Raw genomic sequence first — 144,179 nt, forward strand, 5'->3', positions numbered from 1 at the left:
TATTTTTACATGAGGCTTCCAAAGCTACCTTCTGTAACTTGATTCCAGTTGAAATCAATCAATTTGATTTAAACAAAAGCAACAGTTATCACTTTGTGGCCTGCCTTATCTTAGGACTGTGAAGAGAATGGCCTTGGCCAGAGGATACAAAAGCCTTGAGTTAGAGAAAACACTGTTGCTGTTATTTAGTGCCTTTCTTTGTTTTCTAGAGGAAAGAGAAACTGTTGCTGTTACATAGTGCCTTCCTTTATTTTCATCCTCTTTCCAAGGTCTCACCAAGTTCTTCTGTTTAGGGACTGTTCATGGATTTTTCTGTGTACTGCGAACAGTAGTTTTAAATTTAACCCATTTCACGTTGCTCTCCTGTTTACTGGAGTTGTATCAGTCAGCACAGATGAAAAGTGGTGGTTTCTACAGAATAGTGAGAATCCTCCCCACCTCTGTCCCACATGGTATGGTATATGGCACCACTCTTGTCAGCCATGACATGGAGATATGGATATGGATATATAGGCAGGACATATGAATGGAGTGTGTGTGTGTGTGTGTGTGTGTGTGTGTGTGTGTGTGTGTGTGTGAGAGAGAGAGAGAGAGAGAGAGAGAGAGAGAGAGAGAGAGAGAGACTAGGGCTAGCACTAAAGAGGGCTTTTGCTGTCTTCTGTCTTTTTGCCCTTTTTGCCCCCTCTTTTATCTATCTTAGTAATTTCATTCAGTGGTTATTGGTATTGTGTGAGAACAAAAGGCATCCAAAAACAATTTGGCATTCAAATGATATAATATAGATTTCTTTTTTTTTTTAATGAGGGACTTGAGAATAATTTGTTCATGTGAACCAAATCTTCAGAAGCACTTTTAATTTTCTATGACCGGCAGTCATCAAAAGGAATTTGTACCTTTCAGAGTGACACACAACTCATATGTCATCTAATCTTTACTTCTCAGGCTTGCTATTCATTTTTAGCTGACTATTAAAGACAACTATTTGTAAGCATATATGTATCCCTTTAATTTTTGTTAGTAATGTGTAGGTAGGGTTCTCCTTTAACTCATTTTCAGGATTCCTTCCAAACTTTTCTTTTTCCTTTATAAAAAATAAAAGTCGAAATAAAACCTTCTTTTTAATAGGGATAAGTTCAGACAGATAGTGCCACTCTATACAACCAAAGTTCAAGTCCACAATAGCTTATATAAGACAAGGCCATTTTCTATGTTGTGCAGAACTAGACACTGTCCTGCGTCCTGGATCCCCCAGCTGCCAGGATAGAGGCTGATCCCAGTTTCTTATAAGGGCCTGAAAATCACAGTTACAGTTTCTCATTCAGAATTGTTCCTGGACCTGCCTCTTCTGTGGACACACTCCCTTCCAGAGAGTAGCTGATAGAAGGACAAAGAGCCTAGATCTTGCCTTGATGGAGGCAGCTCAACAATCTTCCCAGCTTCCCAATAGAATGTCCTGAGTCCTCAGTTGCAATTGCACTGCAGGCTGACTCTTCCCCTGCACAATCCTGCCCCTTAGGATGCTGTCTCCAGTAACTTTTTGCTTTGACTCAGCATCTCAGTCTGTTCCTAGAAAACCCAAAAAGTGATAAATGAAATAGTACTAGAAACGGAACGCATCAATCACATAATGCTATAATGAAGAGAATCCCGAGAAGACATCTAGCATAAGATCATCTTTCCACAGATGGGGAAACTGAGGCAGAGAACCCAAGTGATCTGTTCAAGGCATCATAAGCTAATTAGGAAAGAATCTACAACTTGTTGTAGAATCCACAATTGTGGCCCAGCCAGACAAAACATAGTATTATAGCATTTGATCTATTCCCGGGCAACCTTCATAACTTGAAGACGAAACCCAGTGACGAGAATTTGGAGTCTCAATATCAAATGCTTTTTAGAAGTTCATCCTCTATAGACTTCTGGCTATGAGAACCCATTTTGAACCTTCTGAAAGAACTATCAGCAAAACAAAGAAGTCTATCTGAAGGAAGGTTGGCATCACATTTTATTGACAACAACAAAACCCAGTACCATACAGACAGAATCTTACTTCAGTGGCAAATCATATACAAATACATACACCTACATGTAGCACTGGGGTCAACTTTGGACATGGAACATTAGGCACCAAGTTCACAACCATCAAACAAAATATAGTTCACAGTCCTTCAGTAAAGCTTAATTTTTTCATCATAATACAAGACCATATTTAACAGCTGTGACAAAAACGTGTACTTCTTAAATCTAATTCTCATCCTAACTATGGAGAAAGGCCAACTGGCTGCAGAACTGTGAAGGGGATTATCAACCTCTTAACATGACTTTTTTTTCCTCTGTTTTAGAGAAAAGACCTATGTTATCTTTGTGGTAGACAACCTCACGTAGGGTGTTTTTCAACTCCCATTTATATGTCTAAGCACATATATACTAGAAATCATTTAATACCCTAGCCATAGCTTAATAGGATGGATATCATTAAGATGGATTAACTGGATTTTTAAGAGGCAGAAGAGGGTAAACTGCAAACTCAGATTTTCAATATTCAATAGTTCAATGCTAATAATCTGAATACTGTTAGAACCCTTGCCAGTTCAGCTGTATAAATCATTTCTCAAGGTGTGTCAGGTCTGAGTTAATCAGTAAGTTAATACACACAACTCTAACAGATTAGTGATGAGAATTTTCACTGCAGTTCAATATGAATCCAGGCAACTTCTTCTGTACTGGAGAATATCTAAGATATCACTGAATATTTTAAGTTTGTTAAAATGCTTTTGAATTGTAAGATAAAACAGGACAGAAAATCTAGATCTCTGCTCTTAGAATGGACAAAACTTTAAAGACCTCAAGCCCTCACATCAGCACCCAGAGGCTTAAGTTTGCATTTAGCATAAAGCTAGTGCAATAAACTTGGGTTGGCTGGCATGTGCTAGCAATATTTTAATTCTTCTTAAATAAAAAATATATTTTTTAAAAAAGGAAGTGTTTTGTGGTTGAAACCTTTGGAAAGTTTTTTTTTTAATTGACAGTTTTTCAAATGGGAAAGAGAAGAGATAGGCACCATTCCAGGCCCACAATACTTGTATGATCGAGAACTCAGTCTGGATATATAAAATCATTCAGTTTAATGTCTGCTATAAAACCTAATAATTAAAACAAGTAATGTTATCAGATTGAGCCCTAATTTCATTTCTGTATTTGACTGTCTCAATAAATAACATAGAGAAAATTTCCTGTGTCCTTTGGTACTTGAGAGAAAATGGCATGCTAATATTTAGCCATATTGAAGACACAGGTAGGCTTAGAGATCTAATTCTATGATCAGACAGCCAGGGACCACAGGGAAAAATGCTACTTTGCTTAAATCAGCACAGAATGTTATTGACAAGGGCTAATTCGTGTTTAGATACAGTCCAGAAAAGGAAGTGCCTATTGTAGTTTGTCTCACATGGAACTACTCAGTGAGGACACCTAAGGAACATTTCAGCCACCACTTTACTCTGCACATCTGAGTAGCTATGCAAAAGTTACAGTAAGTCAAGTGTTTTATTTCTGAAACCATCAACTATTTTGCATTAAAGGCAAGAAAAATAACCCAGAAATTATTCCTCACAAGTACTTCCCCTTTTTGAAATTAAACATTCATAGGATAAAATTTAATCAACCAAAATGAATTAGTCTAATAAACAGGATGAAACTTGGTCTTACTATAATTAGCTAAGTGATTCTTGGGATTGTTATCACTTTACAAAGACTAAGATTAAACTGAAGAGGGTTAAATCAAGTGCACTTAAATGGCCCAATGGCATGGACTGTAATTCATCCACATTTTTCTTTTAATGGTGATGGTGCTAAGGATGATCAAGCAGGAGGTCCAAAGGTGAAAAAGTTCAGGACTGTGGCAGCAGTTTAAACTTGCACAATACAAAACAAAGAAGAGCCACAGAGGTGGAAAAACCAGTGATCTTTAGTAGACCAGGCACGGAAGGCAGGTTCCTCTCCAAGAAGGTGTGGGTAATTTCAAATGCTGGAACATCCTAGATGAATAAACACAGATCATTAACAGAAATTCTGCACAGCTAGAAGAAACAAAGTCTATCTGTAATAATGTGCATTTCTATCCCCAAGACAGTTGCATCTATAATAAAAGCAAAGGCTGAAAGAAGGAAAATGCAATTTTTATGTACTGTAGTTTGTCTATAGAGATGGAATAGGCAAACTTACCTTGGAGTCAGGCTCTTGAACCCATATGTCTTTCTTGGCAACCTTTCCTAGAGCATTCAAGACCTGAAAGAAAAGTGACTATGGCATTATAATGTGACATTATATACTTCTGACAGATTCAAAGTCATATTAAACATTGATAAACCCACAGGTGGATGTCAAAGAAATGTATACACAGACTATCAGTGTCAAGAAACAGATGGATGAATGAATAAAGAAAATTGTTATTCACATACAATGGAACATTATTCAGCTTTAAATAAGAATGAAATGTTATCATTGTGACAACATGGATGAGCTTAGAGGACAACACAACCTTAAATGAAATCTGCCATGCCTAAAAATACGAATAGTACATGCTATCCATTACATGCAGAAGCCAAATAAGTGGATCATATAAGAGTAGAAAAAAGAACAGAGGCCACTAGAAGCTAAGAAAAGCAACAGGGAATAAGGCTACTGAGAGTGGATAACAGGTACCAAAACATAATTCAAATGGGAAGAATAAATTCTAACATTCTATAACAATATAGGGTCACTAAAGATAATTAGAATTTACTATATAGTTCCAAAGAGCTAGGGAAAAGGATTTTGAATGTTTCAAAGAAATGATACATGTTTGATATGAAGGAGATGCTAATTATCTTGATTTGATCATTGTATATTATTCATAGGCATCAAAATATCACTGTGTATCCTACAAATATGAACTGTGTCAATGAAATAGCCCAAGTACCCAGTTTCTTATTGTATATCCATATAAACATAAAACAAAGAACCAGAAAGAGCAGATGACAAAAATGCTGCCACTGGGCTAGGCTCACTGATAGCCCATACCTCTCATGCATGCCTTCAATTCAATTCACAGTACTGCTTCCCGAGATGCAATTACATCTGAAAATGAGTGCACCTTCGATTCCTCCCTTACCTCTCTAGCTGCTCGTTCTCCAGCTTGGACTGCTCCTTCCATGTAGCCACTCCACTGTGTTGCTGTCTCTGTGCCTGCAAAGTAAATCCTGCCTACTGGCTGGCGAATCACCCTTCAAGGAAATAAAGAGGTCACACAGAGTTAAATAGGAAGGTGCTGAGGGGAAATGAGCCAATAACTTACTGCCTTCATCTAGTCCACAAAAGGAAGGGAAACCAAACAAGGAGAAAACACACATGAATCTCAGCCCAAAGTAAAAGGCTATCTTTGTTTCTTGTACCCGTGCACAAGGATCTAAACTATCAAGCCTGGGAGAAGTAGACTGTAAGTTTATTCTTCACTAAAGGTAATAATGACTTATTTTCAGTCAGTCTGTGAGAACATGTGGGTTACAGTTCTCCTATGTGGTATCTCTTGAAACTGAGCAAGTGATTCTAAATCCTATGCCTATAAGGCAAAGAAATAAAAATGTATATGAATCACGGTGTTTCTAAGTAAAGGTAGACTCCCAGGCCATGTAGATCTCATCTCCTCCCAACTCAGATGTATACACCAAGAACTCTTCCCTCTGAAGAACAATATCTGATACTCCTCTGTTGACAAGACAGACATGTTGGACAAATATATCCATTGTCCTGTGAGTGGGTAGCCCGGTGAAAATAAATGTTGAGGAAAGCTCCAAAGGCTTCCCAAAGGACAATGTAGTTGTCTTTATCTCATAAGTGCTGTTGACATCTGCAATCCTGCATAGTACTCTGCTACAGCTCTATGTGTTAACATCCACTTCTCTGGGGGCATCCATCAAGTTATAAGCTATTTATCTGGGATTTACGAATAAGAATATTGCTTAGTCCTACAATTCTTATTGAACACAGCTTATTTAAATGTGTGCCAGCCTATATGAGTTAGTGCAGTGATTGGGTAGTACCTTCCATACTGGGTCATGATACCGGGAGGGAAGTAGGCTGTGTAGCAGCCCCCGGAGTACTGTTCCTCACACCAGTTCTTCTCTTCATAATGGACTGGCTGTAGTTCAATGGGGAGAAAATTACAAAAGAAAATAAAAGTGTAACTGTTACCTATCAACAGTGAAGGCTCTTACGTATTTTACATTAACAAAAAGTTTATATTTAAAGCATAAAGTAGGGATGGAACTCAGTGGTATGTATGTGCAAGGGCCTGAGTTTGAGCCCCAGCACAATGAAAATGAATAAGAAAATTAGAGAGAAAGGGAAAGGGGAGAGAAGTAGGAGGGGAGGGAGAGGGAAAGAAATCAGTCTGGGGATGAAGCTGAATGGTAGAGCACTTTCCTAGCATGCACAAGACACCAAGTTTAGTTCTCAGCATTGCAAGAAAAAAAGAGTACATTGTAAAATAAAGGCACTGATCTTCTTAACCTCTTGCCTAAGGGGGTCAAGATATAGCCCAATACTTGGTAGCGAGGACACTCTCATTCAGGCAAATTCTAAAGGTTAGAGCTAAGTCTTCAGGAAACACTACTAACAATCAGTTTTTGGAAAGGTCTTCTCCAAACTCTGGAGTGTCTAAGACAGTGGACTTTTCTTTCCAATCCACCCAGGTATCACTAACAATGGCAGGCTAGGAGGGAGCAAGTAGAAAACGAGCACAAAGTATTTTTTCAGAATCCCTTCCCTAAGCTGGAAAAGTACATGATAAAAATACTGCTCAAAGGAAGCAATTAAGATGAAAGTGCTCCTTGGAGAATATGAAAGAGCCTTCCATGACTTCCCTGTCACATTCTAAATGTTTATTATATGCACAGTTTAAACAACAATCCACAGAAAAAGTCTTCAGCTATTGGTGGACTCTTCAGAAACCATTTCCTTCTTATTGCTTTCAGAAGCAGTATAAAAAACCCTAGGAGTGCCAGATGAGGTATGAATTGAGTCTCCATGTGGAGAAATGAATTAGTACGTTTTTGACCTGGGCAAACATTAAGACCGGTGTGTCAAATATATATCACAGTGCCTTTGGCAACACATGATGACGTATCTGGGGTTTTATTTTACAGCAAGCACTTGACAATGATAGAAGCACAGGATCTCTGTTCTGCAGACCAATCTCAATAATCCATGACATAATGATTATGGCTCCAAGTCTCTTACTACAATTGTATGCCTATTATGCAGTGAACATTTAAAAAGTCCAAAGTAATGCCATATCACAAGTTCCATGTACCTGACACTAGTTTTTAATGCCTTTGGATTGCTGAAATTTATCTCTAAATTAAACACACCCATTTCTATTCTCTGCTTAAGACTTACAAGAAACCAGAACTTGCTTTAATTTACCACTCTGAACCAACAGAGCAAAGCCTGTTAGAAACTGGGGGTTCTTACATGTAAAGCTTCTTCAGATCCCAGAACTTTGGCATAGAGCTCACAGATTTTCGTCTTCCTATAGAGAAGAGCAAAGACATGTTACATAAATAATAACTGATGGGCATGGAATTAATGCATTAAGTTCTAGGGTACTTGATAATGACTCCCTTGAAGAAAAATGAAACTTAATAGCCTTCTGTAACTATAAAACAAATAGTCAATTAATCCCTGAACTTGGCTTATATGCCTCAGTGGATTTCTGTATGCTGATTAACATCATATGTCTCAACACAGTAATTTGAGGAATCAACAGAATCTTCCTTTTTTTAAAAGACAAGGTCTCACTAAGCCTGCAACTTGCTATACAGATGAGGGTGGTTTCAAACTTGCAGTGATCCCCTTGCCTCAGCGTCCTGAGACCTGGGATTATAGGTATATTCTACCATGCCTGGCTAATCTCTTCTTAAAAGAAAATACAATTTAAACTCACAACTATTCCTGGTGAATTTTTTAAAAACATAATTTACTAAATTTACCCATCTTACATTATAAATTAATGGCTCTATCTCAAGTATTGAATTTATAGTAGTCACATTTACGCTTTTCAGTTTTTATATAGTTTAAACATGTGAAAATGTCTCTGAAATATTTGTTAAAGGCTAATGAACAATCAGAAAATAATTTTTATGAAAATGAATCAAAAGATGTAATTTAAATCCATAAAACAAGCATTAAGACCAGATGAGAGAAATGGTTAAGAATATGTATATGTGAGTGCACACATACATGCAAAAGTCAAGCTTACTAGTAATAAAGAAAACAAATGTAAAAATATAGAAGTTTACATTGCCAATTGCATTAGAAAATATTTTTAAAACATAACCCCAATTTTTCTAAATAGTGTGGAACACAGTGTAAGCTTATTGCTCTTGATATCATTATTTTTACACCACTGATACAACTCTTAGAACTTCTATCATATAAGCACAGACGGTTAAGTTTAGAAGAGGAGGTAGAATTTTAAATGCTACTTATTGCTATACTGTTTCTATGCAAAGTTTTAAAGGAGACAAATGTCATTCATGAATGATGTCACATAATGTAAAGTGGATATGTCAATTCTAGGACAGTTAGAAAATGCTTGATTAAATCCTTAACATACAGGAAGAAGTCTTAAGACTACTGCTTACTTGCTTTCTCTGTCTAATCTAAATTCTCCATTCAAGAGATGAAGCTGAAGTTCAGTGAGCTGCAGATTCCTTTACTACCATTCAGCTAAGTAATGGGAAGGTAAACCTTTACTATTGTGAGCATTCTGCCCATAGTAGACGCTCAATATGTGTTGAGTCAAATTCTATGCTCAGTCCAGTATGGTATCCTCTTTTCTATGCCACAAAGAGATAGCAGATTCTCACTTTATGAGTGATTATAGGCAGTAATTCAGACATTCGGAGTCAATTAAAAATATTGCCAAGTCAAGTAAGAATATTGCCAATCAGTATTCTAAAAGCTTGATGTATTTAACTTATTTTCTTGACTATAATAAAATCTTTACTAAAGTAGAGCTAAATTTAAAAATCAACTTTCATTGTAATTAACTTTTAATCATAAATAATAAAAACATAATAAAATATCATTTACTGTATATTATTAAATGAGCCAAAGACAAGTTTGCACAAACACACCAGAGAATTATCTTTTCCATTCCTTTCCCTCATTAAAATTAAAACTTTTGAGAACACATATGGAAGACAATGATGTTATACCAAAAAAGTTTTTATGTGTGTGTGACAGGGATGGAACGCTGGACTTCACATACAAAAAACATGTGCTTTACCACTGAGCTACATTCTCCACTCAGGATAATGCATTTAGATTAGTTTGGCTTAAAAATTAATAGAATATATTTTAAATTGCAGGCAAACAAGGTCACCATGCAAATCATTTTGTAGTTGTGTCTATCCACTGGCTTATAAATCTGTCTCTTCATCATAATCACTTGAGCAGGTGGTTAAATACAAATTCTCAGTCTCTACTTCAGACCTATGGAATCATATTCTATAAGCCTCAAGAAATTAGACTTTCTACTTTCCAAATACCTTTTGGGAAAGTTGGACACAGTTTTGAAAACCACTGCTCTCATCACTGATATATTCAGTAAAGGTTTTGTCATACAAGAACTTTACAGTTCCGCCAGTATGTGGAATCATAACCAAATGTCTACCTCCAGTCTGGTATTTATTTTATTATTAATAGAAAGGAAAGGCAGGAAATCCAAAAGAAAATGTCAAGCTTAGTGTGGTATAATGAAAAAAAAAATATGGATGTGTTATCTGCTACTCTTGACTTTGTCACATGTCAATGACTATGATTTGAATGAATGTGACCCTCCAAAATTCCCATGTTAGGGTTAGTAGGATGGTTCAGTGGGTACACATGCTTGCTATGTAATCCTGATGACTTGCGTTCAATCCCTGGAACACATTTCAAGGTAGAAGAGAACTGATGCCACAAAATTGTTCTCTGTTCTCCACTCGTGTTATGGCATGCATGAGTCTACACACACACATGCACACGCACATGCACACACATCATGCTAAGTTTTTTCCTAGTTAGAGCTTTATCACCAAGGTGACAGTATTCAGAAGTGGGGGGTGGTGCTTTTAAGAAAAGTGGTTAAGCCATGAGTGCTCTATATAGCCTAAGTGTTCTGGTTACCTCCAATTATCTCATAAGAAAACCTACCTCTTAACCACATAAAATGAACACAAATATGTAAAAGTAAATTAATGCATGCATACAGACATTGACTTGACCAAGGAGAACATAGCAAAGTATTTAAAAATTGGTTTGTGCCTAATGGTGGTGGCACATGCCTTTAATCCCAGCACTCGAGAGACAGAGCCAAGCGGATCTCTTTGAGTTAGAGGCCAGCCTGGTCTACAGAGTGAGATCCAGGACAGGCACTAAAACTACACAGAGAAACTCTGTCTCAAAAAAAACGAAAAAAAAAATAAGTTGGTTTGTTGAGGTTGAGAATATTTGTAAAATATTGTGCTTTTCTTGCTGCTGTTCTACTATTATTTGTACAACAAACAGAATGTAAAGGCAACTCTTATTGATTTATCAGATATAAATTGTTTACCTTATTTCTTTAGTTAGCTTAGCAAGTCGATCAGCTTTCCGAGCAAGTATGAAGCTGGAGAAGGAAGCCACATTTGAATGGTTATTGTCACAATAAATGCACACCATTACCTACTCAGCATTAATGAACTCTCCCAACCCTCCCCTTCTCCTATAGCAAATGTCATCCTGTCTTTAGGCTCCCTCTGTATCTAAAACTCTGATAGGCTGTGAGCTCCCAAATAACAGGTAATCTCTCACTCAATATTTTACTTCTAAAATTTAACAACATATTTGATATTATAGGGAATTAGTCATTGAACATATTAAAATTGCATTATATAATTTTCCTGATAATGACACTCAATAAAAGCTAGACAATTATTAATACGTGCCTACCATAAATGCCATGGCACACCCCTCACTCCCTGCCCAAATGCTCTTCAGAACCAGTAATTGGTGCCCTTAGCTCACAGATAAATCCTTCCCCAGCAATTATACTCACTAGCAGATAACTCCCTGGGTCAATATCCTGCCCTTCCTAAGAGGCAATTGACACCCAATGATTAAGTTGGCCCATTCCCTTGTCTAAGTTTGGGACAACTGTGAAAGGTCATTCCAGCTTCCAGATTTCCATGGGATGGCTGAGATCTTGGTTTGGACAATACCGACATTCAACTCTCTAGCTGGTCCTGATTCCTTCCCTCCCACAAAGGCAGAAGTCCCTAAAGTTTACCCCAATAAATCTCCTGTACCCATACCTCTATTTCTAAGTGAGCTTCCTTGGGATCTGATTAAATAGAGCCTCTCAATAAAATAACTCAGTAAAACTCAACTATAATCTATCTGGCTCCTTTAGTCAAATAGATTCTATTTATTATGTCAATAATACTAACTGCACATACATTTTAAAGAATTTAATTGTGAGATGAAATCCTTACTTAAACTATTAATAGAAACAGATATCTTACAAAATCCAAGGGAAGAGTAGAGACATAGCTCAGTGGTAAAGCACTTGATTAGTATGCAGAAAGTTCTGTATTTATTATCTAGTCCCCACTACCAATCTAAAGCAACTGAAGTGTGATGAAACTATTTCTTCATTAAAAATGGTTAAAAATTGTATTTATTTTGTTCTAGAGAGATCCAATAGATAGATAGATCAAGGCTGAAAGGGGATATTTCCTTTTCTCCTCACTCTCAATAAAAGTGTTCATCAATTTGACTGGCAACTCTTTTAGGGTTGTTATTAGAGAATGTTCTGAGAAGCAAAGATACAAAGTATGTTAACACAGGATGGAATTTCAGAGAAAGTTGCATGTTATTTGAATAAAAGGACTAGCAAGAGGGGTGCTGGAGGATGGGGATGGAGAATGGAAGAGGAGTATCTGAAAAAACAAAGTATGCATGGAAATGCTACAATGAAATCCATTATTTGTGTCTTAATATTTAAAAATGAATGAATTAAAAATAATACTCGAACTATTCAACTTTATGGGATATAATCATAATTCTGCTTGAGTTAGCACTCCTAGTTTTGGCTCAAAATTAATGGTTTTGGTTATATTTTAGGTTTATGCAACAATCAGTAAGTTTAGACTTGTATACTATTTTAAAGAAAATTACCAAGATCTGATGAAAAATACAATTATTAGTCAGCTGATTCAGTATGGCTTTGACCTCAAAGACAGTACTGTTTATTTCTGTCAAATCTCAAGTTAGGAATACAACAATCACTTTAACTATGGACAAATATTGTTCAATTTTCTTTAGCCGTTTACTGTGGAAATCAAATATGCTGGGGTTGCACTGGAGACATTTAATAGTTCTAAAGTTCAATTTCTAAAAGGTGGTGATTATTACAAACACAGAGCTGGTTAATTACCACCTCTGTTTTTGACTCTTAGGGCCAAATGCAAAGAACAAAGTGGAGGTGATATATCTACAAGGTTTTCATTATCAAAACAAAGTACAAAGTCAGATGTGGTGGCACATGCCTGTAATCCCAGCATTTAGGAAGTGGAGGCCAGAGGATCAGGAGTTAAAGGCTAGTTTCAAGTATATAGCAAGTTGAACTCCAATCTGGTTATATGAGAACCTTCCTCAAGAGGCAGGCGGGCAGGCGAGCAGAAGGAAGTAAAAAAGGAAGGAAGAAAGGAAGGAAGGAAGGAAGGAAGGAAGGAAGGAAGGAAGGAAGGAAGGGCAAACAAGGTCTGGCAGTACAGTCCTGTAATTGCAGCTACTCAGGAGTCTGAAGCAGGAAAGTTTAAAACCAGTTTTGCAACAGAGTAATTTAGTGAGACCCTATATCAAAATAAATTGCACAAAATGTAGTAAACCTTTGCATAGCATGTACCAGGGCCCTAGGTTGAATAACTAGTGCTGTACACACAAAAAAGGAGAGGGTGGAGGCTACTGCCCTAATATAACAAGAGTAGCTGGTCAACAACAGTAATGAAAGACAAAATATTTCTTCTCAACCCTCATATTGTTGAAACAATAACAACAAAAGAGATTTACAAAAGAAAAAATGAGCAAGTTTATTATCTTTTGCAGTGTTTGTCCTTTGGACGACACACTGTTAAAAGTATCCCAGAGGTAGTAAATCTGGCTTATACTACTTATGTAACGAAGAACAACACATTTTAGAAACAAAGGAAAGCAGTTTTAGGTTTATAAAGATGGGAAATCATGAGAAGGCAAACACATCGGAAGCTACTTTTGGAGGTCAGCTTGCAGATTCCTCTAGCTCTGGCTCTAAGCTAATAAAGTGCTGCTTCCAATAAAGGAGAACTTATCTCCTAACATAAGTGAGATACAGGGGAGGATAGAAAGACTCTCTACCTTTTTAAACATCTGCCCTGCATTTAGGTAAACAGAAGGCAGGCAGGGAGCTCCCTTGCATCACTATTGTTTTCAGTGATTCTTCATATTTGGAAAAAATGAAGTCTGGCCTCACATAAACAAAGTACCAGTTAAACTGGAGGAGTAAATTCTGGTGATCTACTACACAGTAGGGTAGCCATAGTTAATACTAATTTATTGTATATTTTAAAATAGCTAAACAAGATTTTCAATGTTCTTACCATAAAGAAATAACCATATGAGGTAAAGTATATGCTAACAAACCTGATTTGATCATTCTACAAAGTAGGTATGTGCTGAAACATTTTTCACGCAGATATACAACTTTTATCAATAAAACAAAATAAAACCAATAAATATATCTTTCCTAGGAATTTCCTAAATAATTTCAGCAATACTTGGAAGGGTTCCAACACATATGTTCCTGTTATAAAGCAAAGCAACCCCAGTGGAGCATAAGGCAAGAACATCAGAAGTTCTTCCACCTATAACTGAACACTCACTGACTTTCTGAAATTTGCGTCCTGATCTGCTTTTTGTTGGCTTATAGAAATGCCAAGCTGGCTAAACTACCTGGATCCTGTCTTGCTCAATGGAACTAAAAATGAAGAGGATATATTGCTTTTTTATGGTCACTATATTCTTCGTTCCTGCCTGCCTCAGGAATTTGGTGCTATTTTTTACATTACAGCCAGACAAGTAGCTATAAACCATTTTATTTATCAGTAATCCAGGCAGAGTCTGCTTCTTAGGTTCCTTGGAACAGAGGACTGCCCCTTTTCTCTTTGTAACTTTCCTAAAATGGCATGATGTTATGTTCATTGAGCTCAGTTATCTCTTCAGGAAGGAGGCCTGCATTTCCTAAAAGCAGAAACCATTAGTCTCTAAAAGTCATTTGACTGTTATTAACATGTGTTCTTTTGTTATAACGCAGCACAATAAAAGGCTTTTTATGCATGTAGGATATTTTAGAAGGACAAAGATAGGCAACTAGGAAGGCGTGTCCCTCCTTAGCATTTCCTTTGTGAGGGCCCACTTCCTTTGCTGGAGCACTAGTTCCCCAGCTGGTGGACTATCAGTGTACTTCTGAAGATAAAGGAAGCATTGATGGTGACTGATAACTGCAGTCCATCCACTTGTGACCTGGCTCATCTTATATTGATACTGATATTTGTATTCAACAAGTGTTTGGAAAGCAGATCAAGTCCAGAGACACTGTATTTGGAAGGTATTATAGGGTAAAGTTGTTCTCTTTCCAGAATGATTGTGGACATTCTGTCTCTAGGAAATGTTGACTATGATACTGTCTGTCAGGCTGCCTTTTCCACTCTATCCTTAGCATGTGAGTTTTTATAGGTGAATAGGTAAGCGAGTGCAAGTTAAAAATGGTGTCAAGTTTAGTAGTTTTCCAGTATTCTTGTGGAAAACAAAACACAAAAACAATGCTATGGATATTCTAATACATGGAAATATGATATAGTTTATATTTATCATTACTTGAGCTCAATTATAAAGGAATATCCTTTGCCAGCACCTATACCAACACAAATTAGAAACTGCTCCCAGCTCTAACTTACCCCATGATGGCAGGCAGTGACCCATCAGGTTTAGTGTCATCCAGAGTGATTGAAATTGGTGCTTCCTCATCTTCAATGATCATGCATCCACAATAGTCTTAACCAGGAGAAAATTAATTAAGGAACTGAAACCAGCATTAGAGATATACATATATATAGAGTGCATATAAACTATTTTACTAAGGAGGAAGGAAAATCTTAAACTACTAGTCTTTGCTCCAACTCTAGACCCTTTTATTTTAAAGAAACATATGACTATACAAGGACATCTATTCTTTATGTGGAAAATGGCCCACCTCTATCATTTTTCCATAAAGGGCTGTGACTCATGCATGGCAAAATGGTAAGATGGGGAAAATAGTAAAATAGCCCTGAATGTAGGAACACATGGAAAAAGAGATGGGATGTGCTGGAAGGATTCACTTCCATTCACACTAGAAGCTGTGAAAAGAATTCTGTTGAATATGAGCAAGAACCATATCTGGAAAGCCTCATTAATATTCACAATACCCTGATAAGTATTTATCACAAAGCCTTATAGCCATTTTATGCTTGGAGACTGATGCTAATAAGCTGGTGAAGTCCTGGAATAGCTGGCTTCATAGCAGCACTGTTTCCACAAGGCCCCTTGGTCTCATTCTGTTCATGAAGAGTAAGCAGCAAGATAAATGCCAGGAGCTTGACAGTGCTGGACCCATAATTGATATTCCCATTGCATGCCCATCTTTTTTCTCCCACTGTCAATAATTACTCTTGAGGCCATTTTGTGAAATTTAGAGACAGATTTACAATTTCTCTGCAAATTTAAAAACATTTGTCTTTTTCTATTCCGCATATTCTGTTCAATATCCCTAAAATGTGGTTTCTTTACTTAATAGTTGAAACACAAATAAGAGCAACCTACCCTTTTTCTTCCAGAAGGCTTCCTTGTAATACACCATGCACTTGATGACAGCCCCCATTGGAAGACGCTGAATTAACTGGTTTCTCTCAGGTGGAAGCTCTGGTTTGAAGTGGATCTTGACAGTCAAATTCGGTGGGATGGCACTAATTACATATTTACACTGAAATATAATATGCAAAATATCACCTGAAACATGAGCTGAAGCCTTTGCAAAGGGTACAAAGCATCATTTAAAAAATACCAAATCAAGTCACTGTGAAGCAACAAAATAGGCTGGTTTTGTCAACTTGACACAAACTAGAATTAGCTTGGAAAAGGGAGCCACAACTGAGGAAATGCCTCCATCAGACTGGCTTGTGGGCTTGTCTGTGGGGCATTTTCTTGATTAATGATTGATATGGGACAGCCCAGCCCACTGTGGATAGTATCAGCCCTGGGCAGGTGGTCCTCAGTAATATAAGAAAGCAACTGAACAAGTCATGGGAGCAAGCCGATTAGCAGTACACTGCATGATTCCTGCCTCTGCTCCTGCTTGAATATTTGTAGTGACTTCCCTCAATGATGAACTGGGATCAAGACCTGTAAGCCAAATAAACCCTTCCTTCCCCAAGTTGCTTTTGGTTGTGGTATTTATCACAGCAACAGAGAAGCAAACTAGGACAGTAAGTAAACCAAATCTTGAGGTAGACATATGCTAGAGTTAATTAATATGACTGATTAGAGTAGATATGATTAGAAGCTGCGAAAGGCACAAAACCTATTTACTATAAACTCCTTTGACTATAATGGGTTACCTCATAGTGTTCATGATTCAGTGTCTCTACAATGATGTTGTCATCTGTTTGGTCAATATAAGTAACAGGAGAGCTCAGCTTCACTTTATCCCCAAGGAGGTCCATCATCTTTTCACTTACTTGGCCAGCTCCACCTACAAATTTCCGTTCCTATAGGAGAAGGTAAGCAGAAAAGGAAAGTCATAAAAGGAGAATGGTAGAACATGTGCCACTAATTGATAAATCTCCAAGAAGGTAAATGCCAGACCTCTATCTTTGGCATAGCCAATTGTGGGAAGAATCATTAGGATAGGGAGAGTAAGCCAAGGTACCTCAATTATCATCCTCAGCATAGCTTCTAGCAAGGAAAAGCCATCACTACTATATAAAATCAGAGATCAGAAAAAAATGTTCTTCTATGCTGCTCTGATCAAATGCAAATAGCAAGCCTGGGAACTTCAAATTTGCATAAGTATGGTGTATGTAAGGAGCCCTGGAAAGATAAGGTAACTATGCTTATCTTAGGGGATGTGGTTTCTAACTCCCCATGGAATTACTTGCCTGAGCAGGTAAGGACATAGAAAGTATTATATTATAGACATGAGTCTAAAAGAACAAGCTCAGCATGCTATTAGGGTTAGCAATGCCCTATCAGAAATTGCCAAATCAGATCCTAGGAACCTGAATTTCAGCTTTTGAATATCTTCTTCTAAAACTAACTGTAAGTTTCATAGTCAAGGCAGAATATTGGTGGCTAAGCAACTTGTTTATTCCTTTAAATATTGCTAAGTATTTCTCTTGAGCAGCACTAAAGGATCAGAAGTTCTCTGCCCTCTGTCACCTGCAATTCTCAGCATGGATATTGTTCAAGACAAAAGGATAAGTTCTTAATACAGCATATTTGGTTACAACATAGGGAATATTTTTAGCCTTCTGTAGGAGATTTTTTGAGTGATTAGAAATGCATGTCAGAGCTGGGCAGTGGTGGCGCACGCCTTTAATCCCAGCACTCGGAGGCAGAGCCAGGCGGATCTCCGTGAGTTTGAGGCTAGCCTGGGCTACCAAATGAGTTCCAGGAAAGGTGCAAAGCTACACAGGGAAACCCTGTCTCGAAAAACCAAAAAAAAAAAGAAAGAAAGAAAGAAAGAAAGAAATGCATGTCAGTAAACTGAGGGACAGGCCACAGCTGACAATTATGATACCTCACTTATGAGTAGTCATGCAGTAACTTTTGCAACTGGTATTTAGTGAGGACATCAAAGTCTTTATAAAAATGATCATAGAATGGTTAAGACTTAAATTTATCATTTATTCTTTCTGAAGAAATTGGAATCATTTAACACTGAATCTGGTCTATGTTTCCAAATAGGTGCTTTGAAATCTAGTATAGTAGAAAAATCATGGACTAATTCTATCTGTTCACTATCTTCTCTTTTGTGTTTAGAATTTGTTGAATTATAAAAGGGTAAAGGTTAAGGTCTTTTTAACGATATTGTGATAGTTGCTTGAGATTTAAAACTAAACTCTACTTTCTAAAAGATCATATAGGGCTTGTCTAGAAGTATTCTGTCCCTTACAAATGAAGGATACAGATAACCCATGAGTTAAGATACCTCAGAAGGTAAAAAATGAGTTGAAATGAGTATCATTGAGTTTCTGTCCATAAGTACACATTTTAAAAATGCAAATGTCCTATATTAATTTGGGGACTTCTGAAGACCACCTGAGAAGACTAATAGTTTACTTTGGAGACAAAGTCTAAATTCACAAAATGCATTCAAAATTCTGAGACTCAGGTAACAGCATAAACGAGAATTTATCTGCAACAAATTAATTAACCTCATCCTACTCAGGCATAGCATTCCTAGACAAGTCATTCTCTTTGGATAAGGGATAGTTTTGCAATGAATGTCAGAGTCTAAGCAATTGGGATTTAGGATTTTGGCCTTGCTGTTAGTTTATTATGTATTTAGGCAATGAATTAAGTGGCTTCACTCATTAGTAATGGAAATGTATGGAAGCCTAAAAAATTGCAAGGGGACAGCTAAATTCTAAAATTCAAAATATAGACCTTACTATGAAAAGAGTAGACACAAATCACTTGTGTGAATTAGCAGAGTAATTTCTGTTCCACAGTAGTTAATAAGAAAGAATACCCGAGAGAAACAGGTGGGATAAAGAAGCCTATATAAAGATCAGAGATGATTTTAAGTATACTAATTTTATAAGCATGACACGTTTTTTGGAAATTAACTTATTTTTAGTAGTTTAGCTGCTTCTACATTAATAGCTTCATTTTCCAACATTTTAAAGGAAGGAACTTAATTATTAAGATATAATTCAAAATAAAACATTCAAAATTAGACATTAATTAATTCAAAATGAAACAAACACTCTTTAGCAATGAACTTTTCAGGAATAAAAAAAGGAAATGAGAAATTTTTCAGATATATTTTTAGATCATTTTATACTACTATACATGATTATAAACAATGAAGGAATTATCAAGGTATTGTTCTGGGCAACTTAGTTTTAGAACAGACAAGGTATACCTGGCCTCCATTGGTGACTGAGAATATCCGAGTGGTGCCACCACACTGCTTCACATACCACAAGAACCACAGGGCAGATACTTCATGGGGCTCAGAAGTCACATTGATGTTCACAAAAAGAGAAGCAAAATCTCTAGCAGTTCTGTTCCCAGAGTAAGAGTGGAAATCACATGTCAATGCATACAGGAGGAAGGAGAGAACCAAGACTTGAAAGTTATCCTCTAATCTCCACACATGTGACACATACATACTGTGAAATGTATGTACCAGTCACACACAAATCAATAATAGCATAATTAAAAATACATACAGAACTCAGAGGAATGCACCTTTACAAAATGTAATATAACATGAACAGAAAGTGTTTCTACTGTTTTGGAAAACAAAACAAAACTAAACAAAACCAAAAACCTCATGGTCTCAACGTTCATAGGAAAGCATTTGTTAATTTCTAAGAAAAAAGAAAAAGTTTTCTCCTGCTACTAAGAAATATGGTTAGCCCCAAATATGGTCTATCTAAAGATTCAATATCCTTGATCATTAGGCATACTTCTCACCTATTTTAAAGATTTTCCTCACTTTTCCATCTCTTCTGCCTCCACTCTGGTCCATGCTACGGCATAATCTCTTACATGGACAGAGAAAGTGGTGAACTCCATATTATCACTCTATATCACCTCTAACACCCTCTGCCATGCTAAACACAATGAGGACTTTAAAAACATTTTGGTGGCAAGCTGAGCATGGTAACAAGGTCTGTAATTTCAGCATGTAGTAGGCAGAGGAAAGAGGATAGCAAGTTAGAGGCCATGCTGGCATACATAATGAAACTTTATTTCACAAAAGCAAAAACAAGCAAAACAAGACAAAACTAAACTAAGTTTAAGAACACAAAATTAAAAAATTCTTCAATGGCCTAAAATGGAGAAACATTGCATGCAGACAATATAATAGATGCATTATAGGCTGTTCAACCTATTACTCCAATTACTCATTATACTACTTGCTCTATGTTCCAGGCATAGAGACCATTCACTTGATAAAATGTGCCAATTTCCTTCCCTTCTCAAGCCATTTCCAAAGGCCACTCCATATTTTCTCTCTGGAAAATACTATTGCCTTATATCACTCACAGGTCTGAACCTCTCCCCTTCCTCTTGGTTAATCCTGGAAGACATAATTCTTCAACATCATCTTCCTTTCTATAAGAAATTCCGAACATCCCACTTATATCTACTTTTTACTCTCTCCTATCCTAACAATATGCCATTCCTGAAAAGATGCTGCTCCAGAAAAAATCCAACCATCCTATTTCCCCATGCTTTTGTGGTCATTCTTAAAAGGTACAGTGTTTCTTGGGTCATTTCATAGGAAATACCATGTCCCCACTTAATATGTATTTTTATATCTCTCCACCTTTGGCTCTATGAATTATCCTGGAAGTTAGCATCTAACCCTATCTGTCTTTTCCTGACTCTCAAATGCTGCTATGGCTTATTCCTGGAAGATATTACTATTCCCACATTAATCTAACATCAAGCTTACCTCTAACCTTGGCCCATACCTAGAAGATAACATCTCACCCTTTCGGGCCACCTAGAACATGTTCTCCCACCACATTTATACGCCCATACTTTCCCTTCATCACTGTGGTGCATTCTGTTTGTTGTTGTTTTGGCATGTAAGTGTATAGTGTGTGTGCATATATGTTTTCACATGGACTCATCTCCAAGCACGGGGTGGGTGGCAGAGGTTGAAGCCAAGTGTCTTCCTGGATCTCTCTCCACTTCATTTTACTGAGACAGTATCTCTCAAATGAACCTGGAGCTTGCCAATTTGGCTAGTGTAGCTATCCAGCTTGCCCCAGGGATCCCGTGTCTCTGCCTCTAGAGCACAGAGATTACAGGCAGGCTTCCATGCCTGCCCAGCTTCTATGTGGATCAAAACTCTTGTTCTTACACTTGCAAAGCAAGCACTTTATTCACTGAGCCATTATCCAGCTACCTACACTTCTGATTTCTTCCAACTCATGTGGAACATTCCTGGAATACCATCCTGCCACACTACTACAGTGCTCCCTTCTCTTTCCTAAGCCTGGTTCTTTATCGGAAAATTTCACGTTTTCCCATGAGGATCATCTTTCTTTGTACTCCATGACCCTGGCTGGCATCTTGCTGAAAAATTCCATCCCTCCTCACAACTTTCACCCTTCCTATATTCCTTCCTACAATTCAGTTGATCACAGCAGAAAGATACCAATATCCCACCACTATTCACCCACTATTTCACCCCTTGTATCTATCAGTCACTCCTGTACTATATCATTCCATTCCAGCATCTACCCTTACTGAATTTCTCATAACTCATTAGCTCAAGTCCTGGAAAATACAATCTACTAAAATTATGCTACTCTCTTTGTATTCCCATCGTCCTTATAAGTAGTCCCTTCTAGAAAATATTCACCCTCCCAAATGTTCATACATCCTGCTTTCCTGTGTATCTATGGGTCATTCTTGGAAGAGATCATCCACCACAATCAGTCTCACTCTTAGTTTCAATAGTACTATGTCATCCACAATCTGCTCTCCAATTGTCCTTTGCCCCTATGAATTATTCCTAGAATATATCCCATCATGATACACAATTTTTGCATCTATTCTCATTCCTGGAAGATGCCATCCAACCTTCTTCTCCATGCTGTCCTAGTGGTTCATTCCTGGAAGATACCATTTCACCCAACAACATCCAACCTACCCTATCTTACTCAAGCCCTTAAGGGTGGCTGCTAGATGACATAATAAATTTTTCTTCCTTCAATCTCAAGTAGGTCATCCCTACTTGATAAATACCAAACTTCCCTTTCTCTACTTGGGCCCTCAGGGTCCTAGTTTTTTCTTAGAAAATAACATTTCTCTATACCATCCTTCTTCCAGTTCCCTCACTTCCCTATCTTGTTTCCCCAAGTTTTCATGTTTCCTACTTTGTGCAAGCAGTAGTTTGTTCAAGGAAGATCACCTCTAGTAACCATATCCATCATTCTTTTCTTTCCCTGTCTGTACAGACTGTTCCTGAAAGCCTCATGCTAGGAAGTTACTATTATTGCCAAAAATAGCCTCCATATCCCCTATTCCCCTGTGAGTCAATCCTGAAAGACAACACAATATCACACTAACCCTTTCCCTGGATAGAAGCTCTGATCCTGTCTCATCATTAGGAAATACCCACCCTGAAACAAGGTCTACCCCTCAATCTTCCAGACTCTTTCAAGTAAATGATTCCTGAAAATTATCCTTACCCCATCTCCATTTCATCTTATACCTATCTGCTATTATGAGTCATTCCTGAAAGATATGCCCCTGTATCATTCAATGTTCTGTGTATATACCCAGCTCTAGAGTCACTCCTGTAACATATATCCTTATCTACTATTCCTTTTCTTCCCCAAGAACTCAGGAGTCATTCTTGGAATAACACATCTTGTCACATTGCCCACTAATCCCGCCTTCCCTGTTCTTGTGGGTCATTCCTAGGAAATGCCATCTACATCTAGTCTACATTTGCCCTTTCTGTCCCCAAATCTGAGCCTATGAGTCATTCCCAGAAGAAAATACATCACTCTTCTCCCTGCCTCCCTGTAAGCCTTCTTTGGCCATTCCTATAAGATACTATAACTTACACTATCTATCCTTCACCTTCTTTCTCTCTTTCTTTAGAAATCAAATAGGCAAATAAAAATAAAACAACAGAATTTAGAAGAAAAGAGCACAGCACACACATACAAGGCCACAAAAACACAAAATTGGACTATCATATCCAAGCAAAAAAACTAGTAAGACAGAAGAAAATGTCCAAACAAAGCAATATAAGACAAAAATTTAGAAAAAAACCATTTGTGTGTGTGTGTGTGTGTGTGTGTGTGTGTGTGTGTGTGTGTGTGTGTGTGTGTGTATGTGTTTGTCATCTACTGCTGGGCATGGGTCTACTCTTAAGTGTGGTTTATACAGCTGTGGGTTCATTCTTAACTGATATACAAGAGCTTCATTTGCTACACCAAGGAATGATTTTTTTCTATCCTTAGAACAACTAAGATTCCATTTGTTAGGTACTTTGTTAGCACTATGTAATTATGTGTTCAATGTTTATCTTGCCTGCTAGAAGATATACCTACATGAGAAGCTAAATACTAACAAATTCACCATTATATCTCAGTCGGTGTCTGTAAGAGTGCCTTCACATAGTAGGTCCAGGATAAATATGCTAACAAGTATGTAAATATTATATGTACCAATTCAAATATAGACAAAATAAATATAAGCATGTACCACACAGCATTTTGATCTATGAACGATGCATATATGATATTCCTTCCATAAGATTATACAGCCTACTAGTCATCTTAGTTCACATACACTCTGGAATATTTATCCATGAAATTGACTAATACCATATTTCTTAGAAGATATCCCTATCATTATAAATCATGATTATAATAGTAAACTGTAAGTTACCAAGCTAATAATAAATCCTAATTACAATAATTGAATGGTTTATATTTTCACTCATCTAGACTGGCTTCACATCTATAGCTATATGGAAATTATTTTTTAAAAATCAGTTTTACTTTCATTTTTGAATATAGGAAAGGGGCACATTTGTTGGGTATCCTTGGAAACCAAAACAGACGGTCAGATCCCCTGGTGCTGGCAATTGTAAGCTACCCAACAAGGGTGCTGTGATCTGAACTCAAGGTCTCTTGTTAAGTAACATCCAAGTACTCTCTACCATTGAGCCATCTTTCTAGCCTCTGGGATTGATTTTTTAAAAATATGTTTTGCCAGAGGCCATAAGAATATGCAACAGATGACAACTGATATTCCTAAGGTCAACCCACCAGATGAATAACTCTGATGGAGGAACCTCGTCAAGCAAGGCATACAGGGCCACAAACTATGAATACTGTCTGCTTCTATCTGTAATTTTCTCATGCGCTACTAGAATTCTTCCTTAAAGCTATGAGATTTTCCCACTGCTGTGTATATTTATCTGTGGATTGTCAGGAAGACGATTTCTTCTTAAGCTGTGTGATTTTGATAAATCAAAATAATACTAGGATATTTTTCATAGCTAGGCCTAGACAGAAACTGTGAGAAACTTAGAAATCTGTTGTATATCATTAGCTCAGGCTTACAAAAAAAAGCAACAGTATCTTCCCAGTTCTAGACAGCTACATACAATTAGCTGATTTAAAACCTCAGAGAAAATTCAAAGTTGACTAGTTGTCCCTGTAAATGAATCGCACAAGGACAGATTCCCAGATGTCTGGTTGTTGAACCAAAGTCAGGCATAAAGCAACTGGAGCCTTTAATCCCAGCACTCGGGAGGCAGAGCCAGGCGGATCTCTGTGAGTTTGAGGCCAGCCTGGGCTACCAAGTGAGTTCCAGGAAAAGGCGCAAAGGTACACAGAGAAACCCTGTCTCGAAAAACCAAAAAAAAAAACCAAAAAAAAAAAACAGTTACTCTTTTTTATTCAAGATATGACCCTTTTGTTCAAAAATATTCTACTCTATGTACTTAAAGTTTTTGATTCATTTTCTGCTCAAATCTACTAATAAGATTATTATATTTCTGAACTTTTCCCTATAAGTTGCTAAGAACAGCACTACTATTCAGATACCAAGGATCAGAGGGAAAGATTTTTAAAATAAGATTTTAAGCATTCAAATATACTTTGTCCAGCAGATTTTGTCAATGAGCTCTTTCATGGTCATCTTGTCCCATTCCTCAGCATGTTGTGCTTGCCATGGTGCATCAGTGGGGATCTGCAATGAAAGGTCATACACTCATGAGTGAAGGAAACTGCCACCACTGCTCTACTACTTTCTTCAGAGAAACCTTCATGTTAACCTCTAAAAACTTGTTTCTTGGTGTCTACAATTGGCTTGGAAGTGCATAGAGAGGTGAGATTAATCTGGAATTTATGCCTTAATACTATTGTCAAATAACAGTAATAATAGTGATTATAACTACAGCACATATAAATTTATTTGTAATTGGGATAATGATGGTCATTATAAATATCAATATTATTATTGGAAGATCACACCCATTTTTAGCCCCCAAATAAACTTGGATGTAGAAAGTCCTCCTCTCCTTTACTATTTAAAGTGGCATTGTAGATATATAACTTTAAGTAGATATTTGCCAGAAATGTCATATATATGCCCACAGGCATAGAAGTGAAGCCACATAGGCAGTAGTATAAGCAAGAGTGGTTTTGAATTCTGGTTCCCTTGCTGCATGGTTTTGAGTAAGTTATATAAACACTTGGCATTCATTTTCTCCATCTGTCAAGTGGAAATCCTTCCAGCTTTTACAGAGTTACTGATTACACTAGAAAGGGCATGCATCAATGCAAATCAGCAATGCCCCCTGCACCTTACAAGGATATTAATCAGTTTCATTCTTCAGCAATATGTTATGTGCAAACCAAACACACATTTTACCTCTTTTCCCATTTCATCCATTGTCCTCCACAGGTTGTTATAATCCAAATATGCCAAGGGATTCCACACAGGTGGAAATGCACCACGAAATGGGTAAGTTTTCCCCTGGAAGATAAAATAAAGGGAATTAATTTGAAATGGATAATACTTAAGTTACATGGCATCCTAAAGCCACAGGACCAGGTTGGCCTGTGATGCAGATCTGTAATCCCACAAGCTCAGGAAGTTGTGGTAGAAGATTCCAAGTTGCCAATCTGAGGAATTTAGTGAGCTTCTGTAAATAAGAAGAAAAAAGAGGGCTGGGGATTCAATGGTAGAGTGTTTATTTATCATATATAAGGCCTTGTGTTCCACCCCTAAGACTACAAAAAATAAGTAAATAAAGATAAAAACCAATTAATATAAATCATTTTCTTTGTGTGTGTGTGTGTGTGTGTGTGTGTGTGTGAGAGAGAGAGAGAGAGAGAGAGAGAGAGAGAGAGAGAGAGAGAGAGAGAGAGAGAAAGAGAGAGAGACAGACAGACAGACAGACAGACAGAGACAAAGAGGAGAGGGGGAGAGGGAGAGAGGGAGGGAAAGAGGAGAGACAAAGTATGGTATATGTGTCTACAGTGTGTGCCATCAGAATTGCCTGTGTGGATATACATGAAGGTCAGGTCAACTTTGGGTATCTTACGTGATTGCTCTCCACCTTATTTTCTTGAGACAGGGTCTGTTATTGAACTTGGAGATCACTAGTTTGACCAGACTGGTTGGTCACCAAGTCTCTAGGACTTGTCTGCTTCTGCACCCCTAGTCTGGAATCATATGCTTGGGGTCTGATTTCAGGTCCTCATGCTTGTACAAAAAACAAACACTGAGCCATCCTCCAACCACAACCTAAAATATTTTCAAAGCAACAGGATCCTCTACAGTATCAAAGACATTCCTTTTGATGTAAATATATTTTACCTATATAATCCTAATTTTAATAAGATTGCTAAAATTGCTCCCAAGGTTGTGTTAGCTATTTTACGTTTATAGGAAATTATAGCTTTGACTCGTTTTTACTTATTAGGACAAATAAATATATAAAGATAAAACTCATTTTAGTGTAAATATTGAAACTATAATATTCTCATCAAATCTCTCTGGAAATGTGATCCTATGTGAGTGACAGCATGAATAAAGGAAGACTATCTTTAGATACATAGAAGTCACATCTCAGATCTAGTTTTAAAGGTTTTCCCAGGATAAATGAAGACTGGCTAGACTACTATGTCTGATATAAAGAATCAGACTATTAGCAGTGTGGAACAACAGGCTTTTGCCAGTTTTGTTTTTCAATCCCATTTTTCTTTTCTAAATGTACTCTTGTTTCCTTTTGGCAAATTGCCACTCCTCTTTGTAGTTATTCTATAAGGAGCATGATGCCCACTGCCAGTAAAACAGGAATATGCTAGATTCCTCCCAACTCCTGATCTAGCCCAGCTATGAGCTTGTGATGTGACCTTGGCAAACCATACACTGTTAGAAGATTTGACCCTATAGTTAGTTCATCATAACCCAAGTACAGAAGAAAGTGGACTCTCTTCCCTGAGACAGCATGCCAAACAGATGGTTCCTGTTGTAAAGACCATGATTCTTGTCCCTAACTTGTCAGAGTTCCCCTGCTTTCTGTAGATTCTGAAGAATGATGTTCCAGCCTCATAAATTCCCTTTGTTACCTCTAATAACTTTGTGTAGCTTAGTACTAAGATTTCTAATGTCAAGATAGTTTGATATTTAGAAACCATTTATTTAACTTTATTGTGTGACACATGTTTATGCTAAGCAAAAATAAGGGTAAATAGAAAAAGAGAAAGAGTAGGTCATTTATGGGTACTATCTGCAAATTTAATTCATTTAGTGGTTTCTCAGGTTCTTCATCTGCAGATCCAATCAACTGCAGATAGAAAGCATTAAAAAACTATACTTAACATGCACAGACCTTTTCCTTGTTGTTATTCCTTCAACAAAAAAATTATAGCAATTATTTAGATAGAATTTACATATGCTAGATATTAGAAGCAATCTAGAGATGAATTAAACAGGAGAATGTAGATAGGATATACACAAATAACATTCCACTTTATTTAAGCACTTAGGCATCCTCAGATCTTGATTTTCACAGGAAGTGTTGAAACCAATCCTCTGCAAATACCAAGGGGCAATTATGGTTAAAAATAAAGGACTTCTCAAAATTCATAAAGCACAAGTCTTTTCTGCTAGTAGAATTTCTCATGAAAATTTGATTTTTATATTAATAAATATCTGTAGAAAGTCAACTGCATGCACTGCATAGTATCAAAAGTTGTGCCAGACTTTCAAAAAGTTCAAGAAAAAATCCTGACTATTAAGGCAGAGGCACAAGGCATGACTATATGTGCATACTCTCTCCACCCCCACAACTGAAAAAGAAAACATGGCATCCATTAAATGACAAAGAAGCAAATTTCCTTTCCACGAGCAAATTCAAATAACCTTGGTTGATTATGTGATCTGATTTCTTATCATAAATTGCTATGTTGAAATGCTACAATATAACTTTTTGGGACTCCCAATCCTTTATCACTGTCATGACTATCATCAAACATTTATTGAACTTTCTCCATGCCTGGCAGTGACTGAAACTCTTCATATGCGTTATCTCATGTAATGCTCACATCAGCTCTGTAGGGGCAAGGACTAATATTTCCATTTTATAAATAAGTAAACTAAAGCCTAGTGACAGCAGCTAGGAAATAGTATGAAGGTAATTTCCTCCCCCAAAGCCTTTCTTCATAAAATGTGTTTTCTTCACTCCTATATGGTTGATGGAACATGGAGATAGGTTTATTTTAGATGCATTTTTAACTTCCCCGATAAAATAAAGAGAATCCTCACATATGAAACTTAGAAATCTTCTCCATGCATCTTTTCTGTTTCTAAAGAGTAAAGTATAGAGAAAGAAACACCAAGGTTGTTATTACCAAGGAAATGTGGCCATCTTTGGGAAAGGCTAACACATTTTCTGAAAGAAATAGAACATTTTACACAAGACAAAAATAACTCTAGAGAGGAGAAAGGCTGGACTTACTTAATAGCTTGGGAAGCCTTCAGAACAGCTGATTCTTATTACAATTCTTCCTTAACTTGAAATCTTGAAAAAATTTGTATTTGCTCTATAAAATGACTTTTTACTCAAACAATAGTCATATACAAAACTGATCTCTGCTTTGAAAAAAAATTTTTTTGAGATAGGGTCTCACTATGTAGCTTTGGCTGGCCTAGATCTCAACATGTAGACCAGGAAAAAAAGTACTTTAAAAAATATTCTCATTAATCATTCAATAAAATATTATAAGTGTCATATTACTAATGAAATTCTCCTCATAGAACAATATCAACTTGAGTGTGGTTACATAAAGTCTTAAGGGTCCCTCAATCCAAGCCTTCATAAACACACAAAGACCCAGAAAAGGTCAAAGAACGGGGTGAAGGGAGAACATAGCCTGGCAATCTCCTTAGTAATGGAAGCCACAGATAGTCCAAAAGATGTGAACTTTTATCCTGCTGACAAAGGCACCAAGTAGTTTCCTCTCTATCAGTTTCTGGCTTTTCTGTTCTCATTTTCCAGAAAACATAAAACTGCTACAAAAGCACACAGATGCTTCAAGGAACTGGCAACTTTAAGGCAACAGCTTCCTCCTTTCTCACAAATACCTAAAAGGGATTATTTATCAATGGCTACTTCTAGATTGCACAACTGGAGACTACACTGATATGTGTGACACACTAGAAGAGAGCCTGGGAATGTCTCTTGACTAAGAGAAACATGCTCAGGCTCCCTCTGTGTCCTACAATGAGACTCCATAGTTTCTCAGCAAGGTGTTAGCAGTTTCTCAATCCGAACAAATTCTCTTCAAGAAATGCCTTCATGGCCTGAGAGTGAGCAGGGGCTCTAAAATACTACATCCAAATGACTATCACTTTTTTAAAGTAAAAGGAAATAAAGAACCTAGAGTAGCAATTGTTCATGTTATGCCTATATTCTAAAACCATACTATCGTTCCAAAATAGCCTTTAATCACTGAAGGACTGATACAACAGAAATGATTTATGCTGAGTAGAACACAATGTTCCTGAAATCATGCTCCCAAATATTTAAGTCCACTTGAGAAGCACAAGTTCAGTCTATCAATGTTCATAATAATAGGAGGTTATTAACAGGACATGACAGTTTATGCCTCTCATAAACCACAAGATATGCTGTTTATACTAAGCAAGTAGCACTTACTAACTGGCACACAGAAAAGTTTCTCTTCTTTACACTTTCATATTTTAGTTAAGCAAAAGGAAATGAGGACAATCACAGTATTTTAAGTAACTGGGGAGGCTGCCAAATAGCTTTCTTTAATCATCCAAAAAATAAATAGCTTCTTTATTAGCTTGGGAATATGCCTTTAAAACCCATATGAATTCCTTGGGACTTGCCTGTGCCACTGTTTTATAACAATGCCTGTAAGAGAAATCTTTCCTACAGTTCATAATGGAGGAAATTAAGGAATCATCTAAAAAGAAACCCATTAATTCAGATAGCATCATTACATTGTTTTAAAAGTTAACAAAATAATTTTCTTCTTGTTTCTGAATGCAATTAGCCAAGTTCTCCTCAAACATAAATAACTTCCATTTTACCTAGAAGAAGCTTTCACATTTTACATGGAAATAACTCTCTTTAAATTGCCATTCTCTTTCCACTTTCCCTTGCTGATTTTCTTTGTTTGGTATTGGGCATCACAACCAAAATCTCAGCACATTTATCTCATACTCTATTCACTGAGCCTCACCCTCACACCTGCATCTCTCTCTTATTAATTAGTCTCAAATGATGCTCGTTTCTTCATATCTCTTTATTTCCTATAATGTGACTTGTATCCCTCTCACCAGAATTCATAGAGTCCCCTTTCCCTTGAGCTCCTCATAGCCAGATCTGAAGCCATGAATTTTATCCATCCCATTAGCAAGTCACTATATCTCATGCACTCCAATGAATTGTATTGGTTTTTCCATATATCCATCTACTTTCCCAGGATTCTCTCCCCATTCTTTGATCCACAGAGTGTTCCAGGGTCCCATTCTCAACCTATTCCTTTTTCTCTATTTCCCTGGGCAACTTATCTACCTTCAGGTTTTGTTCTTATATTTATTTACACAGTGCCATAGTTTGCATTTTTTATGACTCTGTTCCCTCTGTTCAGGAGTATGATTGTGGTTTACATCTCACACAACTTCTGCATGTTTGCTCATGAACTGGTGTCTAACATATCCGCACCCTATCTAAAGATTTGCACAGCAATCAGTTAACACAGTTGATACCTGAGTTGAGTAGCCCAGACTCCAGAAAAAGAAAAATCACACTAAGGTATAAATGATGCACTCACATCAAGACTGAAGAGACTTAAATTAATGTTTAAGTGGTCCTCCCCAAGGGATTCTAGTTATATACAGAAATTTAAAACATCAAACTGAGGAACTTTGCTGAGCAGAGATATATAAACTGAATATCATAAGCTGTTCTGGGTTTCAGCTCTGTATTATTATTATTATTATTATTATTATTATTATTAGTAGTAGTAGTAGTAGTAGTAGTAGTATTTGTGTGTTGTGAAGGCTCACACATGCTACAGCATGAACATGGAGGTCAGAGGACAATCTTTTAGAAGTCAATCCCAGCAATCCAAATTCAGACTAGTACTATGCAGCAAGTGCTCTTAACAACTAAGCCATCTCTCCAGTCGCCACCAATCCCCTAAACTCTTTTTACTTGCAGTATTTCTGGATTTCCTCAGACTATTTCAGGGTGCTTATTTAAATGTGGAGTATAAGGATCCTATCATATCAGGCTGTAGAACCAGGGAATCTATATTTTTAATAAACAGTAGATCATCCTGATGCTCACCAATGTTTAGCCATTATTACATTTTAGGATTTATTAAAAAATCATCTCATTCATTATGCCTATTGTTATGGGTAATGACATTCTTTGAATGATAAAAAGTCAAAATTATAAATAATTTTTCTAACACATTCTGTTTTATTTTTATGTTCATTAAACTTCAAAAATAATAAAGCTGGATATTATAGCATATATCTGTAATCCCAGCTGTTGGAAAGTTTGAGGAGTAGGAGGATCACAAACTTGAAACCAGCAAAAGCCTTCCTGTCAAAACAACCCCAAACACTAAGGAAAGTGATCCTATCCTTTCTGTTAGAGTTGTTCATTTCCTATTCTTTTCTACTTTTCTTTTTTAGGGGGTGGGAAGGCACAATTTTTATAATATGACCCAAGCTAGCTTCAAATTTGTAATCTTCCTACCTCAATTACCTATCCACTATGATTAGAGGCCTGCATCACTATGCCTGCCTTCTTAATTTGTTTTAGAGAAGTACTCATTTTACTCTTCTTACATTCTTGATATACTTCAGATTCCATGTCTGATTTCTCTTGCTTTCATCGCTCCTAGATAACACTGTACCATTAGCAAGATGAATCATAAGGTAACATAATTTGGGTAGCCTTGGATGATTTTTATAAGTTATATGTCTTTGAAGATACTCAGTCATTTATAATATATATTGTTTTTACCATACTTGTAGAGAGGTATGTGTATGTGTGTATGTGTAGATACATACAGCGCTTAAACCCTGTTAGTGCCTAACAGACAGAATTAAGTTCATGTTTCTTAGTTCAGATTCCTGTCATCCCAACTACCACCCCATTAATCTCCATGTTAGCAAGAGATAGCAAGATCAAGCCTACAATGCCACTGAGCTGGATTCTCCTTTGAGAACTTATCAGGCATGCTCCTAGACCTGGGTATAGTAAAATATCCATTGATAACACGGCATCTCAGAGCTCCCTGATTCTTAAGCCCATGACATAGACAGAGAGAATTCCAACAGAGTTGCCAGGCAACAATTATATTTTAACAGTCTGTCACAATCTGATACACCTCCCCATGCTAAACCAACCACACCCATATATGAACTCAATCTATATCCTCATTTACTTTATCCAAAAGACAAAAGTTTCCCTCTGACTTGTAACTACTTTTACTTCTCCTACCCTACAACTACCTACTATGGCTGCAGTCTAGCACACATGTAAGTGAAGTTATACATATACATAAACAATGTGACCTGGAAAGATATGGTCTCAAGAATCCCACCTAGATACCTAGGTCATGAACTACTTGTGCATCCTCTGTTGAATGACAAGAACATGGCCCCTGGCCTTTGCCAGGCTCACTGCTATATTATACTGATTCATATATGTGGTTAACTTTCCAGATTATTCTCAATGCACACAAAAAAAGAGACTATGCTTCAAATGTGTTTGTGCCTGCTCTATTTACATTGCCTTGTGACTAGCAAAGTTCCAATAAATGTTTGTTTAAAAAAAAAGATGTAAAGTGGGAAATGAAATGTCTGCTTTTTACAGCCTAGCTTGTATCACATCTAGCTTTCCCAGAAAATGTCTGATCATTTTCAAGACAAACGAGTTTCTCTTTTTTGCCTCCCTCCCCTCCCCTGCACCCCCCCCAAAAAAAAACTTCTAGTGAAATATCAACTCAGCACTGACTTTTTGTTGTTTGTTTTTGAACTTTTGAGACAGGGTTTCTGTGTAGCCCTGTCTGACCTCAAACTCAAGGGATCCACCTGCCTCTACCTCTTGAGTTCTGGGAATAACCATGTGTGCCACCACCGTCCAGCTCAGCACTGCCTTTTAGTATCAGTTCTACATACAAACTTTTTCCAACATTACTTTCAAATTGACTAGAACTTACTATGTGAAAGATGATGAAGTGAACAGAGAAAAATAGAAGACTCAGCCTCTTTGGGAATGTAAATCTCTAAAATCATTTCACATGTTAGCATTTCTCACACTAATCTTACCAGATGCTATATGAAAATAGGCTCTAGGGTCATAAATCTAGAAGATCTTAGCTTATAGTGAAGTAATCTTTTTTACTGTCTGACTCTGTAGGACTTCTAATTTGCTAATGGGAATCTTGACTCTCTAATATAAGTTTAGAATATGGAGTATTTCCAAAATGGATCTGACTACCAAACTCCTGCAATGCATGATTTTAGATTGATATTCTTTAGAAAGTAAACACTCAGAAAATATTTCCCTAGATATTATTTTTTCACATTCTGGCTGGCACTGGCAGGAGACTGAGACAACACGAGAAAACTTTCTACCTGTAACCCATGAGAAGACAGTCTCATATGTAACCCTCTAGACAAGACGGTACATCATTCCATTACACTAAGTAGAACAGGTGAAATAAACTGAAACGGCCTGCATATCCAGCTAAAAGTAAAAGGGCATCATGTGCTCTGTGCAGAATCTCTGTCATGGGCATGTCCCCCTTTGTCACAAGACAGCAAAGTGAGAAAATATGGCATAGATCAAAAAGACCAAGGGCAGAGCAGAGTTTGCTAGCTAGACTGTTAGTTGAGTATGTCCATGTTGTATATTCCAGTGATGGGGCAAATGCAGGTCTGCTCCTGTACTGGAAGAAGCTATTTCACTACATTGCTCTAGGATCATGATGACGGAGATAATGATGGTGTGAAGTATGAAGAAGAGTGTGCCTGCAGCCATCAGACTAAATACAATCTTCCTACTATTTGAATATCAGAAAAGTATTTTTTAAAATTGCCACAGGTACTGAAGACTATCCCATTAGTAAATGCCCAAATAATTAATTAGAAACTGTTCCTATTTTTGTGCTCCAGGATCTCCTTTTATCACACTAGGCAGCAAGTACTGCCAAACTGATTCCCTCCTATTGTCTCTTAAGTCTGATTTTTTTTAGACATTTACCTCCTGGATATAGCTATGGAAAATAGGCCACAGAGTACTTTGACAAACACATAAAACTAAATCTCAGCTTGCGATTCACATGTGTATCATGTGAGTCTGACAAATTACAGGAAAGTTATGGGAATGGAAGAGTTTAGTAATCATTCCCTTTGAAAGTGTTAACATGAGAACAATCTTCCAAAATGAAAAATACTTATTTTCATAACCTTCAGGACAAAGCTATATACTATACTGAGTGGTAGTTAGTACTTGAGAATATTCATATGGTTCCATTGAGAATTTTCTTCTGATTGTATGAACCTCAAATGCAGAGCAAAAAATAAAAGGAAGTTCTATAGAAATAGTACTGGACTCCTCAATTCCTAGTTATTGACATTATTATCATTATTTGAATCTTTTAAACTTCAAATTCTATTTGGGAAGGATAATTATGATACATTATGAGGCTCTCACAATGTCTTTTCCTATTATTTCTATAAGACCTTGAACTAAAGTCATTCTTAAAACTTTTTTCTCATCTTAGTAGAAATAGTCACTAAAATGCTGAGATCCACTAAGTTGTCAAAAGGTATTCTTTTTGAAATTTGACCTAGAGGTGAAAAACGTTTCAAGTCTATATCTGAGACAGAGAATTACATTGCAGCACCAATCTTATCAGGTGGCAGAGTACTGGGTAATGACAGAAACACTTTCTGGTTAGACCAACATGAGACAACTGAACTTCACTTCTTCAGGAAGTGCCTAGAATGGAATGAGAATGGGATTCCTAAGACATGGGAATGTTTTTCAGGTTTCAGATGTTATAATGAAACTCTGCAAAAGTTTGAAAATATAGAATCAAATATTGAGTCGTTTGACTGCAGTTTGTTATATGTTTTGTAAGGTGGAAGTAGGAGTTACAGAGATGGAAACAGAAAGGAAGCAGGAAGCAAAGAAAAGGAAAGATTTTCTTTCTTTCATTTTTGCTTCTCTTCTTTAAAAAGTATTTAATGAGTTCTCTGAACATGTTTTGATCATATTTGGCCAACTCTTTTCCTATCCATCTCCCTTCACTACCTGTCCAACTTTTGTCCATTAAAAAAAGACTAATTTGTGCTGCTCAAATATTCTTGGATGTATAACCTTCCACTGGAGCATGGTTGACTTATCAGGGGCTACACAGAAGTTGGACATGAAGTCACATGCCTAGTTGAGGAACTATTAGCACTCGATAGCTCTATTAAGGGAAGGAGAGTCAGTTTTCTCTAAGAAAGAGGATATCTTAATCTCAGATGGTATCATAGAGACGGATGCAATTTCTCTGGAGAAAGCTGCTTATTTAATGTTTCATTCCATTCAGAAAGTCATTCTGACTATTAACCCAAATACCAATGCTACAACTGAGAAGGTGATTGCAGATCTACAACTTGAATGTAAGAGAAATCATTCATATCTAACTGTGGGAGCCCACAACTGACTCAGTTTCCCAGTTTGAATCTGAAGTCTATTCAGAGTCAATAGAGTTCATACTTGTTTGCTCCAAGTCTGTGAGAAAGTCCTGATTAGCCCACTGAGTCTCCTTGAAGGGCTGTGAGAAAGTCCTGATTAGCCCAAAGAGTCTCCTTGAAGGGCTGTGAGAAAGTCCTGATTAGCCCACAAGAAGGAATACACTACCTAGCTAGATGCAGGCTGCTGATGCCAGCCAGAGGTATATTGAGATAGAAAATGAAACTCCCTGCTTCTTGACGTAAGGCAGGATAGATAGTGGTTGAATGCCTGTGCTGTGCATTGTTCTACCTCTGCCCTTCAAAACTGTATATAAGCTGGCTGTGAAATAAACTCGGGGCCGTCCAGCATTGACCGGCAGACCTCTCGACTCTTTTCTGTCTTCTTCATTGTCTCTTCAATCCGTAGCCTCTACCCAGCTACCCAGCTGACTGTCGGCAGGCTCTGACATCTAACCACTCCTAGGCAGCAGGGCAATTCTCGTACTTTTCAATGAATGGTTAGAGATAATTCCTATAGTGAATTATCATTGATTAAAAATGACAGAAAAGCCAGGAATGGTGGTGAATCTCTGTAATCTCAATACTTTGGAGATTGAGGCAAGATAGTGAGAACTTGTCTCAAAAGAAACAAACAAGCAAACTAGAGTGGAAGGGATAGAAGGAGGAAAAGGAAAAAGAAGAGAAGGAGGATGCAAAGATTAAAAGGGCTCTGTGTGGCAAAAATGTAGGTCAGTGATAGTACCAGGCCCTGTGTTTCATTGCCAGTACCATGAGAAAGGGGGTTCTATGCATAGTTAGTGGAGATTGTTGTACAACAGTGTGAAAGCACTTAATGGCATTGAATTATATAACTGAAATGGTGAGTAATGAGAGAGAAAAAACCTACTAACCTCTCTTTGCTATGTTATGAGTTGCCACTTTGACTGAATAGAATGTTTCTATTGTAGAAATCACATCTGTGTGGTATCCAGAATATATAGAACATAGACAGGAGCTTCTGAGAGGAAATGGATAGTGGCCTTTGCATTCAGTGCTATGAGAAAACCCAATGTCACATATGCTAGGCAAAAGATTTACCCTTGAGGTACCCTTACTCTTAGCCTTTGTGTAAAGCTTTAAACTTATACTTCTGTCATTTAGATCTCTGGTGATACACAAGCAGCAAATTAAGTCCTTTGAAAATCTGTCTGTTCTCTCTCTCTCTCTCTCTCTCTCTCTCTCTCTCTCTCTCTCTCTCTCTCTCTCTCTGTGTGTGTGTGTGTGTGTGTGTGTGTGTGTATGTTTAAGTTACTCAGAAATATTTATAAGCTACCTGCATGCATATTTATACTGTATATTTGATATATCAAACTAAAGATATTTAAATATTTTAGCCTCTGTTTCAAAAAAATACCTACCCGCTGGGCGTGGTAGTGCATGCCTTTAATCCAGCACTTGGAAGGCAGAGGCAAACAGATCTCTGAGTTCAAGACTAGCCTGGTCTACAGAGTGAGTTCCAGAGCAGTGAGGCCTACACAGAGGCACCCTGTCTCGAAACACCAAACCAAACAAACAAACAAAAACCCTACTTATGAGTGGGGGATTCAAATGAGTTAAAACATCTATAAGCACACTATGTATGGAAGGCAATAATAGTATCATGGACTCAGAAAGGATGCATTTAGCTAATTAAAAGGGATAGCAACATCCATTTAGTTTTTTGGGGTTTTGTTTTGTTTTGTTTTTGTTTTTTTGGGGGGTGGTTTCTGAAAGCGGTTGAAAATGAAAATACAACTTCTTGAGATAAAAAAACCACATTCTATAAATTAGTATAGAAATGATGCTAACATAATCTGAAAATTAAATACCCCTTATTCAACAGAAACACCTTTAAACCAAGAGTGAAAAATAAGGTCATATTAGTAAGCATTGAGACAAAGTAACACAAAAGCAGGCCTTTTGTCTTCTCCAGGACACTGGCTGAAACCAAGCTCATCTCTTGGCAATAATAACATGTACTTGGGACACACACATTCTGAAACATTTTTGAGTTTAGAAACCTGGAGTAAGTAGCCATAGGCAGAATAGAAAATCGAGCACTAGGAAAAAATGCTTACCATGATGTTACTAAGCTTCTAAAGTTTTAAATAAAGCTTTATCATACCACTCTATAAAAATAAATGTTTAGTGCATATTTCTGACTCCAGTTTTACTTAGAGAGGATGTGAAAAGTAGGGAGAAAGTGAGAATGAGCAAATATCTCAATTTCTATTTCAAAGCAGGTCTTGAAAATGCCTGTTCTGGCTCTGGCTGGGGTTTCCCTCTCCACATCCTTCACCACACACTGCAAAAATTAACAAAAGGTTTCTATAACTCAATGGAATTCATTCATAAAACAAATATAATGATGGATCATCTTATTTATGAATGTGAGAAATAAATCACTCTAATAAGCACTCAGGATCTCATGCTTCCCTTATCATCTAAAGAGGAAAAAAACAACAGAGAGTATCTTAAACATATTTAGCTATTTAGCTGATATATTTAAAGTCTACCCTTTGGGTTAAAATGGCAAGATTAATTTATATTAATTTCACAGATCATATATGCTTACTCCAATAAAGACATACCAAATTTACAACATTTAACCAGGAATTGTGACTCATGCTTGTAATCCCAGCAATCAGAAGACCTAGGCATAAAAATCACTGTGAATGTGGGGTCAGAATTGACCATGTGCAAGACCATGTCTCAGAAAGAATGAAAATAAGGAGAATGTGAATAAGAAGCAGACGTAGAGAAGAGGAAGAAGAGGAGGAGGAAGAAGAAGACATCAAACTTTGTGTACTGGCTAGTTTTATGTCAATTTGAAACAAGCTAGAGTCATCAGAGGAAGGAGCCTCATTTGCGAAAATGGAAACTGTCTCCATAAGGCTGGGCTGTAGGCAAGCCTGTAGGGCATTTTCTTTATTAGTGATTGATATGGGATGGCTCATTGAGGGTGGTCCCACCCCTGGACTGGTGGTCCTGGGTTCTAAAAGAAAGCAGGCAGAGCAAGCCATGGGAAGCAAGCCAATAAGCAGCACCCCTCCATGGTCTCTACATCAGCTCCTGCTTCCAGGTTCCTGTCCTCACTGCTTTTGATGATGAACTGTAATATGGGACTGTGAGCAAAATAAACCCTTTCCTCCTCAAGCTGCTTTGGTCATGGTGTTTCATCACAGCAATAGTAAATTTAACTAAGACACTTCATAACACCTATATGTTCACTGTAATCATTTTTGTTATCATGCCAAGGCATTTTATTAGACAAAAGAATCCAGGGCTTTTACAGGACAATGCAAAGAGTTATAAAGGCAATTTGTGCTATTCACTGTGGTGGTTTGAATGCAAATGGGCTCCATAGATTCATAGGGAGGGGCATTATTGGAGGTGTGGCCTTGTTAGAGTAGGTGTGGCCTTATTGGAGGAAGTGTGTCACTGAGGTCTCAGAAGCTCAAGCCAGGTCCAGTGTGATTCTCTTTCCCTGCTGCCTGTGGATCCAGATGTAGAACTCTCAGCTACCTCTCCAGCACCATGTCTGCCTGTATGCCACCATGCTTTCTGCCATGATGATAATGGATTAAACCTCTGAAACTGTAAGCCAGATCCAATTAAATGTTTTCCTTTATAAGAGAGCTGCTATGGTCATGGTGTCTCTTCATAGCAATAGAAACCCTAACTAAGACATTAACATGATATACTATCATGTTGGACAAACCCTTATTTTCCCCTACAATTAGAAAGAACAGTGAGAGCTGAGAGATTCTTTAATAAATAGAGTTATTTTTCAATATAACATTAATTAACTATCTTATCTAGAATAATGAATACAATATCTTCCTACTTTTCCTTACCATAAGAATCTCCATTTATAGTTTCCTCATCATACTGAGAACATCCACTACACTTAGTATTGTAACAGGTAGTTAGTTATATTGCTATTTTAAAATGACTGAGCAAAAGCCCACCAGCCCCATACATGGACACACAGGAGCAAACATGAGATAATGCTTAGAAAAGAAACATCAAAAGAACTAGAACAAGTACAAACTGTAAAGCAGCTTCCTGGAGTCCACAGCCCCCCTGACAGCACAGAAGAGGAGAAAGACCTTAATCTGCATTCCTTTTCAGTGGCCCTTATTTATTTGGCAGGTTACTTGGCCTTTGAAGTTCAGGCCCTTTCCATTATATGAGGCTACAGTCCCTATATAAGAGCTTCAGGAGAGTAAGAGTTAAGTGAAATGACAAAAATAAAAACTTTGATACTAGGCCTGGAACACAGTGGAGGCTCCATAGAAGAAACCCACCCTTATCCCTTATCATTACTACAGGAGTAGTGCTGATCTTGAAGAATCAAGTAACATGGCAGAGGTTGATTGTTTTAATTTTTGAGGGGGGGGTTGTTAATGCATAATCTCATGTAATTGAAGCTTGTCTTGAACTCCTGATCCTCCTGCTTCCAAGTACTGGGATTACAGGCATGTACCACCAAGCATGGCTTTATGGGAAAGATTTGAATATGCCACTTGTTGTCCAAAATGCAAATGATGCATGAGTTTATCACCAAACCTGCCACAGACTACATATTTAATAATTATGACCTAATAGAGCTATTGTGTTGATATGCATGGCCATGAGACAGCAACGAGTCAGAGATTAATAACAACTTTGTTGTTGTTTGAGACAAGGGCTTGTTATATAGCCTAGACTGGCCTTGAATTTACCATCCTCCCACCTTAGTCTCACAAGTGTGCCTACACATGAAGCTAATAACTACATATTGAAGGCAACCTCAGAGTATCAAATCCAAGGCCACAAGATGCCTTTTTCCAGTAGCTTATATGTAACAGCTCAGTGACATTTATGTTTTGGTAAAAGAAAAATATAGTAGGGGTTGAGCATGTCCCATCTTCAGCAAAATGAAGTTGTGCCTTTTCTTGGAAACAAATATCAAAGATCTTATTTACCTAATGTTAGAGAAGGACTCAACAACAATAAAGGCAACCCTAGTGCCACTTTTTAAAAATAATTCTCCTTCTTTAACTTAGACACATGATATATCATGAGCATTTCCTTAAGACATCATGAGGTCATCCTCTGTTAAAGCTTGAAGTAGGGTTCTTTCAAATCATAAAATTATTACACCAGCATTTTTAAAGTTAAGATTTCCTGTGAAATCCAGAAAATTCCATGAGTATTGAAAAGCTCAATACTTAACTGAATATACTAAATTCAAAAGGTCCTGTCAGGAAGGTTGGGCAGCATACTGGAATCTTATAACTTGAAGGCAACATCTAGATTCTTAAACGCCAGTTTTTCATTTTAATCTTACTTTGTCTCAATTAATAATAATGGGGTGAAGAGTTGATAAGATGGCTTAGTGGGTAGAGGGGCTTGCCATCAATTCTGATGACCTGAGTTCAATCCCTGAGACATACATGGTATAAGAAGAAAAGTGACTCCCACAAGTTGTCCTCTGACCTCCATACCTGTACCTTAGTAATGTGCACAGATACATGAACACACACACACATACACACACACTAAATGTGATTTTTAAAAGAATAATGGGGGTGTCCAGGGAGATGGCTTAGTCAGTACAGTGCTTATCGTGCAAGGAGGAACTTAAGTTTGGATCCCTAGTCTTGAGTGCAGCATGGTGCATCTGTAATCCCAGCACTAGGAGGGCACAGACAGGCAGATAGATACCCGGGTCTTGCTAGCCAATCAGTCTAGCTGAATCAATAAGTTCTAGATTCCTATGAAAGACCTTGTCTCAAAAATAAGGTAGGAGATAGTTAATGAATGGCCTCCACATATATTCACACATATGTACACAGACACACAGGCACCCACATACACACACAGAGGGGAAGAGAGAGAGACAGAGAGAGAATGAACACAGGGCATTGAATTACTCACCATGTGCCCCTGTCAAATTCTTACATTGCTCTCATGTTTTAGAGTGGACATAACTGGGAGACCAGAAAATACTTAGTTGAGAACATAACTACAAATTTTCATTGTTTGAAATGTACAAAAAGGAACATGAAACTGGCAGAGTAAGGAAGTGAAAAAAATCATTGTCTTTCACTAACTGCATCTGCTTATTTATCAGCCAGTCTTCACTGAAACTGATGGTGAGATATTTTACAAACAGAAGAGGCCCAGTGCTCTTCTCTTCACTCCCTCAGTTTCATTTCCTGGAATTTATAGTGAAGTAAAGAAGATGCTTTCAAGGATTAGCAGACTGTTACTAGTTTCACAGCTTTGTCAAGTCACTCTACCTGACTGAACCTTAGACTTCTCATCTGTAGAATGGGGAAAATCATGTCAGCCTAGGAGACAGATAAAAGAATATAGTGAGTTAAGAATATAGTGAGTTCAAACATAAAAAGGACTTAGTTCTTTATTCCTAGCCTCTAGGAACAATAAAAATCTTTCAGTATCTGACTCACTGAAGGAATAAATAATATGAATGAGTCTGCTCAACTGACTTCCAGGTTAATTATCACACTACCTGGCTGAAGTGCAGAGTAGATTGCCATGACTATTTAAATAGTTGAGCACAAAAGATTTGGTTTCCTTCTTCACATTAAATATGAAAATGCAAAAGGTTTCTGTAAATGGGAACTGCTATTATTTTTACTGTTATTATTACCCATTAGGCTAGGAAAATGCCATGCTTTGCAGAAATAAGAAAATAGGAAATTTTTTTACTATGGCTTAACAAAGCCAACATTTCAAAATATTTTGTATTATTTTTATGGTGTTTAAGACTGAATCTAAGGCTTCATCCATACTATGCAAATGCTCTGCCCCTAAAATATACCCTCAGCTGTCACCACTTTGTAAAACCTCTTAATACTTTTTTGATCTCTTAACCTCTGAGCTCTCAAAATTTCTCATGGCTACTTCTTTGTCTTCTCACCTGTTACTGTCACACACTCCTAGGCATCCCAAACTACGTGTTTATCAAATTTGCTAAGATTCCTGACCTCCTGGTTGTATATTACTGTGCATAGATCACAAGTGTCCTTAATTCCTAGAAAATTCCTAATCCTTCTAGCCTCCAGACCCAACATGATGGTATACAGTCAGGGAAAATGTGTCTTTTTCAAATAGGTGTGGTGACTGGTATGAAAATCCTGTCATTTGGTATGAATAAATAACCCCTTCCCTCATAGTTTCAGGAAGTGGCCTAGAATAATAGATTGTAAAGTTAATTTCTCAAGCATTTCTCTAGGTTCCAGTCACTACATGTTTGGCTTCAGTGAGAAACAATAAGAGTGGAAAACACTATTGTTTTTTAGGTGGATCTGAGGAGCTGAGTTTAAACAATTTCTTCTTTAAACACTAGGAAATGCACAAACAAGCTATACTCCCCAGGAGGAAAATCCAGGTACAAAGCAAATGAACAAAGTATTCAAAGACATGCTGGGTGAAATTCAGAAGAACCAATTCAAAAGCTAAAATGGCCTCAAAATGTTGTGCTCTTTAGGGCCTTTAGAACTGGATCCTAGGTGAATCAGGAGTTGCTTGGAACTACGGAAGAATGCACAGGGGTGTGTGTGTGTGTGTGTGTGTGTGTGTGTGTGTGTGTGTGTGTGTGTGTGTGTCTGTTTCTGTCTCTCTGTCCAAGCAGCTCTATCCCCTATGGCATGCAAATGCATTAGGAAGGGGAGTAGGGTACAGGCTGGGAGGGTTATGGTATGTATCATAGTTACTTTTCTATTGCTATGACAAAACACCACGACTAAGACAGTTTATAAAAGAAAGCACTTAGTTGGTCTTAACATTTCAGAGAGTTAGAATCCATATGGTGGATCAATGCCTGTTGGCAAGAACAACTAAGAGCTTACATCTTGATTGAAAGTATGAGGCAGAAAGAGAACACACTAGGAATGGCACAAATTTTTAGAAACCTCAAGGTCCATCCCTAGTAGCACACCTTCTTTAACAAGACCATACTTCCTATTCCTTCTCAAGCAATTTCACCAACTGGGGACCAAGTATTCAAACATATGAGCCTATAGGGACTATACTTACACTGTAAGTAGGGCTTAATAGGCCATCCTGGTAGGATCATGGCAGATACATTGCTTAAGAGCCCCAGCTCAAGAGGCTTTAGAGGAGAACAACATGAACCAGGCTAGAAACCATTCTTGTGATATTTTGGTAAAGAATATAACAGCTTTCTGCCCTTGTCCTAAGAATTTGCTTGAGGCTAAATTAAAATGCAATGGACTAATTTCTTTGGCAGAAGAGATTTCAATGCAGCATATTGACTCTGCTGCTTGGTTATTAATAATCACTCTTAGGCAAGTCTACCATGAAAGAGAACAAGTGGGGCAAAAAAAATACAGTTTGAAGAGAAAAAGAGCACCAGGAAATTTAATGTTGGAGCCAAGACTTTTGCTGAAAGAGATGAGATCAAGGCAAGGCCTGATCTGCATTGGGATAAAGGGAGGGATGTCCTCAGAACAAGACCCCATCAACCTAAGCTTCCAACTTGTAAAAACAAAAGGCCTACGGAATTTTTTGCTCCTAAAAATCAACACTAAATCAAAGCTTCTACAAAGGTGATTCAAAGATGTTGGGTTCACTCTAAGCTGGTAGTCAAACTTGGTAGTGTTGTCCACATGGTTCTGGCTTTAGAATCATGAAAGATACATGACTAAAAGGTTGAGGAATCTTCCTCCATGGTTAAGCAGAGCTGTTGAGGCCAAGAGTGGGACAGGAGAGTTACTGCAAGGATGACCTGAGAAGCCTTGTAAAGCTGTGAAAGTGAAACTTTGATTGTGTTGGGAACTCCAAGATATTAGAAGTACCAGAGCCATGAGATATCTACAAAGGAGAGCTGCATGCATGGAGTGGAACCACCTAGATAGAGCTGTATCTTTGCAGGCAGCAAGGCTGGCAAGACAGAGCTATCTAAGCTCTTTGACATCAGACATGGACCTACACGATTTTCTGTTTTCCCTGCTAGGTTTCAATCTTTCTTTGGTCCAGTATTTCTTTGCTATGCCCAGATTCATCCCTTTTTGAATGGTAAAATATATTCTGCGGCATTGTGTTTTGGAAGTATGCAATTGGCTTTTTGATTTTACAGGTGGTGACAATTAAAAGATTGCCTTGAGTCTCAGAATTTACTTTGGAGATGGCCCCATAGGCTCATATATTTGAATAGTAGTTCCTCAGTTGGGTGGAACTCTTTTGGAAGAATTAGGAGGTATGCCCTTGATGGAGGACATGTGTCACTAGCAATGGATTTTGAGATTTCAGGACTTGTGCCATTCTCAGTGTGCTCGCTCCCCATCCCTCTCTCTGTCTCCTGCTTGCAGATCCAGATGTGAGCTTTCAGCTGTTCCTGCCACCATTTCTTTGTTCCACTATCAAAGATTCTAACTCTCTGAAACTATTAACCCAATTAAATGCTTTCTTTCATAACTGACCTTGGTCATGGTGTTTTGTCACAGCAACATAAAAATAACTAAGATAGGATCCAAGACATGAGACTTTGAAAACTGTTACAAGAAAAAGTAGAGAAACACTTCAAGGTTTAGGCATATTTAGGGACTTTCTAAATAGGATTCCAGTTATTCAGGAAATAATGCCAACACTGACAAATGAAACCTCATGAAATTAAAAAGCTTCAGCTGGGCCTGCACAGATCCAGGGCAGATGGTGCAGTGCTGAGAGGAGGAAGTGGACACGAGTCTCCATCCCTAGCTAAGAAGCTACTTCTAATTGGCAACCACTTGCAAAGGAAAAATTAGTTTGTTCCAATGGAATCTCACTGGGTCTATAAACCATACTTAAGGGTAGGCCCCATGTCCAGCAGTGGTATTTGTAGATTATTTTTTGGTCTCATGTTGCTTTGTTAGAGCATTTATCTTACTGGTCTTTTGCTTTACAGCTTCTGATTTTTATGTTTTTATGTTTTGTGTGTGTATTTCTTATGCTTTTTCTTTTTTAAATTCTTGTTTGTTTATTTTATTTATCTGTTTGTCTTCTAAAGAAAGAGAGAAAGTGTGGAGTTGGATGGATGGGAAGGTGGGGAGATCTAGGAAGAAATGAAGGAGGAAAAACCATAATCAGAATATACTGAACATGAAAAAAATATCTTCAGTGAAAAGTAAAGCTTCTGCCTATCTGACTGAGAATTAACATCTGGAATTTATAAAAAAAAAAACCAAAAATCTAAACAATAACCAATCAAAGAATTCAACTAATAAACTAACTCATGACATGAACAGATAAGTTTTCAAAAGATGAAATACAATAACCATTAGAGATGAAAATTACATTGAGATTCCACCTCACTACAGCGAGAATGACCATCACTAAAAAAACAAATAACAACAAATCATGAGAAGAATATGGGCAAAAAATAAACACTTATACACCACTCTAGTAAGAATATAAACTATTGTAGTTACTATGGAAATCAGTATGGAGGTCTCTCAAAAAAACAATATTAGATCAACCATATGGCCTACATCTACCATCCCTGGGTATTTACCCAAAGGATTTCTTATCAAAATATCACAGAGATACTTATACATAAATATTTATTGCAGCATTATTCATAATAGCTCAATTATGGAACCAACCTAAGTGTCATAGGAATTAAGAAAATATGGTATTTATAAATAATTAGATTTTTCAGCTATACAGAACAATGAAATTATGCCAGAAATTTTGTGCAACTGAAGACAATTATATTAAGCAATTAAGACAATCTCAGAGAAATATTATGTTTGATCTTATTTGTAGTTCCTAGATTTTATACAGATACATAAAATTATGAAAGTAGAATCAAAAGTATCTAGGGGAACAAAGGAGGCTAATGGGAGGGGGAAGAAAGAAAGGCAGAGTATGAGAAGGAACATGTTCAACATACAACATATGCTTATATGACAATACATTTATATAATCACACCATGTAAATTGAAAATACATGATAAAAGAATTTAAAAATAAACTTTAAAAAGGAGAAAAAAATCATCATAAATAAACCAAATCATTCTCAAATAAAATGTTCATGAATTGGTCATGCAAATAAAAAGTCATGCTTACCTTGACATATTGAACTAGACGCTCATTGACATTCACCTTATAAGTCTCTATGCCTAGCTCTTTAGACAAGCGTAAGATTCTGTTCTGGGTTGGTCCCACATAGGCTCCACCAACATCTACCCATTTAACATGCCCATTCTGCAGAAAGAGGAAAAGTGATGATTTTACTTAAACTTTGTAAACAAGAAATCTTTTGTCATGAAAAATTCTGTTTATTTTGCTAACTTCATTGTGTCTTGCACGTCCTTTATAATGTACACCTGAAACTCAAAACCTTTTTCTCTTTGACTAAAAAACTAGGGAACACTGTCTGACAATTCAGTAGGCATGTCCATTTGTAGAACTACTGGTGAGGCTGATTCAGCAATACAACACATAAAAAAAAAACCACTGTAGTATATCCTGCTGATCTAGATCCTTTGCAAATCACTTAACTTTTATTACATGTATTTTTCTCTTGTGTTATTGCTTTAGGAGTCACCCAGGGATTTATTAATCCCAATTCTCTGATTTCCATCAGATGAAATCTTAAATCAGCCCACATTTGTGTGTTTCTGTTGATATTCTAAAACATTTCCAAGGAAAAAATGCATCATGGCAAAAGAATATTTAAAAGTATAAAAATTCATATTATTTACAAATTTTATTTTTCCCTTTTAAATGCAGCTCTCTACTTTCCCCAGCTTCTTTACTAATACATTTGATTTAATCAACAAGTTGAATATTGGTGAACTACAACTCCATTATGCATTTTAGTGAGTTCTTTCAGGTATACTTCTATTCTATTGTTTGCATCAGTTATTGTGTGTGTACATTGTCTTTTTTTTAAATTTTATTTTACAATACAATTCAGTTCTACATATCAGCCACAGATTCCTTTGTTCTCCCCCCCTCCCTCCCCCTTCCCCTTCCCCCCAGTATTCCCACCTCCTCCAGGGCAAAGCCTCCCCCGAGGACTGAGATCAACCTGGTAGACTCAGTCCAGGCAGGTCCAGTCCCCTCCTCCCAGGCCAAGCCAAGCGATCCTGTATAAGCCCCAGGTTTCAAACAGCCAACTCATGCAATGAGCACAGGACCAGGTCCCACTGCCTGGATGCCTCCCAAACAGATCAAGTCAATCAACTGTCTCATCCATTCAGAGGGCCTGATCCAGTTGGGGGCCCCTCAGCCATTGGTTCATAGTTCATGTGTTTCCATTTTTTTTTTGTCTATTTGTCCCTGTGCTTTATCCAACCTTGATCTCAACAATTCTTGCTCATATAAACCTTCCTCTTTCTCGCTAATTGGACTCCTGGAGCTCCACCCAGGGCCTAGCCATGGAGTGTACATTGTCTTTTATCCTTACTTGCCTGATTATTTTTTATTGTGTAGTAATCACTGTACTTGAAAACCTTGCAGAAATAAGTAAACTTCTGGGAGTTATTTTTCCCAGAAAAGATTTACGAGATACTAATAATATTAGATAATTATTTCTTTTTAGTATCTGGGATTTGAATCCAGGAGGAAATACACATGTAGTCTAGTCTTCTTGCAGTTCACCCTTAGTTCTAAGATGCAGCCCAACCTGAAGAGAAGGGTTGAAAACCTCTTCTCATACACATATTTCCCTGGGCTGGATTAAATTGAACAAGGGAGACAGTGAATTAGGGAGTCCTCTCAGGACACTGGAAAGTAAGAAGGTGAGCATTTGGAAGGCTTTGAGTAGTACTAAGATCTGACTTGGATTTGAACGACTCACTTTCACTACTGTGATAAAATTGATCATAGGGAACGAGTAAAAACAGGGAAATTGGAAAGCTAAAGCAGTAACCTGGCCTAGAGGTGATAGTGGCTCTCACCATAATGTAGCAGTGACAACAGTAGGAAACAAGGAATTCCAAACATATTTTGAAGACAAAGGCAAAACAACTTCTGGGCAGAATTAAGGTTGGTCTGGAAGTGCTAAACAAGACTCCAAGTATTTGCTGAGTTGCTGTGTAGAAGTCTTGCTTTTCCAATTGTTGGCAAGGGAACCCAGGACATTTAGCATGGTAGAAAATTGTTCTACCACTGAGCAATTCATGAGCAGCTCTCCAAAGTGAATGTTTTATGCTCCTCAACAAGAAATTACTCTAGGTATGGGGTTGTACCTCAGTGATTCAGTTCTTGCCCAGTATGTTCTGGGTTTCATGCCCAGTACACAAAAAAATCAGTTTGGATGGTCGATTTTGAGATGTCTGTTCAACACTTATATCTACTAATTTCTAACTTCCCTGATAGATCAACACAGTGATTTTTAGTTAGCATTTTACTTATTTCAATTAAGGAGTTACTCAGGGATTCTGCTTTAGCAGTAGTAGTGAAGGGCTATTTTGATTTCTTTAATCAGGGTATCATAATCTTCACATTTTCTTTCACTAACTGTTAATACTATCTCCTGAAGCTTCTTTAGTCTCTAACATCTTTTTAAGAATAAAACTGGAGTCAGTACACCAATAAATTTCTATTGCTTTAACACAGACAACAAAGAGACTCTTGGGAATTTCCAAACATTTCTTTAAAATACTGACACTCTCTTTAAAGCAAATAATCCTAAATGAAGCAGGAAAAAGAGTGAGGCATTCCACAAAATGTTTGATCTCTGTGAGTTCGAGGCCAGCCTGGGCTACCAAGTGAGTTCCAGGAAAGGCGCAAAGCTACACAGAGAAACCCTGTCTCAAAAAAACCAAAAAAAAAAAAAAAATTAGAAATACTCAAATGAGGTACCTTGGGTTCTATAGGAAGACACTAAGAAGTGTAATGTGGTACTCTATCATGCTGTTTTTGTTCTTTCTTTATCTAGAACATGTTATTCAGCCTAAGAGGCCACAAACATGGAAATCTATTAAGAAACAAACATGTTGACCTTGTGGTGACCTTGCAGGAATTCCAACTTTATTAATTTGATTCTGTAGAATTATAGATGGTTTAATTAAGAAAAATGGTAAGTTCTGAACTTGTAGAAAAATCCATCAGAAGTCAAGTGGCAATATCAAATTTGAAATTTTGTTTTTTTAAGAGCCAAATAGTTTATATGACTTCTTCCAAAACTATCCTGATTGATTACGTTGTTTGAATCAATTCTCAAAAATATTTGATTTTGTTTTCTATTAAATACCATTCTGACCCTTCATAAGCCTTCTTTTTCTCTCTCTCTAGGCATTTGAAATATAAATGCTAAGTGTTCATTTCTAAGTATTTCTAAGATTTCTTTCTCATATACTAAAGAGTACAGTGCTGAATAGACACTATTAATTCCTGTCTGCTGCTGACATATATAAATGGAGCAATATGGCCAAGTAGCTCAAGCCAATAACATAGATTGGGATAAGCATGTTGGAATTTCATTTCCTTTATATGACTTGCTCTTAACTGAAAATCTGCAGGATGATTGATGTTCCTATTTGATAAGCAAAAGGTTTAAATTATAAGAAAAGTAGGGCTAAGGGATAACAATAACGATCTCTAAAATGAAAGACTATTTTTCAGAAATGAAAGAAGAATCACATCTATTAAGTTAACATAGGCAGAATATTCAAGTTGTCTTTTTCACTACCATACAATGCCTTCAATTTCAATTTGAAAATGGGCTGGTTGTGGGGGTACACACCTATGATTCCATCATTCCAAAGGTTGGGGCAGTAGGATCTCAAGTTGAAGACCAGCCTGGTTACACAGCCAGACCCTATCTCAAAAATTTAAAATGAAGAGCCAGATATGGTGGTTCATGCCTTTAATCCCAGCACTCAGGAGGTAAAGGCAGTTGAGTCTCTGTGAGTTCATGGCCAGCTTGGTCTACATATGAGTTCCAGGACAGCCAGTACTACATAGTGAGACCCTTTCTCAAAAACAAACAGAAAATTAAAATGAAAGTGTACAGGAGCTTCTTGAAAGACATATGAGTACATCTTATCACTCAGCTGAGAAGACTTGCATGTGAAATTCTAGTAGTACTTATGCAAGGTAGACTCAGGTGGGTATAGTGAAGAGATTCCAGTCTCCTCACTCCTTTTGTACATTTTTAATGTATACGTATGTTTTGCCTACATGTATGTGTGTGCACCATAGGTGTGCCTAGTACCCACAGAAGTCAAAAGAGGACTTTAGACCCTGGAACTGGACTTAATAAAGGCTGTGTACCACCACATGGGTGCTTAGAATCAAACCCAGGTCCTCTCAAGAGCAACAAGTGCTCTTAACCAAAAACAATGGCAGACTATATCTAATGAAACACTCAGAAATACTTCAAAAATATTTAGTGCTGATTTACATTAAAGTAAAGGAATCAAGCATGCTTTATACCACAAAGCAGCTTATCTGCAAGCTTCCCTTGGAAGCTTATTAAAAAGCAAATGGAGATTCAGCAGCCCTAAGAATTTACTCTCAAGTTTCCAGATAATTCCAAGGCTGCAGGTCTATTGACCACACATGGGGTAACAAGGTTGTAGGCCACACTGTTAAAGCTGAGCAAAATAGAAACAGGTCTCATGGGTCTAGTGAAGTAGATGCACATAACAAAAAGAATGCATGCCATGGTATGACTGTAAGAGCTACTGCACCATCCTAGTTCAGATGTTATCACACAGCTATTGCAGTAACCATTCCAAACCCCCTTTTTATGCCTGTTCTTCTCTGCTGCCTGGAAATGTTAAATACTTGCTTTTCCAGGCCCAACCTACAGTTGATAGCCACTCTGCCTAATGAGACAAACGTCTGCCTGGAGTTTACTGGTAAAGGAAAAGTTCTGTTTGTCTCAGTCAAGGATGGTGCTGCTCTTTCATTCTCTTTCCTCTTTTCTTTGTTTTAATTTTGTTTTTGAAACAAGACACCACTATGTAGCACAGGCTGGTCTTAAACTCATTACTCTCTTGCCTAGGCCTTTCAAGTGCAGTGCTTACTGCTGTGAGTAACAAGGCCAGTGATTCTTGTTCCCTTGAGAGAAGACTTGCCACTAGAGCCACAGTACTCACTTTGTTACTGAAATGTAACAAGATAACATGCAAAGAATAGTAAAACAAAGGGTAGGAAAAATCTGAAGCCTTAACGACAAAACTGAACTCCTGTACTATCCTGGAATATCTATCTACCACTAAACTTCTGTGAAATAATTTAATGTTTTCACTGCCTAAACCACTGTTACTATCATTATATAGGCCATTCGGTTATTATCCTAACAAAAAACATCTACATAAGCAGACATTCTCTCCTTCTAGTCATTTTTTAAAACAATATGCTTTTTTTTATACTACCAGTACTCAGCCTTTACCACTCTATTTGCATGCCCTAACAAAGGGGCTCATTAATGAATTTCTAACTGCCATAAGCAAAGGAGTCTTTTCTGCCTTCATCCTACATCATTTGGCACTGTACTTGATGAAATAGTTTAGACTTGGTGGGCAAATGGCTTAACTGTGTGATCTCATGAGATTTCCTCAAGTGCTATGACTTCAAGTGTCCCCATTTATAATTTTAAGTGACATGTTATAAGTATTGAAATCACTTACCCTCACAGTATATGTTCTTCCTCCAACTCTATCACGGGCTTCCAAAACCAAGACATTAATTTTATATTCAGATAAGAGTTTGGCAGCAGCCAACCCTAAAGGTAAAATAAAAGAAATGTTAACATCTAAATGCCAGACATCCCAGACTTGACCAGATTTACCCAAAAAATGAGTAAAAGACAATACACCTAATCTGTTGATTTTGCTATTATTCTAAGAAATTTTGATCAATATTACTAGTATCATAAAGGATCCCCAAATGACTATCATGTATTTAAGGTTAGCTATTAGAAAAAAAAATAGTAATCTTTTTGAAAATGTATCTTGTTTCCTAAAGTAGTCAAATCACACTTAGAGAATCTTCTGAGCCCTCTTCCAGAAACTGACTGCATAAACAAGTATAAGACTCAGTGATTCAGTGGTAGAGCATTTGCCAACCATGCCCCATACCCAGAGTTCCATCTTTAGCACTAAAAAATGCTAATTAAATAAACAGAAGAACCTGCTTTTTTGTAAAACTTCCATGCCTCCAGCAGCAGATATCTAGACTTTTTTCAACTTAAATTTTATCAGCACCTCCTATTATTGATATCTGTATTACATGATATAAATCTTGTTTCCCTCAGTAGATTCTAAGAGTCTTAGAGATAGGAGCTGTGCTTAACTTCATTCATTAGCTCAAAGCTAAGAACAGGTTCTCATCTATAAATAAAAGCTTTTATAAAAGATACATTTCAAATCCAATATTGTAGCATAGGAAAAGTTAAGACAGTGTTATAAATTACCATTTAATCACAGACACATGATATCAGTATGTATGATCATTTATGATAACCTTAATCTAATCACCTAGATCAGCAAGGGTTTCCCAGGTTCCTCCACTATAAAATTACACATTCACTCTCCTTTTTATACTGTACTCTTTGGAAGGAATGCTATGCATACTCTGCATTTGAACAACAGGAAGTTATGGTCTACATTTTGAGAGTACTGTATTTATATAAATTGTTGAGAATTCTTCAACAATACAGAATTGTTTCTTTTCCTCGTTGATTTATTCAATCATTAGTATGGACTCACAGATATTTGTTTTGTACTTCAGTATATAATTCAATAGTGTATTATTTATTGCTGAAATTATTCAAATTATTCACTGGGAACTCTTTGGTTCTTGTGTGCCTTTTGGCATGTCTCTATTAGTTTGTGTTTGTACATGTGCACAAACTTCCTTACTTTCTAGTGCCACAGGCTACCCCGAGCTCACAGTATCTTCCCTGCCTGTCCAAGCCTTACAGTCACCCATTTCTGTAGTGAACCTTGGTCCCTTTTCTTGGGGAATAAAATTAGAAACCAAAATGTGGTGCTTCATGTGTTCATGATTACTAGAGTGTCATTGCTTGCATGAACTCTCAACTCTCAGAGCAAGGAAATACATGCTTGTATATACTGATTTTTCAATCTGCATTCATTATATTTCAAATGCTATCTTAGTACCTCTTTATCTTTGTACCACTTGTTACAAATGAAATAAATCATACTATAGAGGTAAATATAAGGGAAAAAGGCTAATTAGAATGTTAAAAAGAGAAAAGAGTCGCAGTAGAGATGAAAGTAGTAAAGTAAATCAAGATATCTATAAAAGTGGTTTAACAGAAGCACTATTTAGAGTGATTATAAATCCTATTAATTTGATAATTTCTAAGGGTATATGTTCCAAAGACAGGAAGAAATGAAAAATAGTTTTTTTTTATTAACATTTACTTGATGCTATCACTAGCACTGCTGTCCTGGCCTTGTCAGGGGTGTAATGTGATATAAGACATGGGAGTAAATTAGGTTGTTATCATTGAGAAGCATATTTTTGGCATATGTGAATAAAGAATGATGAAAATCAGAAAAATTCCCTGTGGCCCTGAATATAAATTTGAATATCTGGTCTTGGAATTTAAACAGGAAGTTATTTAAGAAAATCAACTAGTGTTAGCCCTCACTATCCTCAGATTCTATCAACTATAAACTGGTTCTTGTTGTTGTTGTTTTTTAGAGATTGGGTCTATCTAGCTTAGCTAGCATGGTGGTGCACACCTATAATACCAGCACTTGGAAGTAAATGCAAGAGGATCAGACTTCAAGGCCATACTATGAGATTGAGGCCAGCCAGGGTTACATGAAACCCTGCCCTCCATTAATTAAAAAATAAATAAAAATTGTGTCTGTAGTGAAGATATTCAAACATTTTGTCATTATTCCATAAAAAAACATGGAAAATTATTTACACACAATTTATATTATACTAGGTATTACAAGTAATCTAGAGATGACTTAAAGTATATAGGATGATTAGAGAGGTTCTGTGTAACTATATCATTTTATACAAAAAACTTGAGGATCCTCCTATTTTGGTACCCACAGAAATTCTGAAACCAAACCTCATTAGATATTAAGGAATGATTGTTATGCAAAACATTTCTTCCATGATGCTGAACAATTAATGCTAATGTTTCAGTTTTCATGTTAATTGTGAAGACAATGACTAATAAGGAATTTTCATGACAAATGGAAAGTTAGAAAACATAGAAGTATGGGGCTGGAGCGATGGCTCAGAGGTTAAGAGCACTGGCTGCTCTTTCAGAGGACCTGAGTTCAATTCCCAGCAACCACATTAGTGGTTCACAACCATCTGTAATGGGATCTGGTGCACTCTTCATATAGGCATATATGCTGGCAGAATACTGTAAGCATAGTAAATAAATAACTCTTTAAAAAAAAGAAAACATAGAAGTGTTTTTTTTAATTCCAACAGGTAAAGCACAGACAAACTTTGCAGTCTAGAAAGGTGTTTTCTCTCCATTTCTTTTCTTTCTTTTTTTTTTAAGATAGGGTCTTGCTATGCAGCTCAGGTTGGCCTTAAACTGTCAGCAATCCTCCTGCTTCAATCTCCTGAGTATTGTGATTATAGGTATGCAGCAGCATGCCCAGCTTCATAGAAGCTTTTCTAATATAACAACTATAGCTGTCAACTTGGAGGGGAAAACAAAAGATGATACCTACTATAAGATACAAGTCTCTGAGACTATACTCCTTAACTATTTATGCATTCTACCCTCCCCACAATCACTATAAAATCCAATGATCACTTGTAGAAAAACAGATCTCAACTGGGCGTGGTGGAACATACCTGTAATTCCTACACTCAGAAGGATCATTCAGGTGGATTGCAAATTTGAGGCCAGCCTGTCTGTCTGTGCAGCAAGACTATGCATGTCAAAGAAAGAATGAAGTAATGAGAAGAAGGGAAAGAAAAGAGAAGGGGAAAGGGAAGGGTTAAAAATTATTTTTTTAAACAGGTAGTCAGGTGAAAAGGAATTATGAGAAAATAGCAAGGATCCTATTTTTGAAGTACACTGTGAAATGTCTAAAGGCTGTGTGTGTGTGTGTGTGTGTGTGTGTGTGTGTGTGTGTGTGTGTGTGTGCCATAAACAATGAGGCTAGTGTGGCCAGATAGCAATGAATGAGGAGCAAATCAGACAGGATCAAGATATAAGGCCCAAGCAGGTCTCAAATAAAAGATTCCTTTTTCCTCAACCTCCAGAGTGCAGGGATTACAAACCCACGCAACTATGCCAGCTTGATGAAAACTTGTTGCTTCCCTAGAATAGAGCCTGCTATGTTGCAGGTGTCCAAATACTTGCTGAAATCACTAGAAAAACTACATACTAAGAAAACAAAACCACATTCACGTGGTTGCAGGTAAGAGTTTGGTTGGTTGGTTGGTTTGGTTTGGTTTGGTTTGGGGTTTTGTTGTTTTGTTTTTGTTTCAGATAAGGCCTTCCTCAGTAGCCTTGGTTGACCTGGAATACACAGAAGTCTGCCAGCTTCTGTCTCTGCTCGGATTAAAGATGTGCACCACCATACCTTGTAATAGGGTAGGTTTTACTGGTGTTTAGGGTTGGACATGTTATACATGTTAGCTAGGCCACCAAAGGATCACTGAGCTTTCTCTATCCCTTACAATACCTTTATCTCAAGAAACCAAGACAATTTAACAAGGATAGTTATCAGGTCAATGTATATACATACATATATGTATGTGTGTATGTATATGCCCAAAGGAATCAGAATATTCTAAGTATTAATAGTCAATTTTTTCTGATTTTTAAACAAGTATTATGCTTGCTAACAGACAAGAACAAAGTATATCAGTATGAACACAAGCTTGTTACTGTACATACAACCATTCCTGTTTGTCTGTCTACCTGTCTAATCTATACTTATCTGGATTTTGTGCTTGACTGTCAGATAAATCATTCTGTGTTTTTTAAAAAGCTGAATCTTACAATCCTTTCAATTTCAATAAGCTAAAAACATAGTGCAGTCTCAAGTGATAAATAGAATTAAGCTAACAATTAACTTCAATTTGCCCTTAATTCAACAGACTGGTTGTCTAGACAGTCTCAATTTATTTGATTATTGCTCAGCATTTATCTTCACTTTAGATAAATAAATCTCACCTAAGTTGGGGAATGTAATTATTTCTTAATTCATTATTTGTTTAAATCTTTCACTGAAATTACAAATATACTTCTAATGTTCCACCCAGACATCCTCAAATTCTGAACACAGAGAAAGGCTAAATTTAAAGCCATAATTCCCCCAGAAGTTTTATGAACACTAATCCTCAGATAAGACACCCCAAGGAAGAGTATTAATGTTCATAAAAGTTGGGATACTTATACTTCTTCTCCTTTTGGGATAAATTTGCAGAGAACGTTGTTTATATTAAAGGCCCTGAGCAGTCCTGCAGCAAAATAATTAATAATAATAAGACTCAATAAATTCAGCATTTCTCTACACTCTGTTATTCTTTCTTTAAAAGATTGTGCATCAAAATACAGTTAGGAAGAACTGATTTAACCACTTTCAAGATTGTTCAAATAGTTACAGTAATAAGCTCCCATAGGCAAGGCTCTAGGTTAAATAACATCATAACATCTATAATATAAGTTAAGCATGGGAGCAAAGTTTTGAAATGGTCATGGCTTATCCTCTAACACCTCACAAAATTATTCTATTATTAGAAGTAATATTTCTAACTTTTCATATTGATCATCACCCCAGAATATGCATAGTTAATTCCTTACTATTTTGTGATGTTGTACCTGACCAACAGAATTCCTATATAACTACTAACTTGGATTCTTGAACTGAACACTCCAAGGACAATAAAAAGTATAATCAAACATCAGTTTCCACTAAAGTTTCTAGGCAACATTCTCAAAGCTGGAAAACAGAATGGAACCTTTACAAATTTTACTGAAGGCACATAGTGAACACTCCATTGACAAATATTCAATGAACAGATGGATAAATAAATGGATGAATGAATGAACAAATGAACAAATGTGGATACACAATAAAAAGGGTTTCAACGTAAGTCACAGCTCACAGTTAACTCATTTAATTTGGAAATGATCAATTTAAATGTCATCTTCATTATAGTTTATAACTTATCGAAAGTCCAGAAAACTTTTGTCAATTATTACTTTCTCCATAAAATAATTCACTTGCAATTTCCTGCAAGCAGAATTAGCTGTTCCTTCCCTGTGCCCCTGACCCTGTGAACCAATCTTAAGCATGTGCTGAATAGCCCTCATCTTGTAATACTTAGGACGCTAAGTCTTTTAGATTTCAGATTATCTGCTTAGACTTTATTTGCACGCACACACACGCGTATACACACACACACACACACAAATATATATATATATATATATATATATATATATATATATATATATATATATATATATATATTTATAGTCCAAATTAGAGAGAGAGAGAGAGAGAGAATTAGAGGAGAGACCCAAATCTAAACACTGAATTCACTTATTTTCATTATACACCATATACGCATAGGCTTAAAGTAGCTTTATGCAATACTTCCCATGTGCTTTCTGACAGATAAACTAGAGAACACCCCCTGATCAAACTTGTTTCTTTCATGTGAGTCAGAATTTTATCTAATGCCTTCAAAGGCCAATGATCTTTATAATCTATAATGAATACATAATAAACAATAAATGCATATTTATTATCAACAGTGTCACTTCAAAATGCATAATCTTTAAATATTAATCTTTCAAAATGACTAAAAGTAATCTTATTGGCTGGGGATATGGCTCACACTCAACTTGTCTCAAATGTTCACAACATTTAGAAAATATTTGTTGCAATCTTTAAAAAAAAAAAACCTTAGTATGAAATCCATGCATCTCAAACATGCATGTGCATTCACTAGGCAAAACTTAAAAAGTATATACACTACTAAATCACAGGATTGAACACTTTTGCAAATTCCAGTATGTGAAAGCTACACTATGTCCTCACTATTTCTGGCAACTGCTGAATACAAATACTGCAAAATTTTTCATGTTAAAAGATCTCTCCACCACAATTGCACAGATTATGGGGTACAATTTCATCAATAATGCATTATAACATTCCTTTTCTTCATACTTGGTCTCTGTGGTCCATATAATTATATTATACTTAGATTTATTCTTAAAAAACATTTATCACATTAGCTGAGAGTTATATACAAATTCAAATCAATTAGCACTGATTAAATGTTAAAACTGCCCATTCAATGTCAGATCCATCCGAAAGTTCATTTGACCATTTAAAAAAAGATTTTTTAATCAGAATTCAAATAAATTTAACTCTTGTGTCATTGTTTAAAAACAACAAAATAGTTTATACAATAGAATTAAAGTATTCTGGTGTGCTTTTAATGAAAAAAAATCAAATTAAAGAAAAGAAATATCCTGAAAGGCACATAATTCTCATGCTCACTGAACCTCAGAGTATACAATAACTAAGCTATCAAAAACCAATACCCTCTTTTAAAATGGAAGCTTTTTTTTAATCACTGCAAAACCATACAGTATGTGCTACCAAGTTTTGGGTTAAAATGTTTAAAATGATCCTCATAGAAATGATTCTTATAGATCTTGCAAAATGACCTTTCTGTCTTAGATCATGAGAAAATTCAATCCCTGCTAGTCTAATACAGTACCAGGTTCTGGGCAGCTAGTGCTCCCAATTGTAGTAGAGCTTGGCTCACAGATAAAAATGTGTATATTGAGAGATCTTTCTACATGACACTTAGTATTTACTTGAAAACAAACAAAAAACATTTTATTTTTTCAAAAAACCAAAAACCATTCAGCACTATGACTAAGGTATTTTCATTAAATACATGCTAACCTTTCACAGTTCAGAAGCACAAAACTCATAGGCAGACATGGCACACTGAATCCTTCAAGTAGCTCCCAGAATCATATTCCTAGAGGTATAAAGAGAAGCTATTTCCCTCCCCTGGTATTTCTGTCATGAGTTTAAGTACTACTTGGTGTCTGGCATATACCCTCATGACCCTAAACCAATGCTCCTCTGGTGTCTACTGTTCAGGATGCCTTTTTAAATTGTCTTATCCCTATCTATTATAATAAATCATACTTCCTTCTCAAAGTCTCAGTACTTTGTTCATATTCATAACATTAATATTTGTCTCATTATATTCATGTTGATTATTTGCCTACTAAGAAGATAAGGGCACATTTCTGGCAGGGATGCTAGTTATCTTTATATCCCTCTATCCCTGTGATCTACCTACTGCTCAGCATATAGTAGAAGCTCTAAAATGTCTGAATAGGTTCAGGAGTCAGGGCTCTTGAGTTGCTTAGAGGAATAGAGTGCTCCCCCTTCCCTAACTGTATTCAGAGCTATAGTTAGATAATCACTAAGGAGATGCTACCAGGAGGATTACAATTGTAGGTGATTGAGCTAGATTGCCTGACCTAAAGCTCTGAAATTCCAAAAGCCCTATGAAGAATACATATTGTCCTAAGAAGGTGGCCTTTTTCTGTTTCTTACTTCACTCTCTAAAAAGAACCATTTCAGAAATTTCTTGGATAATGACAAACATTTTTTTTTTGTCATTTATTCAATCTGTGACAGTTACGGCTAAGAACTAGCATCTAAAGTCAGAGAGTGATACATTGTCCTTAAAAATAAAATTGAGAAGTAAGAATCAGAAAATAAATGTATCTTGTTAAACATAGATTGAAATCTCCTTAAGAAGGGAGAAAAATCAATGGGAGTCAGGGTGATCATCCAGATATTGCAGAACAGATAGAATGGACTGTTAGAAGCACTTCTATGTTAAGATGAAAACACGGAAGTCATAAAGGGACAAAATAAACAGACTAGCACTATGACAAAAGACACTAAATCTCACATTCATATTGAGGAAAAGTGGGTAATACTATTTGTCCAACAAAGTGAAGCCAGATGATTGACAGTGTAGATTAGGTCTTGAGACACTGGTAATATGAAACCACTAAAGAACTTGAGTAGAAAGGTGAAAAAAAGTGGTTAAAGTAAATCAATCAAGCCTGGGAGAATACTGCATGCAGGGTGGATGTGAAGAGAGAGTTATTATTGTAAAGCAATGCCACTGGGAAGGTATTATAACTCAGGTAACCTTCAGGAGTCAAGAGTCTGCCCTGGAGATGGGGGCATGAACACGGTAACCGAGAAAGCAGAAGAGGAGTCAGTCCAGCTCAAAGGACCTGAGGATGTAACTCAGTGTAGAAGTATGTGCTTGACATATGTGAAGCCTGGCACGTCAAAAAAATTAGTAAGGAGGTGTAAAAGATAAAAGAAAAGGACATGACTGGGGGATGTAGCTCATTTGGTAGTGTTCACCTAGTGTTCATGAAGCCCTGGGTTTCACCGCTAGTAATGCATGAAAACAAAATTGGGTATGGTGGCACAAACCTGTAATCCTAGCACTCAGGAAGTAGAGGCAAGAGTATCAAAAGACCAAGATCATGCTTGGCTACAAGGTGACTTCAAATTCAGTCTGGACTATGTAATACCCTGTCTCAGAAATACATAAATAAAATAAAATATAGAAAAGGATATATCAAAAATGATGGAGAAGATGATATCCAAGAAAAGAGTCAAGGAACCAAGGAATCTGCAGTATATAAGTGCAAAATATCCATGAAAAGATAAGCTATGGCATATAAGTTTAGAGAAAGAAAAAGATTTGATTTAAAGACATGAGAGCTTTCTATAGCTAAGGGAACACTGGAGTAATAGAATGAGAAAGAAGTACAGCAGAGTCTCAAGGTGACTTCAAAAAATGGAAAAGGTATGATTAATGAATGATAAAACTTCACTATTCAATGGTATCACAGAAAACAGAGTTTCAAAAGGTTATAGATTATGGATTATAAGCAGGGTTGTTTCCCCTCACAAGTACTAACACAGGATAAAAACATTAATTAGATGGGTGGACAGAAAATAGGGTATTATGGTTGTTATAAATGTTCTGTCTTATGTTTTCAATGACAAAATAGAAATATTATTATTCTTTGTACAAAGATAAAGCTTTCTACATGTGAATCAATTCTCAGCAATGCCATTTAGAATATGTCCTCTTCTGGGAGCTACATTATAAGCATAACATGGCAAATGCTAATTATTGACCATAGATTATAGTTGCATAAGTAGCATGATAAGAGTAGTAAGTCCTAACAGGGAAGTTTTAAGGAATATTCCAAAGTATTTAAAACTGCCACAGAGCTGCTCTTCTTTGAGAAACCCAGACCTATGTTTTGGGGTGTATCTTAGCTTCCTTCCAGATTGTCACTGTCCCTTAACCCTTGTGCTTAAAATCTATGTTAATAACATTACTGTAAAAAATTCTTCCAACTCAGCTTCAATAAATAAAAAAATTTGATTCAGGAGCTGAGAGGAGTGGCCTTACCTTTAATTTTAACACTTGGGAGATAGAAACAGGAGGATCAGGAGTTCATGGCAGCTTCAACTACAGACAAATGTGAAATGTGAGGCCAGCCTGGACTATATCAGACCTGTGTCAAAAAAAGAAACAAAGGGACTATATCATAGGATTCATACCATGGGATATAACCAAGCCTACATAAAGAAACGTGTTGTGAGTTCACAAGAATGCTCTCACCCATTCAGGAAACATATAGACTGTATCTAATACCTGAGTCAGACATCCACATCTATGTTAGTACTAAAACATTTTGGATGACAACACACAGAAAAGAATATTTCTAGTCAGTTTGGCTCCTAAAATCTCTCAGATCTGACTGGTAGAAATGACACTAAGGGAAATTAAGTCCTTTTTTCCAATGCTGCTGGTGAACTGAAGGTTGGTGTTCGGAATAAGTAAGCATATTGAGCAAAAAAAAAAATGTTCTTTATGTCCTCCAAAGAAATGAACTAATTAGTAATTCCCAAGAATAGGTACAATTTTTTTGTGGGGCTTCATATAATTTGGATGCTTTCTCTAAGAAATAAGAAACCAATACACCAGGTATGGTAGCAATCAAGTGTAACCCCAGCATTTGGAGGGGAAAGCAGGGAGATTAGAAGCTCAAAGTCATTCTAGATACACAGGGATTTCAAGTCCAGCCTATGCTACATGAGACCCTGTCTCAATCCAGCACCATCACAAAACAAAAGGAGAAAGCAAAATTGTAACATGACTCAGTATGAAGCTGGTAATTTATTTAGAATGAGATCATAAGGGACCTGAAGTCTTAAGGTTCATCAGCTACATGCTAAATACACTTCTGTTGATGACTAAATATTAACAGTCAGGTGTGAAAAAGGAGAAAGAGCAAGCAATTAGACAAAAGAAAAACAAAAGACAAGGCTTGGGATACAGCTCACTTGATAGAGTGCTTGCCTACCACGCATAAAGCCCTGGGGTTGATCCCCAGCACTCCATAAAGCAGGCATGCTATCCCACATCTGACTTGGTATTTGGATGCTAGAAAATCAGAAATCCAAGTTCATCCTTGGCTACATATTAAGTTGGATGCCATTCTGAGATACATGAAACATTGTCTCATAAAAATTTTAAAAAGTCAGGCTGGAGAGAGAGTTCAGCTGCTAATGGCTAGACTCACCACCAAATACCAAAAAAATTAAAAAAGACAATGCTTTCTTTAAGGAACACTGAAGACAAACCAAGAACAGGACAAGAATAAAATCCCAGCAAAACAGAAAATTGTGGTATGGTGCTAATCAATTTATACTACATATTATCATATTTATATTTTAGTGATCAACAACAACATTGCTTCTACAGTACTTGCCTAGAAGGACCAGGTTTTTGGAAACACCAATCCACTAACCTGTAGGCACTCAACAAGTGTTTGTTGAAGGAAGGAACGAAAGAAGAAAAGAATGATAAATGCTCCTTTTTCTAACTCTTCACCAGGATCTGTTTCCTTCTGATGCATAGCACGAATGCATACTATTGCTGCAACAGTTCATACCAATCTGGTGATTAAGATTGTTTTCCCTGAAGAGGATGAGTCCAAAGCTACCTACATCTAAAATATATAAGCATGTCTATAGTCTACTCAAAGGGGACATATATTAAAATGGATAATTTGGAGCCACCCTATTTACTGCCTCTACTGCCTTTCTCCCTCTAAGTTAGGTCTTGCAGGTGTATCTTTGAAATTATTAGCACCTGAGTGAAAGGGGACATTTCAGCTTGGGCTTCTACCTAGAGCCAAATCATAATCCCTAATTTTCCAATATGATAATTTAAGTGGCAATTTAATATACAAATATTGAAGAGGTCTCCAGGAAAGTAGAGAAAAAGTTTATATACCCCTTACTTGATGAGCCATCCAAACCAGGGCCTCCAGACAAGGTGCAGGCAGTGTAGCTCTTAGTAAGGGGATACAAGGTACTCCCTGACCTTCCCTCGGGTCCTGCTTTATGAAGAGAATTCCTTTGGGCAATAAATACTCTACACTTTTATTCAAGTTCTGAAAAAACACCAGGAGTAGGTTGAATCTTACAGCTCCTTTAAAAAAACAAAAACAAAATTACCTTTTCCTAAAGGATTCTGCCTCCTTATTTTTTACCTACTCAAATTTTCTAAGTGATGGTGTTTTGTAGAAGAGCATAACTGAAATAATCCTACTACTACTTCAACAGTACAGACATCCATTCGCTGATATTCTGTTCAGAAGAAAGGATGTGAAATCAGGGAGGCCAAGCAACCACCTCAATAATTGCAAGTAAAGGTCTTAAATGGAAGAAAACAGGTCTGCAGCTTCCCAGGGAGGCGATTAGACCTCAGAAGAGTTACTGAAACTCTCAAACCACAGATTCTTGGTTTTGTAAAATAGCAAATGTGTTGCCCACCCATAAGACTGATGAGGACAGAGGAAACTCATGTAATGTGCTAAATGCAATTGCATAGCAAAAGCTAATTAATCATTAGTATTTAGTAGTAGGAGTCAAATTATTTTGCCTCCTCCACCACCGCATACCACCAGCAAAGAAACCAACCCCCACTCCCATCTGGCACGATCGGGGCCCTGCCATAGAAACACTCTCACATGCAGGCGAAAGACCCTGCCAAACACAAGAACATTGCAAGTCCCCTACCCCTGGTCAGCCAGGGCCCCTTAAGCTACTGTTAAAGATCCAAACTGACCTGAGATGCCGCCTCCAATCACGACTACGTCGAACATGTGGCCTGTGATATTAGGCTTCTCCAGATTCATCATGGTTTGGGTGAGATTCTTCGGAGACTTGGGTTTAAAAGGGGGGACCGCCCAGGGTGGAACAGACCCTTGTACCTCCCCTTGCCTGGTGTCTGGGGGCGGAGCCGAACTTTCTACCCATACCCAGGGGGAGCCCAGCCCTGAGGGCGGAGCGGGCCCTTGTGCAAGAGAAGCGCTCAGGGGCGGAGCTGATCCTGGTTGAGATACCCTGGGAGAGCCCTGCACACCAGGCAGGGATGGCTCTTGTACAGGCACTGGAGGGGCATGGGAAGGAGAAGGTCCTTGAGTCAAACCTCGGGGGTTATACTGTGGGGGTGTTGGGGACGTAGGTACTGGGCTATCGAGCACCCGAGGTCTTTGTACCGGCAGCCCGGAATGGAAATAGGGTGCAGAAGGTGATGATGTGGATAACCAAGCAGAAACGGACAGATTGTGCATGGGGGAGTCTTCTATCAACACCTGTGGGGTATTTTCTTGAGGTTCAGGTAGTTCCAACGAAGACACGGACGTGTCACTATTTGTAGGGTATTCTAGTGGCAATCCCCAGGGGTAGTTAGACACTGCGGGTAAAGTGGGCTCATCTACCGACCCTCGGGGAGTGCTGATCACTGAGGCAGGGATAGACCCTAGTTCTGACTCTAGGGAAGTGCCAGGCCTAGAAATCATAGAAGACACTTGCCCAGAAATCACCGAGGACCTTTGCCCCAAAGAATGGGATGAATCCGGGATGGATTCTATTACAGATAAGGGCTGGGAGACAGAGCTAAGAATGGAGTAGTCCGAGGGAGGTATGGGGATCTGACCGCTCTGGCTGTGGGCTTTTAATTCCCAGGAAAAAGACTTTGAGATGGGGTCATTCCTCTGGCCAGAATCATCATCGAGCTGAGAGAGGTTGGCGGAAATAAAGGAACCAACCAGCTCCTGGGTGGACCCGCTCATCGGAGGTGAAGAATGGGGTTGGGAGGCGGTCTGCCACTGAGAGTGGGAGGACTCGTAAGAGCTGCTCGAGACGCTGTCTACTTGGGACATCCCCACAGGGGTCTGGGAAGAGGCGATCTCGGTTTCGGGGGCCCATTCTACCTCACGCCCCCTTCTGCCGCGGCCGCGACCACGGCCACGCATGCCGCCGCCTGAGGGGAAGGCGGCCTCATTGGCGGCCTTATTTTCGGACATAATTCTCACAATGGCGGGACGCAGCGAATGGCTGCCTTGAACCCTCCCCTCAACCCTCCCCTCAACAGCGCTCGGCTTTCAGCGCCCAGCAGTTACCAATCGCCACCCGGAGGCCCAACCCAAGCGTCCGACCCACTTGGAGGCGGGAAGATGAAGCGTCAGCGCCGCGCGGCTCCGCCTTTCCCGCCAACGCGCGATACTTGAACGCGATCCTGAGGGGCGGGACGATACCACCGCGAACAGAGCGGGGGAGGGCATCTGAGAGCGGAGTCCGCGCGCGCAGAGGCGCCGATTATTGACCTGCCGCTCTCATGGTTTCTTTTAAGCTAAAGATTTCTGAGCCGAGCGCGGGCTCAGAGAACATATACGTAAAGGAGAAAAGCCCGAAGGACGAAGTGACGGAACTCTGCCCAGCTCAGTTTGGTCTAGTCCTCTGGTGACGTCACGAGGCGGGGCTTTCGACGCAGCCGTGAACTTTCCTTGGACAGGGGAGGGGAGGGGAGGGGGAGGGGAGGGGAGGGGGAGGGCTGCCGGCAAACTGCCTGTCTAACAGAGCGGTTATTAGTTGTCTGTGGTGTGTTTTCAAGCGAATGTACCTCACCAGAGTCTAAACAAATATGCGAGAAAAATAACGCAGCTACCACAAATTAAGTGGTACCGAAATTTAAAAACGAAAGCTAAAAGATGCCTAAGGTGCAAATTTAAAAAAGAGAAAGAAAGGAAATGTGTGGGGCAATGTAGAGCATAGCAGCATACACTTGTAATCCAAGCGTTCTTGGAGGGCTACTCTGCAATGTGAGTTCCAGGCCCTAGCGGGTGGGGGTGGAGGGATGGCTAAGGAGTGAGGGGAGTGGTAGGGAGGCAGAAGAGAATTTAATACTATTCTTCCACAAACACATGATTATTTATTATCTTTCTAATCATTTTTATTTGTTGACAAGACTTCATACATGTATATAATGTATCCTGATCATATCCACCCCTCCCACTACCTGAGACACCTCTACTATTTATTTAATGTTTTTCTTTTAAAGATGGAGTGTCACTGTACTGATCACACTGACCTCAAACTCCTGAGTTCAAGTGATCCTCCTTCCCTTGGCCTCTCTATTAGGGCTATGTGTAAGCATTAGCATGCAAAGCTTCTGGAATTATTTATGTCCATTCATGGGCAGTTCTCTGCGTTTCCATATCTCTACACAGTGAAACTCTAAATTAAAATTTTATTGTGTTTATTTATTTTGTGTGTGGGTACATGTGTACCTTGGCCCTCGTGGAGATCACAGGAAACTTTCTGGAATCTGTTCTCTCCTACCACATTTGGGTACCAGGGATCTAACTTAGGTCATCAAGTTTGGGAGCAAGTGCCTTTACCCACTGAGCCATCTCACTGGCCCCAAAACACCAAATTTTAAAAATAAAGGACTCTAATTGGAGTAGTTTTCAGGATATTATCCAATGATAAAATCAAGCTGTGAATATAAACAGCATACTTTTATGCATGTACATTTGTATCCTAATGTAAAAAAAAATTACTTTTCAAGAACTATAAGAAGGATAGACAAATGGACAAGGATGGGATACAAAGGGTAGAGATGAAATATTGCTCTCCTGATTTGTTTAAATAGTTCAGCTCTTATAAAGACAACTTCATGGATTTTATGAAACCCTCCAATTCATAAATAGACCTGTATTGGTTGTAAGTCAGTTGAAAGGGATATACAGCAAAAACTACCACTTGCCATTTAGTGCTTTCTTTCCACAAGAATTCTGACAGTAAATCACAAACAACAGCCCAAACAGCTAAATTGCAGCTATTCTTTCTAGTCTTCCAAGTGATAGTTAAGGTCTAAGGGAACAGGATTCACACCAGACAAGTAGGGGACCTAGTGTAGGTTTGCAGCCTTATACCTTAGAGAAGCAAGTATGTTTTATAATAATAATCCCATAGCCTTAGTTTCCAGGGCCTCTCACATGAGAAAGCAGATTAGAAGTCACCACACTGAAAGAAACCAGAAGTTATGGTTGTATCAATAACTTATGGCTTTTTAGAGTGTCTATCAGTTCAGATACTACTTACCAATCAGAAGGCACATTTGCTGTAAGTAATGTCACCAAATAAAATCAAAATAATTTGAATATTAGAAAGAATTGTAATGGGATCACAGAGATAGCTCTCTGTGATTAAAAGAACTTAGTGCCAAGCTTGGCAACCTGAGTTCAATCCCCAGGACACAAATGGTAGAGGAAAGAATGAACTCCTACAAATTGTCCTCTGACCTTCACATGTGCACTGTGGTATAGGTATGCCCCACCACACACAAAATAAGTAAGCAAACGTAATTTTAAAAAAACAATTGTGAAGCTTGCTATAGTGGCATATACCTATAATCCCAGCACTCAGGAGGCTGAAGCAGGAGAATTGTGAATTTGACATTAGCCTAAGCTATATAATGAGTTCTAGAGTTCTAGTCCAGCGTGAGCTATAGTGTGAGACCTTATTTCATAACAAAAACAAAAACGATGATGATTCTTAGTAAAAAAAAAAAATCCCAAAGCCCATTGTGCTACACCAATGTGTTTCTGCTCTGTATCCCTGTTGCAAATATAGAGAAAGGGATTAAAAATGGGAATCCCTGAGCCAGTGAGATGGCTCAGCAGGTAAAAGCTCTTGGCACGCAAGCCTAAAAACCTGAATTCAATCCCTGAAGACCATAGTGAAATGTGAGAAATTGCCCCTGAGAGTTGTCCTCTCATCTCCATAAATGTGTTATGGTATGCAGTCACCAGCGCGCAACACACGCACTCACACATTAATATGAATGAAAATGGGAATCTCGCCGGGCGGTGGTGGCGCACGCCTTTAATCCCAGCACTCGGGAGGCAGAGCCAGGCGGATCTCTGTGAGTTCGAGGCCAGCCTGGGCTACCAAGTGAGTTCCAGGAAAGGCGCAAAGCTACACAGAGAAACCCTGTCTCGAAAAACCAAAAAAAAAAAAGAAAAAAAAAAAGAAAATGGGAATCTCTTCTTTACAAAAAGTGTCCAATAGTCAATATAGAAAGAAATGGCTGTTTTTTTTTAAATGGAGATGTGGTCTCATTGTGCAACCCCCCCCCCCCCCCCCCCGCCTCCACTGGACTAGAACTTACTGTGTAGATTAGTTTGACTTCAAACTTGAGGTGATCCTCCCAAGTGCTAGTGTAACTAATAAATCTACCTCTAGGTGGAAGATGCCTTTGTTTTCTCCATGCCCATGTCTCCTCCTCTAAGGGTCAATTCAGTGGGACAGATCAGAGACCTGGCTGGAGGACCACCCCCAGGAAAGTGGATTCACCTTAAGATAATGTACTTTTCCTTCCCCAAATCCCTGCCCGCTAATTTAGTCCTTGTGAGCCAACAGCAACACAGGATCCGGATCCAGTTAGGTTGGCCTCCCTTTCTGAGTTCTGACTATTCAAACGATTCCTATTTTTATTGTATTTTATTAACTATGAAGGGAAAAAAACCAATGTTTTACAGATAAGAGGTCTGGCAGTCTAGTACCCACCTAGTAGAAATGGTTGATCTTTTAATCACTAGTCATCATTAATCTAATGTAGTATGTCCTTTAAAGTTAAGTATGTAATCTTGCTTACATATTATTCTTCAAAAATTAGCATCAGTTCAGTGACTAAAGACCAACAGACAAAAAAAAAATCTCTACATTTTATATAACAACTGGTCTGGGTGATATGATAGTACACTACAGTAATCCCAAGATCAGAGAGGCTAAGATATGAGGATTTTGAGTTCAAGGTCAGCCTGGGCTATATAGTAAGTCCCAGACCAGTCTAGAATATATAGTAAGACTCTGTCTCCAAAAGCAAGAACTGGAGTAAAGCAATAGTAGATAGATAATAGATAGATAGATAGATAGATAGATAGATAGATAGATAGATAGATAGATAGCAAGAACTGGAGTAAAGCAATAGTAGATAGATAATAGATAGATAGATAGATAGATAGATAGATAGATAGATAGATAGATAGACAGACAGATAGATAGGATTGCTGTGGGATGTTCTGTATGGCAAATGTGTTGCTGATTAGTCAATAAATAAATCACTGATTGGCCAGTGGCCAGGCAGGAAGTATAGGCGGGACAAGGAGGAGAATAAAGCTGGGAAGTGGAAGGCTGAGTCAGAGACACTGCCAGCCGCCATGATGACAAACAGCATGTGAAGATGCCGGTAAGCCACGAGCCATGGGGCAAGGTATAGATTTATAGAAATGGATTAATTTAAACTGTAAGAACAGTTAGCAAGAAGCCTGCCATGGCCATACAGTTTGTAACCAATATAAGTCTCTGTGTTTACTTGGTCGGGTTTGAGAGGCTGTGGGACTGGCAGGTGAGAGAGATTTGTCCTGACTGTGGGCCAGGCAGGAAAACTCTAGCTACATAGGATATTAAGATTGGATGCTGGGCTGAAATTAAAAAAAAAAAACTATTGATATTGTTGTGAGACTTGAGAAAATTTAAAAATGAGCTGTATATGAGCAGACATTGTTGATTATTATTAAATTTTCTAGCTGTGAGAATCATACTACAGTTAGGACAGGGAGGAATGACCTTATTAGGAGATGAAGGTTGAAGTCCTTTGAGGTGGAGGATATATTGTTATTGATGTTGAACAAAATGTTCTTTTAACTGTTGTATAGGTTGAAGATTTTTCAGCATCAATTATTGGGAGAAACAGTTTAGAAGCAGAAGTGTTTTAAGTCAAAAAATATTTACCAATATAAGTTACTAATTATGATGGTAAAAAAAATAAATGATTCTCAGAAGCAGAAAGAATGGAAAACCACTTTACCTCTCTTTCTGAACAGATCCTGGGGATATACTCAGCTTTAAAAATGAGCACTGGCTATTCTTCCAGAGGACCCGGTTCCCAGCACCCATATGGCAGCTTAAAACTGTCTGTAATTCCAATTCCAGAAGTTGTGACACCCTCACACAGAAAAAAATTGAAAAAATAAAATGGGCCTGACCACCAGTGGAATATGAAAATAGCCACCACTTAGCAATCTGGAAAGTAAATAGACCAAATACCATTGAGTTAATTTTAAAACATAGTGAATTTTAAATAAGAAGTAGAATAAATAAATTGGAAGAAATTAATAATATAATATAGAAAATTATCTTGATCTGAGCCATGTGTGTTAGTAATCCCAGCACCAGAAGCACAAATAGGGAGTTTAAGGCCAGCCTGAACTATATAACAAAAATTAAATATGTGTGTGTGTGTGTGTGTGTGTGTGTGTGTGTGTGTGTGTGTGTGTGTGAGGCCTGGTGGCACAGGCCTGTAATCCCACTATTTGGGAGTCTGGGACAAAATGATTGCCACTTTAAGTCCTTCCTAGGCTACAGAATACTTTCGAGGCAAATCTAGATAATTTATTGAGCCTGTTTCAAGATAAAAATAAAAGGCTTGAGAACATATCTCAGTGGTAAAGTATTTGCCTAGCATTATGAAGCTCTAGGTTTAATCCTCAGTACCTAACACACACACACACACACACACACACACACACACACACACACACACACACACACACACTGAAAAAAAGGGAAGGAAGGGAATGAGGGAGGAAAGAAGGAGAAAAGCAAAGAAAAATGATGGCATTCATGATACAGTACCTTAAAATATACACCTTGGCATTTAATTTGAGAAAGCAAGGAGGCTCCTTTTACCTTCTTTTTGCCCAGTGCTTTTCAACCTTGCAAATGCTGTGACCCTTTAATACAGTTCCTCATGTTGTGGTGACCCCCCCCAACCATAAAATTATTTTCATTGCTACTTCATAACTGTAATTTTTCTACTGTTATGAATCATAATGTAAATATCTGGTATTCAAGTGCTGTGAAAGGGTCGGCCCTTCTCCCTTGATATAGGTTGTAAGAACTGCATTTAACCACCTCTAGGGAACCTGGGGAGATGACTGAGCAGTTAAGATCACTTGCTGCTGTCCAGAGGATTTGAGTTGGGTTCCCAGCACCCACATCAGTGGGCTCACAACCATTTGGCCTGAACTCCATTCCCAGGAGATCTGACACCTTCTTCTGTGGTTATTCACACATACGGCATATACTCTTGCAGACACACACATACACATAAATAAAAAATAAAATAAACATTCAAAAAAAGAACATTTTTTTTTAAAGACATGCCCTATTATCTTAATCCTAACACTTGGGAGGCTGAGATAGGAGGATCAAGAATTGAAGGCCAACCTGGGCTAAATAGTAAAATCTGACTGGAAGCAAATAATTTTCCTCCCTCTCTTTCAGCTGAATATGAAAAAGTTCCGATCAATAAGAATGATTAAAAATTAGATATGGGATTTCTAATCATGTATAAGTCTCATGAAGTTTTCTTAAATAGAAGGATTATCCTGTCTTCTTCTCCTTCTCTGCTGCCTGGAATGCAGACATGAAAGATAGAATTCAAGTTGCCATCTGAGACCATGAGATGTAAGGAGGCTAGTAGTTGGAGTATGTGCATCTGTTAGTTTCTTTTACATTGTCGGTCCCTTTCTTTTTCTTGAAGCCATTCTTATTTGGATTTTCAGTCACAATTAGTGAATGTAATCTAATTGATATTCCAAACCCTCCCATATACTCCCCCTTCCTCTATTTCAATTCATGGCCTGGGTTGTGAGATAGATAGATGATGGATAGGTAGATAGATAGATAGATAGATAGATAGATAGATAGATAGATAGATAGACAGACAAATAGACATTCTAAATATTGGTCCTTATACTCACAGAAAAATGTAGTCCTCATCCCTCATCAAAGAAACTTCTTTTTGCAATAGACAGAGACAATTACAGAAAACCACAACCAACCAAAATGCAGAGTTATGGAGCCCAGTCCCAAGTGAGACAACTCCTGCACCTCAGGCTCGGGGATCATTGCAGATGAATTGGCAGAAAAATTATAAGAGCCAGAGGAACTGGGAGTTTGCAGTGAGATTGTGTCTCCTGGGAACATCAGAAGCTAATATACTTCTTTTGTGTTTTTGTTTCTTCTTTTAGAAAGTTCAAAATTGGCCTTAAACTCACCATCCTCCAGCCTTAGCTTCCTGAGTGCTGGAATTACAGGCATATACACCCATACCTGGCTTATATACTTCTTTAGATTGGTGTGGAAAAATAAATGGGTGTTCAAGAATACTTCCACCTAGTCCTGTTCAGTTCCATCTCAGCAATGACTCGGCTCTTCTCATGTATTCCATCTCTACATTTTGGTTAAGGATCAGAATGAGGAGGTGGAGGAGACTTAGAAGTGTCCAATGGCAGTGTGGTAGCTCACACCTGGACTCTCAACATTTAGAGTGAAGTACCAGGAGGATCACCATGAGTTAGTTTGAGGTCAGCCTGGGTTACACAGTGAGTTCCAGGGTGTCCAGGGATAAAGAGCCAGACCTGGGATAAAGAGAGAGATGAAGTAAAATAAAACAACAAAAATGTTCAATATAATTTTTTTTTTTTTTTTGGTTTTTCAAGACAGGGTTTCTCTGTGTAGTTTTCGGTACCTGTCCTGGATCTCGCTCTATAGACCAGGCTGGCCTCCAGCTCACAGAGATCCACCTGGCTCTGCCTCCTGAGTGCTGGGATTAAAGGCATGCACCACCGCCTGGCTCAATATAATTTTTTGATGTTAGAGATGGAATCCAGAGCCTTACACACACTAAGAAAGCACTCCACCAGTGAAGTACAGCTCTAGCCCTGTTCGTATATAACTGAAAGATGAACAGTCTATAGGTTATAAGTTCACAGAGGACAGAGAAAGGAAATTTGCACTCAAACATAGCTCTCCTTTGAATCCCTTTTATTTAGCTATCTGGTTCTTATGACAAGAAAAGTTCATTCTTCCCATTATTGTGTTGTTCTGTTTGAGTCTACATTGCCATATCTTTCTACTTTGCCTATTCCCTGAATTATCTAATTCCCTAGAAAAGGATAAAGTATCATATATGTTGCTAATAATCTTCATTTGACACATTAACTAGTTATGATTTTTTTTTTTCAATTTGACATGAGTTATGGTCATCTAGGAAGAAAAACTTCATTTGAGAGAATGCCTCTATCAGATTGGCCTGGGGGCAAATCTATGGGACATTTCATTGATTTATAATTGGTGTGGGAGGATCCAGTCTTTGTGGGTAGTGCAACCTCTGGGCAAGTCACGGAGATCAAGCCAGTAAGCAACATTCCTCCACGATCTCTGCTTCAGTTTGGGCCTTCAGGTTCCTGCCTTGAGTTCCTGCACTGACTTCCCTAAGTGATGGGGTAGATAATCTGTCTCTTCTCCAAGTTGCCTTTGGTTCTAGTTTTTATCACAGAAATAGAAAGCAAACCAGGACAACACCTAAGTTAGTCTGTTTGAATCGTGTTTTTGTGTTTATGTGCATGTGAATATACATGTGGTGCAGGTACACTTGCACATATGTGTATAGGCTAGAGGACAACCTCTGATGTTGTGCCTAAGGAGCCTATCTTGTTTTTGAGGCAGGGTCTCTTAGTGGGACCTGAGACTTGATGTTTCAACTGGACTGGCTGGCCAGCCAGCCTGTCTCTGCCTCTCTAGCTCTGTCATCACACGGTATGCATACCATCATGTTTGGTTTTTTACATGGGTTCTGGGTCAAACTCATATCTTCATAAGGTGTGGCAAGCACCTTACCAACTGACCTATTATCTCTCCAGCCCCAGAAGGTTTGTTTTGAATGTTTTATTTTTATTATTTTTTTTGTACACCTTTATTTGATCTTCATGGTAGCCAGCAGGAATGAAATTGGTCTTTAGTCTATCTTGACAATAAAGACTGGGCTGGGAAAAAAGAAAACAATAAGAAAAACACTTTGAAATATGCCCTGTGCTGTGAAGGAGTCCCATTGAGATGTGATATATGTGGATCAAACTAAGTAACCCAGAAACATCTCCCGAGGAACATGAAGCACAAATGTGATTGAGTTCATTAACAAATGACAAGTAACTTGAGTGTAGAGTGAAGAATTGAATGCATAGTAATGAAATAGGAGATCCTTAATTCTAGTCATTTTATGGTTCAAGACTGAGTTTTTAGCCTCAAACCCCAAGAACTGCTGCCCCTTTAAAAGAAGTTCCTATGTGCAGGGCAGAGTATTGAGGGAAGGTAAAGCTTTCCAAGCACATCAACATCAGTTCTTTCTCAGACTCCAGGTCAGCGGTGATATTGAATCAAGCCCTGTGGATAATTTTTTAAATGCTGGCTCTGGCTGTCTACATCAATAGTCCCTGGAGGCCCTAGAGGGGTCATGCCTGACTTTTATAAACATGTTTGCTTTTACTTCACCTCAACAGACAAGAGTCAGAGTACCCTTTGAATCATGTGGCTCTCGGCAACTTTAAGTCCAGTCTTCTTTAAATTATGCCCTGAACTTTCAATATTTCAAGACACAATTTGAAAAACAGGAATTGTTTTTAAAGCCAGGCAGTGCCCTCCTTGAGTAGATTAGCAATTAAGTTCAAATCAGCTTCACTTTAGAGATTGCAGCTCCAGGCATCCCCAATGGCTGGAACCAGAAAGGCGAAGTAAAATGGTAGGATAAACAAACAGTTATCTACACAGTTTGATCAGTATGGAACTTGAGGCAAACTGTACCTTCCTTAAAAGCATCCATTTAAAGAAGAACTTGAATTATAAACCGGATAACTAGCTTTAATTTCTTCAAACTCTTTTTGTATAAACACTGTCCAGAAGGGCTGAGGTAAGTGCTGTCCTCCATTTCTCCCTCCTCCACACCATTTTCCATCCTTCTCTGCCTTACTGTGGCCCCCTTAAGATGCATCATTTTTGTGCCCTTGCCTTTAAAGTTCTGGTTGATTTGGTCCATGGGAGTGAGGGCCAACAAGAGACTAAAGGACAGGAGAGAAAGTTCAGATATTTATTATATCACTGCTAACATCTTTTTGTTCCTAGCCCCACCTAATACTAAGCTGAGGCTGTGGTCTTGGTCACCTCCACTGAACTATATCTGCCATCTTCCATAGCTTCAGTGCTCAGCTGGTATCCCTTAACACTGTTTTTCTCCATACCCATTCAGGTCAAGCAACTGCTAATCTGTGGATGCTTCATCATCTCCGGTTAACCAGCCCATACCATTGTAAATATTCCAGTCTTTGGAAGTCTATTCAGAAATCCTAGGTAGTAAAGAAGGTGTGATGCATGTATCACAGCACACAGGAAGCTGATGATAGCAAATGAGGATAGCCACCCTAGGCTTCAGAGTGAGACCTTGTCTCAAATTTGACAAACAAACAAACAACAAATTTCAGGTGAGTCTATCTTATGCTCCTTATCACATTTGACCCTGCAATAAGGCCAACTACGTAAATAGGACCTACTATGGCAACTGATAAATAAAACTGAAATTGTATATACTTTGTATGTTACACTTTTGAGTGAGACTCTGAAAAATCAACCAAAGATAAAGTATCCCTGGTGATAATCCCAGCACTTGAGAGGGTGGCATAAGTATCAAAAGTTCAAGGCCAGCCTGGGATTAATAGCTAGATTCTGTCTCAAAAAAATTTCTTTTTTAAAAATAATATACCATTCTAAATTTTCTTCAAGTTCTTTAGGACAGTTTAGGTAGCTAAAGATGAACATCAGTCAAATTCATTTCACCATACATTTTTAGGTTTATTTATTTATTTAGTATTTATTTAGTATGTTCAAAAGTCTGTGAGAGTTGGTTCTCTCCCTTAACTGTTTGGGTCCTGGGGATCAAACCTGCTCAGCCATTTTTCCAGCCCTTTTCCTGTTTTGTTTCTTTTTACATTTATTTCTCTCACTAACTTCTATTGTTTCCATGTTTGGAATTGAATTTTGAAGCTAACAGTTCTTGCCATAAGTGCAGAGCACCTATGCTTTTGAAATCCCCCATTTATGTCTATATATAAAGATACTTTATTTTTAATTGTGTGTGTGTGTGTGTGTACACATGTGCAAGTGCACACTTGTGCACATACATGTTCATGCCTGCAGTAGTCAAAGGATGGTACCAAATCTTCTGGAGCTGGAGTTACAGAGGGTTGCCAGCCACCTGATATGGGTTCTGGGAATCCTGGTGCTCTACAAGAGTAGCAAGTGCTCTTAACCACTGAGCTATCTATCTATCCCCAGAAATTGTGTTCTTAAAAAGAAAAATATGTCAGCTGGGTATGGTGGTGCCACATGCTTATAGAACCAGCACTTGAGATGCTGAGGAAGAAGGATCTCTTTGAGTTTGAGGCCAGCTTTAACTCCATAAGGAGACCCTGTCTTTAAAAAAATTGGTAATTAAAAAAAACCTTACTGATTCTGTTTAGGTGAGAGCTCCACCTCAAACCCTGGCACCCTGGCATCCTGGCATCTCTATACCCAAAGAGTCTGGAATGTTTGGAAGGAGTCGGGTAGAAGATCCACCTCAACTCCCCTGCCCCATCTCTTTCCCCAAACCCACCCGTTCAACCATGCCAAACACAGATCGTCCCCAAACCCACCTCTTCAAAACCTGCCAAACACAGCTCCTCCCCCACAGAGGCTCAAGACTACTCCCACAGGGTATATAAGCTGCATCCCAGAAAACAGACACGTGTTCCCTTTCGTTCTCCTCTCTGCGGTCCCGGGGAACTGCCTGGGAGTGCTTTACCCATTAAACCTGGGCTTTCCAATTTGGTCTGATTTGGTTTGCTGCGTCAGTGGAAAGGCCTAAAACTGATCAGATTCCATTAACTGAGGACTGAAATTGACATGTCTTTTGATTATAAGCATTGGAAAAAAAATTACTATTTAACACTTGTAAGCTTGTCACCAACAAAAATCTCAGGCATTAACTATTATACATCTGTGTTTTGAAATCCTTTTATAATCAACGTGATACTTCAAAATTAATGAAAATTCCCACTTCTAGACCTTGCTATTTAAGTTACTAATTAAAATCACCTATATAATTTTACTATAAAATTTTAATACTTTACTGTGCTTCCTATGTAAGCATAGATATTTTGTTCATTTAGACACATTGCTTTCCAGACTGTGGCACAGAAATCATTAAGATCACCCGCCTTAAACAGTCAGCCAAGACTCACCAGTTGTTGAATTTTTCAAGACCTATTGATTTCTAGTGGTAATGATCACTTTAGTCATTACTCTTTGAATGATCAGAATAGTGGTTTGGCTTCTATTGAGTCAGGGAGGGAATACCTTCCATGGAAAGTGTTCTTAGAAATAGGAGTCCCTAGGGACAGACAAATCCATACTCTATTACTGTCATTTTTGAAATTTCATTTACCCACAATTAAGGAACAAAGGACAAAGTTGCCAAATTGAATATGTCACAGGCATGGTTTACTTATAAATACTTCTAGGTTTTATGAGAAGCAGCAAGCAGCCCTTTCAACATTTTGATCTAATTTTCTTTTCTGCTGAATTATCTTTGGGTTTCATAGTCACTACTGCAAGCCACTCCAGTGGGTCCTGTAGAAATACTTCTTCTTTGAATTTTTATTAACAACTTGGATTGTATATTATCTCTTATTTGCATTTCAATGTAGAAGACCAGAATATTCCAACTCACAATGACTGTAAGAGACTAATATGGCATCCCAAAATATACCTCTTTGGCATAATGATTATTTTGAGCTCAATTTTTTTTAGTGGGGTGGGGGGAGGGACTGTAACCAGAAGCTTCTCTGTGTCCTGCCAGGCCCCACAGCAGCTTATAAAACAATGGTTCAGAGGCTTAATATTAAATACAAACTGTTTGGTCTACGGCTCAGGCTTATTGCTATCTAGCTATTAAATGTCAAATTAACCCTTTTCTATTATTCTATGTATTGCCACATGTCTTGTGGCTTTACCTGTGTTCTATTACATCTTGTTCCTTTGGTGGCTCAGAGTCTTCCCTGACTCTGCCTTTTTTCTTCCTGTCTCTTTGCTTGGATTTTCTACCTGGCTATAACCTGTCTTGTCATAGGCCAAAGCAGCTTCTTTATTAACCAATGGTAGCAACACATATTCACAGCATACAGAAAGACCATCCCACAGCAAGGGATCTAATTTTGGATAGTATTTCCTTATCAGCTAAAACCAGTATGTGACTGATTGTGTAGCCAATGCTTACCTTGAACTCTATATATTCCCAGCTAAACCTCTCAACTGCTATGGATTACAGACCTGTGCCACCATGCATAGCTCTTGAAATGATTACTTTGAGAAGAAACTATCACAGGAGAAACTCAGAAAACAGGTTACCTTTCGTAGAAATTACATCTACATAGAATGGCTCCACTTGTTCTCTCTCAATCTCTCTCTCTCTCTCTCTCTCTCTCTCTCTCTCTCTCTCTCTCTCTCTCTCTCTCTCTCTCTCTTTCAGAAAAAGGACAAGCAAATCACTAGATGCTATTATCAATAATGAAGACACCAACAAATCTATATAACAAAAACTTATTCTTGTTTATTATACTTGTCCTTGGCATCTCTTCATAATTGGCCTTCCTAAACTTCTCTTTCTGTTTCAGAGAATAATGGTATGTAAGCTTGAATAAAAGTGCTTGCAATTTACTAATTTCACTTGGAAATATATTTTCTACATGTGAATTAAAGTCCCCAGGAAAAAAAAAAGTCAAAGCTGTGTTAAAGATTCTACAAATCTGATTGATTGACTACAACTTCCATGATTGATGAGCATCAAAATATCAAAGGTCCAGAGCCAAAGTATCTTGGGTTCTTTAGCTTCATTAGTAGCCAATTGTTCATTGTCCACTTCTGGACACAACCTAACATCCATCCTTGTGACTATGACTATTGTAAATCCTTTGGAATATGTTAATAGACCACTAGCTTCCACTAGCCCAAAGGATACAAAGGATATAAGATAGCATCTGAAGTCTATAGGTAAGATTTCTCAACATTGCTGTAATCTGCTACCTAATATTCTCACCCACGTACTTAAAATATTTTGATTTATGACTATCTTTTGTTCAATGACTGTTCAAACTTCACTAAGCTACTACTATTTTAAAACATGGTATTTAGGGTCACATAAATCTGTGTTTCCTGGCCATGGACACTTATGTGTGGCTTTAGAATAAACTCTTTTATTCTTTTTTGAGGTGAGAGTTGGGCTTATACATGGACACATGTATACATAAAGTACAGTAGTATTAAATATTTGCTAAGCTGGGTGGTAGCACATGCTTTTAATCCCAACACTCGGGAGGCAGAGGCAGAGGCAGGCGGATCTCTGTGAGTTCAAGGCCAGCCTGGGCTACAGAGTGAGTTCCAGGACAGGCTCCAAAGCTACACAGAGAAACCCTGTCTCGAAAAACCAAAAAAAAATTTTTGCTTATCCTTTCCTATTAATCTCTCTGCTTATTTGGTAATGTCTGAAGAGTATCTGTATCTAAGTTAATTTTGTTATGACAATGTCCATAACCTGGTTAGATTCTTCACCAGTATATAGTCTATGCTTCAGCAATAGAAGCATGATACTTTATAATGCCACCCTTTTATTTTTGCTGATTCCTGGACTTCATCCTTTCTACATATAAAATTTTACCTGAGTAATTCCTATTCAGTTTTCTATACTCAATTAATAACAACATCTTTATGAATCTGGTTTCATCAATAAACATTGTGAGTTCCATTTATTCCAAGTGTCTATCTTTCTAAGCAATCCAATTTCTTTGTTTTCTTCTAGTCTCAAATAATATTTTGGGTTTTTCTACCGCCTATCATCTTCTCTTGTATTCTCTGTTTTTCTTGTCACTTTCTTGCCTGTTTCAAACTTGTATTTCTGCTAACACTTGCTGTTTGCCATGTCAGAATATTTTGATGGAATCCTGTCATACTGTTTACATGAAGGTCATTAAAACAGAATCCAAAGCTCAGGCTCATCAAATCATCTTGAGCTTGTTCACCAAGAGTCTCTAAAAAAGATTTAGACAGAAGTAGCAGTTCTAAAACTGCCTCCAGGAGAAGATACATTCAATAGGATTATTCCCTTGCTTCAAGGAGGCCAGCAAATGCAATAATCCTAACTCATTTAAGATATCTTCTTCCTGGTACATCAGGTCAGAGATGGCAAACCCCCAGGCTTCTAATCTTTATTTACTTGCTTTCTATCTCTCTTACACCCCTCTTCTCTCTCTTTTCCCCTCTGGTCCCAATCCCTAAGTGAACTGTAAAATGTTACAGTTGAGTTTAAATTTATATATTAATGCATGCTTAGGTATGTTGGTCACAAGAAGAATTTACTAAGAGACTTTCCAGGTTGGTTTGTATTTTCATATTTTCACATTCATTCACAACCGCCTGTACTGCATTGTATAATAACATGTGATTTGTCAGATCAGTGCTCAGTGTAAATTCTAGATCTTTTTGTTTGCCTCCTCCTCCTTCTTCGATATAAACTTTTGATATATAGAGGATCTTGATATATAGTACAGGTTGGCCTTGAACTCCATCATCCTGCCTCAGCCTCTTCACTGGAATCACAGGTGTGCAACACCATACTAGATTATTTTTCATATTCCTTCTTTGAAATAGAAGAACTTTTATTACATATAGGCCAATATTTCATTTCCTCAGTCATCTACTTTGCTCTCACCAATTTTCTGATTACTGTATTGTTGATATTTTGAGAGAGACCTGGTCAAATAGTGACTGTCTGTTGCTAAAGTTTTCCTGTCTGGCCCACAGTCAGGACAAACTCTCTGCCCGTCAGTCCCACAGCCACTCAGACCCAACCAAGTAAACACAGAGACTTATATTGGTTCCAAACTGTATGGCCATGGCAGGCTTCTTGCTAACTGTTCTTATAGCTTAAATTAATCCATTTCCATTAATCTATGCCTTGCCACATGGCTCATGGCTTACCGGCATCTTTACATGCTGTTTCTCATCATGGCGGCTGGCAGTGTCTCTCTGACTCAGCCTTCCACTTCCCAGCTCTATTCTCCTCCTTGTCCCACCTATACTTCCTGCCTGGCCACGGCCAATCAGTGATTTATTTATTGACCAATCAGCAACACATTTGACATACAGACCATCCCACAGCACTAGGCCTTTGGAATTTGCCCCACGTTGGGCGCCAGATATTGGTGAAATTATTAAGGCCACTCCACGTAGTTAAAAGGAGATTTATTTAATGGCGTAACTTACAAATTAAGGGATAGGTAGGTCGTGGAGTCTGGGGAAGGTGTATCACAGTCCAGTGGTGTTCTCTGGAGCTCTGCTCGGTCCACCTCCACTATCCAGGGTCCCGCCACAGAGAGAGCGCCCGCCGATCCAGATCTCGGGTCCCCAGGCGCCTCCCTTGGCCCTGCCTTGTAGGCGTGACAGTTGCCAAAGTCTCAATGGGGGTTGGAACTTCCAGATCAAAGCTGGAATGGCTACCCACTACATCTGTCTTTTTTAGAAGACCTTCCACCACTATTACTAGTCCTTATATATCTCCCTGAGTAATTCTTTAAAAAACAATTTGTGGCTGGGCGGTGGTGGCGCATGCCTTTAATCCCAGCACTCGGGAGGCAGAGTCAGGAAGATCTCTAAGTTTGAGGTCAGCCTGGTCTACAGAGTGAGATCCAGGACAGGCACCAAAGTTACACAGAGAAACCCTGTCTCAAAAAACCAACAAAACAAAACAATTTGTATAAATTTTATATCCCTTTACATAAAAATTCAATAATCACATATATACATATACATACATATATTATGTATAATAACTTGTGATTTGCCATGTGAGTGCCCCCTATAAATTTCTAGGAGATCATATAGATATATTGCAGTGCTAAGGATGGAAGTCAGGGCCTCATATATGTGAGGCAAGTGCTTTACCACTGAGTTACACTTCCATCCCTTATAGCTTAATTGTTTGACAACTTTTCTTCTGTTGAATATTATTCTTCCCATCTTATTTTTCAATAGGGGCTTTATTTAAGTATAATTGACACATAGCAAACTGCATATTCACACTTTAGAATAATTTGATATGTTTTAGCATGTGTGTGTGTGTGTGTGTGTGTGTGTGTGTATGTGTGTGTGTATAGCTGAAACTGCAACCACATTTAAGAAACTTAGCATATTTGTTCTGAATGTGGTGGTGTGTGCCTGTAATACCTGTAATAAAAAGCAGATTTGAAGGATTATGAGTTCAAGGCCAGCCTGAGTTACCTAATGGGAGTCTGTATCATAACACAGCAAAATAAAACAAAGAAAGAAAGAGAGAGAGAGAGAGAGAGAGAGAGAGAGAGAGAGAGAGAGAGAAAGAAAGAAAGAAAGAAAGAAAGGGAACATACTAGCTCTTTAAATTTGTTTCAGCTTCTTTTTTTTTTGGTTTTTTGGTTTTTTTTTTTTTTTTGGTTTTTCGAGACAGGGTTTCTCTGTGTAGCTTTGGAGCCTGTCCTGGAATTCACTCTATAGCCCAGGCTGGCCTCGAACTCACAGAGATCCACCTGCCTCTGCCTCCCGAGTGCTGGGATTAAAGGCGTGCACCACCACCACCCTGCTGAGCTTCTTTCTTATTTCTTAGTCCCTTCTCCCAACCAGAACATTTAACTTGCAAATATACACTCATCTTTCTATTGCTCTAGATTAATTTGAGTTTCTTAAAATTTTGTATACATAGAATCAAGTGGAATGTTTTATTGTCTGACTTTTCCTTTGGCATGATTATTTTGAAAAAATAATTGTTATATACTAATAATTGTTCACTTGTTTTGTTGCTAGTAGTAGATATTTGTAAATACTGACAATTGTGGCTATCCCATAATTTGTTTACCTATTTGCCTCCTGATGGACATTTGTGTAATTTGAGTTTCTGTTATTACAAATAGAGCTACTGTGAATATCTGTATAAGGGTCTTGGTATGGGTTTATACTTTCATTTCACTTGGTGGACTACCTACAAGTGGAATAGCTACCTAATACAGTAGCTATTTGTTAAGGAGGAAAGAGAATTCCCCCTCAACTCTCATAAGATTAAAATTGGGACAAATGCCACTATAAAAGACAGAATAACAAAAAAAATAATAGATGTACAGTGCACATCACACGGGAGAACTTTAACACAAAGTAATTCAAGGTGTGTGTGTGTGTGTGTGTGTGTGTGTGTGAGAGAGAGAGAGAGAGAGAGAGAGAGAGAGAGAGAGAGAGAGAGAGAGAGAGACTTGTGAAGAAATGATAGGATAAAGGAAAGATATTTGGGGTTTCTAAAGGTGAAAAACTGTTGGAAAATACATGGGAAGATCCTAATGGAACAGGGTTGTTTTGGATTTTTTGCTGTTGTTGTTGGTGATAGTTTGATTTTGAAACAGGGTCTCACTATGTAGCACAGGCTTGCCTGGAACTCACTATGTATCCCAGGCTTGCCTCAAACTTTCTGTAGTCCTCCAGTCATTGGTCCCCTAGGACTAAGATTATAGGTCTAAATCACCATGTCTAGCTTGGGATCCTGGGATAAATTTTGTTTGTAGATTCCTTCAATGTTGTATGAGCTGATAAAGAATATTCACCAGTAAAGCATGTTCTGTTCATAGGCAGAAAAGAGGGAAGCTAGAGAAAGCTCTTCTTTTTGCTGCTTAATTGTCTCCAGATCAAAGATATTTCATGTCAAAAACACTGTCTTGTTTTGCTTTCTATTTCTGTGATGAACAGCGTGATCAAAAGCAAGCTGGGGAGGAAAGTGTTGATTTCAGCTTACAACTCTCAGGTCACACTACATCACCGAGGGAAGTCAGGACAGAAACTCAAACAGGACCAGAACCTTGAGGCAGGAACTGAAGTAGTGGTCATGGAGGAATGTTGCTTACTGGCTTGGTCCTCATGGCTTACTCTGCCTTCATAGTTATAGCACCCAGAACCACCAGCCCAGGGTTGACACTGCTCACAGTGATCTAGGCCTTCCCACAGCAATGATCAATCAAGAAAATGTAACAGAGTTTTGAGCATAGGTCAATCTGATGGGGGCATTTTCTCAATTGAAGTTTCTCTTCCTAGATAACTCTAGCTTGTGTCATGTTTACAAGAAATTAGCCACTACAGAGACATATTTTAAGATGAAATTCTGGTATCCTTTTTAGTTTAATGTTTTAATAAACTATCTCACTGTTTTCTAAAATGGTAGTACTATTTTATTTCTCTCCAGACATTTATGAGTGTTCTAGTTCCTCTATATGCTTATTCTACTCTATTGAATACTAAGGATGTTAGGTATAGTGGTTTATACTTATAGGTGTGTTACATTTGTTTCTCTTGCATTCATTTAATGATGTAAGGACGTGTTACATTTGTTTATGATGCATTTGTTTAATTATGAAAAGATATGTTGCTGTTTCACCTTGCCAGCCTAAGGTACCTGATTGATCTAATAAAAAGCTGAATGGCTAATGGCTAGGCAGGAGAGGACAGGCATGTTTGTCAGGTAGAAAGAATAAGTAGAAGGATAAATCAAGAACAAGTGGAAGAAGGAGAAAGAAGAGAACAGGGAGAAAGAGAGGGACATGCTCCAGAAGCCAGGCAGCCACCAGCCAGACATGGAGACAGCAGGAAAGTAAGATATACAGAAAGAATGAAGGGTAGAAAGCCCCGACACAAATGTAGATAAAAAGAAACAGGTTGAAATAAGAGCCCAGCTAAGGCCGAGCATTCAAAACTAATAGTAAGTCTTCATGTCATGATTTGGGAGCTAGCTGGTGGCCCAAAAGCAAAAGCCTGTTACATAGTACTTAGTTCTAAATAGGACATCTATATTAACCACCTTAACACAGGCTCAGGAAACATCACAAAATGGGGGGTGGGGTAGGAAGGATGTAAGAGCTAGAGGAGGAGGAGGGCTGTGAAATTCTGTCCTCTGGGCATGGCATGGCCATTGCAAGCATGAACTCACAGCTGCTATTGTTATCTGCACAAGACTTTCACCAAAGCAAGCCAGTCAAAATCCCAGCATTAATGGGGAGAGACTTGAGAAGACCCACTTCTAGTTGAGGAGCTATTGACAGTCAATGGCTACTTTGGGAGAAGAGTCTGTTCTTAGGGCAAATACTTGTATGGATTATTCTAATAAATGCTGCTTGCTTTTGAAATCCAGGTTCATATCACCCTGTTATTTTAAAAGCATACCCCACTGGGAAGAAATAAGGCAATAAAATAAAGTTCAAGTACAAAATAGCAATGAAGCTCTTAGTTTTGTATTTCTATGGCTATTTCTTACACATTTTTATGGTTTAAATAATGTCAACTTGACACACTCTTTACACATTAAAAAAAGCATGTTTGTTGCAGCTACATGGCAGAGAGACAAGTGATGTATTTCTCACCATACTATTTTAATTGTAAATATGCTGACACAGCAATATTTGAAGTGTTCGAGAATTAACAAATTTCTTAATAATACATGAATGCTTTTTCACATACTGCTTCCAGTAAGGGAATATACTTTGTGAGACAAGACCTTTCTATGTAGCCACTGATGGCTTGATACAGTTGCATAGCCCAGGATGAAGTCACAGCTAAGGAGATTCTTTTACTTCAGCCTTTAGTGTCGGGATGTGAGCCACCACACTAAATGGGAATAGACTTTTGTATGTATCAAACTCAAGTCATTGGAGGCAATGAGAATAGGAAAGTATGTTATAGATGGCATTACCTTTTAGTTGTTTTTTACTTCAGTTTTTTCTCTCTGTCTCTCTCTGTCTCTGTCTCTCTGTCTCTCTCTCTCTCTGTGATCAAATCACATTATTCAGAGGTATAAAAGAGTGGGACAGCTAAGGAGATCAATGGGCTTTGACCACCTCAGTATGGCAGAATCTCCCTCGCGTCTTTTTTGCTGAAAGACAATTATAACTATCCAATGAGTGCTTCTCCTCTCAAGAATATGGGTTTGATAATCAATAGCATAAAAAGAAAGGGGGAAAACTTGTGCAAGTTGAACATAGTGGTATACACCTATAATCCTAGCATTTGGGAAGCTGAGGCAGGACAATGACTATAAAACTGAGTTCAGCCTGGGCTACATTTGAGTACTAGGCCATCTGGGACTACATAATAAAATCTTGTAGCCTCCTACAAAAACACAGTGGTAAGTATAGCTTAGTGGTAGGATGGTTTCCTAGCAAGCACCAGGCCATGGGGGCCATTCTTAGCACTAGAAAGAAATAGCTTCTCTAGAAATGCAATAGAATATGTCTATGTTTTGAGGACCTCACAGTAAATTTTACTTTACATCAGCTGCATACACTGTAAAGCAATTGCCTTCACTTCTGGCTGCATGCTGCTCAACATGAGACCAACCAGTTAATGACACACAGCTTGATGTGCAGTGCTAAGCCTGATGGATATTAATACAAAACATCCTCGGGCTATATTGCTGATGACTTCATGGGTCATGTGTTATTGAAGCAAAATCTCTTTGGCAGTTCAGTAAATAGTCTTACTGCATTTTCTACAGCAAAAAGAGCAATGATCTGTATAAAAGCCCTAAATTCTTGGAAAGTGCAGCACAGTAGGACAAAGTTTTATCTACTTATGTATTACTTTCTACTCAAATTGTCATTAAACCATCCAACTACTAGGTAAACTAATATAGATAAATCACATCTAATATATAGAGCATCTTAAAACTAAGTAAAACTAATACAGACAATATCTTTTCTTTTAAAAAAATAATTCATTTGTGTGTATGTACCATGGCACACATATAGAAGTTAGAGAATAACTTTTTGGAGTTCTCTCTACCCACCATGTGGGTCCTTGGGTTAGAACTAAGCTCATTAGGCTTGGTGGCAGGCAAGTATTTTTACCCACTGAGCCATCCTTCCTGCCTAGACAATATCTTTCTTTTCCAGTATCTTAATAGGAGAAAAAGGAGTTTAAATGCAAATATAGAACATGCTTGTTTACAAGCTGGAGGAGAAATTTTCTCCTCAAGGACAGAGAGTAACTACAGAATGTATGTATCTTTCACTTTAACAGTAAATTATGAACATTTTCCAAATTTTTATGAACTCATCACTTTTTAAAGATTGTGTAACAATTTGTCAAATGAATACACTGTCTTTTAAAAAGAAAGCACATATATATTCTCATATTTTTGAAATTTGAACTACTGGTGTGATTAAAATATATAGAACAAGGTTATTCATATATTTGGAATTACTTCTAAAAATTAAGTTGCTTTAATAAAGAACATCATTCTTAAAACCGGGCATGATTGCACTGGAATTTAATCCCAGCACAAAGGAGGCAGAGGCAGGTAGGATCTAGGAGTTCGAGGCCAGCCTGCTCTACAGAGTTCCAGGACAGCCAGAGCTACACAGAGAAACCCTGTCTCAAACAAACAAACAAAAACAAACAAACAAACAACAAAAGCCTTTAATCCTAACACTCAGGAGGCAGAGGCAGGCAGGATCTCTGAGTGTGAGGCCAGCCTGGACTACAGGGTGAGCTCCAGGACAGCCAGAGCTACACAGAGAAATCCTGTCTTGAAAAAACAAAACCAAACAAACAAAAAGTTGAATATTGTTCATGTAGTTTAAGTTTAAATGTAGAATGTTAAAATACTTCCCAAAGAGACTCTGTTGACATTTTTTTTTGTTTTTTTGTTTTTTTTTTTTGGATTTTCGAGACAGGGTTTCTCTGTGCAGCTTTGGAGCCTGTCCTGAAACTCACTCTGTAGCCCAGGCTGGCCTCAAACTCACAGAGATCCGCCTGCCTCTGCCTCCCGAGTGCTGGGATTAAAGTGCGCCACCACTGCCCGGCCTCTGTTGACTTTTACCTTACTTGTAGCACGTGCTTGTTCCCCCCCCCCCCCCCCCCCGCCAAGTTTAGAAATTTTAGGACTTTTTAGCGTGTGATAATTTAATGGAGAAAATATTGCTTTGTTTTAATTATATTTTTATTACCAGAGATTGTACTTATTCTTTGCCGGTTCTGTATCATTAAACATTTGTACAGCTAAAGTATTCCTATTGTTATTTACTGATGTGTATGAGCTTCTTAGATATTAAAAAATATAAACCTATAGCCTATCTATGCAAAATGTATCACAAATGAAAACTCAGCATTTCTACCTGGATCTCCAGTTTTAAAATAGCTATACTTCAGACTGAAACATATAGCCAAGTCTCTTTTCTAAAGTTTCATATTGATGTCTTCCAAAGTTTGACAGTATATCACTTTTGATTATTTTTACTTTTAAAAATACATTTATTTATTTTGTGTGTGTATGTATATGTATGTGTATGGGTCAATTTGTACATTCCATAGTACATGGGGATGTCAGAGAACAATCTGGGTGGAGTCAGTTGTCTACTTCCACTTTGTGAGTCCCAGAGGGATTGAATTCAGCACATCAGGCTTTGTGACAAACACCTTTACCCACTGAGCCATCTCAGTGCCCACATTTATTTGATTTTTAGTTGATACAAGATCTCACTGTTTAGTCAGGCATGCCTCAAAATCATGAGCCTCCTGAGAGCTGGGTGCTAAGGCATGTATCACCATGTCCCATTCAGTTTATCACTCTTAACATAATCTTCTAAGGGAAACATTGGTTACTGCATTTGTGTTTTAGCTGTTTGTGCACACAGCATTTCTCTTTTCTAAACTGCCAAAGCCTTTAATGTTTCATAAGGGATTGTTTGAGCTCAAGCTCCCTGTTCCCCAGAGGCTGAGGCTGAGCCAGAGTTTGGTGTGCAGGACATGTATCAGGGGTCATCTTTGAGATCTGCATCAGAAGAAGTCAAACTTGGAAGTGCACATGTTCTGAAAGCAGGACATTTGAGAAGTATGTGGAGGTGTGCTATGTGGAGGACTCACCTGGGGTTGTGGAAGGTCTGAAGCTAGAATGCCTTTCAGCATAGTCTCGTCTCAAGATACAGGGACCAAGCTTTTACCATCAGCCTTGCCCATCACAAGATGAGCTCTACACCTAGACAAGAAGCATGACCTAAAGGCCCTTTTTGGCATATGACAACTCTTAGAGACTGAACTGCATCTTTTAGCCACCAATCGTCTCAGCAGCTGGGATAATGAATGTCTCAATCTCAAAAATGGAGTCTGAAAAAAAGGACCACTATGTCTGCCACAGCATTGAAAAACACTGGCATAACTTGCAGTTCTTTTGGGGACAGTGATTTCTGTGTCATATAATGCCTGGCCTTTGTATGGGCCTGGGTAAAGAGTATGCTTTTGTTTCCCTAATCTGCTTGTTCTGGCTCTTTTTTCCTGCCTCTTAATGAGTTGGTTTAATTAATTCAAAGTGATACAGAATTCAGAGTACAACAAAGATGAAACAGCTCTGGTAGGATTTCGGACTGGGTTTACTTTAAATTCGCAGCTGAGGTAGGAATTGCTGAACACTAGAGACAATGAGCCACTGTATTATTTATTTTTATTATTATTATTTACAAAAGTTTATTACAATGTACAACAGGCTCCAGGATAACACTTCATTCTAACTATAGGGGGCAAAGATGTTATAGTAGGGAATCCAGATATTTAACAGACTTCAGGGCAACACTTCATTCTAGCTGTAGGTGGCAAAGATGTTATGGCAGGGAATCCAGATGTTTAAATAGGAATGGAAGAGGCTCACCATCATCTCAGATATGAGGAACAGCTTACTTTTTGCCAGATTTCTTAATTCCACCTGTGGCCAAGGGTCCCTTGCCCGCGGCCTTGGCTTTTAGCTCCTCGAGTTTCTTCTGCTCATCTTTTTGTTTCTGCTCAAAAGCCTTATCTTCCTCATCCATCTCCTTGGCCTGCTTCTTGGGCTGTTTCAGGGGCTTCTTTTTGCCACCTTCGCAGCCTGACATGGTGCCTACAGACAGCCCCTTCACCAGACCCTGATCCTAAGCCGGAAACGGAGCGTACTCGTCCTGGCTCTTATGTAGAGGTTTATGTTAGCATATTTGAATCAAGGTCAGTTCTTCCTTGGATTTAGAATTGCTCCCCCTGAGTTTCATGGGCTTTGTGGGTCTGTCAGATTTTCCTTTTTAATATACATAGGTTCATTCTATTAGTTCTGTTCCTTAGGAAAACCCTGAGTAATATAAGCTGCAAATGCTCTTAACCCACCACTCAGCCATCTCTCCATCCTCTCACCTTTCTTTTAGTTAAGAGATTTATTATTATTGTTGTTGTTGTTGTTGTTGTTGTTGTTATATGTGTGAGTAGCCTACACAGATGCCAATGGTATATTAATCCAGACTGAATACACCTAGATAGTGAACACCTACATAAAGCAACATTGCCAGCTCCCTAAAAACCCAATAAATGATCCTTTCTCCCCAAAGCCATCATGTCATTATCTGGAAGCACAGATTTGTTTTGTTGCAAACTTTTTCTCATTGCAATTATTTTAATTTAATAATAGTTAACATCTGTTCTTGCTCAGTATTATGGATGTGATTAATTCACATGTTTAAGATAGTTTACAAGGATTTAAAAGTGTTTATGTGTGTGTGTCTAAATGTGTGGGTGTGAGTGTCTGAGTATGTGCTATGTTTATGCAGGTGCCCATAGAGGCCCGAAGAGGGCATCAGATCCCCCTGGAGCTAGAGTTAAGGGTGACTGTGAGCCACTCTACATGGGTGATGAGAACTGAACTCCTGTCTTGTAGAAGAACAGCAAGTGCTCTTAACTGTTGAACCATCTTTCCAGCCCACCATCTTTCATTGCTATGGGACTTTATGAGATTCTTCTTTGGAAGTAGTCGGGGAATATGAGTTCTAAAGGGGAAAATAGATAATGGTTTGAATTTGAAATGTCCCCTAGAAGCTGGACATGGTGCCTCATACCTTTAATCCTAGCACTTGGGTGGTAGTTGCAGAAGGACATCTGTGAGTTCCAAGCCCTTATCTACAGATAGCCAAGACTACATAGAAACACCCTGTCTCAAAAGAAAAGAAAAGAAAAAAGGAAACAAAACAAAGAAATGTCCCTCTGCAAAGCTCATGTGTTGAAGGACTGGTCTCCGATGTAGCAGTGTTCTGAGATAGGGCCTTTGAAATTGATCAGACCATAGAAGTTCTGGTCTCATAAATGGATAGATTCGTAGCTTCTTAGGCTATTGAAAGGTGTGTAGAAACAGTAGAAAGTGGACCCCATGGAAGAATGAAGTCATTAGAGGCATGCTCTTGAAGGGTATACTCTCCTTCACTCCTTTTCTTCTCTTCTTTGATTCCTGGCCACATGAGGGAGAACTGCTTTGCTCTACCACGTGGTCCCCATCATAACATTCTGTATTAGTGTAGTCCTAGAAATAATGGAGCTGAGTGATCATCAACTGAAACCTCTGAAATAAGAAACCAAAACTTTGTTTTCTTTTAAGTTGCTCATCTCAGGTATTTTGTTATAGTAATGTAAAGCTAACTAACACAGTTAGTACAAGTATTCAAAAAGTTTATTACAGATTTCCCCCTATGTATTATGATGTGGGATATAGCACTATCATAAAGAGTGAATTGAAACAAGGAAGAACTTCTACTGGAGTAACATTAAAAATGATAGGAGTTGGTCATGCTATAAGTTGAGCAAAGCTGTAGGCTGAGAAAGAGCAAGTTTAAGGCCAAGGGTTGATCAAGGGCTTGGCATAGTTGAAAAAGAAGTATTTTTTAATTTTTAAATTTTCATTTGTTTTTTGTTGGGGGGAGTATATGTGCTAAGGTTCACATTTGGAAATCAGATGACAATTTGCAGGAGTTTGTTCTTTCCTACCACTATGTGGGCCTTGAAGTTAAAATTCCAGGTTGTTACACTTGAAGGTAATTGCCTTAACTTACAGAAGAATTTTCCTGGCTCTAATAAGAAGTATTTTTCATAAAAAAGTGTAATAAGGATGGATCTTGAAGGATATGAAGACAATCAGAATATAACATGCCAGAAAATGCTTCTTTGACACAAAGGAACATGTATTTTCCCATTGTTCTGGGTTGCTTTGTGTTTCTGTAATAAAATATTATATGATCAAAAGAAACATGGGGGGAAAGAGCAGGAACTGAAGCAGAGGCCATAAAGGAACACTGCTTACTGGCTTGCTCCCATGGCTTGCTCAGACTTCTTTTTACACAACTCAGGACTACCTGCCCAGGGGTGCCACCCCTCCCAGTGGTATTAGACCTCCCACATCAATCATTAATCAAGAAAAATCCCCACAGACTTGCCTTCAGGTCAGTGCAACAGAGGAAATTCCTCTTCCCAGATGTGCCTAGGTTTGAGTCAGGTTGAAGAAAAAAATCTAACCAGAACACCCATTAATATGTACAATTTGTATGCTTTCATGTATCAGTTAAAAATAAATTTAAGGATGGTATATAGTGCAGTGGTGGAGTACTTGCCTAGTATGTGCAAGGTCCTGGGTGAAATATCTAAGATGGAAAGAAAGAAGAAAGGAAGGAAGGAGGGAGGGAGGGATGGAGGGAAGGAGGAAGGAAAAGAACTAAATAAATAATTTGAAAAACAATAATGAAGCAGCAGGGTCCAGTGAGATGGCTCAGTGAGGGAAGGTGCTTGCTGCCAATCCTGAGGAGCTAAGTTCAATCCCTGGAACCCACATGGTGGAAATAAAGAACCAATATTCTCTGACTCTTAGGTGCAGACGTGTTTTTGTAGATGTATCCATTGGGACTGGGCTACACTACTCTGCATTTTGATTGCCTGTGGTTTTCTGTGTTGGTCTCCATCTATTACAAAGAGAAAATTCCTTGATAAGGGGTGAGGACTACACTTACCGGTGGATATAATAAGGACAAATATTTAGAATGTAGTTAGAGATTATGTAGCTTTAGTAAAGTGCATGTATGTCTGTGTGAGAGTGTCAGATCTTGGAGTTACAGACAGTTGTTAGCTGTCATGTAGGTACTGGAAATTGAACCTAGGTCCTCTAGAAGAGCAGTCAGTGCTCTTAACCACTGAGCCATCTTTCCAGCCCTGAACTACGTTCTTGAGTCATGTTCTATGACTCAAGTATGCAGTGTCTTCAGCAATAGGTTCTCACCATCAAGGTCTGAAGGTTAACAAACAGCAAAAGTGATAGCTTGTCATATTTGAGGGTCTATGAGACCCCACTGACCAACCATTCCTGTATTTTGCATTACTTCTCTTTCTCCCCCCTCCCACCTCTCTCTTTCATCAGTCTCACAGTGAGCCTGTCCTTGAAACAGTGATTCTTCTGCCTCAGCTTTTGAGTGTTAGGATTATAAGTGTGGGCCACTGCACCCAACCCTTTGGTACTTTTCCTTGTGATTTTTCCCAAGTACAGTGCACTGCATGAATTAATAATGTGGTAGTTTTGCTCTTGCTAATCTACCTTTTGTTATAGGATTCATTGGAACCAAGAACTGATGAAGCTTTAAAAAAGTTAATTTTCTTCTACAGGTGAGCAAGAGAATGTCCCTGTAGAATCTTGCCATAAATGTCTAGGATCTGGGGTTTTGTTTCTGAGCAGTTAGAAACCATTGTAAAGTTTTCAGAAGGGGACCTTAATGGTCTAATCTATGTTATAGCTTCTATGGGAAGTGTGGGTTAAAGGGGACAAGGATAGCATGAGGAAAACAGAGTGCTACTGCATTGGTTCCGGTAAAAAGCACTAGTGCTCTGGGATGTTCTGTATGGCAAATGTGTTGCTGATTAGTCAATAAATAAAACACTGATTGGCCATTGGCTAGGCAGGAAGTGTAGGCGGGACAAGGAGGAGAATAAAGCTGGGAAGTGGAAGGCTGAGTCAGAGAGACACTGCCAGCCACCATGATGACAAACAGCATGTGAAGATGCCGGTAAGCCATGAGCCATGTGGGCAAGGTATAGATTTATGGAAATGGATTAAGCTATAAGAGCAGTTAATTTAAGCTATAAGAACAGTTAGCAAGAAGCCTGCCATGGCCATACAGTTTGTAACCAATATAAGTCTCTGTGTTTACTTGGTCGGGTCTGAGCAGCTGTGGGAGAGAGATTTGTCCTGACTGTGGACCAGGCAAGAAAACTCTAGCTACACACTAGTGCCTTCTGGAGCTCAATAGCAGAACACTTGTCTACCATCCATGAGGCCCTGGTTCTGTATCCAGCACTGAAACAGACAGGCAGACAGGCAGACAGACAGACAGACAGACACACACACACACACACACACACACATACACACACACACACACACACACACGAGTGAGAGAGAGAGACAGAGACAGAGACAGAGACAGACAGAGACACAGTGTTGTGTCTTCTCAGTACTGAAGAGAATGAGGTAGGAAGATTATGAATTTCAGGTCTGTGAGAGGAGGGATTGCTCTGAGAGGTGACAGTGTTGTCATCATTTTCCAAGGCAGAGGAATCTTGTATTACTTCTCACCTTCTCATAAAGTTAAGACAATATTTTCCATTAAAGTATCCTCATAAAATGTATTAAAATGCTAGATAAATGAAATGAATTTCCATGATCAGTTATTACTATTACTTGTGTCTTATAAGTCTGCACCTTTGAATTTCTTTTTATTCTTTTTTTTTCTTTTGAGACAAGGTAGCCCTAGATGTCCTGGAACTCATTGTGTAGACCAGGCTGGCCTTGAACTCACAGAGATCTGCCTGGCTCTGCCTCCAGCGTGCTGGGATTAAAGGCCTGTGCCACCACTGCCTAGCTATTTTTACTCTTATGAGGCCTGGGAAACTGGATAACAAACTCTTCTCAACTCCCTATCATTAAATCGAGGAGGCATTGTCAGTATCTGCAGCAGCAGCCTTTTCCTCATTCCTTTGAGTTGAAGGAGGGTCTAGGCAACTAAACTTTCTCTCCTTGTAGCCATTCTTGCTTCCTTGTTTTGTTCCTCCTCCTCCTCTCTCTCTCTCTCTCTCTCTCTCTCTCTCTCTCTCTCTCTCTCTCTCCCTCTCTCTCTCTCTCTCCTCTTCTCTCTGTCTCTGTCTCTGTCTCTGTCTCTCTCTCTCTCCTCTTCTCTCTGTCTCTCTCTCCCCGTGTGTGTGTGTGTGTGTGTGTGTGTGTGTGTGTGTGTGTGTGTGTGTCTGTGTCTGTGTCTGTGTCTGTGTGTCTCTGCCGCCCTCACCCTAGCTCTCCCCTCTTCTTCCATACTTTCTTTTCCCCTTCTGTATAAGAGAGGATGGAAAGCAGGGAAAATTCTGTGGACATGGAAAGAAGGAGTCCCTTACCCCAGAGTCTTTTTGAAGTCTATTGATAACTTTTAGAAATAAGTTCCTGGTTACAAAGAAAGAGACCACCATTCCAGTGAATGTGTCTCAAAATGGCAAAACTTTACTTCTGATCAGAGGAATATGCTATTCACAAGTGCACCAGGACAAGAAGTTCACTTGGTTTTTGTTCCAATGCAGGGGGTGATTATGCCTTTTCTTTACAGGCTGAGGTTGGATCTCACAGTCTTTTATGATTGGATAGTTTTAAAAGAATCAGCACAAAGGAAATGAAGGAAAGCATGCAGGCATAAGACATTTAAGTCACTTATGTTCCCAAAATGCAGCAGGGCCTTTGTATATAACTTGGTGGGGGAAGATTCAAACATTTGCAACAATAGACATGCTAACATGGCAGTGGGAGATCTCACAGGGCCTCAACTCTAGACAAAGATCTATAGGCAACGAAGGAATGCTGAGGGTGGGAGAAATAGTCTTCCCCAGGGAGAAACAGCAATTGGCTATCCAATACCAAGTGGTCAGCCCTGAAAACATATGCTTACAGGGAACATACAGACTGAACAAGTTGTTTCTATGTGTTAAAGAATACACATATAAAAATATAGGTAACAACAATTAAAATGAGGCCAAGAATTTGATAGAGATCAAGGGTGGTATACATGGAAGCAGCTGGAGGAGGGGAAATGGTATAATTACACTTAATTTCAAAAAATAAAACACTTGGATAAAGGTCTTACCAAGTGAAAGAGAGAAAAATTTGAATAAAAGTCTTATATTTTAAAAAGTTTTAGAAGGTGGAAGAGATAAAAATATTTAAATTTCTTGTCATAAACAAAAGTTTTCTAGTTTTTGATGCCAAGACTAATATTAAATGTTTCTTTTCTTTGTCTTTCTTTCTTTCTTTTTTTTTTTTTTTTTGGTTTTCTGAGACAGGGTTTCTCCATGTAGTTTTGGTACCTGTCCTGGAGCTCACTCTGCAGATCAGGCTGGCCTTGAACTCACAGAGATCTGCCTGGCTCTGCCTCCTGAGTGCTGGGATTAAAGATGTGCACCACTACCACATGGCTATATTACATGTTTCTTACACAGCCAAGAGTGAAGAATTCCAAAACAATTAACAAAATTTGCTGTGAAGGCAGTTGATATAGAGACAATATTTGATTTCAAATACAAATGTTGTGGGGTGTGTGTGTGTGTGTGTGTGTGTGTGTGTGTGTGTTATACATGTGTGAGGGAAAGCATGCAGGTACACATGTGGCATCAGAGGACAGCTTTGTGGAATCAGTTCTCTCCTTCCACCTTTATAAGGATGAACTCAGATCACTAGGTTTGTATAGCAAGGGCCTTTAGAGTATGAGCCATCTCCCTAGCCTGTTGTGGAATATTAGTTGAAGATGTGTTACATTCGTTTATGCTGTGCTGTGCTAACTTTGTTTAATGATGCAAAGGTGTGTTGCATTCCTTTATGTTGCATTTGTTTAACTCCGTGAAGCTGTGTTACTTTGCCTGTCTAAAACACCTGACTAGTCTAATAAAGAGCTGTACGGCCAATAGCTAGCTGGACAGGAGGTAGTGATAGGCAGGGCTGCAAGGCAGAGAGAATAAATAGGAGGAGACCTCTAGGCTTGAGAGGAGAGGGAGGGGTGAGAAAAGGAGGAGAGGAGGATACCAGGGGCCAGCCTCAAAAAAGATACATAGAATAAAGAAAGGTAAAAAGCCTAAAGGCGAAATGTAGTTAAAGACAAACAGGATAATTTATGTTAGAAAAGCTGGCTAGAAACAAGGCAAGCTAAGGCCAGGCATTCATAAGTAAAAATAAGTAAGAGAAAGTCTCCATTCATTTATTTTGGAGCTGGGTGCTGGGTCCCCAAAGAGTAAAAACAAACAAACAAACAAAAAACAAAAAGAAACTACACTAGCCCCTAGCTTTTTATCTTTTGCTTTTATTTGTCAACCATTTTATTTTTAAACTTTCCTTTCCAAAAAATGTAAATATGTTCTGTCAATCTCACTGGGTAAGAATAAGGCTACTGTCACAATTTTGAGCCAAATTTGAAGCAAACTTTAAATATTGGCCAGGATGATGGACTCTGGCCGGGTCCATTCCAGGGTTCCCAGAAAATGGCCATGAGCTATGTACCTGCTGCCTTCATCCAATGTGGGCAAGCATACATCCTGACATACTTCCTGCCTATGTACTGCCTGCATACTTGTAATCAAGCACATCCAGTGCACTTGGGTCAAACATGTGGCTTGTTATCTTACATGAACAACAGCCTCCAACATCTCAGGAAGTACCTGTCCTGGGGCAAGGGACTTACAGGTCAGGCATTTTTGTTTCATGGATCTCTTAGGCACAGTAATTAAAACTTGTAACTTTGGGTCTTGCAGCTCATGTTTATCCTACTAAGACAAAACCAAAAAAAGCAGCAGAAGAAAATATTAGAATTCTGCCCTCACTCTAGCTACATGACTGCACATGCGCAGTTCAGGAGTTAAGCAAAAGGTCTTGTGTCTTACGTCATCAATGTGTGCTGGCGACTGCACCGTGGTCTCGCAATCAGCACATGCGTGGTGTAGCTCCGTAATGGGAGCCCTTTAAAAGCTGGCTGCAGACCCTACCTTCTCTTTGCTCTGCTCTGCTCTCCCCCCCATCTTTCTCTCTGCCCTCTGCATGTGCTTCTTCCCAGGCCTGGTCCTCTTGTACCCTACCCCCCTCTTCCTCCTAATAAAGCTCTCTGTAACTAGGTAGTTGTGGCTGTGGCTGGTGACTTTTCCACGCGGTAACCAGCGTTGCCACCAGCGCCATTTATCATCCTTTCAGAAAAGGCTTTTGTAGTCCCATCCTATTTCACCTGGTGGTTTTTTTTTTTTTTTTCAATTCATTCTCATTTTCTTTCTTAGTTGCTTTCTCGGTCCCTTTCCATAGCCAAACTTTCTGAGTTTCCTAATGTGTATCTATTGCTACTTACTACTCTGTTCTATCTGCCTTTGCTAATCTGCTTAACATAACTTGGCTGGCATATTATTTTGCTTTCTCCAGTACTCGGAATTCCTTCTGTCCCTAAAGTACTCCTTTCCCTTCACTTCCAGCATGCCATACTCTTGAATTTAGCTCTGATTATCTCTGATATCTTTTCTTCTACCTGTTTCTGGATATTACTTTGTATGTCAATGTTTTACCCTTGGGTCTTGATCACTCCATACCCTTTGACTAATGAATTCATGTACTCTTATGACCTCCGTTACTAGTGTCAGGGCTCTGAAAATAGCCTAAAGATAATCACTGACCATTGCAAAGAGGTTCTCTCTGTAATTTTTTAAATTTGCATTAAGGGTAGAGTCACAGAAGGGAGCACAGTTGTCTTCCATCTCCACTGGGAAGTCTCATACCCATCTCAGAAAAGCAGACTGTGCCTATTTGAGACAGACTTTGTTTCTAGATGCTGTCAGTCCCAAGGGCTCATTCAAATGCCAAAGGGAATTGTTTTGCAAGCTAGTTTCTCTCCCTGTATCTATTAATTTCCTTAATAACCATTTAAAGTCCCTCAAGACCTTTCTCTTCTCTATGAAGAAAAGTATGTAACCTTCAATTCTCCAGCCTTCATCTAGCTCTCCTAATCTGTGCATGATTCCATTGTTGTTGAGAAAGTGGTGTCCTTTCTATTTAACGTGTTGTCATTTCATTGCAGTGAACTTTCAGGTGGCAGAGGAAATTTTTCTTTTTGCTCCTACAGGATCCACAGGTTGACTCTGCTAGGATCCTGACACAGAAATATCTGAATGCCACCCAAATCTCATCATTCTTTCATAGATGCCATCAATACATTCAACAGGCCTAGAATACAATGCAGCTTGTTATGGGAAGTAAAAAATATTCTTTTCCCAAATCCAAAGGGTGGTTGAGCTTGAGACATGATAGAAAGGTAGTTTATCTATCAGAAGGGGATAATGAGTCAGTATAAAAAAAAAACAGAAAAAATCTTGGAGCCATAGGAAAGAGAAAAAAACCTCTGAGACTGGAATCTGGTTGAAGACCTTTGCTAGGAGAGTAGCAAGAATTCCAGCACAATTGAATAGCAAAGCCACAAAGTCTATGGGAATTTCTCAAGCTAGTGAGGGTGGTAGTGTAGAGCTGTGTCTCTATCCCTTTACCACTAACAAGATGAAGGCAGTTAAGGAGAAACAGATGCAGGAGATCTCTTTTTGCCTTCCTCTTTGACTAAATGCAGTATTCAGATTTCCAAAGACTAAAGGCACTCTACCCCTTTCTCTAGGAAGAACAAAGACAACATTGGACCCTACTTGACTTGAAGATGTGTGACAAAGCAGATGAAAATAAGAACGTATGAGAAATAAGCTGTGCCTTGCCAGGAAGAAATAGCTTACCTTTCCCTCACATTTGGTTTGATATGCAATGTAAACAGTCTTATTATCTCAGCTTTCCTCCCTGCCACGCCTTCCTCCTCCCAACCTTTATCACTTTCCCCTACAAAGCTGGTGTGCTTAATGGCATCACAGGAGGCCTGGCTTGAAGCTGACATTTAAAAAAGAAGATGAGAGATAGCTCTGGCTAGCAAACTGTCAAAGAAAAGACCTGAATGGATCCAGAGACAAACAACTTCACTACATTCTGGAAACATGAACTGGGATTTTCCATACACTGCCTGTACCTGAACACTTTCACATTGCCTTGACTGGGGTAAAGGGGAATGAAAAAAATGACAGACACAATACAGAAGAGCTGTACAGAAAAGCTGGGGTCAAGTGAGCTATATGCTCTGATGGAAATGAAGCAGCAGCCTGAAGCCTCAGCTCCTTTTTTATATACAGGTGAATGAGGAGGTGAGTTAACTAATGTCAGTAGAGGGTCTCTGTAGGAGAGTAGTCTCAGACTGCAGTGATCCCAGTGTTAGGGTCATGGAGATGTCCCACAAAAGACCACCATCCATGTATGCAATCATATTATTATCTTGAGAAGGTACCAGCATGCTGGTGCTGCGTATTCAACAAAAAGGCAAAAATGACAACCTCCAAGGAAAGCTTGCAGGCTCTTTTATACACAACTAAAGGAATTCTAAAAAGCAGTGTGATCCTTCTACCTGGGATTGGCTTATGCAAGTGACAATCGTATTAGTACATCTCTAATTGGTTAGGTCTAGCAGGGGCGAGCTAAGGCTATAGCTTTTCCATTCTTGGGCAAGTCTGGACAAGTCCCAGGCCTTGTCCCTTATTTGGTTATTGCCTTAAGGTACCTGGAAGGGGGGGCGGAGTTGGCCCAGGCATACATGGTATATGCAATTCTCTTGTCCTTACTGTCAGGGGCATTGGTGTTTGATTACCCTTTGTTTGTGAACTGAGGCCTAGTTCTTAACTATTAAGTTCTTAGCTATTAAGTTAATAGTTCTTAGCTATTAAGAGCCAGTAATGATGATATTTGCCTGGCCCTCTCACCCAGGAGAAGGAAGCTGTGGCTGACAATTTTCTGAACATACTTTTTTTTTTGGCTCAAGGTCAACAGTTAGTTCATCAACATCTGTACTCTGACCAGGGGAAGGTCTTGCCAGCCCCCTGAATCCAAACCATAGAAGATCTTGCCATTACTATGGGTCTGGAATATTGGGGACTTTGACATGGTCATGCTTGTGCCAACAACACACATTCATATAGGGCCGCATTTGCTGCCCCCAATCCACCATTCTATAAGAAAAACCTTGAGATACATCCCTTTTTGAGAATGGGGGAATCTTTGAGGTGGAAGGTCTATCACATTTGTCTCAGGCTGGAATCTGTTTAAAAAACTTATTCTCCCATCAATCTCTACTTGTATTTTTTTTTTTCTTGGTGAGATTTGGGCAGGTAGCAGAAACTTCAGATTAGAAGAACAGTGGTACAAAAAGAATCTAGATGAACCAGCTTTACCTACATTTGATTTACAGGTATAGCTTTCCCCCAAGTACTGCTCATATAGACTTATATTCCTTTTCCATTAGTCAGTGGGCTGCTGGGACAGAGACAAAGCTGCATGCTGTAACTTGTAGCAGGCTGAGGAGTTCTCAGTAACCTCCACTCAGTAAAGCTTGATGCTTGGTTTTGTCATAAAAAAACAATTTCAGAAGAAGCCAATATAAAGCAGAGCTAGAATGTATTAAAAGATGTTTTTTAAAAGATTTAAGAACAGGGGTTAATAGTCAGAATGATGCTCAGGGAAAGAAGAGACTGTGGGATGCATTTCTCAATGGAGAGTCTCACCTTGTTGTCTTTACTGTAGCCATTTTGGTAGATTATTAAGATACCCTCAAAAGGTTGCTGAGGAACTGAAATGTATTGCAAGGTGCTTCCTGAGGTGTACCCAACAACAAAGATGTAGGAACTAAGGGCATCTTTATTGGAAGCAAACATTAATATGGGGGCAAGTGAGATGGCTCGGTGGGTAAAGGCACTTGCCACTAAGCTTGATAACCCGACTCTGAAACCCAGGACTCACCCACATGGTGAAAAGAGAGAAGTTACACATCAAGTTGTTTTCTGACTTCCACATATGCACTGTTGCCAGCACGTGCACACACATACATATTAGTGTGTTAGAATTCTTGACTTCCAGCTGGCAAGAGACTTCAGTCAGATGCTCCAGTGAAGGAGTCCATTTCCTTTCCATATCACCTAATTGTCTATCTTTGTATCTTGACTTACTCTGTCTTATCACTTGTCTAAAGTTTGTAGTTGCTTGTTTGTTTTGAGACAATGTCTTTTTATAAGGCCCAGCAGGATGGCCTGAAGCTTGCTATGCATGTCAGCTCTATCACAGGAATAGGAGGAGAAGCAACTTGATGTTGCTGTCTGTGTAGCCTGAAGAGCTCTCAGAAACCTCCTCTACTCCAGTAAATCAGAGTTTTGACTTATGCCTCAGAAATACAGGATGAGTCAGTGTGAAGCAGAACTGGAGTTTATTGAGTTTACAGACTCAAAGAGACAGACTTGAGTACATACATAAAAAAGATACACATTTAAATAGCTACCGGTGTGATTTTTATGACTTTTGAAGTTACGTTGTTCAAAGGATGTAATGTATAACTAGGTTTAAAGATTACATAAAACACTTCAGAATTAAGAGGTGAATTGGTTCCTTCTTTTTTTTTTTTAATTTGAAAGAATTTCTTAGCAGAGTGAGTCTGGAGCCTGCCTAGCATACCAAAGGTCCTTGGTTCAGTTCCTCAACATTCTGTAAATCAGGGTAATGGCACATGGGTCTGTAATCTCCTTCTCCAGAGTTGGGAGCAGGAGGTAAAAGTTATCCCCCAGCCTCAGCTAGCTCCTGGCACACCTAGGCTACATGAAATCCGTCTTAAAACTCCCACAGCAGGAAAGTCAGATCTACTGCCTAACAGGGTGTGGTTAGGCAGAACTCAGGGAGTGGCAACCGAAGGGTCAGGTGTTCAAGGCCACCTTATAAATGAGATTGTATAATGGTCTATGGGGTTCCTTGTTCAGATTTATTGATAAGAAAGAATTGCTAATAAAGCTAAAATCAAGGTTAAAGGAGTTTATTATGACATATATTTTGATCTTTAGCATGAACTATTATCAGTTTTAGTACTCTTATTTGTATCTCAGCACATAAATGTAGTTCTATTGCAGTAAGTCTTTGATATGGTGTGGTCAATTCTATCAAAATTCTGGATCCTCAGTCAGCAAGAGATATAAACCAGATTTAGAAGGATAATAGGGTTCTTACCTTTCTCTATGTTCCCTCAGTTTTCCCTGTCTTACTTCTGCTCAGGCCAGCCTCAAACTCGTAATGCTCCTGCCTCAGCCTCCTGAGAGCTAGGATAATGGATATGTGTCAACATGCACAGCTGAAAATGCAGTAGGTTTTTTTTGTTTTTTGTTTTTGTTTTTTGAGACAGGGTTTCTCTGTGTAGCTTTGGAGCTTGTCCTGGAACTCACTCTGTAGACCAGGATGGCCTCAAACTCACAGAGATCTGCCTGCCTCTGCCTCCCAAGTGCTGGCATTAAAGGTATGAGCCACCACCACCTGGCAACACTAGTTGTTTTTAAAGATGCTTTATAAGCTACCATTCAAGACAATTTCTTTGAGAACGACTAGAGTGACTCCTATATGGAATATCTTGTTCACAAAACTGTCTATTTTTCTTATTATGCTTACTCTTTAATTACAGGAGTCCATTCCTAATAAGAACCTATGAGTGTTGAAGAAAAAAAATCATTTTTATCGTCTACCATAGCCACATTCTTTGTGGTTCTTGGGGACCTAACCCAGTGTCTTGCTGGGCTTAGTGATAGAATCTTTGCCTAGCATGTATGAGGTATTTGTTCCTGAGCATCACAATAAAAAGAAAAAAGTGAACCAGAGCATTGGGCATGCTAGGCAAGTATCCTGCTACTGAGCCCCTCCATTGTCTCACTGAGTGGTAACATCTTTGATCTGGCAAAAACACTAGTTCCTACGTGAAATCTTATCTGCTTGCTTTCATTTGTTTAGGACCCACTGCTAGTGCAGGCCTTAAATTAATTTTTTGGTTTAACTTATTATTCATTTAGTTAGTTAGAGATAGAATCTCCCTATGCAACCCTGACTGGTTTGGTATTCATTTTTGCAGTCTAGGTTGTCCTTGAACTCATAGTAATCTTCCTGCCTCAGTGTCTCAGATATGTGCTTGCTTTGCTTGTCTTTAATATTTTTGAGTCCTTAAACACATATGAAACATCGATCACAATATAAAATATTTCTATCTAGAAACTCCAAAAGCATGCTCTTTGTTGAGATAGGGCCTCCTGGAACACAGGTTGGCCTCAAATTTGCTACATAGCTGAAGATCTTGAACTTCCTATTCTCCTCCCTCCAGCTTTCCAGTGTTAGGATTGGATGTGTGCACCATCATGCTCAGTTTTATGCTGTGCTAGGGATCAAACACAGAGTTTTGTGAGTGCTAAGGAAGCACTCTGCCATGCTTGCTACATTCCCCAGTCCCAAACAGCTCTATAGAACTTTTTTTTTCACATAGAAATCCTTGAGCTGTAATCTAATAGCATAGTTGTCATTATTTTCATGGAAGTTATTTCCTCAACATGTAAGAAAAGTATTAATTATATGATCAGTGCAACACTATGCAAATGTATCAAAAAGTAAAGTAAAAGAGCAACATACATATTTGCATTATTAATATGTCACAACTGGGCATAGTAACATATTTACACACACACACACACACACACACACACACACACACACACGCACACGCACACACACACACACACACACACACACACACACACATATGTATGTTCAGAACCAAGGCTAATCCTCAAGGGAGAGGGGTCATGGTTTTTCACAGTTCTTTGTAACTAACTTATACTGTAGGCAGTCCTACATATGTAAGGTTTGCCTAAATTTTACTAGTATTAATAAAAACTCGGGAGTCAGAAATTGAGGTTAAAAAGTTGATAAATCCAAGGAACAGCAGAGGGGCAACTGGCAGACCCTACTCTTCATGGTTTCTCAATCTAAAAGCCCCTGAAATTCCCCTTAGCTTCTCCTTCTCTGTCTTCCTATCATCTCTATCTGACTTCCTCAGTCCTCCAACATCTCTATGGATAATCTCAGTCAGCCAATCCCTGACTCCATACTTGATTCAAGGTGGCTTCATTGGCACATCAGAGTGGCAGTGCAAACAATTTTCCCACAACATACATACCTACACTATACAACCTTAATAATTATACATGCACTCAGGGTTAGGAATCTTGATACATTGTAAATTACTCATTTATGAAAATTTTTAGGAAAGTCTTATCACAGACAAACACATTTTCCAATTCTTTTTTGTGGCATGTATGCATTGACTATGTGTACCATGTATGGAGGTCAAAGGTCAACTTTGGTTATCTTGCTCTATCAACTTTATTTTTAGATGGGGTCTCTCGCTGAACTTGCCACACCTGGCTTTTACATGGGTGCTAGGGATCCAAACTTGCATCCTCCTGCTTGCACAGCACACACTTTACCCGCTGAACCAACTCCCCAGCCTGATAAATTTTCTTTTCTTCAAGGCTTTAAGATTCTCAGCCTTAGTGTTAGTGCAGCATTCATGGGAACCTATCTTTTTCTTTGGAGAAACTTATTCCATGGCACATTTAGACAGAGAGAGAGAAAAGAACAAAATTTACACAATTTAGAAAGGTCTAAGTGTGATGTTCCCTATTTTTTCTGTATTTATTTCCTCAGGGCATGAATCTGTAATAAGATACCATAAGTCATTTGTAAATTCTGAATAGAGCTCAACTGGCTTGAGATTAGTAATCATCCATGATCATTGTATTAGTTATCTATGGCTACATAACAAATTCCCCTCAAATTTAGCAATTCAAAACAACAAACACTATACACACAGTGGTGGACAATTGTAACCCCAGCATTCAGGAAGCTGAAGCAGGATCAATAATTTTAAGTTGGCTGAGGTTACAACAAGTTCTAGGTTACCCTGGTCTAGAATATGATCAAATTTTATCCTGTCTCAAAAAATTTGTTTCAAAAAAAAGTCCAAAGAGGTATATTATGTCTTGTATGTGTTTACATAACTTTCATTATGTCCCTGTTATGCATCCGAAATTCAAATGTAGCTTAGCTGAGTACCTCTAAGTACCTCTGCTGGCTTGCTGAGTATGCCTGGTTCTTCTACATGTTGCTATCAAGGTATCTGCTGGGACCACAGTCATCCTCAGTTTCTACCAAAGGACAGCCACTTCCAAATTCAATCATCTGGTTGTTGGGAAGTCTCTGTTTCTTGCTGGCTGTTGGTTGGAAGCCACCTTTAGGTTTTTTTTTTTTTTTTGCTTTGTTTTGTTTTCATATAGGCCTCTTCATAGCAAAGCTCAGAATGCAGAAGTTGATTTCATCAGAGCAAGCAAAAACTGCCAAAGAGAAAATGTGATTTCTTAATCTATGTTTTCGGAGAGACTTCTATTTCTTGCTCTTTTCTTTCATTTGCTTTGCTTTCTCCAAGGTGCTGGGGACTGAACTAAGGGCCTCATGAATGCTAGAAAACTGATCTGTGGCTGAACTAGTTCCACAGCATCTTTCTATTAATATTACCTAGTAGTATTATTCTATTACTGTAGATATAATAATAATTATTGTAATATAATTATTATAAATTATATTATATTTATAAAATTTATAAAATTTTATATTATATTTAAATATATAAAATTATATTTATATAATTTATGAAATAAATTATTGTAATATAATAAATTATAAATATAAATATTATTGTATTAATTCTGTAAAAAGAAAAAAATTTTAGAGAAACTAAATTTAGTAAAAGTTTTATCATCAGCAGAGACAGAATTCTTATAGTGGCAGCACCCTGAATCAATACAAGTTTAGAGAGCTCCACCCAGGATGGTGGGCAGGCAGTGTTTATAGAAAACAGAATAGATCAGAGCAGTCCCGATACTCAGGAGGTAGAGGCAGGTGGATCTCTGTGAGTTCGAGGCCAGCCTGGTCTACAGAGCGAGTTCCAGGGCAGCCAAGGCTACACAGAGAAACTGTGTATTGAAAAACAAAATGAAACCAAACCAAAACTAAACAAAACAAAAAAGGAAAAGGGAGTAGATGCATAAAAATAGCTAGATTTGACTACATTTTAGTGTTTGCCTTTTAAAGATATCTAAGCAGGTTATATCCTATGATTTGCTGAAAGCTAAGCTGCTATAATGGGTGGAGACTCAGTTGCTTGTCATAAGAATATATTGTTAAGTTGCAGTTTGTTTCCATATTAAGTTAGGTTACAGTTGGTTATGCATCATGGTGGGTTTGGCCAAATTTAATTTAACAATTCTAAATTATTTTTGAATTCTTAAAGACTGTATTTAATGTGGCAATTGCTTACATTCTTGACTGTTGGAAATAAAATCTTGCTATGCTGCCCATGTTGGCCTCCAATGCCTGAGGCCAAGAGATCTTCCTACAAGTATATGGTCTAGATTAGGTTGTTTTCTGAATGTTTGATTATAGTGTTCTTGTCTTGTTTCATGAGTACAACATTTTTGGGGTGTGTGTGTGTGTGTGTGTGTGTGTGTGTGTGTGTGTGTGTGTGTTGTGTGTGTTGTGTGTGGGAGTGTCAGAGGCAGTTGCCAGAGATTGAACATAGGACATATTAGGCAAATACTTTATCCTTAAGCTATATTTCCAGGCCATTATTTTCTCTTAACTCTTTGAGAATGTTGATAATTGAAGTATTTATATCCCCATAAAGCTGCATCTATGTTAAAGATCCTGCAGAATGTTTGACTCTAGCATAGTAGAACATGGGGATTATAAAGAGATGGAATGTTAAATGTCCAGAGCCAAAATTATCTTGGGATATCTTTGGCCTTTTAGAAAAATGTTCATCTATCTTTAGCCCTTTGGATATGAACTAACATTCTTATGATTACTTGGCAATGGACCACTTGGAGTGTATTATTAAGATTAGCAGATCACCACCTTCAGCAACTCTAGATGACACCTGAAACCCATGGGAAAGAGTTCCCTGTCTTATATATCCCACCTACCTAACATCATCATCAAGGTATTTGTTGAATGCATTGATTTATGACACCCTTTGCTCCTTGGCTTGTAAAAGTTTATGTAAAAGTTTTCATTTCAGGACATGTTGTTCAGAGTAACTGGAATTTGTATTCTTGGACCATAATCAATCATATTTAGATTATAACTCAGAATAAACAATTTTCTAATTTTCCTTAAAGTTATTTTGTACTGTCATCCATCACACAAGTGAGTCAGCAGACCAACACTATCTGCAAGCTGCAAAATGACTGCTGCTTACTACTTGAAAATTGCCCTGAGTCTGGAATCTCCATCTCCCTCTCTGTCTCATGTAGCTGAGGTTAGCCATGTTCTCACTATGTAGCTGAGGATGACCTTAAATTCCTGATCCTCCTGTCTCTGCCTCTCAAGTGATAGACTCTCAGGCATAGCCACCATGCTCAGTTCTCAGGATCTCTTTTGTGGCTGTCCCTAAACAGAAACAAAGAATTTCTGAAAAACATAGTTCAGCCTAACCAAGCTGGCCCACTTTAAACTCACCCTCATACTGTTCTTTAAAATGTCTAAAACTATTGACCAAAATATTCAAAAGTGTATTTCATAAAGGTTTATTCATCTAACATTTATTGACTCAATATGTTGTCGTCAAAGAATTTATGGTTATATAGGAAAGGCAGACAGATCGATGGAGAGCAAGACTCCAGACTGGTTCCCAGAGCTGTACATTCTCTGGTTACAAAAATCTATTGTGCTGTCTCCATTACCACCACTGGCAGGTCTTTGCATAGTTCTTACAGGATCTCCATCCTATTCCCACCACAACCTTTATCATTACCAATCTCTAGGTACTGATTTATTTGTTTCTCACCACAACCTTTATCTTGGTTCATAGCAGTCCTTTAGGAAGCTCACAACTTCTTTCCTGTTTTCTCACACCCTATTCCCCAAATAGTTCTTTCGTTTTTTGGCAGTCATTGTACCTATGACATCCTACATACTAACAAGTGTTCTACCACAGAGCTACAGCACCACCCCCATCCTCCAAGCAGCAACAAGCCTTATGTCAGTTCCCATCCTTCTTCCTGGCTATATCACTCTGTTTTTCTCCTTAATACTTACAACCTGATACAGCCTTTATTTTACTGAATGTTTTTTTGCCTGTCTTTATGCATTACAGTGTAAATGCTATGAGTCAGATTTTTTTTTCTGTTATGACCACCATTCTCTCTCTAGAGGAAAGTGTCTCAGATTTACATTTAACAAACACTTATAGAGTGAGTGTAAATCACATATTTACTTGAAGGAGGTAAAGTGCAGTACTTGTCTGTAAATGGCTTTATTGAATTAAGAAAGATTAAGAAATTAAGAAACCATAGTACGTGTCTGCTAATGAATCAGATTTTGTTGAACTAAGAAAGAGATGAAGCCAGGCTTTGTTGGGCATGCTTGTAATTTCAGTACTTGGGAGGTAGAAGGATCACAAGGTAGGAATGGGGATGGAGGGAGGGAGAGAAAGAGAAAGAGAGAATGAATGCTTAGATGGCATGACTTTAATGGGAACATTTAATTTATATTTTAAAGGAAATGATTCATAGAAACAATCCTGAGGGGTTCTTTTGTTTTGCTTTTCTTTTTTTGTTTGTTTGTTTTTTTCCCCCAAGACAGGGTCTCTGTGTATAGCCCTGGCTGTCCTGAAACTTACTCTGTAGACCAGGCTGGCCTCAAAGTCATAGAGATCCACCTGCCTCTGCCTCCCAAGTCCTGGGATTAAAGACGTGCACCACCACTGCCCGGCTCATGGAGTTCTCTATTTTACTTTTTCAAGTGGAGTATGGAAGAATGCTTATCTTGCTCTTTGGTGTTTTGATAGAACACCACTCCATTTGCTTGAGTTGATGTGAACATCAACATTAACATAACTTTCCAGTTGTACATCATTTTGTATAGTCCAACTATTCAAAGGTTTATAAATAAGCCAAGGCAATAATCTCTGACTACCAAATTGTCTCAAAGTGTAATTTAACAGTCTCTTCCCTGTAGATGTACCCAACCGTCTTATTAAATAAGAAACACAGAGCTGATTCAGAGAAGAAAGCCAAGAGGTCAGAGCTAAGAACCTCACCCTTCCTGATTCAGCGATACTCTTCAGCCAAGAGAGCTCTCCGAAAAGGACCTACTTCCTGTGTATATGTCTTTATGTAGTCTAGCTGTTCTGCCTTCTCATTGGTTGTAAACCCAAACACGTGACTGCCTCGTCACTGCCTGAATGTACCGCCCTCCAGGTCCTTAAAGGCGTGCGCCACCGCTGCTATGGCTCTAATAGCTCTGACCCCCAGGCAACTTTATTTATTAACATACAATTAAAATCACATTTCAGTACAAGTAAAATACCACCACACTTCCCCAAAACAATTGTAATGTGTTGCTAGCATGCACATTCAAATTTAGAATTGCTTAGCCCAGATATGCCTAGGATCAACTGATGGGGGCTAGGAGTATGGCTCCATGATAGAGCAGTTGCCTAGGTTGTGCAAGGCCCTGAATTCTACCCTAGTTGTGCTTTGAAAATCAAACAAGCAAAAAACAAGAATACAGGCTAGAGAAATGGCTCCGTGGTTAAGAGTACTCTCTACCCTTCCAAAGAACCTATGTTTGAATCCTTGTATCTATACAGTGGCTCACAACCATTCATAACTCCATTCCCAGGGATCCACTTCTCTCTTCTGGCCTCCATGGGCACCAGGCATGCATGTTGGTGCACAGATGTATGTAGGCAAAACACCCACACACATAAAATAAAGATAACCATCTAGAATAAACAAAAATGAGGGAGAGTTTTAAAATTCACCAGATTTTTCTGCACACGCAGAGAATTGGGTGTTTTTCATTGTGTCAGAGCCAGTGATATGTGCTCACTCTCCATTTGATTTTCTTTTCTACTACAGACACACACAGGAAGGTTACAGTCTGCAGATCCCCTTGCTGGAGGTTGCAGCCATGTAATTGGATTTTGGATAATAGTTGTATATGTAATTGGGAGGAAGTCATGTCTTCTGACAGAAATTCAGTCAGAATGGCGGGGCTTTCTGTGACTTGGATGGTTGTAGAGTGCAGTCTCCTACTGACTGTGCTGATTGTATAATGTGAGAAACAATCTCTGTTACATTAAGACTTTAGAGATATTTTACTGTTTCCTGACACATCTGCCAACTATTGATAAGAACCTGTGACCAAACTGAGAAATCTAGAAATTAAGTTAGAATTCTTTCCTTTTTTTTTTCATTTCTAGTGAGGCAGGATTTGAACCCTTGGATACATACACACACCTCTGTCTCACTTGAAATGAAGTAACAAAATTCTTTAAGCTGAGGAAACACAAGGCATGGAATTACAGTCACACAGGTCATTCTAACCTAGCACTGCAGGTAACTGCAGACTCGCTAATATCATAGTGATAATAAGTGACCCCAGGGAAAGCCTGTCTTTTCCTTTTTATCACAATTCTTGCTTGGAAAGTATGACATAGGTGAACAACTACTAACTATATCCTGTGCTGAGAGGGAGATGTGGCAGTGTTAGAGTAGGTGTGACTTGTTGGAGGAAGTGTGTTGCTGAGGTGAGCTCTGAGGTCTCAAAAGCTCAAGCTAGGCCTAGTGTGTCTCAGTCTCTTCTTGCTGCCTGCAGATCTAGATTTAGAACTCTAAGCTCCTTCTCCAGCACCATGTCTACCTGAATACTACCATGCTTCTTGTCATGATAATAGACTAAACCTGTGAAACTGTAAGCCAGCCCCAATTAAATGTTTTCCTTTATAAGAGTTGCTGTGGTTTTGGTGTCTCTTCACAGCAATAGAAACCCTAACTGAGACAGCTATTCTTGTCAACCAGTGCAGTTCTAACAACTAACTGCTTACTGTTGTGCCAATATTTTGGTTTTTGAGATGGTGTCAGTGTCCTGCTATGGGCTCAGGAGTTTTTTTTTTTTTTTTTTTTGGTTTTTCAAGACAGGGTTTCTCTGTGTAGCTTTGCGTCTTTCCTGGATCTCGCTCTGTAGACCAGGCTGGCCTCGAACTCACAAAGATCCACCTGCCTCTGCCTCCTGAGTGCTGGGATTAAAGGCGTGCACCACCACCACCCGGCGGGGCTCAGGAGATTTTATTGCCTCAGCCTTCTAAGTGTTGGGACCACAGGCTCATGTCTCTGTTTCAAACTGTTTTGTTATGTTGTTGAGATAGGGCCTCATGGAATCCAGGATGGCTTCAAACTCCCTTTGTAGCGGAGGACAACCTTGAACTCTTCACCCTCCTGCCTCTACCTTCCAAGTTCTGGAATTATAAGTGTGGACACTACAACAGACTTAACTTCCTTTGGCTCTTGTCTCTCAATCAAATACCTTTTTCTTCCTGTCAGGAAAACCACATCCTGTCCCACAGGAAAAGGGTCATCTGGCTCCCTGTCAGAGACAAGAATGTGCTACCTGGATCTCTTAAGGAAGGATCTGCTGCATAGCCACAGGGAGCATAGTCAGAAGGTGAGCACTTCTGGTCCTTAGAGGCTGCCTCATCTGTAAAGAGGAGCTACATGCATTGTTGGAGGTCAGGCCTTTCTGGGGCATTCACTGTCCAATGACTAACATGAGGAAGAGATATAGAAGCTCTGCTATTTGGGCCTGTGGTAGTTTGAAAGAAAATGGCTCTCAAATGAAGCGGCACTATTAGGTGTGGCTTTGTTGGAGTAGGTATGGTCTTGTTGGAGAAAGTGTATCCCTGTGGGGGTGAGCTTTGAGGCTATGCTCCAGCTACACCCAGTGTCACACACCATTTCCTGTTGCCTGCAAGATGTAGGACTCTCAGCTACCTCTCCAGCACCATGTCTGCCTGCACACTACCATGTCCTGCCGTGATGATAATAGACCGAACCTCTGAACTGTAAGTGAGCCACCCCAATTAAATGTTTTTCTTTATAAGAGTTGCCATGGTCATGATGTCTCTCCACAGCAATAGAAACCCTAACTAAGACAGGACCTAATAAAGAACAGCTCAAATGGGCAACATGATATTCTGAGATTCCTGTTGGATTGAACTAACTAGTCTGTATTGAGCCTGCATGGTAATTCATCCCTCTGTCTTTCCCATTCCTTTCAAGCATGTTCACCCCTAGTAAGTACTGTGGACTTCAGACTCTATCACAGTATCTGTTTCCCAAGAGCCAAGGCACTTTGGTTTCTGGACTTATCACTGTGCTTCTTCTTAGCCCTCAGCATTCTTTTATTGCCTCTGAATACCAACACCCAGGGGTTTCACAACCACAGTACAGGCATCAAAGAAGAAGTACAAAGCATTCCAAAAAAGACACTACTAGGGCACATCACAGATGGTTTACTCATGGAGACCTGGACGTTGAACATCTAAATAAAGATTGGCAGCCCCCACATAGCAACTCTCCCTAAGATGCCCATGATGGGCCTAAAGTTCCTCTCCTGGGCCACCAGAAGTGTTGCCAGATGACCCACTGCCATGGAATTATGCTTGTAAGGTGTTGCTACAGAAGTGTCTTGTCTTCTAGTCTCAAAACACTAGTCCTCTCCAGGGTTGTTTTCCAGTAGCTTTGATTTGTTTAGCAATGAAGGGGTCAAAGAAGGCCTTTCCTGAGAAGTCTGTTACCAAAATTAACTTCTCAGATGCCTTGAAATGTGGCATAGCCATGTTGTTGGGGGATGATCAAAAAAGACTCCAGAGTCATCAATGCTGCCAAACTCAGGACAGTTTACAATGAAGAATTCCCTCAACAGAAGAGGAATAGGCTAGATGATGACACCTAAGCATGTAGAATTGTATTCAATAGTTTTCAGTGTGATGACCTTGGATTTACAGGGTGTTTCACCTTAAAGGGGCTGGGAGGGCTTCAATTCCTATAGCCATGTTGTCAAACTGTCCAATGAAAAATGACACACAGAAATCCCAGTCTCAAAACAATGGTTTCCTTTTAATAGAATATGTGAAAAATTTGCATTACAAGAGAATTATCCAATGCATCTGTGTGACTAGCCAAAAAGCAGTGCTCATATAGGATGCAGATATCACTGTAGAGCTAGACACTGAGAAGAGCAAGGCATTTTTAAGCAAATTTTGGCAAATCATTAAGATCAACCTGGTGCTTGTTGGCAATGTTGTGTGGAAGCCTCTTCTTGCCGGGTGTAGTGGTGCACGCCTTTAATCCCTGTTGAGTTTGAGGCCTGATTGTGATTTCCCCTCCCTCTATTCCACCCAGCTCTTCCCCACCTCCCCTTCTGTTCAGATCCACCCCCTTTCTGTCTCTCATTAGAAAATGGGCTTCTGCTTTGCCCTGGAGGAGATGGGAATGGGGGGGGGGCGTTGGGGGGAAGGTGAGGGGGACGGGAGGGGGGAGAACAAGGGAATCCGTGACTGATATGTAGAACTGAATTGTATTGCAAAATAAATTAAAATAAATTTAAAAAAAAAAAAAAAAAAGAAAATGGGCTTCTAAGGAATAATAAAAATGTAAAGTACAATAAGGTGAAACAAAAACTAGGGTTCTTGTATGTTCTGGGGAGTCTTTAGTCATCACTGGTCATTCAGAGCACAGGGATGGCTGCTGAGTGTATGCAGATACAGTTATACTATTGTCCAAATGAACTACCCGCTATGTAGTGCCATCCTCCATAACATAATCATATTTCCCACTCATTCATTCATTCATTCATCAGATATGAGGCAGAGTCTCCCTATGTAGGCCAAGCTGGCTTTGAATTTGTGACAATCCTTTTACCTCAGTCTCCCAAGTGCTGAAATTACAGGTGTGTAGCACCACAGCTGACTCTACTCCTCTCTATTAAATGATGACATTGATTTTTAATAGAGGTCCCATAATCCAAATACATAGTGAGGGAAAACAAGAGGTCCCCAATTAGTGATGGGATATCTCTTCTTTTTGAGAAACAGTGTGAAATGTGGTTTTGTTATGTTATTTGAGGATCATACAGTTGCTATGACACATATTTCTATTATAATTCAATAATGCAATTCTGATATACAAAAGAAAATTAAGTAGATGGAAGTAAAAAATGTAAAGTGTAAGTAGCATTATGCTAGAACCTTATAAATTACATACAAAATTCATAGTTGTGTTAAGTATTGATAATGTGTAATGGAACTGTGAGACTGGCAAAAATATATGAGGTTTTAAATGTAAGTCATAATTTAGTCACTTATATGTTAAAAGGCTGAGCCAGGATAACTGCTGTGAGTTTGAGGTCAGCCTGCCTGTGTAGTGAGTTTCAGGCCAGCCTGAATGAAGTACAGTATGAGGTTCTGTCTTAATTTCTTTTCCGGTTGCGTTGATGAAATACTTGGATGAAAGAAACTTAGTGGAGAAAAGGTTTGTTCCAATGTGTAGTTCAAGGTACAGTCCATTATGGCAGGCAAGTAATGGTAGCAGGAGCTTGAAGCAGCTTGTTACATTGAGTCTGCAGTTAGAAGAAGAGAATAAAGAATGGCATGTTAGTGTTCTCTTCATTTTCTCTATTATATATAGTGTAGATCTAGGACTCCTTAGAGTCCCTGTCTAGGAAATGGCCCACCTACAATGCTACATCAATTATTGGAATCTAGATAATGACAAACATTTTCAGAGACTTACTTTAATTTAGATAATCCCTCACACATATGTCCAAAGGCCCATTTTCCAGGTGATTCTAGATTCTGTCAAGTTGACAACAAAAATTATCGCAATCTCAAAAAAAAAAAAATCACGGCAAGCAAGATAGCTCAGCTGATAAAGGAATTCACTGCCTTACAACCTGAGTTTGGTTCCTGGAACTCAACTGATAGAAGGAGAGACCAATTCATGTAAGTTGTTCTCTGACCTACACACACATGCTATGCTATGCATGTGCCCACCCCATAAATAAAATGTAATTAAAAAAAGATATGCCCAAAGACAGAATAAATAGAATATATAGTAGAAGAGAATGCTATTATGCAAAAAAAAAAAAATGAAAAAACAAGACAAAATCATGATCATGCTACCCATGGGCTTACGGTTATGTGGCCCATAAGTTGGTCACCCATTGGTGAGGTCTAGTAGACTGTAATTCTAGATTTGCAACTGCCAGCCCCCAAATGATTTAAGTTCATAACCATTCAGCTGGCCTACTTAAGGTATCTGTCCAGGTGTACTTGTGCCCAGCATAGCAACTATGTATCATTGGTTCCTGGAATCTCCTATTTGTGCAGTGAAATACCATGATACATCCTGTTTTCTAACTATACCATATATGTATATAACATACAAGAAAGTAATTGGGGGAAGGATGCTTGGGAATGGGGGGAGTTAGGTTTGCAGTTCTTCTACTCTGATTATATACTACTCTAAGTGTATTATACTACCCTCTCTCCTTCCTTTTGCTTTTCAGTCTGTGTTCTAAATGGATTTAACAAACTATGTATGATTCAAGAATCATAATTTGATCTTTAAACCTTCCTGTTTCATAACCTCTGGGATATCTCACTGAATAGCATTGCATAAAATTGGCTTTGTATGTGATAGGGTACCATTTTTTTGTCTTTCTACTCTTACTAGAAATCAGAAGAAACCCCCACCAGTAATTTCTCTGCTTCATAAGAAAACATACTGTTTTTTTTTTACTTCAATGATTATGATGATTTTAAAATAAGTTCAAAACTCCTTTGATGCTCCTCATTTTGATATACAAGGGCTAATTTCCTTCTTTTTGAGCAAGGTGAAAGTGCTGATATGTAACTTCTAAGACTAAGTCATATTAGCACTGTGGCTTCTTCCTTCATATTGCATGGCATCATTTCCCCCAGGCCTATTCTGTATGGTCAGAGAATCATCTACAATAGCCATAGTTTCAGTTTTGAATGAGCTAGTTAAGTATATAGTAAAAGAATAAACAGCAGGAGATAGATAGATGCATACATACATACATAGGTAGGTACGTAGATAGCAAAACATTATTACAGCTTGCGCTCAAAACATCTGGCAGAAATCAAGTGGGGAAGCCCTGCTGAGTCTGTCAACTGGAGTTTCTAATAAAGAGAGTACTAGGCATAGCAATGTCCCAACGGGTGAGACTTGCAAGTAAAAGAACAAAATAGCAACAGATGGAGATAATGTCATCAAGCCAGGCAGTTGTGGTACAGGCCTTTAATCCCAGCACTTGGAAGGCAGAGGCAAAGAGGCAGAGGCAGGCAGATCTCTGAGTTCAAGGCCAGCCTGGTCTATAGTACGAGTTCCAGCTAGGACTACACAGAGAAATCCTTTCGAAAAACAAAACAACAACAACAAAGATAATATCATCAAATAAGGCACTCAATGCCCAGTAAAAACCAATTGAGTAAGTTGAGGCAGCCAGCTGGAGTTACAAACATTCTCTTGATTCCATAATGAGCTTCCCATGACTGCCCTCCCAGATTCTCTTTCCCATTATAGGCACTTTCATATCATGGGGTAAACAATAATAACATTTGTTGGAAATGGTTTACCTTCTAGCTGTTTTCAAGGACACAATGCTTTTATTCTAGGGCTCTTTTGTGGTTCTCTCCCTTCTGTGTCATAGTTAGGGGACCATTCTTTCCCCAGTCAAGGGGCCTTGGAGGATACTCTGAAGCAAACATATTTGGATCTGCAATGGGGGGAGAGAGGGCAGTCCCACTTCCAGAGCCAACTTCCCAGTGAGCTCAAATAGAACATGACAATTTAACAGTATAATGTGCATTACAAGGGGGAAAGCACCTGCCATGTCAGAACACTCAAGCAGCCCTATGGAATGACCAATCTGGTGAGGAATTAAGGCCTTCAGATGACAGCCATGTGAGTGAGCTTGAACTTGGATCATCCATCTCCAGCCAATCATTCAGATGACGATCAACCTGGCCAACACTGATTATACCCTCATAGAAAACTGTGAATCAGAACTACTCATGAAGCTCTTGTTATACATTTTTTTTTTCCAAGACAGGGTTTCTCTGTGTAGCTTTGGAACATGTCCTGGATCTCACTCTGTAGCCCAGGCTGGCCTCGAACTCACAGAGATCCGCCTGGCTCTGCCTCCCGAGTGCTGGGATTAAAGGCGTGCGCCACCACCGCCCGGCCTCTTGTTATACATTTAATCTAGAACACTATTGGTTAAATCATTGCTTGGGACTATTAAATTGAACTTAGCAATAGGTAATGAATTCAATGCTCTGCCACGGTGGGAAGGGAGGACTAAAGTTTTTTTTCCCCCATACTCGTAGAAAAGGGGTCCTTTAATTTTTTGAAAAAATCTAACTTTATCTTGTGGCACATAAAGAACAAACAAAGCACCCAGTTTCAGAAAATACAGCATAAACATTTCTTTTATTGGAAGAATTATAATGTTGAAATTGCTTAATATTTTTAAGGCTGTGCCACCTTCATGATACTAAAAACAGCCTGGAATAATTCACTTTGATCTTTCTGGGTTTGAATCATAACTGATAGCTCCAAGGGAGTCAATATCTTATCAGAAGCAAAGCAAGCAAGCACACAAAAACAAAAACAAAAGGCCTCACATGGATTTAATAATGCCTTATTGTAACTCCTTTAACTTGTATTCAGGATGCTGCAACTTAAACTAACTTCTCTTTTCTTTTTTTCTTTTTTGTTTTTTTAAATTTATTTTATAATTTAATTTAATTCTACATGTCAGCCACAGATTCCCTTGTTCCCCACCACCACCCCACCCCCACCCCACCCCCACCCCACCCCCACCCCCCACCTTCCCCCCAGCCCACCCCCCATTCCCATCTCCTCCAGGACAAAGACTCCCCTGAGGATTGAGTTCAACCTGGTAGATTCAGTCCAGGTAGGTCCAGTCCCCTCCTCCCAAGGCTGAGCCAAGTGTCCCTGTATAAGCCCCAGGTTTCAAACAGCCAACTCATGCACTGAGTACAGGACCCGGTCCCACTGCCTGGGTGCCTCCCAAACAGATCAAGCCAATCAACTGTCTCACCCATTCAGAGGGCCTGATCCAGTTGGGGGCTCCTCAGCTATTGGTTCATAGTTCATGTGTTTCCATTTGTTTGGCTATTTGTCCCTGTGCTTTTTCCAACCTTGGTCTCAACAATTCTCGCTCATACAAAAATATATCTACTTAATTTACTGTTAGGCTTCAGCCAAGTTTCAGGAAACCCTAACAGTTTAAGGCTTGCGGTAGCACTGTGAATCACAACGCTGCGGCAGAGCTATTAAGCAACACACTTGAGTAAATGCTCTTTCCATTGCTCAGGCCTGTCTTGTGGCCATGCTAAGATCATGTATTCCTGATAAAAGCCCTTTCTTTGTTAGATGGGACAAATATTTCAGCTCTTAGCAAGTTTTTCAGTTTTACCTATTAAAGATAAGCTGAAAAAGGGTTAGGTGTGTGGTTTGATTTTCTCTACCAGTACACCTATGGCAGGCAAGTCGTCATGTAGAAAGTGAGACATCAAGATTAAGACAGGAAAGAAACCAGGTGACTGAGAAAGACTGTAAACTCATTGTTACAGGTAACAAACAGAGAATGCTTGAGACAGGCCTGTGATGTACAAATGGGAGCGTCTGGAGTTATGAAAGTTGTTATGAACCTGGTGGCCCAGCACTTTCTGATTGGATGCTTATCTCCAGCTCACTAACCTGTTCCCATTCTCTGTCATGTTTTTCCCTTCTTGATAAACAATCTCTATTTTTATTTCAAATTGTGTGTCCCTGTTTTTTTTTTCTTTGCTGTAGGACACAAGAACCTGGAGACTGAAATGACTGCACCCCTAACTTTGATCATGTGGCCATGATAACACATGGCTGCAAAAAGCACAAGCAAGTTTTAGAACCAGAGAGACATGGTTTAAATTCTGATTGTTATTCTGTTGCTTACTAGGCACATGACTCAGCACAACACATACTGTCTTAGAGCTTCATATTGTCATCTCTAAATGAAGACACTGAATCTGTCCTACAGTGGTCCTCGATAAGAACTCAGTGAAATAATGTACGCTACAAACCTGTTATAGGGTAGACACATCTTCCTACTTTTATCCATTCATGCCTCTGACCCTTTCATACTTAATAACATTTGGCAGTGCCTATCTAGTACCTGTTAGTATTTACTAAATTTTATCCTGCCTACTGTGTGTGTGTGTGTGTGTGTGTGTGTGTGTGTGTGTGTGTGTGTGTGTGTGTGTAATTATACTGCCTGATCTATTACAGAACAAATCGATTCTGACAGAGAATCATGGCAGCAGCGATAATTGTTTCCTTTGGAAACTGCTTCGTGCCTTTCTTCTTTCCTGTCATTCAACCTATCTTTAGAAACACAGTTTGGAACAATACTCATGAGTTCTTTAACATTGTTATCTGAATACCAGAAACAGTGGTTTTAGTGAAATTGTAAGTAAATTCGATTTAGTATCTATTCTTTGTGTTTTATTTTCTTTGTTTTGAGATAGTGTCTTTCTACATTCAATGCTGTCCTTGAACTCATATGTAACCTGGGATAGTCTTGAACTATAAAAGTAGGTAATTCTCCTGCCTTATTCCCTGAGTAATAGTATTATAGAAAAGCACCATTATACTTGGCTTGCTACTTATTCTTGAAACAAATTGCAGTGTCTGTGTGTCTCAAGTTTTTCTCCTTGAACAGTGAGTCTCAAATGACATTAAAACCCTGAAGGACTTGCCATAAAGGTAGACGCTAGAGCCCTATGTCCTTCCAATTAAATTCAGTAGGTCTGGGATACAGGCAGGGTTCTGATCTCAGAAAAATCTAAGAGGGATTCTAATGTACATCAAAGTTTGAAAATCAAAGACATAAACCTTTATTTAATTGTTATTGTGGGGGACTAGAGAGACAGCTTAGCAGTTAAGAGCACTGGCTGCTATTGCAGAGGACCTGGGTTCAATTCCCAGCATCCACATGGTGGCTCACAACCATTTGTGTACCCAGGCCCAGAGGATCCAATGCCTTCATCAGGCACTGCAGGCACGTGGTATGTGTGGTACATGCAGGTAAAACACCCATACACATAAAAGTAAATAAATTTATCAAATTTAAAATTTGATAATTGAGGCTATATTTTGAAAAAAAAACTTAAAAAAATCTTCGTAGTAACAACCTGCTGACCTTACCACACAAGTCTAAATTGGGAGGTAGACCAGTTTTCTTTCGTGTGTGTGTGTGTGTGTGTGTGTGTGTGTATGTATACCTGTGCAAGCTCCTATGGAAACCATTGGGAGCCTGCCTGTCATTCTCTGTCTTATCAGTTTGAGACAGGCTCTCTAACTGAACCTGGATTAGAGCTAGTAGTCACCAAGCCGCAGCAATCCTCTGGTCTCCATCACCAGTAGTACTGGGGTTACAGGCATGCATAGCCACCCCCAGCTTTTTACATGAATGTTACAATCTAAAACTTTGCCTTCATGCTTGCACAGCAAGCTTTCTTGCCAACTGAGTCATCTTTTTAGCTCAGACCATTTCTTTCTTCCAGCCAATATATCTAATCCAGAGGAGACTCTAGTACTTTCTTTGTATAATTATCTTCTACCTACTTTTAGCATTATCCATTGGTGCTTTTCTGAACCAGGTATGGACTACTGCAACAGCTTCTAACTGACTTTCCTCTTTCACTCTTGATCTGCTCTATGACATCATTCTAAATAGCAACAAAAGTAATCTTTTTTTTTTTTTTGGTTTTTCAAGACAGGGTTTCTCTGTGCAGCTTTGGAGCCTGTCCTGGAACTCACTCTGTATACCAGGCTAGCCTGAACTCACAGAGATCCGCCTACCTCTGCCTCCCAAGTGCTGGAATTAAAGGTGTGAGCCACCACCACCACCCAACAAAAGTAATCTTAAAGAATAAGATCATGTCATCCCTAGCTTAAAGCTTTTCCATGGCTCCCCTTGTGCTTGGAACAAAATACAACAGTTTTCACAAGACTGTCAAGCACCCATATAATGTGACCCCTGTTCATTTCCTCTTTGAAATCTTAGACAATTTTCCCCTTCTTCAGTGGGCACCAACCTGACTAGTTTCCACTTTCTCTAACATACCCCACTTTCTGTTCCAGATATAAAGCCTTTCAGTCTTCGTGGGCTGTTTTTTCCTCTTTTAGGTCTCAACTCAAATGTCATCTTATTAATGGTATTTCCCCTCAACAGCCCACTCCAAGGTAGAGATCACCTTCTTCCACTGTTTTCTCTTTCACTGGTCTATTTTCTTCTGTATCTATGTTATAGTTTGAATCTGAAGTGTCCTCTGAAAGCTCATGTAATAAAGACTTAATTGTCAGTCAATAGGCTTTGGGAAGTGATTGCATCCTAAGGGTTCTGACCTAATCAATGAATCGATACTCCAATAAAGTCATAATATGACGTTATCTTTGGGAGACAGTGGGAAGTGAGAGGAGGGGTCTAACACTACAAAGCCACTGAGGTTATGCCTTTGAAAGACAGGTACTGTCCCTAGCTACTTCCTTTCTCTCTCCCTCCCCTTCTATTCACTCACTCTCTCATTTTCTAGCTCTCTCCAACTGGATTTGAGATGAACAGCTTTCTCAGCCACATGCTTCTATAGCCACGATGCTATGTTTCACCATGTGCTCATATCAATGGAGTCAGCTGATCAGAGGCTGAAACCTCTGAAACTATTCAGCTAAAATAAACCTTGTCTTCCTTATTTATTTATTCATATGTTTTAATTTTATGTGTATGGGTGTTTTGACTGCATGTATATCTGTGCATCATGTATATGTCTGGTGCTAATGCCAGAGCCCCTGAAACAGGATTAACAGAGGGTTGTGAGCTGTCATGTGGGTGCTGGGATTCAAACCCAGGTCCTCTGGAAGGTCAGTTAGTGTTCTTAACCACTGAGCCATCTCTCAAGCCTCCTTCCTTTGAAAATGTTGTCTATGCTGGGTATTTTTTTTTCATAGTGACCAAAAGCTAGCAAACATGATCAGTGGCAACTTATAATATTTTGTTGAGATCTATAATTAATTAGTTCTTATCTCTCTCCTCTGTGAGCATGTACTCCTTGTATTTCACAGTGAATGATACAAATGATTAATTAACTATTCTCCCACAACTTTTGCTCAACGTATCTTCATGCTATCTTTCTTCTATCTGATGGACAAAGAATGTTTTGAATAGCTTGAGAAAAAGCAATTGATTACTTTGTTCTAATGTATTTACTTTTTCATTAAAAGCTTTTCACAGAGTCATCTGAGTAAGTTCAATAATGGAGCTTGCAATAAAATAAGCCTAAATAAAGTGGCTTTGAAGACCTTTTAAATATCAGGATGATCTGTGTTGTTGTATTGCTCAGTGGAGAATATTTGTTTATTGTGTGTGAGGCCCTGGGTTGGGTCACCAGCTCTGCAAACAACACATCATAACATCAAGGAAGGCTGAAACCGTATTTCAGGAAATGGACAGGGAAAATAAGGTTTAAAACATAATATTTTGAGGCAGGAAGCCTACCACAATGAAGATGTAAATAATCTGTCATCTACAAGGAAATAAAGACAGAAGGGTCATCTAACATAAAATACCCCATGGAAGAAGATCCCCACAAAAGTAATTTAGAGGGATTATAACTGGTATCTCACTATGTCATCATCCTGAGTCCTCATTACAGTGCCTTGGTACAAGGATATTAACATTGTTGCTGAGAATCACTATGTCTCGATGGTATTCCAGCCATTATAGGCTTCCAATATGTGTCAATAGAGGACTCCATGTTTATGAATTAAGTTGGCAGCATTAATGGAGTAGCAGATGAGCTTTTATAAAAGGAGCAGTTGGAAGATGAAAGTATAAACAATCTGCCCAGCTGTGAAAATTTCCTAGACAGACACATTCCTCAAAAGGCTGTCTAGATGAACTGCAGAATCCAGTTGCTACTGGCAGGAAGCACCAAACCACATGGAGCCTCTCATCCTCTCCCATTGCAGGTAGAACTCTGTTTCTAGAAAGATTCTTCCTTTTCACTTAAAAAATGTGGTGGGGTTGGGGAATCCAGAAAGCTGGCTTATTGGGGTAAGAGCAACTTGCTGTTCTTGGAAAAGACCTAGGTTTGCTTCTGAGCACTTATATCAGGTAGCTCACAACTACCTATAGCCCCAGTTTCTAAGGCTCTGATGCTCATACAAACATACAGGCAATTACACATAAAATAAAAATAAAAATAAATATTTAAAAATACTGTGGTAAATGACTCCAGAAGCTTGCAGCTGACAGAGCAAGCATAGAGCCAGCTGTTGGAGGCCAACCATTATCTTGCAGAACACAATGCTGCCAAAAAATTAGGTTTGGGGGGGTTAATGCGTTTTTTTTTTTAATTTTGAAATAATTCTGTGTTTAGATTAGGGTTACAAGGGGGAATGAAAATGTAGTTCTTTACCTAGATATCCTCAATGTTAACAACATCTCTTTCGACTACAGTCATGGTATATTTATCAAAACTAGGAAATCATTGTTATTGGCATAATATAAAGCCTTTGGTGTGATTTTAATGCAGTATGCTTTTTGTTTTTGAGACAAGGTTTTCCTATGTAGCACAAGGTGGCCTGGAACTTTCAAGTCTGCCTTAGTCTTCCAAGCACTGGTGTTACAGATGTGAGCTACACATCTAGTTCTAGTTCGCTTGTTGTATTTGCTATTTTCTTCTTTCAATCTCTGGTCTTCAAAATTTGTGGTTTGGTTGAATAACAAAGTGGTTTGCTTGCTATGAGTCAGCATATAGCTAACAAATTTTACTTTGTCCTTGAATAAGATGAAACATGTACATTTTGAAATGTAGTCAAGCATTTCAAACTGTAGCAAATAACTGTACTATAGTATTCACATATATTAGTCTTAAAAAATAAATAAAAATTTTAAAAATAATTTGGCCATGGTGGCACACATCTGTAATTCCTTCACTCAGAATGTAGAGTGGAGAATTACTGTAAGTTTGAGGACAGTCTCACAATATAGTACATACTAGAACAACTTTAGTTAGATAGTGAGACGCTATCTTAAAAATATAATTAAATTAAATTCATGTAGTGTGAATCCTAATTGGTCTTAATAAAAATCCAGAGCCAGATATAGGGGTAATTGCTGAAAAACCAGAGACAAAAGAGCAAGCCACAGCCACCACCTCTTAGCTCATCAACTCCTCAGCCTGAAAGAGAGTGAGCTCCTGTCTCCTCCCACCTATATTCCTCTCTCCACCCAGCCATATCACTTCCTGTCTCTGCCTCCCTAGTGCTGAGATTAAAGGCATGAGATCCCAAGTGTAGGTATCAAAGGTGGGTGCCACCACTGTCTGGTTCTGGTTCTGTTTTAGACTGGACCAATCTTATGTAGCCCAGGGTGGCCTGGAACTCCTGATCTTCCTGCTTCCTTCTCCGAAGTTATGGAATTAAAGTTATGTATCACCACTGCCTTGCCTTTATGGTTACTAGTGGCTAGCTCCTCCCTCTAATCTCCAGGCAAGCTTTATTTGTTAAAGTAAAAACAAAATATCATCACTAATTTATTTATTTACTTGTTGTGTATATGCATTCATAAGAGCATGTGCACACACACACACACACACACACACACACACACACACACACACACATATATATATATATATATATATATATATATATATATATATATATATATATATATATATATATATCATGATATCCATGTGTCAATTAGAGGAAAAATTTCAAGAGCTGATTTTCTTCCATGTCAGATCCAGGAATCAAATTCAGGTTATCAGGTTTGGCAGCAAGTGCTGTTATTCCCCCCTCATGAGCCCCCACCTCCCAAGATGACCAGGAGTCCAAGTTCATATGCAAAAGCAAAGAGCCTTTATTGCAAGCTGAGCTTGTTGGAATTCCTGGCCACTCCTCCATTTACATGACTGCACATGTGCAGTTCAGTAGCCAAGTAAGGGACCTTACATCCTACGTAATCCGTGCATTGCATGATCACATAATTTGTGCATGTGTGGCGTAGCTCCGTAAGCCTATATGCATATGCAGGGGAATCCATAAGAAGCAGGACACAGACCCCTCTCCTCCTCCTCCTCCTCCTCTCCCCCACCCTCTCTCTCTGTGCACATGTCTTCCACAGGCCTGATCACGCTCTCTTCTGTCCCTCCCTTCTCTTATTAAAACTTGGTTCTGATAATGGGTTTTGTCTTGCCTCATGACTTTTCCTCACAGAGTAAAAGCACCTCATTAAAAGCAACAGAGCTTGGGCTCTCTGTCCATTCAGACACAGCAGTTGGAGAGCATTGAGCTCAGGTATGGCAGGGTTTTTATTTTGTCAAATAGTGATTAGTATTGGTGTTGCTATAAGGAAATTAGCAATCTATGTACAAATTATGTAAGCTATCCTTTGTGTTTTAGAGCATTTAGTACTTGTTTGTCTCAATTCTGATTGGTCCCCTGCAGGGTACAGTTTGTGGCTTTTCTTCGTTATGGTAATGGTGAGGCCTAGTCTACAGCCTGCCATGGATGCACTAATGTTAAGTTAGGCCTCTTTATTCCCCCGTCTACAAGTAACCCCCCCATACTTAACTAGAGAGGACACAATCATGTGTCCTGTGTGTCTGGGGGTTCTAGGGGATGAACCCCCTTTAGAGCAGTTGGGGAAGAGCTGAACCATCATACAGTACCCTTTTCCTGTGTTTAGTACCACACCATGAATGCATGGGGTCAACCCAGTGTTACAGACCCATCATTCAGATGGGGCAGCATAATGTGTTTCATCTGCATGGTCAAGGTTTTACTTTTGCTGGACTGTCTCAGAATGATTGACATGTAAGCAACCGTTTTTCTCCAAAGGGAACTTGCCTTTGGCTTAGCATTTTAAGCCTGTTAAGGGGACAGGGATGATGTACTCTCTTCTGTAGCTGCTTCCAGCTGAAATTAGGGTGTTGGTTGTGAGAGTCCAGGAAGGCTGAAAGGCTAATCAAAGGCTGGGCAATGCAGCATTTATCAGGAGCATCTGCTTAGCTGTTCCAGGTGAAGGGACAGGGAGCAATTATATTGGCTGGACTGTTTTGCAACAGGTTTCAGCAAGTCTAGAGCTCAACAGTTTGCAGTCCATAGGTGCTCCCTGGATGGTCTCTTTTAAACCTGCTGAGACAAATATTGATTAAGGACAAAAGTTAAAATTTAGGAGCTTAACAGAAAACCTTAATTTGGAACTTTTATTTATTTGGGATGAACTGACTAATCTGTAGCCTTTAGGGAAGGAGCTGATTGCCTGCTGCTGTCTAGCTGACAAAGCTACAGTTAGCTTGGCTGTCAATGTCAGAGATCTGAGAAGTATTAACCAAAATGACAGAGGCATTGGGGAAGTCTCACCCAGTGGTCAACTGGTTAGCATTACCATAGTCCAGGTGGAGTTGTCCTTTGCTGTGTCCATTGTCTTCTTGGAGATCTTGGGAATCATTGCTAGGATCTGAGAGTCTCTGTCATATAAGTTTAAATATCTTAAATGCCATCTTCAGCAAATCTTTGACAGTTTGAGGACTTGAACCAAACAACTCCTGTTTGTTTTTAGTTATTTGGTTTGAGCTATACCTTGAAAACATATAAGAAGCTAGATAAATTTTTTCTGTACTTGATTATATTAGTCCTTTAAACCAGTTTTTGTAAACTTGAATAAATCTTAAGTAAAGAGAAACATTCTTTAAGCCAGTGGTTTTCAACTTTTTTGGTGCATTGTTATGCAAACATTTGACATGCAGGTGACCCTAGGCTACTCCTGTAAAAAGGTCTTTTGACCCTCAGAGTCTTGAGGTTGAAAAACTGCTCCAAGTTCTTTGCCAGACTGTTCAAGGTCATTGTCTTATTGCATCATAATATAGAAATATCCTACCCAAGGAATGCTCAATCATACCACAACAGCACTTGCTCAGCTATGTTCATATCAGCATTGTTTATAATAGCCAGAACCTGGAAACAACCTAGATGGCCTTCAACTGAAGAATAGATTAAGAAAATGTGGTACATACACACAATGGAATACTACTCAGCAGAGAAAAGCAATGACATCATGAGGTTTGCAGGCAAATGGATGGATCTAGAAAAAAATCATCCTGAGTGAGGTAACCCAGACTCAGAAAGGCAAACATGGTATGTACTCACTCATAGAAGGATACTAGATGTGGAACAAGGATGACTGGACTGCTACTCACATCACCAGGGAGGCTACCTGGAAAACAGGACCCCAAGAAAGACACAGGGATCGCCCAATGATGGAGAAATGGATGAGATCTACATGAACAGCCTGGACATGAGTGGGGGTAATGAAAGGCGAGGGTCGAGGGAAAGAGAGCTTGGGGGAGCGGGAGATCCCAGCTGGATCAACAACAGAGAGGGAGAACAAGGAATAGGAGACCATGGTAAATGAAGACCACATGGGAATAGGAAGAAGCAAAGTGCTAGAGAGGTCCCCAGAAATCCACAAAGATACCTCCACAATAGACTACTGACAATGGGTGAGAGAAAGCCCGAACTGACCTACTCTGGTGATGGGATGGCCAAACACCCTAACTGTCGTGCTAGAAATCTCATCCAATGACTGAGGGAACCAGATGCAGAGATCCACGGCCAGGCCCCAGGTGGAGCTCCAGGAGTCCAATTGGCGAGAAAGAGGAGGGTTTGTATGAGCGAGAATTGTTGAGACCAAGATTGGAAAAAGCATAGGGACAAATAGCCAAACAAATGGAAACACATGAACTATGAACCAATGGCTGAGGGGTCCCCAACTGGATCAGGCCCTCTGGATAAGTGAGACAGTTGATTAGCTTGAACTGTTTGGGAGGCATCCAGGCAGTGGGACCGGGACCTGTCCTCAGTGCATGAGCTGGCTGTTTGGAACCTGGGGCTTATGCAGGGACACTTAAATCAGCCTGGGAGGAATGGACTGGACCTGCCTCAACTGAACCTACCAGGTTGAACTCAATCCCCAGGGGAGTCTTTGCCCTGGAGGAGATGGGAATTGGGGGTGGGCTGGGGGGAAGGCGGGGGGCGGGGGGGGGGCAGGAGTGGGGAGGACAAGGGAATCCATGGCTGATATGTAAAATTAAATTAAGTTAAATTATAAAAAATAAATAAATACATAAATAAATAAGATTAAAAAAAAGAAATATCCCAGTCTTTGGTGCTTAGCAGTTGTGGCCCTAACTTTAATTGGCCAGTGACTACACTGGGTATTTGGGATTCCAGTGTAGTATTGAACCTTTCTCAGGGTGAGCCTTTAAACATAAAAACCATGTTTTGGTGTTGATATATTTCAGTTGACAAAAACAGTCAGAAGCAGAACTAAAGGGGTTAAAAAGCAAGGTTAGCACTTTTGCATATTTGCCCAGAACACTGATGGAAAAGATCTTTGTTTTAAGGCTACCTCTGTAACCTTCTGATTATTAAACCTGTGTTAAAGTTTTGAGTTAATTTTTGATACAAATATTATAGGTTTGTTAACTATGTCCAATAAATTTATAAACCATTTTTTTTGGTTGTTCTGCTCTTGTTTTTTCTGTCTGCCAATTTTTGACCTCAGACATAGAGATTTTAAAAGCAAGTCTGAGTCTGAAAAATGGTGAGTGATAATCCAATTTTAGAGCCAGCTTTTTAATAAAACAGAACAGTACAGAACAATTTTTATACAAGATGTAGTTCTAATGGCTAGAATGCCCAGAGATAATTTCTGAGCCTGGCTGACTGGCTGTAACATATCAGCTGAGCTGTAACCAAGACATACAGAACATAATAAACTGATACATTTAAGACTAGTCAGACATAAACATGCAGTGGATGCATTCATGTATTTAAATAAATAGATATTATATTTATTTTTACTTTCTGCAGCTATAATTTTAAGGAGGGGTGCCTTGTTATGTGTTGGATCCAGTTCTCATGGGCACTAGAGAAAGCTGCCCATAAGCCCAAGTGTTACATTCTGCAACCATACACTGCCGTTGAATTGTTTCACGTTGCAGCTCTGGGCAGCAGCAGTGCTTGGCTTAAAGGAGCTATGGATGCAGCATTCCAACAGCAGTTTTTGTAAAGGAGTCACATTTTTTTCTCTTTTTGAATATGAAGAACAGAGCAAAAATTCATCAATTAAACAAAATTATAGACAAACTAACAGACATGGACAGACTGCTGTGCTAGTCTTAAACTCCTGAAATTGGTCAAGAATCAGTGTCAAGGGAATGGGAGTACTTGGCTTTTGTCCCATAACATCAGTCTCAAATGTCAGACACAAAACAAACAGTCTACAAGCAAACAAAACATCAAATATAAAACACCAAACAATGCAGATTCCTCTTGGCCACTAGAGGAAAGACTGCTTCCTCCTGGCCTCCTGAGTAAAAGCTAATTCCTCCTGGCCACTGGAGGAAAACCTGAAACTGAGATGATGGTTTGTTGACCATCAGCTGGAGCAATCTGCCCCATCTATTCACAGAAACCAGAGGGATCCAGTTCCTGGAAGTCGTCCAGTTCCCTGGTCAAAAGGGCCCTGGGATGTCTTCCAATTCCCCAGCCTGCAGTCCTGTGTGTCCACTTAGACCTTTGCAAGCACTTCAGAAATGGGCCCAGTCAACTGGTCAAAGTACAATGCAATACAGAGACAAAGTAAAACCAAACAAGACAACGAAGACAAACAGAAAGATACTCACCAGCCGGTCAAAGGCTCCACAGGTCAGGGTCCTGGTGGGTCTGGTATATCCCAGATGAACCCTCAAATGTTATGCCTGCATCATGAGCCCCCACACCCACCCCAGAGATCACCAGGAGTCCAAGTTCATATACAATAGCAAAGAATCTTTATTGCAAGTTGAGCTTGGGCTCTCTGTCTGTTCAGCAGTTGGAGAGCATTGAGCTCAGGTATGGCAGAGTTTTTAAGGAGTAAAGGATGAGGGTGTAGGGGAATTCTAGATTCAGATGGGGGTTGAACTCCTGATTGGGCAGAAGTAAGGTAACAGAAGTTTTGTCAAACAGTGATTGGTATTGGCATTGATGTAAGGAAATTAGCAATCTATGTACAAATTATGTAAGCTATCCTTTGTGTTTTAGAGCATTTAGTACTTGTTTGTCTCAATTCTGATCGGTCCCCTGCAGGGTACAGTTTGTGGCTTTTCTTCATTATGGTAATGGTGAGCCCTAGTCCCAGTATTGTTAGTCAACAGCCTGTCATGGCTGCACTAATGTTAAATTAGGCCTCTTCCATGCCATTACTTGCTGAATAATGTCTCAGATCTCTTACCCAACAACCCATTTCTCAGACCTAAAAGATCCTACCTTTAGCTAGGTATGGTGGCACACACCTGTAATTCCAGCTCTCATGAGAAAAAGGCAAGAAGATCCCTGCAAGTGAGTTGTGACATCCCTTGGAGAGAGCTGTGGGATGTCCTTCCATTTCAATCTTAGTGGGTGAAGCCTAAGGCTGCTCTTTTAGGTACTTACTATCTTTCCTGTCTTGGGAAATGCTGTAGTTCTTAGGAGCTAGGCTTCTTATATAATTATATAATATGTAGAGGAAACTCCTGTCTTTTTATGTTTGGAATATTCATGTAAATGCAGTACATAGAATACTGACTATGAGAAGCAACACAGTGTGGGACATATAGATAGATCTGCTGGAATATCTGTGAAAATAATGGCTGAATCTCATATGAGATTATATCTTAGTTGCTTTTTTTACTGTGATAAAACACCATGACCCAAAACAACTTGGGGAGGAAAAGGTTTATTTCATCTTACAACTTGCAAATCATACTCCATCACTGAGGAAAGTCCAGGTCACACTCCATCACTGAGGGAAGTCAGACAGGAACTCAGGGAAGGAACCTGGAGGCAAGAGCTGATGCAGAGGCCATGGAGAAATGCTGCTTTCTGGTTTGCTTCTTATAGCTTGCTCAGCCTCCTTTCTTATAGAATCCAATACCACCTACCCAGAGGTGGCACCACACACAGTGGACTTGGCCCTCTCACATTAATCAATAATTAATGAAATGTCTTACAGAAGGATCTTATGGAAACATTTTCTTGAAAGTTCCTCTTATCAAATGACTCTAGCTTGTGCCAAGTTGACAAAAAACTAATCAACATGTTGCTGATGTAGTTAATACATAGAAGAACCCTAATTATGAAGGTTAAGTTAGAGCCAGAAAGTAAAACAGAAGGCTGTTTATCCATAGGTAGTTCATCAAGGATTGTCTCATTAAATATTACTGGAACTTACCAGCAGTATCCATCACCAGTCGGCTTATTTTTGCTGCTGGTCTCTCAGAGCAAGGTTTGGTTCATTCATTTACCAGTTCTTCTAAAAATTATTTTTCTTTAATTGAAAGATAATTACATTATTTTCCCTCCTTCTAACTACTCACCTGTTCTTAAATTCATAGCCCAGTTTTCTTTAATTATTATTGTTATATACACATATGTGAATAAATACATAAATGCAACCTGCTGAGTTCATTTAGTGGTATATATATATATATATATATATATATATATATATATATGTGTGTGTGTGTGTGTGTGTGTGTGTGTGTATACACATATTGTCTTAGTTAGGGTTTCTATTGCTGTGAAGAGACACCATGACCATGGCAACTCTTAAAAAAAGAAAAAATTAAATTGGGGGCTGGCTTATAGTTTCAGAGATTTAGTCCATTATCATCATGGTGGAAGTGGTGACATGTAGGCAGACATGGTGCTAGAGAGGGAGCTGAGAGTTCTATATCTTGATCCATAGGCAGCAGAAAGAGACAGTAAGCCACTGGGCCTGCTTGAGCTTCTGAAACCTCAAAGCCCATCCCTAGTGAAACACTTTCTCTAACAAAGCCACACCTCCTAGTAGTGTCACTCCCTATGAGCCTATGGGGTCCATTTTCATTCAAATTACACAATACACACACACACACACACACACACACACACACACACACACACACACACATTCACACATGTTTAGGGCTTACTACTTGGAATTGGATAGCCATTTAAGAGGCTTGTCCCTGGGGAAGACTAAGTCTCTTTCTTAGCAGTTGTTAATTGCCTATAGCTCTTCATCTGAAGGTGGGACCCTGTAAGATTTCCCCCAACCATGTTGGCATATCATCTGGTGGTGTCACTGTTCAGGTCTCATTTATGTAGTCATATTGTAGAGATTAATGGGTATATGTTCATATGTAGAAGAGACCATTTCACAGCTAACTTCTTGGTCACCTTGATCATATAGTCTCTTCACTCCCTCTTCCAAAATGTTTCTTGAGCCTTACATGTAGGGGCTATTTTGTAAATGTAGTAATTGGAACTGGGCTCCCCACTGCATTTTGACAAGTTATAGTTTTCTGTTATGATCTCTCTCGCCATAAAAAAGAAGCTTCTTTGATGAGGAATTAGATCTGTACTTATGTGTGGGTAAAAGGATAAGTAGTTAGAAATTGTATTGGGTTAGGAAACCTGGCAGAGTAGTAGGTTCTCCTCTCTGGTCCTGGCTTCTCTAACCATGGGTGAATGGGTCTTGAATCCAATTAGACAACAATTGGTTACTGTTAAGATGGAAGTGGCATTACTACAGCTTTAGGGATATCTTGACATGCTAGACATTGTTGTAGTTTATGGGTGTCACAGCTAGGTAAGGATATTGATTTCATTCTCCCCTTAGTAGAGTACATGGAAACTTCCAGTACTATAAAGTTAGTCCTCAGGGCTTTGGCATTATATTCAGCTTATTTCTTCTGAGTTCTGTATCCAAAATATGTGGTATCTTCAGTAATAGGGAGTTACTTTTAAATTCTGGGAAACAACCAAGGACAATAGCAATAGCCTATATTATTTGGAGTCTCTTGGTCTTGCCTGACGAAAAACTCAAAAGAACATTTCTCATGCTTGGTACTGGGGTTTTTGTTAGCTAGTCTATGGCTCTTGGGGGAGACATTATCATCCCAAGTGATACAAATTCATTTAGTATATATAAATAATAAATATAGGTACTTTTAGGTAAATATAAAACAATATGGTTCCCTATGGCCACTTCAAACATCCTTATTGATATTTATGCACCCTCCCTCCTTTTCCTTCACACACACCATTTAAAGACCCTCCCCCATTTATTTCTGTCGAGGCTCACAACCATAAACACAAAGACTGTTTCTTTTTCCCATTTTATTGAAAATATTTTTTCTTACATAGTATATCCTGATTACAGTTCCCCCTCCCTCTACTCCTCCCAGTTCTTCCCACCTCCCGTCCCATCTGGATACTCCTTTCTGTATCTCACTAGAAAACAAACAGGCTTCTAAGAGATAATAATAAAATAAAATAATATAATAAGACAAAACAAAAACTAACACATCAGAATAGGGCAAAACAAACAGGAGGAAAAGAAGACACAAGAGGGGCTGGAGAGATGGCTCAGAGGTTAAGAGCACTGACTGCTCTTCCAAAGGTCTTGAGTTCAGTTCCCAGCAACCACATGGTGGCTTACAAGATTCCATTGAGTTTGTTTTCTGTACATCTAGTGCTGGGCATGCAGCATGCACTTAAGAATAGTTTGTTTCCCCAGTGAGACACCTTGGAAAAGACTGAATTTTCACTTGCAAGTGGATATCAACTGGAGAGAGTTTCTGGGTTAGTGTTGGAAGCATGTGTCCACTTCCCCTTTCAGCTGTAGGACTCCACATGGTACAGACTTGTGCAGGCCCTGTGCATGCTGCATCAGTCGATGTGAGTTCATATGTGCATTGATCCTGTTGAATTAGAGGGCTAGAACCAAATCCTAAAGCATAAGCTGGTGAGCTTCATTTCTCTATTTATTATGTTCATATTAACATAAATTTAAGCATTTATCTCTGACATCTTTGTAACATGCACAAGAAAACTTGTCTGGCAAGTCCTAAGGGTCTACCTGGCCTCTACCTCAAGAGGGATAAAGGAACATAACAAAAAAAAGAACTTATTTGGAATCCCCAAATAAGGGAGTCTAATCTGTCTTGCCATGTAATTTAATTTTGTCTCTATCGGGTGACCTGTGATGATTGAGGTGCCGTCTTTGGACCCTGTCTCAAAAATAACAAACAAAAGTAGGAAATTGTGCTAGTTTGAATGTTTGGAACTCTAGGTAATTTTTAAAAAGAACATAAATGTTTAACAATATTTAGAAAAGAATTGGCATATTTGGTTAACCCCAAGACACTGACTGTGAGAAATCATTGCTTTATGTTCTGTAGAGATGGACAAGCTGCCAATTAGGACAGTGCTTTTATATCACTTGGATTTTCTCCTCTCTCTGATTATTTTTTATTATTTAAAACAACCTTTAAATTTAAATATACTTTGATCATGTTCTTCCCCTTCCCCAAGTCCTTCCAGATCCTCTCCTACCCACCCAACTTTATGTTCTTTCTCAAAAAAAAAACAAACAAAAACCCAATACAATGACAAAATCCCTCAGTACCAAGAAAACAAAATAAAAACCACACCCCAAAAGGAAAAACAAAGCAAAACCAAACCAAACACCAAACTGTAACCAAATAATAGCATACAGAAAACTGTAGAGTCCATTATGTGATGGTTGACCATCCCTGACCATGAGGCCTGTCCTGGAGTGGTTGACATACCCAAGGTCAGTCTATGGAGAAAACTGATTTTCCTTTTCTGAGCAGGTATAAGTGACAGTTCAGTTATTAACTTTCACCCTAGTGGCCTAGTGACTAGGTTTTTATTCATTCATTCATCCATTTTTTTAAAAAATGAGCTTATATATTATTAGTCACCATTTTAACCACAAAACATGACAAAATAAAATATAATAAGATAAAACAAAAACCATCACATTGAAGTTGGACAATGCAAACCAACAAAAAGAATAACTCCCCAAGAGAAGGCACAAGAATCAGAGACTCACTCATTCATACATGAAGGAGTTCTATAAAAGTACATCTATAAAAGATGTAATATATATGTAGAGGATCTGGTGCAGACCCACATAAGCCCTATGCATGCTGCTTCAGTCTCTGTGAGCTCATATGAGCTTTGCTCAGTTCATTTAGTGGGCCTTGTTCTCCGGGTGTCCTTCATCCCATCTGGCTCCCACACTTCTTTTGCTTTCTCTTCCATGGAATTCCCTGAGCTCTGAGGGGTGGGATTTGATGGGGACATCTCATTTAGAGCTGTGTGTTCCAAGGTTTCTCTTTTTCTGGGCAATGTCTGCCTGTGGGTCTCTGTATCTGTTTCCATCTGCTGCAGGAGGAAGCCTCTCTTATGATGGCTGAATAAGGCACTGATCTATCAGTATAGCAGAATAACATTATTGTCATTTTGTTGTTACTTTTTTCTAGACCAGTAGTATTTGATTTTACTCTAGATCTCTGGGCTATCTAGTATCTGGTTTTTGGTCATCCAGGTAGTGTTGGGTATGGGTTCCACCTCATGGAGTGGGCCTTAAGTCAAATCAGACATTAGTTGGTTACCCCTGTGATTGATTCATTTAAAAATAACAAAATAAACTATAATAAGATAAAACATTATATTGAAGTTGGACAAAACAAATCATCAGAAGAAAAAGAGACCAAGAAAAGGCATAAGAATCAGAGACCTTCTTGATTGCATACTCAGGAATCCCATAAGAACTGGAAACCATAATATAAGAGCAGAGGACCTGGTGCAGACCTGTGCAGGCCATGTTCATGCTGCTTCAGTCTCTCTGAGCTCATATGAGCTCTGCTCATGTTGATTTAGAGTGTCTTGTTTACTTGATGCCCTCTGTCCCCTCTGGCTCTTACATTCTTTCTGCCTCTTCTTCTGTAGGGTTCCCTGAGCCTTAAGGGGAGGGATTTGATGGACACACCCCTTAGGGCTCACTATTTCAAGTTCTCTCATTTTCTCCATATTGTCTGGTCTCTGTATTTATAAAGGCTATTTTATAAATCAGAATTATCAAATAGATCAGAAATTCCACTCTTAGATATTAAAACATGTCCATATAAAAATCTGTTCATAAATATTCATAGGGGCATTTTTCCTAATACTCAGAAAAGTGGGAAATTACCAGATGTTCATCATCAACTGAATGAACAAAGAAAAACTGATATATCTATGCAATAGGATATTTTTTAAATGAGATGAACCTTGAAATTATGCCAAGTGAAAAGACCATGTATTATATCCCATTTATATGAATCACAAAGGACCACATGTTATATAATTTCTTTCATATGAATAAAAGTTTCATAGAAATGAAATACTGTAGAGGGTATGAGGTTCTTATGCATACAGATAAGCACTAGAGAAACCAGGATGGTTAAATACAGAGGCTTATCTCTTCAAAGGAAGGAGAAAGAGAAGAGATGTTTAACTGTTTTCCACCAAGACTGCTGGGAATTGTGGTAGTTTACAACCTAGTGATCTTTTGCTGTTTGCAGGGCGAGGCTTCGCTCGAATCCCCCAAAATATTATATTTGTTTATACTAGACTCCCCCCTCCAGATCTTGAGCATCGCTTCTTAATCCATAAAACCCATCCTTATGAGAGATGTCAGTTGTGCTTTACAACAGTCTAAGTAACTTCTGTGCCATCTTAGGGCCAGGCCAATCCTGACTCACACGGGCATTGTGTTTACCTCAATCATTCTCCCTAGACCTCTAGTTGTTTTTGTTTTACTCTTTTTACTCTTTTGAGGAGCCTGCCACCCACCCAAATAAATCACATGGAATCTTATCATTACTTACCAATGCTTAGCCTTAGTTTGGCTTGTTTCTAGCCAGCTTTTCTTAAATTATCCCATCTATCTTTTGCCTCTGGGCTTTCATCTTTCTCTACTTCTGTATACCTCTCTTTACTTCTTACTCCATGGCTTGCTGTGTAGTTGGGTGACTGGCCCTTTGCATCCTCTTCTTCTTTTCTCGTTCTTTGATCTTTTCTTCACAGATTTCTCCTCTTATTTATTTTCTCTGCCTGCCAACTCTGCCTATCCTTTCTCCTGACTAGATATTGGGCATTTAGTGCTTTTAGACCAATAAAGTGTTTTATTTTTTATTTTATTATTATTATTATTGGTTTTTTGAGACAGGGTTTCTCTGGGTAGCTTTGAACTCACAAAGATCCACCTGCCTCTGCCTCCTGAGCGCTGGGATTAAAGGCGTGCGCTGCCACCGCCGCCCGCCCGGCCAATAAAGTTTAGACAGGCAAAGTAACACAGCTTCACAGAGTTAAACAAATGGAACATAAAAGAATGCGATACATTTTTGCATCATTAAACAAATATTCCACAGCATAAACAAATGTAACACATCTTAAAATAATATTCTATAATATAGACATTTTCTTGAATATTGTTTCTGAGTCAAAAGAACCTATTTTTATGGAAGATGCCATATATATTTTGTAAAGAGTTTTAATGTGGTTAAACAAATGCAAAACATTTTTGCATCATTAAACATTCACATCATAAACAAATGTAATACGTCTTAAAATATTCTATAATATAGACCCTTTCTTGAGCATTGTTTCTGAATCAAAAGAACCTATCTTTATGGAAGATGCCATATATATTTTATAAATAATTTTAATGTAACCATATCTTAAGCTTTGTTATACACTCAGGACTGGATTAATTGTCATTAGTGTCAGATTCTAAAAGTTTGAACCAGCACCAGCTAATTATGCTGCGCTGAACCAGATCTTCTTGCCTCTTTCATGTTGTTCCTCTACTGGCCCTAGTGTTTGCACAAAATATGTTAATAGTTTCTTGAAACTAAGGAAAAAGGCATGAGATTTCTTCTTCTGGTGAAAAAATTCATCTAGATCTGTTACTTGTGATGGTTTTATAGCTTCATATATTAATATCCTGTTGAATTGTGTATGTTAAGTAAGTTATTTTTTTCATATACAAAACACTTTTGACATAGATTTATTTATATGTGGGAAAAGATGACAAGGGCTGATGAGATGATTCAATTCTTGCTGTAATGTCTGGCAAACTGAGCTCAAGCCCTGGGACCCACATGGCAGAAGGAGACAACTGAATCCTGTAAGTTGCCTTCTGACTTCCAACCTGCATACTGTGGCACATGCTCCCTGCCTACACACATACAGAATGAATAAATAAATAATGTAAATGTAAAAATGCTTACATAGAAGAGATGATGAATTCACTTTTAAATATTGCCATTAAGGAAAGGAAAATCAAGAGGTTACAAGGTCATAGAGATATAAGGCTGAATCTTAGCTGGAAGTTAGCCATCCTGGTTCCAGAAGGTGCTATGCAAGCTGCTGGGGGAGAAAAGTCATCAACAGTTGTGTTCAACTGTAAACCCTGTGAGCTACAATAATACCTTCCAGGCAAGAAGCAATCATGGCACAGATACTATGAGGATAACCAACTGCTTTCTGAGTGTATTTGAGGGAACTCAAGCCTGGCTCTTGTAAACCTGGTCAAGAGCCCTTGGCTCAGAAGGTCATAGGCCATAGCAGGGAACCTACTACTATTGCTTTGCTAAACAGTCATATTGTCAAACTACATTCTTAACACATTTATAACCATAGATAAGTGGTGTATCCAGCTTTCATCAGAGAAGCATCTTACTTTACCAGGTAATAGTAAATGAACAACTCTATGACTAGCTAAGTACTGAGAATAAGTGATGGTGGAGTGATAAGTGATAAGCTCCACCTAAAAGTTATATCACTAAATGAGTAGCACGTACACTATGGATATCCTGGAAAAATGGTGATTTAGATCCTTCCTGTTATGGAGTGGAATAGGAGAATTGACTATATCATACTACTCAGAAAGGTGACTAAAATAAAACTTATGAAGTGTTTGTTTCCAGTTGACTGCATGTGCCATCACATCTGGCATATACAATACTTTTGAAATAGTTATAAACAAATTATATTATAAGAGGTACAGAAGGTAATATGGAATGAAAATTGCTGACTTCTATTGTGACAAAGTCCCAGGTTCTGCTGATAATACCGTGGTTTCAATACATTAGCTGAAGCAAATAGGAAATTGAAGTTATTAGTAAAAGTAAAGATGCTTTCCCAATCAAGTTAAACTCCATGGTTATTACAGACTCCAAATTTAGTAACTTTAATATAAAGTACAGATTTCCTTTTTGGGGGCCTGCCGTTCATGGGTCTGGTAATCCTACTGTACCAGCATGTTTCATAAAATTAGCTAATTAGAGAAGTTATTTTGTCAATTCTTAGTTCTTTTTTATTCCTTTTTGTAACTTGTTTCTTTTTTTAACTTTATTTTATTTTACAATACAATTCAGTTCTACATATCAGCCATGGATTCCCTTGTTCTCCCCCCTCCCGCCCCCTCCCTTTCCCCCCAGCCAACCCCCCATTCCCACCTCCTCCAGGGCAAAGCCTCCCCCGAGGACTGAGATCAACCTGGTAGACTCAGTCCAGGTAGGTCCAGTCCCCTCCTCCCAGGCCGAGCCAAGCAATCCTGCATAGGCCCCAGGTTTCAAACAGCCAACTCATGCAATGAGCACAGGACCAGGTCCCACTGCCTGGATGCCTCCCAAACAGATCAAGCCAATCAACTGTCTCACCCATTCAGAGGGCCTGATCCAGTTGGGAACCCCTCAGCCATTGGTTCATAGTTCATGTGTTTCCATTCGTTTGGCTATTTGTCCCTGTGCTTTATCCAACCTTGGTCTCAACAATTCTCACTCATATAAACCCTCCTCATTCTCGCTAATTGGACTCCCGGAGCACCACCCGGGGCCTAGCCGTGGATCTCTGCATCCGGTTCCCTCAGTCATTGGTTGGGGTTTCTAGCACAACAACAAAAACTACAGAAAACCTACAATTCTTAGTTCTAATTCTAAGAGTTCATAAGACCTGTTGGGAGTGGTCGTGCTTATCTGTAATCCTATCATTGGGAGGCAGAGGTACGAGAATTAGGAATTCAAGGCCAGCAATTTCAAAAGGCTTTGAGGCTCCTCTATTTTGATTTAAAATTATATTGAAAATTCTATTGTAAAGAAAAGAAAAATTATGAAATCTTCAAGTAAATGGATGGAAATGGAAAAAATTACACTGGGCATGATAACTCAGATTCAGAAACACCACATATGGGTATCCTAGCTTCAAATATTTAGATTTTTGTGTTTAACTTGGAATATCTGTAGGATCTAGAAACTAGAAAGGGTACATTGAGGTAGGGTATGCCTTAAGTGAGGGAGAATGGCAGAACATAGGTGACATGGATATAGAGAGGGGGGAAGTGGAGAGATGAGAGACAAGGATGGAGTCGGGTGGAGGTAGGAGCCAAAACAAAGAGTATGAAAAACCCATCTGGAAACTTGTAAGCCAAGTAAAAATATGAGGTAAAAATTAGATTGAAGTAATTATAGATTCATGGAAAAATAAAAATTAGTACAGAGTATCCCACATACTCTACCATATAACCACCTCTTTTAATGGAGACCTTTTGTATGATTATTGTACATTTCAAAACCAGAAAAGTAACATTTTTTCTTTTTCTTTTTCTTTTCGGGCAGGTTTGATATAGACTCTCACTCTGTAGCCCAGGATTTACAAAAATCTACTCATAAAGTCAATAAACATCTACTATTGACCTTATGGAAAAGTTAGTGGTTCCTTTTCCTTCTGAAGGAGTATATGTGATTTGATTGCATAAGCTAAGCCTCTGTCAGTTGAGAAGAAACAGGATCCCAAACTTGGGGTCTTGTCAGACAAAGTACTTCAGTTCTCAGTAACCATCCAATTTCCATGTGATGCCTTGGGCATGGGCTTCCTCAGTATGTTGAGAGAATTTTATCCTTCCCAAATGTTTTCCACTTGTTCCTTACAGACAGTTTTTCTACCTTAAGAACACCATGGGGCCGGGCAGTGGTGGCGCCCCCAGCACTCGGGAGGCAGAGGCAGGCAGATCTCTGTGAGTTCGAGGCCAGCCTAGGCTACCAAGTAAGTTCCAGAAAAAGGCGCAAAGCTACACAGAGAAACCCTGTCTCGAAAAAAAAAAAAACCCACCATGGGAACAAGGTGGTGGTGGCACATATGTTTAATTCCAGCACTCAGGAGGCAGAGGTCAGAGGATCTGAGTTTGAGGCTAGCTTGGTGTACAAAGCTAGTTCCGGAACAGCCAGGGCAACACAGAGAAACCCTGTCTCAAAAACCAAAAACCAAAAACCAAAAAAGAAGAAGGAAGGAGAAGAAGAGGAGGAAGAGGAAGAGGAGGAGGAGGAAGAGAAGGAGGAGGAGGAGGAGGAGGAGGAGGAGGAGGAGGAGGAGGAGGAGGAGGAGAAGTAAAAGGAGAAGGAGAAGAAAAAGAAAAAAAAAAGAACCACCTTATGGGGCATTGGACAAACATGACTCATACTCCCAAGTTGTAACGTGAAAACTGTTAGCATACATTTCTGGGTTTTGAATTGAGTCTTGGCTCCTAGAACAGCATGAGCCACTATCTTTTTGAGTATGAATAGTTCAGTAATAAGTACTCTTTAATACCTGTTACAGTACTAGGAAATACTTGGCAGACCAAAAAAAATAATTTGATCTTGTTTAGGAAATACATAGACCTCAAGTGCCATTGTGAATAGCCTCAGCTTCATACGGTACCATTAAATACTCATTTTTTTTTAATAGCTAGTAGTCTTGATAAATGCATATTACATTTAAAATTCAACATAACAAAATCTGTCTCAGCCATTAGTTGTATTATTTATTTTATTCTTT

The 144,179-nt window shown here is 38.7% G+C and overlaps 2 protein-coding genes across 2 annotated transcripts; both read right to left on the reverse strand.

Moving 5' to 3' along the window:
* Positions 1-1,987: 1,987 nt before the first annotated feature.
* Positions 1,988-67,004, reverse strand: LOC128109495 (amine oxidase [flavin-containing] A). Its single transcript, XM_052736683.1, has 15 exons — positions 65,368-67,004; positions 52,800-52,894; positions 47,278-47,415; positions 25,792-25,896; positions 25,016-25,107; positions 19,289-19,430; positions 16,758-16,907; positions 15,964-16,123; positions 15,060-15,156; positions 10,640-10,693; positions 7,513-7,570; positions 6,081-6,178; positions 5,153-5,264; positions 4,225-4,287; positions 1,988-4,037 (listed from the first exon to the last, which is right to left on the reverse strand). The coding sequence occupies exons 1-15, from the start codon at positions 66,608-66,610 to the stop codon at positions 3,891-3,893; spliced, it is 2,754 nt and encodes a 917-aa protein (XP_052592643.1). The 5' UTR covers positions 66,611-67,004; the 3' UTR covers positions 1,988-3,890.
* Positions 67,005-91,163: 24,159 nt separating this feature from the next.
* On the reverse strand, positions 91,164-91,498 carry LOC128114297 (translation machinery-associated protein 7). The gene has a single exon (XM_052744202.1). It carries the CDS (start codon positions 91,496-91,498, stop codon positions 91,304-91,306), a length of 195 nt encoding a protein of 64 aa, XP_052600162.1. The 3' UTR covers positions 91,164-91,303.
* Between the last annotated feature and the right edge of the window lie 52,681 nt (positions 91,499-144,179).

Source organism: Peromyscus californicus, unplaced genomic scaffold (genome assembly GCF_007827085.1).
Source record: "Peromyscus californicus insignis strain IS unplaced genomic scaffold, ASM782708v3 Scaffold_10__1_contigs__length_136768540, whole genome shotgun sequence".
NCBI lineage: Eukaryota > Metazoa > Chordata > Mammalia > Rodentia > Cricetidae > Peromyscus > Peromyscus californicus.

What these genes read in the sequence shown, in the direction of transcription:
- LOC128109495 (XM_052736683.1), bottom strand. Translation starts at nt 66,610, where the DNA reads ATGTCCGAAAATAAGGCCGCCAATGAGGCCGCCTTCCCCTCAGGCGGC. An exon ending in CAGTCACCAATGGAGGCCAG is followed by an intron (nt 16,908 to 19,288) that starts GTATACCTTGTC and finishes CTTCTCCTATAG; the next exon opens with GAACGGAAATTTGTAGGTGG. An exon ending in AAGCTAACTAAAGAAATAAG is followed by an intron (nt 7,571 to 10,639) that starts GTAAACAATTTA and finishes TCTTCTCTATAG; the next exon opens with GAAGACGAAAATCTGTGAGC.
- LOC128114297 (XM_052744202.1), bottom strand. Translation starts at nt 91,498, where the DNA reads ATGTCAGGCTGCGAAGGTGGCAAAAAGAAGCCCCTGAAACAGCCCAAG.